The sequence below is a fragment of the Aquarana catesbeiana genome, linkage group LG06 (assembly GCF_042186555.1).
Source record: "Aquarana catesbeiana isolate 2022-GZ linkage group LG06, ASM4218655v1, whole genome shotgun sequence".
NCBI classification, from domain to species: domain Eukaryota; kingdom Metazoa; phylum Chordata; class Amphibia; order Anura; family Ranidae; genus Aquarana; species Aquarana catesbeiana.
The window spans coordinates 56,557,669-56,669,449 of NC_133329.1; the positions used below are offsets into that span (position 1 = coordinate 56,557,669).

Sequence of the window (111,781 nt, forward strand, 5' to 3'; positions counted from 1 at the left end):
ATTATGCTGTGCCCCACCATGTGCCCCCCCAACTAAAAAAAATATATTTTTTTTTTTTTTTACAAAAAGGCAATGTCTTTTTGTCTGCATTCGTAGCGCATGCGCCACATCTTACTTGCAGGAAGGACTCCACCAGGACTCTCAGTTACTGAAAAAACAGACTGATTTCTCCCGTCCTTAGGACAGGAGAACCAGCCTGTAAATTCCAAGATATGCCAGACCAGCGCTGTCAATAGCAGGGGCAGGACAGCAAGAGGAGGCTGGGGAACACCACAGTGGCAGGAAAACCAGGGCCCGTTGGCAAGACAATCTTTGCAACCCTGATAGTTCTCCCACTGCTTTGGACCCTTATATTTTCTTGGTATGCTGGTGACATATATCTCTTGCTTTCTGCCACCTTGGGGGGCCCCAATACAGTATGAAGGGAGCTCACTGCAGAACATGTGAAAGAGCCCATTGTGGGATCGTAGTAAAGGCCCCAGGATATATATATATAATATAAAATTGCATTTTATAGTTGCCCCCCTACTTTTGTCCCTGTCCCCCCATGTGCCCCCCCTAAATTTGAAAGCTGGAGATGCCACTGAATAGTCCCTTACTGGTGACAGCTTCCCCTCTACCTCCGACCAGGTTCTCTGGCTGGCAGAACCGTCACTTCTGGTTGGACTGCAAGCCGCAATCCCAACCCTGCACTGCTCTCTTGCTTCTGGATAAGCCCTCAGACAGCCTAGCAGCCAGATGTGCCTGGGATAGGCCCAATCTCCGGCCTAGCAGCCCATTCAATATGACACACGTCCACCCAGACAGCCGTTCAGGTAGCACAGAACATCGATTACCTGACTCCATCTGAATATATAGGCTCTCCCAGCAGGCCAAGGAATTCAAGAAAACCCCTGCCCATTGTCTGAGATACCCCATATACCCATAACCTGACCCTGGGTTGCCCTTCTCATATCAAGCACCACCAAGTACCTGGCCACCTAGTGATAGAAGAGAAAAGTGCAACAAGGCCAAACTTAGGGAGAAATCAATGGATTCCTAACTATCAACCAAGACAACTACTCCGGCAAGTAAATTTGTGAGGAGCAACCCAGCCTAAACTCCAGGGTGCTACAATAGCAATCAATAGGAGGACAACTACTCACTAATCTTCTCTATATCAACATTTCCTGGAGGTAACAAGGAATGGCCAGTATATCTAAGACCAGGGATTTTTTTCTCAGAAAAAAAGGTGCAGGAACTTACCCCCCCCCAGGTCACGCCCCTGCCGGCCCAATAGAACCGCCCACTAACAGGTCACACCCCCCCTAAAACTGCCCCGTTAGGGAACAGGGAACCAAGTATAATTTGGGGGCCTATACAAGTGAGTTGTTAATAAAAAGTAATGCAGTAAAATGTGCAAAAAATTTGAAATGTCCAGCACTTACCAAAGTAAGCTCTGAGACACTTCCAGACTATTTCAGCATTCTTGTCATATAGTTTAGACATGTATCTGAACATACATGAGCTCATCCCTACTGAACAGCTCTAAGCGCCCATTTGCATGAGCCCTGTGAGTTTGTTACTGCAGTAAAAGCAATAATCATAGGTGTGCTCAGCCTATTGCTTTAGGGTGTGCACCCCAAAGCTTAATCACATATGCCTGTGTGTGTATGTGCATGTCAGTAGGGCATTGGATGGTGTTAGTAGGGTAGAGGCTGGTGTCAGTAGGGCATTGGATGGTGTCAGTAGGGCATTGGATGGTGTCAGTAGGGTAGAGGCTGGTGTCAGTAGGGCATTGGATGGTGTCAGTAGGGTAGAGGCTGGTGTCAGTAGGGCATTGGATGGTGTCAGTCAGTAGAGCAGTGGATAGTATCAGTAGGGCAGAGGTCGGTGTCAGTAGAGCTGTGAACAGTTTCAGTAGAGCAGAGATTGGTGTCAGTAGGTCAGTGGATGTTGTCAGTAGTTTTGTATTTTTATTATTTTATTATTTTTTACAATATTATTTTTTTTCCTGGAGATTGGCAAGGCAGATTCGCAGTCTACCCATCACCTACCCATAATTAATGGGTAGATCATAGTCGACGTTTTGTCGATCCCTGGATTAGGGTGCGCCCAGGCACATCTGGCACACCCTGTGCGCAGGCCTGTGGAAGTGCTAGACCCACTACAGCAAGAATAGATCTCTCCATCATCAATAAACAGCCCCCCATACATTGGGCAAAGTAGGGTTGCCACCTCATCCCTTTAAAACCGAACACATATGAATTACACAGGTTCTGAGGCTAATTTAATGCAGATAAGGCACTAAATGAGTTTAATTACCACCTTAATCAGCCACAGAACATGTGTAATTATTGTGTGCTCGGGTTTAAAGGGATGAGGTGGCGAACCTAGAGCAAAGAGACATTCCCAAATATCCAGCAAAGAGACAGCCATGGCCCAGTCCTGCAAAGAGACAGCCACAGCCCAGTCCAGCAAGACACAGCCCAGTCCAGCAAGAGACAGCCCAGTCTAGCAAGAGACAGCCCAGCCAAGTAAAAGGCAGCCCAGTCCAGCAAGAGACAGCCTAGTCCAATCCAGCAAAAGACAATCTCTCAGCAGCCCCATTCAGCAGCATTGGCACCACCAGAATCTAAAATCTTTAGTTTTTACCACAGTCTCCAGCACACAACAGTTAAAAGGAGACTAGTGAGGAGGAGGATAGGCTGCCTACCCACACCAACCATCCACCGATAGTACCACGCGGCCGCCCGAACATCGCCCCGCTCTCATACACAAATGAGCTTCCAGTCGATCCGTATTGAGAGGCGGAGTGGAGTGCAGGTCACTCCGCCTTCCGCTCTCATAGGCTGCAGCCGTTTGATCCACCAGAGGCCGCCGGTGCTCTGGTGAAGGTGCCTCAGTGGCAGGGAAGAGACCCCAGAGGCGGGGGAGTGCTATGGCAGAGGAGACCCCAGCGGTGGGGGAGTGCTCTGGCGGAGGAGACCCCAGTGGCGGGGGAGTGCTCTGGCAGAGGTGCCTCCGCATTTGATCTCTCCATGGCCGTCATTGATTTATTACAGGCAGCAGCGCAGCAGGCTTCACAGATTTAGACACAGGAGTGCACTGGCGGAGGTGCCGGTACGGCGTGCCGGGACGTTCCTGCAGAAAAAAAGCACTGTCTAAGACTCTTTAAGAGCAGTCCCAGTCCATATCCTCTGGCACTTAATTCCCTTCTAGCACTTGAATGCCCCAAAAATCCAAAGCAAGATCTTTACTCACATAGTCCTATAAGCTGTCTACCACCCAGCCTCCACAGGTAGATCCTCAGTGAGTGAGACTCAAAGATCCTTCTCCAGACCAGGACTTCAGAACAGTGCCCTCCAGCACAAATCCTTTCACAGTCTTCCCCAGGTCCTCAGCCCAGCTCCTGCTGAGGCCCAGACTGCATCCTTGACTCAGTAAAGCTACCTCCAGGGGCAGCAGCCCCAAGAGAACTGGAACCCTCCCTGAAGAGGAAAGAACACTCTGGCAAGGCCTGCCAAACCTTAATCAACTCCCCAGCCACCTTCTCGACGCCTCCTTCCAGAGATTGGCTGGGGCATGATAAATATTTGTACTGGACATTTGATTCCCCCAGCCCTATATTCTGGAAGCTTCGTCCAGAAGTAGGTGTGAGAAATCAAACACCAAGCCTAGGAAAAACTGATCAGACAAAACAAATAAATCAGTGCGCCACTCACTATATTGAAGCCAAAAACTGATTTTAGCCTAGCAGCCTGAGTAAAGGAGGATGCTACATGTCTACCATGTATTGTTGCCAACTTATCCCTTTAAACCCGAACACATATGAATTACACAGGTTCTGAGGGGAATTTATTGCAGGTAAGGCACCAAGTGAGTATAATTACCACCTTATTCAGCCACAGAACTAATATTTAACTATTATGTCTTTGGTTTTAAAGGGATTAGGTGGCAATTCTACTACCATGACCTGTAGTTATTTAGGAGTTGGTGATGGTCTATTTAGCCCAAATGCATAGCTCCCAACTGTCCCTGATTTGGAGGGACTGTCCCTGATTTGGAACAATGTCCCTCATTCCTCATTTGTCCCTCATTTTGGTCTAATCTATATAGTTGTATCAAAAAATGCACTTTTTATCTTTCAAAAAGCGTTTCCCAGTGCTAAACCTTTCATTCAAATTCTAAATTGCTGCATTTGTAAATTTTAAAAGCCAATATAAAGGAATGGTAGTGCTAAAAAAAAAAGCCCTTGTGAATTTAATTAACCTTTTTTTTGGGTTAATTCTCCTTTAAGGGGGTGTGGCAGGGAGCGTGTCCTATGCCTACATACGTTTGCTAGTAGGTGTCCCTCATTCCCATCTCAAAATGTTGGGAGGTATGCAAATGATCAGTGTGGCTGAGGAGACCAATGTACATAAACAATATTGCACACTTATTACAAGATGCTCCGGGACTACTACAGCACCTTGACTTCTTCAGTAAGGGTTGAAGACTGGGCGTCTTGGTTCAGCAAGGTGGGCCGGACCAGAAACAGGAAGTGATGATGAAAGACACTTGATTAGAGATTATTAGTCTATTTAAACAGCGGTGAGACGTCCAGTCTTCAACCCTTACTGAAGAAGTCACAGTGGTGTAGTAGCCCATTTGACGTAACGCGTATAGGAGGAAGAAGTCGCAGTGGCAACGTCACCCCGCGAGCATCTTGTCGTTTATATGCATCCTGAGCCCGCACTGCTCAAGTGCTGCGTTTGTGAGTAACGTTTTAATGTTTTTATGAGGAAATAAACAGTTTTGATATACAGAGAGCACTAGATTTTGCCTTTTCTGTTCCTATGTGCACCGGAACCCATTGAGGGAATTTGTGCTGGCTGGTATCCATCTAATCAGCTGGAGGCAGCGCAGACTCAATAGGAGCTCCATGACCAGCTGATTCGTTTATATCCCTGAGAGGGAACTGCTTTTTCTGACCTTCTGGTGAAACAGGGGTCAGAACGTGAGGTGAGCGGCTAGGACAGGGGTCTTCAAACTACGGCCCTCCAGTTGTTCAGGAACCACAATTCCTGTCATGCCTAGTCATGTCTGTGAATGTCAGAGTTTTACAATGCCTCATGGGACGTGTAGTTCCGCAACAGCTGGAGGGCCGTAGTTTGAAGATCCCTGGGCTAGGATATTGAGGTGGAGGAGAGCACTTGCATTTTCAACGTTTATGCACTGGTGGTGTGTTGTGCGTTTTTGTGCAGAAAACTCTGAGGATTATTTTTATGCATTTGAACTCTTATTTTTATTCAATTTTTTTTTTGAGTGTGTGGACTTTATCTTTATTGTTTATTTTTCATTATTCCCATATAGGGAACACATATATTTCATTATTGTGTATTGATCACTATTCCCAGTCAGGGAACACGAATATTTGATTGTGCACTCAGTATCTTGCCTTACTGCAAGTTAATCAGGATTGAGGATTTATTGGTAGTTATTTAGGAAGTGCAACACTGTTTTGTTATGTATATTCTATATGTGAAGTGAATGCATTTTCTGTGTGTGCAGCAGCCAGGTGGGGGGGTATTTTTAAATTTTTGGTTTGTGGCGGGATTTTGTCACATCACCTACTACTCATATCACTACATAGTGATTAAACACTTCCTTCCCGGCCTATAGCAGATGACGGCTGGGCGGTGGTTCAGTTATCCTGACTGGGCGTCATAGGGCATCCAGCAGGATAACATGCCACCGCGAGCCTCCGGCGGAGGCTCTTTACCACGTGATCAGCCGTGTCCAATCACGGCTGATCACGATGTCAATAGGAAGAGCCGTTGATAGGCTTTTCCTCACTCGCGTCTGACAGACGTGAGCAGAGGAGAGCCGTTTGGGGGCTCTCCTGGCAAGGGGGTCTGCGCTGATTATGTTTCAGCGCAGCCCCCCCCTCAGATGACCACACTGGACCACCAGGGATCGCCACTAGGACCACCAGGGAAGGGGCAACATGTGGATGGCCAGGTATGTACCCCATGGCCATCCACATGTGCCCAATGTGCCCAGTCTGTGCCAATCAGTGCCCATTAGTGTCATCAGTGCCACCAATCAGTGTCATCAGTGCCACCCATCAGTGACCATCGGTGCCACCTGTCAGTGCCCATCAGTGCCCACCTATCAGTGCCCATCAGTGCCCATCCGTGCCACCTATCAGTGCCACCCATATGTACCCATCAGTGCCACCCATAAGTACCCATCAATGCCACCTACGAGTGCCCATCACTGCCGCCTATGAGTGTCCATCGGTGCCACCTATTAGTGCCCATCAATGCCGCATACCAGTGCCACCTATCAGTGCCCATCAGTGCCACCTATCAGTGCCCATCATCAGTGCCCATCAGTGCCACCTCATCAGTGCAGCCATATCAGTGCCCATCATTGAAGAAGAAAACTTACTTATTTACAAAAATGTTTAACAGAAACAAAGAAAAACTTGTTTTTTTTCAAAATTTTCGGTCTTTTTTTATTTGTTGCGCAAAAAATAAAAACCGCAGAGGTGATCAAATACCACCAAAAGAAAGCTCTATTTGTGGGAACAAAATGATAAAAAAATTGTTTGGGTACAGTGTAGCATGACCGCGCAATTGTCATTCAAACTGCGACAGCGCTGAAAGCTGAAAATTGGCCTGGGCGGGAAGGTGTATAAGTGCCCGGTATTGAAGTGATTAAGGTTATTATCATTTGCACATTTTCTGTGTGTGCAGCAGCCAGGTAGGAGGGCATTTTTCAGTTTTTTGTTTTTTTTGTGGGATTTTGTTATATCACCTATTATTCATATCACTACATAGTGATTAAGGTTATTAATATTTGTGCTGATAGAAGTTTGTGTTAATGTAGCAGAATGCACATTGGCCTAAATTGACGAAGAAATTTGATTTTTTACATTTTTTTTATGGGATATGTTTTATAGCAGAAAGGAAAAAATGTATTATTTTCAAAACTGTCGGTCTTTTTTTGTTTATTTATTTGGGTACAGCGTCGCACGACCATGCAATTGTCAGCTAAAGTAATGCAGTGCCATATGGCCTGGTCATGAAGTGGGGTAAATCTTCCAGCGCTGAAGTGGTTGCAACTGTACATGGTTATTGAACAGTATGGAGTATTTGACTATGGAATTAACTTTTTCCTTTTACAATTAATTTTGCTTCCATACAGCAGCAGCACCACAAACTTACTTCATTCCAGTAAAAAAAACACCCTTTTCAGGTAGTTTTAGCGTATTTACAGTATATTAAGTGGTAATTGCATACCTCCCAACATTTTGAGATGGGAATGAGGGACACCTACTAGCAAATGTATGTAGGCATAGGACACGCCCCCTGTCACACCCCCTTAAAGTAGAATTAACCCAAAAAAAGGTTAGTTAAATCCACAAGTGTTTTTTTTTACCACTACTATTCCTTTATATTGGCTTTTAAAATGTGCAAATGCAGCAATTTAGAAATCAGATGAAAGGTTTAGCACTGGGAAACACTTTTTGAAAGATAAAAAGTGCATTTTATATACAACTATATGGATCAGACCAAAATGAGGGACAAATGAGGAGGAATGAGGGACAGAGGGACATTGCTCCAAATCAGGGACAGTCCCTCGAAATCAGGGACAGTTGGGTGGTATGGGTAATAGACCTGCCTTGACCACTGAATATAAATTGACCAATGGTTCCTTGAGGCTGTCAGAGGGAAAAAGAAAAGAGGGGCGCACCAGTCTTGTGTATTATCCTTGGATGTATTTTTATTTAAAAGTATATTATAAAACTACTCGCAAACAATTGGGAGAAAACTCGCGATGCAAACAGTCTCCAGATGACAGCGATTGGTCTAAGACCGATAAACTCCAGATGGTAACAGAGGAGGTGTCAGGGGCCACTGCCGACTGACGCGTTTCGAAGGATTACCTTCTTCTTCAGAGCCCAGCAGTTCCTTGAGGCTGTCCCTGTTCTCACTGATGCAAAGTTGTTCTGCTGCTGGCCAGTTTATATCAAATTCTCATTCAGAATGAAAAAACTTCAGATGATAAAGCAGTTTGTAAGCAGATGCATGTGGGGTGCCATTGATATTATTCCCACTGTTGTATTAATTGCACTATGTAGCTATGCAGATACACTATATTGTCAAAAGTATTGGGACGCCTGCCTTTACACGCACATGAACTTTAATGGCATCCCAGTCTTAGTCCGTATGGTTCAATATTGAGTTGGCCCACCCTTTGCAGCTATAACAGCTTCAACTCTTCTGGGAAGGGTGTCCAAGACGTCAGCATGTCAAGACATTTTGGACAATTTCATGCTCCCAACTTTGTGGGAACAGTTTGGGGGTGGTTCTTTATGGACCTTGCTTTGTGCACTGGTGCGCAGTCATGTTATAACAGGAAGGGGCCATCTCCAAACTGTTCCCACAAAGTTGGGAGCATGAAATTGTCCAAAATGTCTTGACATACTGACGCTTTAGGAGTGCCTTTGACTGAAACTAAGGGACCAAGCCCGACCCCTGAAAAACAACCTCACACCAAAACGCCCCTCTCCACCAAATGATTTGCACCAGTGCACAAAGCAAGGTCCATAAAGACATGAATAAGCGAGTTTGACTGTCCTGATCTCAACCCGATAGAACACCTTTGGGATGAATTAGAGCGGAGACTGAGAGCCAGGCCTTCTCGTCCAACATCAGTGTCTGAACTAACATATGCCCATCTGGAAGAATTTTCAAAAATTCCCATAGACCCACTCCTAAACCTTGCGGACAGCCTTCCACTCCCGGAAGAGTTGAAGCTGTTATAGCTGCAAAGGGTGGGCCAACTCAATATTAAACCCTACGGACTAAGACTAGGATACCATTAAAGTTCATGTGCATGTAAAGGCAGGTGTCCCAATACTTTTGACAATATAGTGTAGTTCAGGCTGCCTGATATAGGAAGAGGTTAAGTGTGTCTAGACTCTTTTTCCGGGCTTTATGAGTCCTCCTGCCCCCCTGCTGTAAGCCACATAAATACCAGGGGAGTGCTCACAGCTCTCTCTCTTCCACATGGGATTTACAGAGGAAGACCTGTTGCAACATGTAGTCCCACTGGAGCACATGGCCTCCCCTTGTGGGGTTCTCCCTGGACTAGGAACCTACCACTACTGGACTTTTGCTGAATGGACTTTGCTTCTCTGGAAGGTATGAGCCTGGGCAGCTCGCATTAGTTAGTTAGGCCTGGTTCCCACTATTGCAGGTGCGGGAATCGCTGCAATTCCGCAAACCCGTAATGATGTGCGCCAGGCCTTAGGGCTGGACTCTGGTTCATGTGTGCTGTGCTGTTGAACTGTGCTGCTGAATCTTCAGTAAAGCTGTTAACTGTTTAAAGTCTGGTCTCAAAGCCATTCTAAAGGGGTGCATGATAGTTCCTAATGTAAACAAAGAACTAGGGTCAGTAAAGCACTAACGGGGTATAAAGTAAAGTCACTACTACAAGGCAACGCCAGCAGGAGGAGTAATGCAATTGGTTAACCAAGAACTAGTGCAAGGTACATTGCAGCCGGCAGGGGCAGATTGACCATTTGGCCACTCGGGCACTGCCCGAGGGCCCCAGGCCACTAGGGGGCCCCATCAGGGTTGCCAGCCTCAGTAAAACCAGGGACAGTATGTAAAAATCTGTGTTTTTTTTTACATCTGTCTCTGAAATGTCCCTTACCGACATCCTTTTGGTCTAAAAATCCTGAGATTATAGCTGCCCCACCTCTCCAGTACCTTCTTAGCCAATAGAAACATCTCTGTGTATACTGTGTGTACATGTATGTGTATACTGTGTGATTGTATACTCTGTGTGTGTGTTTGTGTATACTGTGTGGCCCCATAATCTCTGATTGCCTGGGGGCCCCATAATCTCCTATTGCCCGGGGGCCCCATGAGTTGTCAGTCCGCCCCTGGCAGCCGGTCATAAAGTGTGGTACCTGGCATAGCGAAGGGTTCTCCATTAGCGAGGGGGGGTTGTGTTCTGGCTCCCTCTCCAGCGATCGGTTTTCCATAGCAACCGGTACTGTGTTACGGAGTTCCATAGCCTGGCCGCACACGAGGTCCGCGCTGGGTGCGGGGCCCCGTTCTGTCACTGGGAGTACGGTGGCAATGGTACGCTGGACTGTTGGAGGGGGCACAGGGGCTCAGCAGCACCCCTCCTAAATGCAACATACATTAAAGTGTTATTAAACCCACAACAGTAAAATCAGTCTGTATATACAGTAAAGCATGCTTCTTATTCTCACTGTGGAATCTAGGGGGGAATCCTCTGCATTGTGTAAAAAGGCTATTTGCTCCGGTCTTCTCTCATCCTCCTCTTCTTCCACTGTCCCCAATCTATCTCTGGATAGAACGGAGTCTAGGGGACAAGCTGCACCTGCTCAGTCTGGTGTGTATTGCTAGAGAGTTTTTTTTTCTCTTGTGAGGGTGAATGCGAACAGCACAGGGTCAATCAGCACTGTCCAGACAGAGGGTCAGGGGTCCTGCATCCTGATAGGACAATCAGGGGAAAATGAAAACTCCTCCTTCAAGCTTTAACCAGACACTGATAGAAGTCACATGACTGCTATATACTGCTGATGAGAAAAGATATTTAGCAGTTTATATTTACTGGGTTTAGTAATACTTTATTCGTGTGTAGTGACACGGGACAGAATGTTTCAGAGGAACTCTGTGCTTTTATTACTGCACACAGTGACACGGCTCACCTTGAGGTTGGGGAACTGCCTTAATGTTTGATTCTCACATGACCGCAGTCCCCGCCTGACCCTGGGTATTGATGAGCATGTGCACGGCCAAAGGTACCCCCACATGCAGAGCGAGTGGCCCCGGCCACAAGTGTAAAAATTGGCCGATGGCAGCACAGTTCTGATGAGCAAGTGTCTTTGCATTCTGACAAGGAGAAGGCGTCCCCTGGAGTTCCCTGCAGAACTGGCTGAATTTTGATCCATGTATGGCCAGCTTAAGACTAGGAAATAATGTAGTAGAGATGGAGGGCACAAGCAGGTGTGTTCTTAAAGGATAATGCAGTGCACAGTTGTCCAGCAGCAGAACAATTTTAAAAAGCAAGACTAGTTTGAAAATAGAGATACACCGTATGTACTAGAGATACATAGTACAGATACAAGGGATTGGATAAAGATATGGAAACACTACATGGTCTGCAGGTGTGAAAGTGATGACATGTTTCACATTGAATGTGGAAGTGATGTAACCAGTGACGGACCCATCCATACAGGGTGCAGAGGCGCCGCCCCCCTAATCCATGCTCCAGCCCCTAATTAACATGCAGGGCGCTGGACGCATGGATTCCAATGGGTTGTTTTTTTTATTGTGAAGCACATGTTTAGAGCCTGAGGCTCCAATTGGCTTCAAAAAAGGGTGGGCTCGGGGCGCAGAGCACTGCGCCTCGAGCCCTCCCAGTTGTGTGACAATAGCAAATTAATATTCCCTATTGTCTTCCTGATTCTCCTCCCAGCCAATCAGGAAGCGGGTCCTGAGACCCAATTGGCCAGGAAATCTTATGACTCCCGGCCAATTGGGTCTCAGGACCCACTTCCTGTTCGGCCGGGAGGAGAAGCAAAGGCCCCCGAGCGAGGAGCAGCAGCCCTACCCCGCATCCTTGTAATCTTCCTCATAAGGTTCTCCTCCCAGCCAAGCAGCTAGCAGCTCCTGAGAGCCGATTGTCAATGGAGTCTTAGGACTCCCAATCGTTTCTCAGGACACACTGACCAATCGTTTCTCAGGACACACTTCCTGTTCAATCTGTGTTACCACAGTGTATGTGTCATTCTTCCCAATAACCACCAGTGTAATGGTCATTCTTCCCAATAACCACCAGTGTAATGGCCATTTTTCCCAATAACCACCAGTGTAATGGTCATTCTTCCCAATAACCACCAGTGTAATGGCCATTCTTCCCAATAACCACCAGTGTAATGGCCATTCTTTCCAATAAAGACCAGTGTAATGGATATTCTTCCCAATAACCACCAGTGTAATGGTCATTCTTCCCAATATCCACTAGTGTAATGGTCATTCTTCCCAATAACCACCAGTGTAATGGTCATTCTTCCCAATAACCACCATTGTAATGGCTATTCTTTCCAATACCCAACAGTGTAATGGCTATTCTTTCCAATAACCACCAGTGTAATGGCCATTCTTCCCAATAACCACCAGTGTAATGGTCATTCTTCCCAATAACCACCAGTGTAATGGTCATTCTTCCCAATAACCACCAGTGTAATGGCCATTCTTCTGGGTTCAGAAGAACCAAACCCAAGCTCATCACTACTGGCCAGCTATGCGTGACAGACCTAGCCGGGAGAGAGACTTTTGGAGGGCACTGTATGCTAGCCTCTTGCCGATTGATCGTGAGCCCTGGCATTTGGGGGAACGGTGTTCTTTGTGAGCTGTATGCGCGGAGACCCTTGAGGTGGTATTACTGTGGATTCGGGTCCTGGTCCCCCAGGACACACAGACTCTGGGGACCCTGGATTTGCCATATTGGAATAGTGAATGATTCATACGGTTGGAACTCCTTCTGTTAAATGCTAATGTCATCAATTCCAGCTACCTGTCTGTTGTCTGCTAAAATGTGTATTGTAAATAAGTCTCTAGTATGGGATCTAAGAGTCATTAGATCCCCATTGTTGTTTGTGTTTAATTAACTCTGCTATTGTGATAATGTTGATTGGATTTTCTGAACTACAAGATGGCCAGTCTGGCCTAAAGGTCATGTCTGAGTCATCTAGGCTGTCTAAAGGGATTAGTTAATTAGCTCATGTTAATTAGGTTAATTAGGTTACAGCTGTATTGTTAGAGTAATATGAGCAGGAGGTCTGCACCTCCTCTTTTAGTGTATAAAAGCCTGTATTTTGCAATAAAAGAGATTCCTGTTTGAACTTACATACTTGTTCTGAGCTATCACAACTGGGTTAGAACGGCACATAGCTGTAGTTCTAATCTTGCAGCATTGGATGACCAAACCATCAGACGTTACAATCTGATTCAATAGCTGCAGAGGAGTGTCGGGAGAGTGGTACACAAGGAGCTCGTTACACTATGTAATGGCCATTCTTCCCAATAACCACCAGTGTAATGGTCATTCTTCCCAATAACCACCAGTGTAATGGCCATTCTTCCCAAAAACCATCAGTGTAACAGGGTGTTCTTTCCACCACCAGTGCAAGAGGGACATCTCTCATTGACCACCAATGTAGTATGACTCACCACTAACTCCCAGTGTGACAGCCCAGCAATAACATCTAACTTCCAGGTTTGGACGAACTTGGGTGCGGACTGAACCCAAGCCCAAATCCAAGCTCATCACTACTAATCACCAGTGTAATGGCCATTCTTCCGAATAACCACCAGTGTAATGGCCATTCTTCCCAATAATCACCAGCATAACAGGGTGTTCTTTCCACCACCAGTGCAAGAGGGACATCCCTCATTGACCACCAATATAGTATGACTCACAAATAACCTCCAGTGTGACAACCCAGCAATGACAGCTAACTTCCAGGTTAGGACGAACTTGGGTACAGACTAAACCCAAACCCCAATTCTGAGCTCATCACTACTGACCACCAGTGTAATGGCTATTCTTCCCAATAACCACCAATGTAACAGGATGTTCTTTCTACCACCAGTGCAAGTGGTACATCTCTTATTGACCACCAATATACTGTGACAAACTAATAGCCTCCAGTGTGACAGCCCAACAATGACAGCTAACTCCCAGGTTCAGACAAACTTGGCTGCGGACTGAACCCAAACCCAAGCCCATCACCACTGACCACCAATTAAATGAGCCTTCTCCCCAATAACCACCAGTATAACCACCATTCTTTCCACTGACCACTGGTGTAAGTGGAATGTCCCTCACTGATCACTAATGATCATGTTAGTTGCCTGTAAAGGGGGGTCATTCTTTCCACTACATGGCCACTGCATGTTGGTCGGGCCAAACCAAAGGTCATCACTACTAACCACCAGTGTAATGAGCATTTTTCCCAATAACCACCAGAGCAATACGGTATTCTTTCTACTGACCACCAGTGTAAGGGGGATATCTCTCACTGACCACCAATCTGCTAACATTCCATGACAGGTGTTCCCAAGACCTGAACATTATTTTAGTGTAAGTGTGAGTGCAAATATATAAAAATATCATTTTAATATACTGTATCTATAACTGAGTTTTTGGACATTTCTCATTTGGTAATAGCTACTTAAAGAGCTTCTACAAACATAACAGAAAACAAAAAATGATTTCAAAGCTTTATTATTTCAGAGAATGCTGGAAAGGAAGAAAGTAAAAAAGTCAAAAGGCATTATGAAACGAAAAAAAAAAAGCCAAAAGGCCAATGAAGTAATCTGGCCTTCCGATTGGCTCTCCTCAGTTCTTGAGGTCACTTAGAAGCCTTACAGTTGTAGCAGCTGGGTTGGGTGCCCCAGTGGAAGCCAATGCTGGTCAGGAGGTTGGGGGTGTATCGCCCACTAATGTAGCGCAGTACAGTACCCTCAAACAAAGGAACGTCATTGAAGCTTGTTCCCGATGGTTGCCCGAATTTGAATATTCTTCCACGGCTTGTCACAAAGATCAGCTCATTCACATAAGAGCCGGTTTTCCCCGACACCTGAGTGATGTTTTCACCGCGGAACAGCAAGACCTCGAAAAGAGTACCGATGGAATATCCGTAAAAAGGCCCCCAGACATCACCATACTGGAGCTGGATCCTGGAGAGAACAATATGAAGATATTAGAAAAAAGAACCAGCAGTATTGTAATGCTTCCAAGAGCTGTGATGTAATGCGGAAATCAGAGCCTACCATTTCATGCTCAGTAATGTGTCTGTGTAACCCCTCCAGGTATTTATTACCTCTCACAGAGATCACAGAGGATCCTGCCTAAATTGGCCCTACTATGTGCATGTATGAATGTGAGTTAGGGACCTTAGATTGTAAGCTACTTGAGGGCAGGGACTGATGTGAATGTATATTGTGTAAGTAAAGTTCTGCGTAAATTGACAGCGCTATACAAGTACCTGAAATAAATATATAAAATCACAGTACTCCCCCTGACAATGCCTTCATCTGCTTTTTTCTCCAGACGGTTGGCACCATCTTTGTTCAGAGATTATCCAGGGCTACTATCTATTTTCTGGAGATGCTGGCTCAGAGATGACACAGTTATGTAAATCCTGGTGTCTATGCAGGTCTTAGAGGTGTTCACAAACGTCTGACACAGTTGAGCCCCTGCTGCAGCTTCTCACCTTATCACTTGCTGCAAAGTTACAATGTTGCAGTCTGATCACTAGGGGAGAGGAGACTGAGGAAATGCTTCCCCTAGCCTGCAGCAGATTGACGACCTCAGCTCAGCCTAGACAAAATCACCTGACAGGAACTTACATTACAGATTTGAATTATATGTGTATACCTGAAATGTGCTGAAGATGTTGGTGTGGTAGACGAGTGATATTCTGAAGGAACTTACCCAACTATATTGGCGGTAGTCTCCCTGATGCGAAAGCCTGTTATTTGCCCGTTCCGTTGATCCGAAGAGAAAGAGAAAGCTGTACCTCCACCAATGCCAAACTCGTTAGAGAAGGAAGAGCGCCGCGACTGAACTGAAAGGTGCAAGAGAGAAGAGCGGTCAGACGGGGAGGAGTCTCCTACAGGAAATGTGTATATTGTATGTGCATAGAGTTCAGCCACCTATGTAAGATTGCTGTGAAAGCAATTTAAATAGGCACAGCTTACCAAAACGAGATCCCTGCACTCAATGTCTTGGTCTGTACACCAGCTGTGCCCATTATGAGAGGTTCCTACCATCCCTGTGCTGAGTTCCCAGGTCTGTATACCTGATGTGCCCATTATGAGGGGTTCCCACCATCCCTGTGCCGAGTTCCCAGGTCTGTATACCTGATGTGCCCATTATGAGAGGTTCCCACCATCCCTGTGCCAAGTTCCTGGGTCTGTACCCCTGCAGTGCCCATTATGAGGGGTTCCCACTATCCTGCACTGAGTTTCCAGGTCTGTACACCTGCTGTGCCCATTAAGAGGGGCTCTTGATGACAAGAATTCCAAACACATATAATGGTTTTATGTATGTAGCAATAACTCTCGGTGGAGCTGCTGGTTTATTATTGGGCCTGTCCTCTATTCTTTTCACCCCTCGTAAGTTGTTCAATCCCCTTGACACAGCTGTAGTGCAGTGTTGTAATGATATGAGTACCAACTTTAACCCACAATATACACTTATATTTATATTTACCTCTACCTGGGTGCTTGTAGCTCCACCTGCAGGAGAAATAACAACACTGCACACAAACTTCTGTAATAACCAAAATAACTTCTTTTTTGGGTAAATGATATATTTTATATAAAGAGTTATTACAGTGACTACACTATCACACCAATGTAATGTAACAGTATAGTAAATAGTTATGACAGTCTTGGTGACATACACAAATATATCTAAATATATATTTATACCAGGGAGCTCCCCCTGCTCTAAACCGTAAAGTCACTACCCTTTGTAACTAGATGCAGGGCCCTGCAATAAAAGAGATATGCCCCGTACACACGGTCGGACATTGATCGGACATTCTAGGATTTTTTCCGACGGATGTTGGCTCAAACTTGTCTTGCATACACACGGTCACACAAAGTTGTCGGAAAATCCGATCGTTCTGAACGCGCTGATGTAAAACACGTACATCGGGACTATAAACGGGGCAGTGGCCAATAGCTTTCATCTCTTATAAAATTTCATAGCCTGCTCTCAAACTTTGTGTGTTGGAAAATCCGATGGAAAATGTGTGATGGAGCCTACACACGGTCGGAATTTCCGACAACAAGGTCCTATCACACATTTTCCATCGGAAAATCTGTGTACGGGGCAATAGTCTTGACGTCTTCAATCTTCACTAGCTATGAAATGGTAATTGTAATCCACAGAGAGTTCTTCTGAGGTGTTGCGCAGTGTAAGGTAATACAAAAAAGGCAATTGTGTAAGGTAATACAAAAAAGGCAATTGTAATCAAGCAAACTGATTAAGTGTTCTTATACGAAGAAGACAGACATCTAGTGTCAGCTCTTGAATATTGCAGTCTAAGCAAATGTAATATTTTCCAACTCAACTTGTTCCGTGGGACTATCGGTCCCAGCAACAATCTGTAAAAGTTCTAAGTGTGTGTGTAGTATTAAACAAACTTCCAGGTGTTAACCCTCTCACTACACGGGATCCGGCAGATAGATGTCTCCGTTTCAGCAGTTCTCCCTCCGTATGGAGCCACCACCACGCCGTCACACTGTTCCGTTTACTAAAGACCAGGAGTCCTCGGTTACCTCCCCCACTGGTCTCCGGAACAATCACTTCTGCTGCTTCAGCACACTGTAATACGATGGCAGGAACCTTGCTGCTGCTCCGCTCCTTCACAAGGTAGGCCGCAAACCTGTGGGACACACACACCCACAGAGTCCTGCTGGCAGGCCACACGTCCTAGGAACAAGAGGCCTAAGATGGCCGCTCCCAAACCTTTTACACCCTCCCATAATGCAGTTCAGTTCTTCTCTTGTCCAGGAGCATTGTGGGTAGGTCGCAGTTAACGTTCAGAAGTAAACAATCAATCACTTCCATGTCACTTCTCTTAATCATGAAACATAAAAGTGTTGTACCTTTTTAATTGTCCACTAGATGGCACTAGATCAACTTATACCTTTATAACACACTTATGACTAAAAACAAAAGTTGTCAGCGCTACATGTACCTCATGAAGTAATGCATAAAGTGTCAGCACTAGATAAATAGCGGGAAAAAAATCACTATCAGTCATCATCATTAAACATCCTCATTAACCAATCATCAACAATCACAATCCACTAGTACAATAGATGTATAGAGTGCTGTAATAACCCATACTCACCACTCAAAGCTGCTGTGGAGCCCAGCAAGAAGCACACACACAGGAGGGTCAGCATCCTGGTATTTTTAAGTTATCACCCTAGAAGATATGGATTATATTAATACAATTTACTGTAAACCAAAACCATAATTCATACAACAATTCAGACCTTTACTGGGAGTACCACTTGTTATCTTAGACCAGTCATTCTCAACCAGGGTCCCTTCAGAGGTTGCTAGGGATTCTTTAGTGTGGCTGACTGACCTCCCATCTAACAGAACCCCTAAAACATTGGGGCAAATGCCACTTGTCAAAGCCAGCAGCATGACTACAATTATTTTTTTTTAGCTGTGTGTAAGGGTGGCAGTCTGGGCACAAACATAAGGGGTGTATTCTTCCCACTGACCACCAATGTAAGGAGCATTCTTCCCACTGACCACCAATGTAAGAAGCATTCTTCCCTTTGGTCACCAATATAAAGAGGATTCTACCCACTGATCACCAATATAAGGAGGATTCTTCCCACTGACCACCAGTGTAAGGAGCATTCTTCCCACTGACCATCAATGTAAGGAGCACTCTGCTTTATGATCACCAATGTAAGGAACATTCTGCTTTCTGACCACCAATGTAAGGAGCATTCTTTCCAAAGACCGCCAATGTAAGGAGCAATCTTCCCTTCCCATTCTTCACAAGTGACACTGGAGCAAAAAGTGGTCTATAGACTCCACTTTACCAACACACTCCGCTCTAGGACAATCCCAACCATCCACAGGGGGTTGCTTCAGGTTCCCTCTCACATAGAGCCTTCTATGGAAAGCGAACCAGGCTTTATCCTTAAATTTCAAAGGGATTCTTTCCAAATTGATTAGATGCAACGCCTCTATCATTACGGAGCCTGTGCAATCCATTAAGGCCAGTTACACACTGAAAGCAGAGCCTAAAATCCTCTTCTCCAGAAGCTTCCTTGGGAGGGGCTTGATATCCTCCATTGTCACCTGCCACTGCCGAAGTATTTTCAGATATGGATAAGTCGGGAGCTTGCCATGTCAGACACTCAGACTTTTCACTGGCCCGCCATCTTCACAATCATTACAGGAGACTTCCATGGATGCCTCCACTCCACATGGTGCACTGTGCTGATCCCCTCCCCCACCAGCATCAATTAGCTCTGGAACCCACAGAGGGTCAGGTGAAGCAGACTCTTTGGAGGTGACAGCCATCTTGCCTGTAGAGGAACTACTGGTGACACCTGTCAGCGGTTTTCTCTCCATGTCTGCACAGGGTTTCTCCACAGCAGAAAGTTCCACAGGCAACATCCATCACAGCCGGTGGGTCAGATATGTTTGAAGGCAGCATGGTGTACTGAGATTTCTCCACTTGCACTGGCTTAGCTGGTTTGTATCTCCTCTGCTCATCCTCTTTAGGAACTTCTGAGGGATCATCAGAAAAGACAAAACTGTCTGCCCTCAGGGGTGACTCCATCTGCTGGATGAACTTTAGGGTGCCGTGCTCACTCTCAACCCCATGGCTGCTTTCCGCTAGCGATTCCCAGCCCTGACATGGGGAGAAAGGTGCAGAGGCAGATGGAGCCGGGTTGTCTGTTACCTGAGGCTGCTGATCCACGGAAATTGCTGATGTCTGGCTGGACATCTCCTCTCATTATCAAACTTTTTGGTAAAAGAACCACTTCTGGATGTTAACTTTCCAGTAATAAAGATTGTTTCTTAATCTTTTCATCCATTTGTTGTAACTCTGGCTTCATGGCTAAACAATTCTTACTCCAGGCCTGGCAGTATTTGGCCTTGAATGATTTGTGTTCAGCTTTCAATCCTTTAAGTTTCCCCTTGGCTCTTCCAATCGCCCAAAAACTATCAATAATCTTCAGTCTAAAGACATCCACATTCTAACCAGGGCCTGGACCCACACAGTCAGGACCCCCACCTTCTTCTCAGCTCCTTCAGTGTGTCCTCCTCCTTCTCCCACTGACCACCAATGTAAGGAGCATTCTTCTCACTGACTACCAATGTAAGCGTCATTTTTCCCACTCACCCCTAATGACTTAGTTGAGGTAAGGGTTCCCCAAAGCCTGAAAACTATTTTTGGGGTTCCAGTGGGGGGTTAACAATGCCATATATGAAAAAAATTATATAGCTTGACCCTGAGTTATAATCATGGATAATGTGGGATGAAAGGATGATCAGCACTGACCGACTCACATAAACTTTGTTCATGCTCTCAGTGATGTGTGCGTCCACTGAGGCTTCTTCTACCATGAACAGCAATGAAAAGAGTCCTTCCTTATGGGTGGAACTCAGCGAGAGCCAACAGTCATGGCACCAGCAGTTGATGTAGCTCATAGGATATATATATATAGATACAGTGTATATATATATCTATCTATAGATATATAGATAGATATATATATATATATAATTATACCATATACAGGGTTGCTTCTCTTATGCTGAGTAAACACGATCGGACATTACGACAACAAAACCATGGATTTTTTTCCGACGGATGTTGGCTCAAACTTGTCTTGTATACATGATCGCACAAATGTTGGAAATTCCAAATGTCAAGAACGCGGTGACGTACAAGACGTATGACGAGCCGAGAAATATGAAGTTCAATAGCCAGTGGGGCTCTTCTGCTTGATTCCGAGCATGCGTGGAATTTTGTGCCTCGGAATTGGATACATACGCTTGGAACTTCCAACAACAAATTCTGTTGTTGGAAAACTTGAGATCCAGCTCTCAAACATTTGTTGTCGGAAATTCTGACAGCAAATGTCCAATGTAGCCTACGCATGGTTCTATTATAAAGATACAGATCTTGAAGTTTCCACAATGGCCAATGGAGAACATATAGGAGGTTATAGTCTAAGGAGGGAACAAGAGCAAGGAGGGAGCAAGAGAGGGTGGCTATGTTCCTAAATACAGTGGGACCATGAAGAACCAACGTAGTCACCAATGTTAGTCACCTTCTAACAGGAAGTCAGATCACAGCAGCAAAAGAGAAGGAAATTGAGGAGGCTGAGCAACATATGAGACTTTTCATAGTTAAGAATACATACATAGAGTGTATTGTCCCTTTAAATGAACAATCTTCTCTTATTAATACAATTTAAAAGCAATTAATAAAAACAAATCCACAATAATTATCAAAAGCAATGATCACCCTTTCAAAATAGACATCTTGTAAAGAACTTTGTTGCAGAAAGAGACGTGAGACTTCAAGCCAAACCGGAAACGAGTCATGGATTGTCCTGATAAAATCCTGATGCCAGGGCTGGGACAAGGGGTGGGCAGGAGGGGAAGCTGCCCTGGGCACTGTGGTATCATGTGAGGTACTGCAAGGAGACTGGGGAATGGGATTTGTGTTGCAAGGAGGAATTTGGGGGGAGGAGCAGGGGGTAAGAATTGTTCTAGGAGTGGTAATTTTGGGGGTTTGTGCCAGAAAACATGATATAGTAGGAGGGGAGGGGATTTGTGCTAGAAGGGGAATTTTATTTTTTGGGGGGGGGATTTGTGCTATCAGGGATTATTTGTGCTAGGAGGGGAACTTTGGGAGGGAGGGACTTGTGCTAGGATAGATAGGGAAAGGAATTTGTGCTGGAGGGGATTTGGAATGGGAGGGGGGAGAGGATTTGTGCTCAGGGAGGACATTTGAGGGGTAGAGGATTTGTGCTAGGAGGGGGAAAAAATGTTCTTTTTGGGGAGGGATTTATGCTGGGGGCATATGGGGAGAGAGAGGATTTGAGCTGGGGGGGCAAAAGATTTGTGCTGGGAAAGAGGGAATTTCAGTAGGGAGGTGGAATTGGGAGGGGGGGATATATGCTTAGGGGGTAAACATGCAGATTAATACTCGATTGTTTTGGAGTGAGGGACGTGTGCTGACACATATGTTTACATTTGCCAGTTACATTTACACTGTAATCAGTGCATTTTTATGGCACTGATCGCTGTATAACTGTCAATGGTCCCAAAAATGTGTCAAAAGTGTCCGATCTGTCCGCCGCAATGTCGCAGTCTTGCTAAAAATCGCAGATCACCACCATTACTAGTAAAAAATATATTGTAGGAATATGTGTGGGAAATGTTGCGCCAACTCTCATTGAGAGGGGGGAAGAAATGAAGCCGCCAACACAACAATCTGACTATTGTGAATATATAAGGAACAACAAAGTGTGGCGCTAGTAAGGTATTAGTGAAAAAGCAACAAAACACAGTATGTAGTGATAATATAAAAGAGGGGGTCGTTACCCTAATGTTGAACCCCTGATATTCTCAAAAAGTATAAATACAGAGGTATCTCCTCAGAAACAATGAAAAGTAAATAACTAGTGAAAAATAAATATAAGGAGTATTGAAGAATAAACTACATATAACTCATAATAATCAATCGTGATACAGTGAATCTATTGTGACTGAAGTGACCCAAATAATTAAATGACCTAAAAACTGGATCAAAATGAATATATTATGAATAACACACATAGATGTAGTATAGGTAAATTCAACAGTATGTGTCTATCAGACTCATTATGTAGTCCCAAATCCCTGAGTGTATCAGACAAATAAATATATGAAATATTAGTGTCCGTCACTGCAGAATGAGTTGGTCACGGTGTCTGTGTGGCACTGTAGGTGCTCCCGGTCCTCATATGTGTTAAACAGGGACTGTTAGGAACATCTCTGCATGTGGGGTAAGATCTTCTCTCAACATGACAATATAATCTCAGGCAGGTAAACATAAAATGTCCTTACCAGACAGGGTGGACTCACAGGCCGTTGGCGGTGAGTCAGAAAGGCTTGTACCGTGAAATGGTGTAGTAGATCAAACAGTAGAGTTGTTCGGATTTGGATCCTGCCGGTAGACTTGGCTAGAAGGAGCAGAAAATATCACCAGATGGTGTGTCTCTGAGTGGGTTGGACCGGACCCAGGTGTCCTTTCGAACCAGCTTCAATCATCAGCCAGATACCACCTCATCAACGACCATCCACATGAAGGGGCAAGGAACAAAAGAAAAACTTCCACATGGTGTAAATCCGTTTGAAGCGTTAAGGAGTTTATTGGTATAAAGATTACAAAAAATTTTATCCAACAAATGATAAAAACTGGGCAGTAAAAATTAGGCTCAAAATGGGCTGGATAGCGCAGTAGGTAATGGTTAGGGTAAAACAAACAGATCCGACGCGTTTCGTCCTCTAAGACTTCTGCTGGGGTATGAATTATGAAATTTATCATTTGTTGGATAAAATTTTTTGTAATCTTTATACCAATAAACTCCTTCACCATGGACTCAGCCCTGGGGTGAAGGGCTAGCCCGCCCCTGGCTCTGGAGGTGCTATCCTGCCTTTGGGGTGTCAGAGGTGGTAGTCCCAATGAAGGTCTGTATTGTATGAATTATGGTTTTGGTTTACAGTAATTTGTATTACTATAACACATAACTTCTAGGTGATAACTGAAAAAAGACAAGATGCTGACCATCCTGTGTGTGTGCTTCTCGCTGGGCTCCACAGCAGCATCAAAAAGTGAGTATGAGTTATTACAGCACCCTATAAATCTATTGTACTAGTGGATGATGATTGATGTTCATGATTGATTAATGATGATTGACGATGATAATTTATTTCAACTATTTATCTAGTGCTGACATATTATTAGCCATCGCTTCACAAGGTACATAGAACCATTCACCCTGTTTGGAATCAGTGTGGTCAGGTGCCAATTATTCTACTAGGGGGTGTTTGGATTGTGGGAGGAAGCAGAAATATTTGTAAGGAGCTAATTACAAATAAACAATGTACAAACTCCATGCAGATGGTGTACCCAGAAGAACCACATCAAACAAGTTCCCCTTCCACCTCAAACAGAACCCAGGGATAGAGGAATATAATAATAATTCATAAATTATTTAATTTAAATCAATCGAAAATAAATTAAAGGGTCACCCCAAGCAACAAATTAAATCAGAAGACTGGTAATGTTAACCAGGAGATAGAGCCACCATCCACTTTATTTGTTTAAAAATGTAGCTGGACCCTTGGTAAGGTAGCCCTCTCCCCTTCTTAGTCTCATACTCACCTGTCCCTATTTGAATGAAATAGCCGCTCTCCACATTATAGAAATTAACCAAAAATCCAGCAGGGATGGTGAGAATCCCCATAATAAGCACAGCAGGTGTACAGACCCGGGACCTCATCACAGGGATGGTGGAACCCCTCATAATGGGCACAGCAGGTGTACAAAGCCAGGACCTCAACACAGGGATGGTGGGAACCCCTCATAATGGGCACGGCAGGTGTACAGACCTGGGAACTCAGCACAGGGATGGTGGGAACCCCTCATAATGGGCACAGCAGGTGTACAGACCTAGGAACTCAGCACAGGGATGGTGGGAACCCCTTATAATAGGCACAGCAGGTGTACAGACCCAGGGACTCAGCACAGGGATGGTGGGAACCCCTCATAATGGGCACAGCAGGTGTACAGACCCAGGAACTCAGCACAGGGATGGTGGGAACCCCTCATAATGGACACAGCAGGTGTACAGACCCAGGAACTCAGCACAGGGATGGTGGGAACCCCTCATAATGAACACAGCAGGTGTACAGACCCAGGAACTCAGCACAGGGTTGGTGGGAACCCCTCATAATGGACACAGCAGGTGTACAGACCCAGGAACTCAGCACAGGGATGGTGGGAACCCCTCATAATAGGCACAGCAGGTGTGCAGACCCGGGAACTCAGCACAGGGTTGGTGGAAACCCCTCATAATAGGCACAGCAGGTGTGCAGACCCGGGAACTCAGCACAGGGATGGTGGGAACCCCTCATAATGGGCACGGCAGGTGTGCAGACCCAGGGACTCAGCACATGGATGGTGGGAACCCCTCACAATGGGCACAGCAGGTGTACAGACCCAGGGACTCAGCACATGGATGGTAGGAACCCCTTATAATAGGCACAGCAGGTGTGTAAGCATGGGGACTTATTGCAGGGATGGTGGGAACCCCTCATAATGAGCATGGTAAGGGTACAGAGCCAGGAAGTCACCAGCTAAGTCCCCCGAGGAAACTATCAAGTGTTTTACTCTCCAGCAACCACCAAACACTAGAATTGGTGGACCGATTCTAGCAGGTCACCTTTCCTTATGCATCTTTTCATGATGTGCTTAGTTTTAATTGTTTACTAGGGATGAGCTTCGAGTTCGAGTCGAACTCATGTTCGACTCGAACATTGGCTGTTCGCAAGTTCGCCGAACAGCGAACAATTTGGGGTGTTCGCGGCAAATTCGAATGCCACGGAACACCCTTTAAAAGTCTATGGGAGAAATCAAAAGTGCTAATTTTAAAGGCTAATATGCAAGTTATTGTCATAAAAAGTGTTTGGGGACCCAGGTCCTGCCCCAGGGGACATGGATCAATGCAAAAAAAAGTTTTAAAAACGGCCGTTTTTTCAGGAGCAGTGATTTTAATAATGCTTAAAGTCAAACAATAAAAGTGTAACATCCCTTTAAATTTCGTACCTGGGGGGTGTCTATAGTATGCCTGTAAAGGGGCGCATGTTTCCTGTGTTTAGAACAGTCTGACAGCAAAATGACATTTTGAAGGAAAAAACTCATTTAAAACTACCCGCGGCTATTAATGCATTGCCGACAATACACATAGAAGTTCATTGATAAAAACGGCATGGGAATTCCCCAAAGGGGAACCCCGAACCAAAATTTAAAAAAAAAATGACGTGGGGGTCCCCCTAAATTCCATACCAGGCCCTTCAGGTCTGGTATGGATATTAAGGGGAACCCCGGCCAAAATTAAAAAAAAAAAAAGATGTGGGGTTCCCCCTAAATTCCATAGGTCTGGTATGGATTTTAAGGGGAACCCCGCACCAAAAAAACCCAAAAAAACGGCGTGGGGTCCCCCCAAAAATCCATACCAGACCCTTATCCGAGGCCCGTACCAGGCCACATGCCCTCAACATTGGGAGGGTGCTTTGGGGTAGCCCCCCAAAACACCTTGTCCCCATGTTGATGAGGACAAGGGCCTCATCCCCACAACCCTGGCCGGTGGTTGTGGGGGTCTGCGGGCGGGGGGCTTATCGGAATCTGGAAGCCCCCTTTAACAAGGGGACCCCCAGATCCCGGCCCCCCCCCTGTGTGAAATGGTAAGGGGGTACAAAAGTACCCCTACCATTTCACTAAAAAACTGTCAAAAATGTTAAAAATGACAAGAGACAGTTTTTGACAATTCCTTTATTTAAATACTTCTTCTTTCTTCTATCTTCCTTCATCTTCTGGTTCTTCTGGTTTTTCTGGCTCTTCTGGTTCTTCCTCCGGCGTTCTCGTCCAGCATCTCCTCCACGGCGTCTTCTATCTTCTTCTCCTCGGGCCGCTCCGCACCCATGGCATGGGGGGAGGCTCCCGCTCTTCTCTTCTTCATTTCTTCTCTTCTTCTCTTCTTCTCTTCTTCATTTTCTTCTCCGGGCCGCTCCGCAATCCATGCTGGCATGGAGGGAGGCTCCCGCTGTGTGACGGCGCTCCTCGTCTGACAGTTCTTAAATAACGGGGGGCGGGGCCACCCGGTGACCCCGCCCCCCTCTGACGCACGGTGACTTGACGGGACTTCCCTGTGACGTCACGGGGAATGCCACAGGGAAGTCCCGTCATGTCCCGTGCGTCAGAGGGGGGCGGGGTCACCGGGTGGCCCCGCCCCCCCGTTATTTAAGAACTGTCAGACGAGGAGCGCCGTCACACAGCGGGAGCCTCCCTCCATGCCAGCATGGATTGCGGAGCGGCCCGGAGAAGAAAATGAAGAAGAGAAGAAGAGAAGAAAAGAAGAAAAGAAGAAGAGAAGAAGATGAAGAAGATGAAGAGAAGAGCGGGAGCCTCCCCCCATGCCATGGGTGCGGAGCGGCCCGAGGAGAAGAAGATAGAAGACGCGGCGGAGGAGATGCTGGACGAGAACGCCGGAGGAAGAACCAGAAGAGCCGGAAGATAGAAGAAAGAAGAAGTATTTAAATAAAGGAATTGTCAAAAACTGTCTCTTGTCATTTTTAACATTTTTGACAGTTTTTTAGTGAAATGGTAGGGGTACAAGTACCCCCTTACCATTTCACACAGGGGGGGGTCGGAATCTGGGGGTCGCCCGCAGACCCCCACAACCACCGGCCAGGGTTGTGGGGATGAGGCCCTTGTCCTCATCAACATGGGGACAAGGTGTTTTGGGGGGCTACCCCAAAGCACCCTCCCAATGTTGAGGGCATGTGGCCTGGTACAGTTCAGGAGGGAGGGGGCCGCACTCTCGTCCCCCCCTCTTTTCCTGCGGCCTGCCAGGTTGCGTGCTCGGATAAGGGTCTGGTATGGATTTTTGGGGGGACCCCACGCCGTTTTTTTTTTTTTTTTTTGGCGCGGGGTTCCCCTTAAATCCATACCAGACCTGAAGGGTCTGGTATGGAATTTAGGGGGAACCCCACGTCATTTTTTTTTTTTTATTTTGGCCGGGGTTCCCCTTAATATCCATACCAGACCTGAAGGGCCTGGTATGGAATTTAGGGGGACTCCCACGTCATTTTTTTTTTTTTAATTTTGGTTCGGGGTTCCCCTTTGGGGAATTCCCATGCCGTTTTTATCAATGAACTTCTATGTGTATTGTCGGCAATGCAATAGCTGCGGGTAGTTTTAAATGAGTTTTTTCCTTCAAAATTTCATTTTGCTGTCAGACTGTTCTAAACACAGGAAACATGCGCCCCTTTACAGGCATACTATAGACACCCCCCAGGTACGAAATTTAAAGGGATATTACACTTTTATTGTTTGACTTTAAGCATTATTAAAATCACTGCTCCTGAAAAAACGGCCGTTTTTAAAACTTTTTTTTGCATTGATTCATGTCCCCTGGGGCAGGACCCGGGTCCTCAAACACTTTTTATGACAATAACTTGCATATTAGCCTTTAAAATTAGCACTTTTGATTATTCATGTTCGTGTCCCATAGACTTTAACGGTGTTCGCGTGTTCGAACAAACTTTTTTCCTGTTCGCATGTTCTGGTGCGAACCGAACAGGGGGGTGTTCGGCTCATCCCTATTGTTTACATATCCCCTAAATCTCCAACCTCAAATATCAACATATTTGATTAAAACCACACTCATTTTGTTAAGACGTGCCTATTTTAAGTTGCTTTCACAGCAATCTCTCTGTATACTCACATGCAATATACACATTTCCAGTAGGAGACACCTTCCTGTTTGATTGCTCTCCATTTTTTTCACCCTTGTAGTTCAGTCGCGGCTCTCTTCCTACACTGGGGAGTTTGGAGCTGGTGGAGGTACTATCTTCTCCTACTCTTCGGATCAACTGAACGGGCAAATAACAGGCATTCGCGTCAGGGAGAACCCCAGCCATGTACTTGGGTAAGGACTTCACACTATCTCTTTTCTATCACATCAACATCTTCAGCACATTTCATGTACAAATCTGTAACGTAAATTGCCTAGGCTCAGCTGAGGTCATTAGTGTATTGCAGGCAGGAGGTAGCATTTCCTCAGTCTCCTCTCTCCCAGTGATCATACTGCAACATTGTAACTTTGTAGCAAGCGACAAGGTGAGAAATTACAGCAGGGGGTGATGTGTATGAGACATTTGTGAACACAGCCAAGAACTGCACATTCACCAGGATTAACATGATTGTGTCCTCTCTGAGCCAGCATCAGTGGTGGCTGGTGCTCAATATTTTGGGTGGAGGCGGCAAACAAACCTGCCCCCCCCACACGCGGGAGACGGACGTCAGCGATCAGTGGCCTTACCTTAGGAGGCCGATGCTGCTCCGCGCTCCAGCTTACCGAGGGAAGAGCCTGGGCCATTGCAGAGCAGTAAGTGGGTCCTGAGACCCAATTGACTGGAAGTCCTAAGACTCACGGTCAATCGGGTCTCAGGACCTGCTTCCTGATTTGCCGGGAGGAGAAGCAGTAAAACGTTAGCGAATATTAATTTGCTAATGTCGCACAACTTTTTTGAAGCCAATTAGAGCCTCAAGCTCTAATCATGTGCTTAAAAAAAAACCCTTTGAAATCCATGTATCCAGTGCTCTGCATGTAGATTAGGGGCTGAGCGCATGGATTATGGGGCGGCGCCCCTGCGGCCCTAATGGAGCGGCCATCACTGGCCATCATCTCCAGGAAGTAGATAGTGACCCTGGATAATGCTTGTACAAAAATAGCGCCAACCTCCTGGAGAGAAAAGCAGATGAAGGCATTGTCAGGGGGAGTACTGTGATCTCTGTGAGTGACATACTTGTAAGATACATTACTGAGCATGCATGGACTTAAAGCGGAGGTCCACCCTAGAATAAAAAATTACATTAACATTCTCCAAAAAAATCTATAAAAAAAATTTGAAAAAAAAACAATTTTTTTACTTACCAGAAACGCCTGTTGCTAGGCAGTCTTCCTAATCTGCCTATTCCGCGGAGCTGTTCGGTTACTTCCTCTTCTTCGGCGAGCTGCCCCGTTGTCTTCTTGGACATGTGTGTGTCCCAGAAGACGACAGGGCCATTCACAAAGCGCCCCGCGACTCGCGCATGCGCATTAGGAAACGGGCAGTGAAGCCGCAAGGCTCCACTGCCTGTTTCCCTTATTTTGGATGGCGGCGCCGGCACCCGATCCGATGGACAGATTGGCCTCAGGGGGCTGACATCACGGGCTCGCTTGACAGGTAAGTGCCCTTAAAAGTCAGCAGCTATAATGTTTTTGTAGTTGCTGAAAAAAAAAAAAAAAGGCTGGAACACCGCTTTAACACAGAGGGCTCTGATTTCAGCCTTACATCACAACCCTTATGCGGCGTACACACGAGCGGACTTTACGGCAGACTTGATCCGGTGGACCAGACTCCGTTGGATACTTCGATCGTGTGTGGGCTCCAGCGGACTTTTTTTCCCCAAAAGTTCGATGGACCTAGAAATGAAACATGTTTCAAATCTTTCCGACGGACTCGAGTCCGGTCAAAAAGTCCGCTCGTCTGTATGCTAGTCCGACGGACAAAAACCCAACACTAGGGCAGCTATTGGCTACTGGCTGTGAACTTCCTTATTTTAGTCCGGCTGTACATCATCACGTACGAATCCGTCGGACTTTGGTTGATCGTGTGTAGGCAAGTCCGTTCATTCGAAAGTCCGTCGTAAAGTCCGTCGTAAAGTCCGTCAAAGTCCACCTGACCTAGTCCATCGAAAAGTCCGCCCGTGTGTACGCGGCATTGGAAAAATTATAATACTGCTTAGTCTTTCTTCTCATCTCTTTATATCGTTTTTCTCCAGGATCCAGCTCCAATATGGTGGCATCTGGGCACCTTATTATGGAAGCTCCTCCGGTACTCTTTTTGAGGTCCTGCTGTACCGTGATGAAAACATCACTCAGGTATCAGGGAAAGTTGCATCCTATGTAAAAGAGCTGGTCTTCGTGACAAGCTGTGGAAGAATATTTAAATTTGGGCAACCATCAGGCACAAGCTTCAACGATTTTCCACTGTTCGAGGGGACTGTACTACGCTACATTAGCGGGCGATGTACCACCTCAGTCCTGACCAGCATCGGCTTCCACTGGGGCAGCCAACCCGGCTGCTACTACTGTAAAGATGGCTCCAAGTGACCTCAAGAACTGAGGAGAGCCAACCAAACCAACCAGCCAGCCAGACTCTTGGCTTTTTTTTTACTTTCTACCTTTCCAGCATTCCCTTATAATGAAATATTAAAGCTTTTAAATATTCCGCTGTGTCTAAAGAAGCTTGTTAAGTAGCTATTACTAAATGGGAATGTGATGTAATGTTGGTGCTGCGCTGTTATGCCCCGTACACACGGTCGGATTTTCCGATGGACAATGTCCGATCGGAGCGTGTTGTCGGAAATTCGACCGTGTGTGGGCGCCATCAGACATTTTCCATCGGATTTTCCGACACACAAAGTTGGACAGCAGGAGATAAAATTTTCCGACAACAAAATCCGATCGCGTCAATTCCGACCGTGTGTGGCCTGTTCCGACGCACAAAGTGCAACGCATGCTCAGAAGAAATTCCGAGACGGGACAGCTCATTCTGGTAAACTTAGCGTTCGCAATGGATACAGCACTTTCGTCACGCTGCAATGTTCAAAATGGTTTAATACAGCGCACTCTCTTCTTCTTTATAATGTGACAAGAATTAAGTAGTTTTGCTGCTCATATTCACACACACTTCTCACAAACTTTTATTTGTGTTTTTTTAGTGGGATTCCCTGAATATATTGTTATTAGTTGTCACATCTGACATTTTTTTTTTTTTTTTTTTGTATTTTCAGCCTTTTTTTTTCTTTAATGTTTGGATTTTTTTCAAGGCTGATCTTTGTTCAATGTTATTTTTATTTTTACTCCAGAATATTTTTGTGTGTGTTTTGTGTGTCAAGTTACCCCAACACCATTGATATCTTTTATTATTTAATCTCCAGGAGATTGTTTGGTGTTGGTGTCCCTTGTTCATTTCACATTGTATATTTGAAATGTACCTGAATCCTCACAAACCAACTGTCTTTTTTGAAGTAAAACACATAGGAGAGTAGAATTCAAAACAAAAATCATTTATTAAGGGCTCAGAACCAAACAAAGAGGAAGGCAACACTGGATCAACAGGAGAAATTAGTGAAGCCTGTGACCCCCACGGCAGACATCAATTCTTCAACATCAAAATTGGTGGCCTGAGGAGTCCATATCTAAGGGAGGGCAGTCTGGTCCGGGATTCGCAGAGATCTGGAAAGCAGCAGATGACATCTATTTTACCAGGCTGTGGTACCACAAGAGGCTGCATTTTTTGGCCGACCAGACTGAACCCAGGGCAATCACTGTCTGGTCTTCCTTCCACGCTTCCTTCCGGGCTGTGGCTGTGCAGTTGGAGATGTGGCAGGAGGAGGAGTAGGACCTGGAGGAGGTGGAGGACTGGGGGGACCTGGAGGAGGACTGGGGGGACCTGGAGGAGAGGGAGGAGGAGGAGGAGGACCTGCAGGAGGAGGAGGAGGACCATCCCAAAGGTGTGTCTGAGGTGTAATTTGGCCCCTCATACCTTTCTCCAGAGCCTCCGATATGAGGGCCTCACACATGGCTTTTTGGCCCTCCTCCATCCTCTGCATTTTATATGCAATGAAGGCAGCAATGTTCTCCTCCATGGTGTGGGGTGCTCCCAGGACCTCTGTAGCCCTCCAAAAGAATCCTATAGCAGCCTCCTCTAGGGCACTCCTCCTACTGCCACTTTCTCTTTTCAGGGGGGGTGGAGGGACCTGCAGATCAGCCAGCCGGCTCGGCCCGGCCACCTCCTGGCTGAGACTTCCCTGTGTATGAAAAAGGGACATGGTTTTAGTTTTTGCTTCATCAATCACAATCATAAATTACTACTCCCAACTAACATCTAGTTAACATCATTGATTGGACAAGCAGAAATATTTAGAGGAATGCTATACCTGGCTCAATCTGGGCTCCTCCACATGTGGCCTGGAGGGCCCAGGTTGGGCGTCAGAAGCCTCAGCCGGGGGGAAGGAAGCGTGGAAGGAAGACTTGAGAGGGATGGCCTGGGTTCAGTCTGGCCTACCAGAAAGTGCAGCCTGTCGTAGTACAACATCCTGGGGACATAGATGTCATCTGCTGCTCCGGATCTCTGTGAATCCTGGACCTTCTTGCGCTCCCTTAGATATGTGCTCCTCAGGCAACCAATTAATATCTTTAAATAGGTGATGTCTGCCGTGGGGATCACCTGCTTCACAATTTCACACAATTGCTCCAGTGCTGCCTTCCTCTTTGCTTGGTTCTTGAAATGGGGGTGTTTAATCTCCCACAGACAGGGCAGCTCCCTTAGCATATCTATGAATACTGACATGAAGTCATTGTCTTTCAGTAAGATATCCATGTTCACTGCAAGACACAACACAAGACAAAGCCTAATGTCAGACAAAACTCTCCTAATCTTGTTACAATATAGGCCTCAATCTAGAAGCAGTATAGGCACAAGTTTGTCTCTTACCTTCGTTCTTATGATCGGCGCGTCCAATGCTCCTTCCTCCGCTCACAGATCGTACGTAATACGCACGCGTGTTACGCTTTATACACACTGGGCATGCATGTAACTCCGCCCGCCCCTGACGTTCTTTCTAGTCTATTCCCCGCCCCTTTTTGTTCGGCGCAGTGGGTGAAGAGCATGATGGCGGATTTAGAGCAGGTGTGTGCTAATTATAGCAATGAGGAGGAGGAGGAGGAAAGCCCGGATCCGGACACGTCCCGATCCAGAAGGAGACGTTTTAAGGCCACAAATATGTCCTTTGGGGAGATGTTGGAGATGGTCGACATCATGAGGAAGTCCGACTATGACGGAAAATATGGGCCTTACCCCAACCCCAACATCCGAAAGGCCAAAATCATTGCTAAAGTGATCAAAAGCCTTCACAGGAATTTGGGGTACGAAGATCTAAAGATCAGCTCAGGAAGCGGTGGTCGGACCTGAAGTTGAGAGAGCCAGAGCAGTACCGAAAGATCTGGAGAGTGCTGCAAAAAAGTAAGTAGTTGTGCTGTGTTCCTATTCTTTCTGTCTTTATTCCGTTCGTTCTGCTCCATATGCTTTTATTAATTGTAACGTTTAAAAGGGCAACTTTAATGTTCATGGGCCCATTATTCGTTCGTATCTGTTATATTCTTAATATCTAAATTTTAATTGGCTTTATTAAAAAGAATATGCATTTTCCATATTTGTGTGAATGATAGGACTTTGAGCTAGTGATATCCAGATGACGACTCATTGACTGAAAATGCAGGTCAAGACCCTGTCAGAATTTGATGGATTTTGTAAATAATATATGTATGGGTTGAAAATCTTCCTATGTAACCAATACTCTGTTTGATTTATGCGTTTATGTTTTAAGTGGTCTTATAGGCTCTCTCACATATATCCTGTTTCATGTTTAGAGGGTTGATTAAAGTGAAACAGATGTTAAAGAGGCTTGTATATCTACTCTAGCCCCCACTCTTAGGAAGGAGGAGAAAGGGGAGTGTATGGGAGGGATTTGTGTTTGGGCGCGAATTTGAAAGACTGAGTTCATATAGACACAAGGAATCCAGTCTTCTGCCTCTGCACACACATCTTCTGCTTCCAAGCCACATATACCTATTCAAGACACAGCTCTCCTATGCACACAGAATTCCTTCCAGGACACAAGAAGTTAATCGGCCATCTTGAAGAGCTTATTCAAAGGGAAGCACATGGTCTAATGACTTTAAGAACTTTTTTCAGATCTTTGAAACAAATGAACTATATTTGAACATTTTTTGCCTATATGAAACAATACTAATTCTGAATATGAATGTACTATTTTTGTAAGTATTTTTCAAGTTTATGTGTGTACAATAAAACACACAGTTTGATTTAAGCTGACTCAAGCAGAAATAATTCCAAAATTCGTCTCACGAGAAATCATCATTATTGAAGGCTTTTTATACAATATTAAGCCATTTATTTCATTGGCGGACGCCAGCCAGTTTCAATCGTCAGAAGTTTTTGCCACTTATTCCGTTGAACAGAGGGGAAAAAAGTGAGGAACAGGAAAAAACTTTGCAATTATTGAAAGAACCTAGAAGAATCGTTTGATTGACGTTTTTGATGATTGTGTGAAGACCAGAGGATTTTGGATACAGAAGTCTTGACAGACGGTTTAATTAGGGTCCAGCGGAAAACGGAAAAATTTTATATTCGGTGAGTACCAAAATATGGAATTTATAAATGTGTTAGCTGAAGAAAGTAATTTAGAATTTGAAGGTTTAGCCAGTCATTTTTCTGATGCTAAGTTGTGGAAATCTATGTTTCAGCAATGCCTACAGGCAAATAATGAAATTGATAAAACTAGATTTTCATTAGCTAAATCTAAGAGAAAATTAAGCAATGTGATGAAATTAATTACAGTCTTCAATGCAATGGTTTTTGATATGCCAGGAAAACAAAGGCAAAGTGTAACAGAAATTGCACAAACACAGGAGAATTTACATATTGAAAAATTAATGATTGAAAAAGATGCATTAGAACATAAAATGAATGCATTATTGGAATCGGTTAAAGAAAAAGAAAGTTGTATTGCTTTTTTAACTCAGAAAGAAATTGAACAAGAGAATGTTATAAGTTTGCTTAAAACGCAATTATTGCAAGCTCAGTCTTCTGCACATGCTCAGTGTTTAGCTTATGAACACGTGACAAAGTCAGAGGCGAGGGATAATGATGCTGATTCTGGAGTTGACTCAGTGGAGTCATTTTAGGAGGTTAATATTTCCTCAGACAATGAAAGCGTGAAGTCTGTTGATTTGAATAATAGTAATATTCAACAGAAATGTAAATTTTCATCGCCATATTCTCAAAGAAAGGTATATGCAAAAAAAACAACTCTTAAATGTTTAGTTTGCAAAAGAGAGGGTCACATAGCTAGGTTTTGTGTGATGGCTAATAATAATGATATACAAAAGAGGTTGTATTATCCGAAAACGATGCCAAGATGCTATGAAGTGTATTCTGTGCGCTGGTGTAGTAATTTGAGGTATAGAGGCCATAATAATCAAACTAATTTCCCTTTTAAGACCCAAATGCAAAGATTGCAAACTACAAATAGTCCATTAAGACAGGAAAGGTATCACTATGTATCATATAACACTGTGAAAAACAATGTTAGCAGTCCTTAAATGAACTGCATGGATGGTAAGGATTTTCTGGTTATTGTTTCTTTGCTATGGATAATAAGGTTATGATTTGAGGTTCAGAGATTTGGTTTTTATTTGATCTATTTTTAATACTTTCAAGGATAATCCTTTGGATTATTAATTTTTTATTAATTTTTCCCAGTTATGATTATTATGATTTTAATTTTTTATTTTTTGTTCAGATGGAACATTGAGAGGTTTAGTTCACCTGATAAGGGGGTAATTAACAGCTTTGTACTTAATTAGCAAAGGATGCAGATTTGTTTGGAGAATTAGTGATTTTAACCTGAATATGGTCAAAATTATGTTGTGGAAAAAACAAATATAAGATTTTCCTTCGTTTTCAGAGAATTAAAAGGTGGATCTATCTTTTGAGTTCTCATCGGGTGATATAATATCTATATTTTGTTTATGATAACTGGATCTAATATCATGACTTAGATGGATTTTCTATATTTTAATGTACCACAACACCTACAGGTGGAATTCACTAAATTTAACTATGACAGTTTAGATCACATTGGTAAGCAAAAATTGCTTGAATTTCTTAAAGAGAAATTCTATTTGGACAAATTGGAAGAGACAGTAGATAGAGTAATTAAATCTTGTCTAATCTGTGTACAAAGATATTTTAATTATTGCTAGGATGTTGATTAATCATGTTTTTCTAGTTTGAGGTATACTAGCAAATCCCAGTAGTGGCAGAGGATTCCATTTTATAGGTAAAATCATGCAGGTAATGTGTAACATCTTGGGAATAGGACAGAGATTTCATGTATCATATCATTCACAGTTTGCAGGTACAGTTTTTTCAGTTACAAAGTATTCTTCATTTGAATTATTGACAGGAAGAATTTACTTTGTCACTTGTTTCACAATGAACTATTGTTGGCAGTATACAGCAAGGATAGTTAGTGTCCCTCTGAAGTGTATTATACTGCAATGCTTGTGATTTGAGAAGGGATATTAGGATGTTATTTAAAGGTATTGAATGTCATTCAGGAAAGATATTTCTTTTTGGTATTTTGTGCTCCTTTTGCATAAGAGTGTATTGGTTATAGATGATACAGGACAATTTGAACAGAATTGTGTTACATGCAGTTACTTGTATGAAAAAAATGGTCCTTCCACACATTTTTAAGTTTGAGTTAAAAGATCATAATTTCTTATTTTACAATATTCCTTGTTTAGGAGATTACTAAGAGACAATTTGTATATATACTGATATGTAGTATTTGTTTTAGAAGTTTAAAGAAACTTGTATTGTATAAGTTAAATGGTTACTCACAGAGCTCATAGCCCCACCCTTAGGAATTTGAGAGTGATGTGACACCCACTTTTTTAAAAAGGAGGGGGGAATACTCATTGAGAGTCTGCATCTGTGGGACTACAAGACAAAAAAGAACCTTTCTGAATAAGAAAAGGAGGGGGTTTGTTTTTTTGGGAGTAGAATGCCTGTAACAGAGTTTTTTGGCAGACATGCATTCCAGCAGATGTTGCAACAGACATTCACTCCAGTATACACAAGACATATACACAGTATGAGAATTGCTGTTATATCCACACACACATATCTTATTCTTGTAACATTTTGTTATTTTATTATTAAAACCAAAATTATCTTTTATTCAAGATAAACGGTTTATCAAGATTGATAATTAAGAATGGAAAGATTTATTTAAATCAAAAATTAGATGCTGTTAGCATAAGTTTATACAGAAAGAAAATGGTGATCAAAGAGTTGCCATGTGTAAGGTCACACCCAGAGATGGTGAGATACACGTCACAGGCAGAATTAAAGGTTCAGGAGAAGTGGACCATGGCAAAGTAATTGGGAAGGTCCATTTGACATCTTGGATGTTCAAGGGACAATGGTACTAGTTCAAGGATTTCTCAATTTAGTGAAAAAGCATGTATAAATAAAAATGTGGGTATAACAAATGTAATATTCTGAGATAAATGATGCTGCTTTTATTTTTCCTAGGAATGAATTATATTTCACTAACCTGGAGGAATCATGGATTCTAAAAAAGAAGAAAGATGACAGTTCAACAAAAGAAAGTGTTAAAGAGAGAAGATTTATCATCATCACAGGATTCATCTTTTTCCTAGTGACAATTTTATCTGTGGTAAAATATATCACAAACTGTTCCAGCTATGCAGAGGTTAACAGGATTGAAGAATTACACAACAAAATCATTACATTATTCAGAGACAAAAGAGATCTAGACACTGATATCAATATAGATGATAAAAGTGATAAAGACATTGATATTAATACAGAGGACAAGAGTTTGATCTTAATACAAATGACAGAATATAATTCTAGATATGTTGATATTAATACAGCTGAAGAATTTTATGGATATGTATTTGTAGGACAGGGATATGATTGCTGTATAGAATTATATTTCATTCATAGTAATAATGTTGAGGTAAACGTTAAAATAGAATCCAAAACAAATTTTGTTAAAATGCTGGGATCTTATAGGTTAAACAACAGAACCCGGAACTTTTAAATGTAATATTTTGGGAAGGAGTTTTTGGTCAGTATTTGTAAAAGGTAACAATCTTTGAACATTTTTGAAGATAATGATAGTTTGCATTTGATATGTAAAACAAAAATATATGTACCTCAAGATTCATTGGTAACTTGGAAAAGGAACGATGAATTTTTGGGAAGTTTTCTTCACAGTTCTACTATGATAATTCATAAAGGAATTTATGGTAGTGTGAATTGGATCAATAATACATTTGTTTATCAACAAATGAGAGTATCTTTGAATGATACTGGTATATATGAATGTTGCATATCAATAGTAAATTATCCAATGAAATGTGCGAAGGCAAGTGTTGTTGTAAGGTCTCCTAGGAAAACTCCATGTGTTGGTAAGAAAAGTGTCTCAGCAAATCCATTTCAGATTAACCATTTCCAATCCAGAACTCTTTTGAGAGAGGGAAAGTTTGTCATTATATTGTGGAACTTTAATGTTTCAGAATGGAAAATTTCTACAAGGTTTCCACAATGTCAAGGACATTTGGTTAATATGGAATTGGGTATTGAAAGATGGTTTGGAATTAATAATAGAAATCATAACAGAAATAAGCGTGGTATTGTTGAAGGTATTTTAGGAGGGATTGGCACAATTGGGAGTATTACTAATAGTATGGACATTAATACTTTAAAGTCTGATCTTGAGACAGCTGGTTTAGTGGGTAGTAACGGGATTAAAATACAGAGAAATTTAAATGAAATTTTAGAAAATATGGTTATTAAAACAGCTAATATAATGGGTCAATCTATTTTACATCTTCAAAATATTACTCTTGATTTAATGTTAAGTGAACAACATTCTCATATTGCCAGAGCATGTTTAGAGATCCAGACTGAATATTCCACTAATTTTAAAATAATTGCACAAGCATTTCAGAGTGGAATAACCCCTCTTGGCATTTTACAGAATTTACCCAGAGAATATGTATATGCTATAAATCATACAGATTTATGGGTAAATAAATGGATAGGATGTAAACAGGATGTTTGTTATAGTTCTTCTATGATTCCAATAGCAGGACAAGAACAAATTTTGGTTCCAATCACTGTCTTGGGATTACTCGTCAGCAATACACAATTATTGTATTATAAATTACAGTATACAGATTTTGCATTTAACAATGAAAATTCTGAATTAGAACAATTAGATTTGTCATCATGTTTACAATTTCAGTCTAAAGTTATATGTTTACCTAATCAAGATAAAAGTATTTTTCATTCTTGTTATCATAATCATACATTATGTTCAGCAAGAATAGAAAAAGTTGAAACAATTTCTGAATTAATTACTCGTGTAGATAAAAAGAAAGTTTGTTTCCAGATCATGTCAGATACAGAAAGGGTTAAAACTTTTTTCTCTTCTTGTACAAATACAGAAAACCTAAATCAAGGCTTGTATTGTATAGAAGGAGACATTGTAGCAATAAGTATTAATGGGTTTAGAACAAATTTAACAAATATGCTTATGAAAAATATAAGTGCTCTTCCCACACAATATAATATATCTCAGATAGATGAATTTCCTTGGGAAGAATGGGCAAATGTAATTCATAAGGATAAAGGTTTATTGATAGCTTTGGCTAAGGAACTTCAGAATGCAGAAATATTGTTTAAACACGAACAAGGTAATTTGCAAGAGATATCTCATCAATGGTCAGAATTTTCAGGAAGTAATTGGTGGAAAAAATTCATTAATAGTGTATCAATTTGGGGAAAAACTTCAATAACCTCAGCAGCAGGAAATATTTTATCACATCCTATAGTTATTCTTTTTATTATTATTATGTTATTCATTATATTCATTCATTATATTTCAGTTATGTTTGATGTTTAGAATGAAAAAATTATATTATCGAATTAGAAATGAAATCAAGAAAGGAGATGATTTATTGCAAAATAAACTTAAGAGAAAGATGGGTTTTGGTATTGCAGACTCGGTTGGTGATGGAAATACATTTGGAGTTATTGGATCAGTCAGTATGAATGGGACATGTATGTTATGAATGGATAAAATATGATTGTTATTCATATTTCAGAGGGGAATGTTATATTCTCAATATCTAAATTTTAATTGGCTTTATTAAAAAGAATATGCATTTTCCATATTTGTGTGAGTGATAGGACTTTGAGCTAGTGATATCCAGATGACGACTCACTGACTGAAAATGCAGGTCCCTGTCAGAATTTGATGGATTTTGTAAATAATATATGTATGGGTTGAAAATCTTCCTATGTAACCAATACTCTGTTTGATTTATGCGTTTATGTTTTAAGTGGTCTTATAGGCTCTCTCACATATATCCTGTTTCATGTTTAGAGGGTTGGTTAAAGTGAAACAGATGTTAAAGAGGCTTGTATATCCACTCTAGCCCCCACTCTTAGGAAGGAGGAGAAAAGGGAGTGTATGGGAGGGATTTGTGTTTGGGCGCGAATTTGAAAGACTGAGTTCATATAGACACAAGGAATTCAGTCTTCTGCCTCTGCACACACATCTTCTGCTTCCAAGCCACATATACCTATTCAAGACACAGCTCTCCTATGCACACAGAATTCCTTCCAGGACACAAGAAGTTAATCGGCCATCTTGAAGAGCTTATTCAAAGGGAAGCACATGGTCTAATGACTTTAAGAACTTTTTTCAGATCTTTGAAACAAATGAACTATATTTGAACATTTTTTGCCTATATGAAACAATACTAATTCTGAATATGAATGTACTATTTTTGTAAGTATTTTCCAAGTTTATGTGTGTACAATAAAACACACAGTTTGATTTAAGCTGACTCAAGCAGAAATAATTCCAAAATTCGTCTCACGAGAAATCATCATTATTGAAGGCTTTTTATACAATATTAAGCCATTTATTTCAGTATCAAACATTTTTCTTTCGGCCTCTAGAACACCATTGTTTAGGCTATATGCATTTTCACACATTTTTTTGGGCCTACTTGGATGCCAAATATTTGTTTTTGTAGATGGGTTTGTTACTAGAATGAAATGCCAACTAGATTGTGTGTAAGGAAGGGACACTGAGCAGCTGTTTTCACATCTGGACACTGGAGCACTAGTGTGGGAACCCAGAACACCATTTTTATTAGGGGGGCCACACAGGTGCTCCAGTGTATACTATAGGGGGGGCTACATCTGTGAAGCTTGTACCAAACAGGTAAAGTATTGCAGCTTGACAAAGGCCAATAAAAAATATACATCTTGGAACTTGGCTAAAATAGACAATTGTACCCCACTTCCAAGCAATGTTTCCTATTTCTAGTTCTGCCATCAAATATCTGTGTGCTAATTATACCATTTTTGTTTTACATAGGGGAGAAAAGACTCGGAGGACACCCCTCATCCCAGGAGAACACAGACCCCCCCCCTATGGAAGAAGGTGAAATACCCCAAACCCAAGAAGAAGAGCAGGAGGAAGAAGAAGATGTGGTGGAGATTGGCACCACAACAGGTGAGTGTCTGCGACCACAGGCTCAGGTAAAAGAGATGGATGGTGGCAGATTTTTGAGACCTTTTTTTTTTTTCTTTATCTCTTTTTAGGTGATCGTGATGTGAGGGATAGAGAACGCTTTACTTCTGAAAGTGCCCAGATCCTGATCGGGGAGATCATGGGGTGTAATTCCGAACTGCAAAACATCCAGCAAAAAATCAATGATGTGATTAAAAAAATAATAACATCATTGATGTTTTGGGGCGAATTTAAACCCCACAAAATCACTTGTTTTATTGTGGTCCAATCTTTTAAAATGTTTTGCAATGTTTTGAAAAGCCAAATTTGGAGGATGCATACAGTGTGCCAACATGTGCTATCTGCCATCACGGGAGATCAATGGACGCGTTTTGGGGGTGCAACCCCTTCCTCAATTGTAAAGTAGCATTGAGGAAGGGCTTGCTCCCCCAAAGCACGTCCCTTGATCCCCCCTGATGGCAGATAGCACATGTTGACATTCGTAAATTGGTGTGCATCTTCCAAATTTGGCTTTTCCAGGGGTGATTTCCCCCCATCTGAACGCTATATCAAACCCAGTTCCTAAATACTGATGTCTGATATAGCCTTCAGGTTTTACCTAATGTGAACTTTGTAAGTTCAAGTTTTTTGGCTTTCTTGTTGGTTTTACACAGGCCTGTTTTATCCGAAATGGATATTTCGATTTTTGACTACTGCAAAAATTGTTATACAACAAACATGTTGGTTTGTTTTAAAAACCTTTGGTAAATGCACATGTGATTGTGCAGGTATAAAAAAAGTGGCTTACCCAAGAATGTGTGGATTATTGTCTCAACACTACAACACTTTTGGGGTGATGTAGTTGCTGTTTTATGCAAAAATGGGGGTTATTTCCTAAGGACAAATCCACTTTACACTACAAGTGCAGGTTCAGTGCAGTTGCAAGTGCACTTGGAGTGAAATGTGTTTTTGCATGTAGGAAATACCAGCCAACAGTGCTTTGTATAATAAGGTTACACAATCATGACATTTTCTGGACTCCACACATTTCTGTCAGGGTCAGCTAAAACAAACACAAGCAGTAAATGTCCACAAAGAATTTCTTTTTTTTTTTTTATTTGAAAAAGGCTTCACATATTGTCTGGCATATTGATAGCCCCTGCAAAGAACTCCAGGTAGCGTAACCGGACATCACGGGCACTCAGGGAGGGCAAGCCAGGACGGCCACTTTCAAGCGCCGTCGGTGTTGTTGGATGTAGGATTCCGGCCTCAGGCCCAACTGAGCCAGCATAGTTGGCAGAATGTTTTCTTAAAAAATGATGGAGAACACAGCACGCCAGTATTATATGGTTCAGTTTATACTCCGCCATATGGATGGGTGTCAGAAATAGTCGGAACCGGCTGGCCAGGATTCCAAATGTGTTCTCCACCACTCTTCGGGCTCTGGCCAGCCGGTAATTAAAAACCCTCTGTTCCGGGGTGAGGGTCCTCATCGGGAATGGAATCCCCCAGCGCAAACGCTTCATCAGCAACGAACACAAATGGGAGACCTTCCACATTGTCCTCTGGAGTTGGCAAGTCCAAGCTGCCATTCTGGAGACGCCTGTAGAACTCCGTCTGGGCGATCACTCCACCATCGGACATCCGGCCATTCTTCCCCACGTCCACATACAAGAAGTTGTAATTAGCCGACACCACCGCCAACATCACTATACTATTAAACCCCTTGTAATTATAATAGTACGACCCCGAGTTGGGTGGTGGGACGATGTGGACATGTTTCCCATCAATTGCCCCTCCGCAGTTAGGAAAGTCCCACCGCTGGGCAAAGTGGGAGGTCACAGTCTGCCATTCCTGTGGCGTGGAAGGAAACTGTTGAGGAAAAAACAATAAACATTACTATTTTTTCACAGAAACATGGCAAGCAGATTATACACAAACATTATGGGGCAACCTCCAGATAGCATTTATTAAGGGGAATTTAACAACGCCAAAGTATAAGGTACACCTATCATATTCCCCCTCCCCCCCTCTCATGGGCCATTTCTAACATTGTAGGGGGGGAACTCTTGGACAGGTAACCCTCTTCACTTCATTGAGAGATGAATGCCTAAATAATGGGTATTACTTGGAACAGCCCCTCCTTAGTTACACTATTGGCAGTCCACTGGACAGGTAAGAAGTGTCATAATACAAAGATATAAATACACACTGTACACATTTGAGGACATTTGGACATTCTGCTATTACAAAAACTTTAAACAGTACCATTGAAAAGTATACAGGCAGGCCCTTGCACTACATGCTTTGGGGAATTCATTCATAAATCTGAGCACTAAAGAGGTGGGTATAGTGTGTATGGGTTTGGCAAAGTCAGCAGATAGATGATTGAGGATAGATAGAGAATTGGAATCAGCTGACTTAGCAGTTGGGGGAGGGAGGGTTACTAAAAATTATTTGGGGACACCACAAAAAAAGGCCTCTGCCACTCTGCCTGAATTTAAATCAAAAATAACATTACCAAACATTTTAGGGGGTGTTTGGGGTAAAGCACTACTATGGAGCTGATAAAATACATTGTTAAGTGACTACATGAGGTGAATATAGGGCAGGAGACACCATGCTGGGGAGGTTAGTGAAGGGCAAATATGTATGAAGGACCGAAAATAATAATTACATAAAATTCCAGCATGCATGAGGACAAAGGGGACATTCACAGCATATTACAATCATGGTAATTAGGGAATGAGGAGAGAAATAAAATATATTATCAAACATTCAATACAATAAAATGTGATATAAAAGGATAAAAATCTTACCTTCATATATTCCTTCTGCAGGACCTGTATGATGGCAGAACAGGTCTCTGGGATAATGATCCCCAGAGCCTGGGGGGAGATGCCTGTCGAGAACTTTAAGTCCTGCAGACTTCTCCCTGTGGCCAAATACCGCAAGGTAGCGACCAACCTCTGCTCCGGAGTGATGGCTTGCCTCATGCAGGTATCCTGCCTGCTGATATAGGGGGTCAGCGAAGCCAACAAACGGTGAAACACGGGGTCCGTCATCCTGAGAAAGTTCCTGAAATCATCAGGATTATTCTCACGGATCTCACGGAGCAAAGGCATATGAGAGAACTGGTCACGCTGAAGCAACCAATTCTTGGTCCATGAACTCCTCCCCACCCTGTTCATGGACTGGACTTGTGTCAAGGTCAGGACCCCAACACCAAGCCCCCGCACAGCACGAACTCTACGAGGAGTACGCATACGAAACATGGCTAGAAAACAGTCGGCTACTCAGAACGAAGTAACAGAACGCACTGAAGAACAGCAAGGCCTGTGAAGAGCGACCTGAAAAACAGCAACAAGCAGGCAAGATCACACAGGAAACTCTGATACGAACTGACTGCACGCACTGAAGAGCAGATACAAACCCACAAGCACAAACTGAACGGCAGAAAACGATCTGAAAGCCACGAGTCTGAAAAAGTGCGAATCGTCTCTCACCAAACTTTTACTAACACGAGATTAGCAAAAGGAGCCCAAAGGGTGCCGCGCTTGGTTCTGAACCGGCCTTTTCTAGTCTCGTCGTACGTGGTGTACGTGACCGCGTGGTGTGCGACCGTGTGTAGGCAAAACAAGTTTGAGCCAACATCCGTCGGAAAAAATCCTAGGATTTTGTTGTCGGAATGTCCGAACAAAGTCCGACCGTGTGTACGCCCTATTAGAGTGATGGAAGTATACTTAATCAATAAATAAAGGATATTTCACAAATTATAAAAAACAAATGATGCATGTGCCAAAGTGAAATGTTATTCACTAAAATGAATCTCCCAGAGTGAAGTATATCCAAAACGTGCAAATGATCAAATAAATGTTTTAAAACAAAGATATTTCATAGATATTTATTCACATTGCACATAGGTTGGACGTGTCTTTTTTCGACCTCACCTACTATGTAACAATGTAACATTATAATAGTGGCTAGTATGTGCATAAGTGCCTGTAACTAATCAAGATACAAAATTGTGCAACTTAAATTCATACGTTGATACAATTAGGAATTGAGGCTGGGTATAAGGTTGGTTGATTAAGGAAGTATGTGTGCCTTATTATTAATTACCTGAGTGCCTTTCCCAGCCTTACCTAGTTACACATTTACACATACTCACTTTATATATGCTACTTATCATTATATTTTTTTTTGTTGTCACTCATTGTTTGATTATTTCAGTTATGATTTGATACACTTATCACATGCCCACCTTGTTACCACACCCACTAGTGGGACACATATATATATATACAATTAGTAAGGTTGAATAAAGACACCAGTCCAACCTGAGTGAGTACACACTCACATCAGTCCCTACCCTCAAGGAGCCCACAATCCAAGGTCCCCAACTCATATTCATATACTAGGGCCAATTTTTGGACAGAAGCCAATTAACCTACCAGCATGTCTTTGGAGTGTGGGAGGAAACCGGAGGATACCCACGCAGGCACAGGGAGAACATGCAAACTCCAGGCAGGTAGTGTCGTGGTTGGGATTTGAACCAGCAATGCTTTTTACTGCTAGGTGAGACTGCTACCCACTACACCACTGTGCCGCCCAGTTGGTTCATAAGCTTAGCACCTGCATATTTTTCATAACCTTTTGGTATTTACTCAGTGGCTATAGGGTAGCGACAATCACCTAATTTTTTATACTTTGGATATCCATGCCTTTATGAGTCGGTGTCGCTGACATCCGGGTCCACCGGTTCCAGTAAAAGTGTTTCATCTCATATACTTAGCGGGGACTCACCATCCTGGATGTTTCGTATTTCAGCCATCTCATTCTACTTGTTTGAAGATTATCACTTCATAGTTGTGGACTCCCATCCCATTTTCCTTTTTAGGACTGGATTCATTTTATGAAACTTATTTTCACATCATTTATCCCACAATGATGGACTTCATCACTATATTAGATGTATACTAGAGTTTTTTTCACTTCACTGTGTTATCTTTTCTTAGCGCTACATTTCACTTACTTTACTACAGCACATTCTGACACTTGCCTGAGTCACTTGCTTGCAGATCCAGGCCGGGGTCCCAAGAGCACGATCACAGCCCAGCACAAGCTTTTTATTTCCTCTCCCAGCATTCCCCTCTCCTACTCCAGGCGGCTAGTATTTGTAGTCTATTACAGTCCAGCCTGAGTGTGAAACCTGAGTCCTGGGACTACAGCTCCCAAGATGCTTTACTTTTCTCCCTGGTGTTGATCACTATGCTGGCAAGATGTGTTAACATAGAGTTTTAGCTGAGCACTAGTGGGAAGCAGTCTTACTGTAGCAATGCTGCAGAGTGTCTCCTGACAAGCAGGCAATATCAGCCAGCTCCTGGCTACACGTTTCTAACTGTAGCCCTGGGGCACACTCCAGTAGTGTAACTGATTCCTTTTTCCTCTGCAGACTCAGGGTCAATCACCCTTTCAGTCACTTTTGGTACTGGACACTCTTCAGTTAGGGCATCCCCTTGTCCCATTCCTGTTCAGACTCTCCTGAGGGATCCCAATCCTCCTCCTCTAGCAATTCAAATCCATCCCCAAACTTGGGTGACCCCAGGTCTGTCCCCTTCTCATTCTCTTTCTCCTGAGACTCACCTGGTCCCATCGCAGCATCTGGCTTCCCAGGTGCTCTATCTCTATATGGGCTTCTCCCATATAGTGCTAGACGTTGTGTCTCCTTCCCTAGAGCAAATCTATGCCCCTGACCAGAGGTATAGCTGGCTGTCTTCTGTCCTGGCCCTAAAGACAACTCGGCCTTACCCGCGCTAAGCGCTGATAGATTTGCTGACAGCCTCTTGCCCTGCTGCAGCTTGTCCAGACAGTTCTGCCATTTCAGTGCAGAAACTGCTGTCCCAATTAACTCTTAGTACATTTGGTGGTAGATCTAGCAGTGCTTCTCCACAGTGATCACAGCAATTCCATGCCTCTATTTTAGCGGTTACCTACCTGCACTGCCCGCAGGCTATTGCAATGTGCTCAGACCCCTTTGTGGTACATAGGGCCAAGCACTCTTTGTGTGCCAAGTGCACTCCTGTATCAGTGAGCCACTCCTCCTGCAGCACTGCCAGCCAGTCTGGATACCTCCGAGCAGTATCACTCTGGGTAGTTGTCACGATCTGGTAACCAAAAAATCAGATGTGTGCCGCCATCTTGGTGCTTTCACGTGTTGCCCACATGCTGAACGCTCCTTCTCCCGCGTCTGCACTCTACCTGTGCAGCTCTGAACTCCACCTCCAGTCTCTTTGACGCCAGAGTCTCTCTCGCTCCACCCACCCAAACTCTTTACAGTCCACTAGAAAATGCACCCGCCTGGCAGCGGTTCTATCTAACAGAATAACCTTGCCCCTATAACACACTATTGCATCAATCCTCTTCTGTATCCACATACACTAGACCGTCCACAGAACATGCCAAACTCCAATCCTCTCATTGGTTGCTGATAGCAACGGCTGCATACACTAAAGAGAAATCCCAGACGGGCCCACACATGTAGTGCTCACCTCCAAAAGGGCCTGCTGATTAGCCCCAGGTTCTTTTCCCAGGTTAGTGAAACAGCAGCCAGGTACACAGCAACAATCACTTTTTCTGGCTCACTGAACAGTCTAGGGGTTTGTCTTTTTGAGATTTGTTGTTGAAAAAAATTGAATGGGGCAAAGGGAGCTGTGGGATACTCCAGTAACACTGTTCAGCAATAAGAGGACACTCTCAACTTTGTCAAAGCTTCTTAGCCCAGTTCCCAGTTGCAGCTAAGGCAATGAGCAACTCTGAGATACTATAAGGATTGCCCTAGTTAAGCAAGAATTAGCACCGATGCACAAGGGATAGTAACAGCAAACAGTCACCAGGATCCTAGACTCGAGTCTGTACTCTCAATGTCCTTGGATACTTGGATGCCTCCTTCCAATATCAGCCAGACATACACCTACAAGCCCTCCAGACCAGACTCCAGGTCAAATCCCTTGATTAGTTCCAGAGATTCTTGATAAAATAGGTCCCCCAGCTCTGGCATAGCTGGGACCCCGATAAGGACAGGTAGAAAATCAGCTGTGATGCCTAGAAGGACAGCAGCCCTTCAGGCTGGGAACTTCTCCTCCTGGAAAAGAACAGGGCTGCTCCAGACCCCAGACTATTTATGTACTCCCCAACCATCTAGTAGGCACCCTCCCAGAGGAATTGGTTGAGATAACGTAAATATTCAGGCTGCCAATTTGCCTTTTCCTGCCCACTACATTCTAGAATCCACCAGAAGAAACGGGGAACTAATCAAAACTGCATCCAGTGAAGTCCAGAACAACCCAAAGCAATCACAAACTGCTCCACTGATTGCAGAGGAGCCAAAAACAAAATGTAAACACACAAATGTAACAACCTACCTATCTAAGAGGGTGTTACACTCATTAGGTTTGGGGGGGGCTGCAGAGGATGTATTACTTTTCTTACCCCTGCTTTGCTCAGCTCTGGGGCTCTTCTTCCTCTTGTACTCAGGGCTGGGGGAGGTCCCTCAGAGTCATCACGTACAATAAAGGGCTATTAACCTTGTATTGTACATGAAGGAGGCAGAAGTCCGACCATGGCCAAGAAAGCATTAGAGAGGAGGCTTAGCAGGATTAGTGGGACCTCAGGAGGGACCCTGATGAAGCAAGCAATGGGGTAAGCATTCCATCTTACTCATTCACCCCTACACTACAAGCGTAGATTTTGTCTAGATCCTGGAGTTGAACATTAAATGGGTACCACTTGAGAGCTGAATCAATCCCCTGCATATATCTCATCTATATAACACAACCTCTATTTTACCCCTGCCATTCTCTTGGCAAGTACAAATTACTGTTATTAATATTCCGAGTTTATATTATCTTTAAACGATATCATAGTTATTCAACCATCATCGTAATCTAATAAGAAATAGCCCAGTTTCTACTTTTGTTGTATTTTCCTTAACCAAGAAGCGCCCTGGTTATCATCAAAAATCATTTGGCTGGCCAAAGACCAGAGCACTTTTTGCGATTCGGCACTGCGTCGCTTTAACTGACAATTGCACGGTCGTCGTGCGACGTGGCTCACAAAGAAAATTGGCGTCCTTTCTTTCCCACAAATAGAGCTTTCTTGTGGTGGTATTTGATCACCTCTGCGTTTTTTATTTTTTGCGCGATAAACAAAAAAAGAGCGACAATTTTGAAAAAAACGCATTATTTTTTACTTTTTGCTAAAATAAATATCCCCAAAAAATCTATAAAAATTTTTTTTTTCCTCAGTTTAGGCCGATACGTATTCTTCTACATATTTTTGGTAAAAAAAAAAAAATCGCAATAAGCGTATATTGATTGGTTTGCGCAAAAGTTATAGAGTCTACAAAATAGGGGATAGTTTTATGGCATTTTTATTAATAATTTTTTTTTTTACTGGTAATGGCGGCGATCAGTGATTTTTATCGTGACTGCGACATTGTGGCGGACACGTCGGACAATTTTGACACATTTTTGGGACCATGGGCATTAATACAGCGATTAAAAATGCACTGATTACTGTAAATTGTCACTGGCAGTGAAGGGGTTGTTGTGAATTCATGAAGAAACATATTTTATATTTCCTGGCAGAAACATGAGAGATGCTTAGGCCTCAAACAGCAGATGAACTGTTGCCTTTTTGACCTTTAGGACAAAATGGACGTTCTCATGTTTGAACAAGCCCTTCTCTACTTCTTCAAATATTGAAGACTTTTACAAGCATGTATTCTAAAGGAAACTGTTGGAACAAAGGCTGCCCTCGTCACAAAACAAGGAGATATTTACATAGTATGGGGAATAAACAAAAGCTGCCACAGGACACAAGGTTATATAGACTTTTCTCGCAAGAGATAAGCTAACTTATTGTGTTCGAGTGAAGAACTGTTTAAATAGCTAACACCTTGGCTAACAAAACTCATTGTATGAACTTTTAGGATGGTTTAGACAAACAAGTCATTTCTAAACACCCAGTGAGAACGTTCACGGTCCATCTCAACACGTTAGAGAAAGTTGAATATTGTGCCAGTCAAAAATATTTTAAAGTATCGATAAGGTTATTATAAGTCATTTTAAACTATCTATGACATTGTAGGTCACAGAGACATTATAATGTTGGCGTCTGCGGACCCAACAACTTTGCTATGAAGAAAATGGATATAAAAATGTGATTTTATAAGTAGAAGTATTTTAAGTAATGAATTAGTATTAGGAAAAACATATAATCATGATTATAATCATATAAGATTGTAGCCTACACTTAAGATAAACAAATGTTCAGTGGAGGTACCAGAAGTTATACAGGTATCCATATAGATAATCATTTTTATGTGGTATTGATGAAATATATAACAATGTGTGTATTTCCTAGATAGACCAGTTTTTACAGATTTACATTTATAGAGATACAGTTATATAACCAAGTTATGTAATGATGATTAATCAAACTTATACTGAGTGTATTTTACATTAGACCGAGTACCAGAATATTTAAAGGTATATACTTATCCTTACCATTATACACCTTATGAAAATAGAATGTATTAATTTAAAAGGATGGACTCAAAACACGTGTGAGACACCTGGTGGTTGAAGGTGGTATTATTTGAACTCACTAAATTTCCAGAGGAAGTTAATCATTACGTCTCCTAACCCAATGGGAAGTGAGCCACCTCCTTTTGGGCAGAGCCATTATAATTTTTATGGTCTTATTATCTGAAATGGTAATTAGAGGCAAGGAAGATGGCAGGAAGGGAACAACGAAAGGAGGAAGGGAGCTCAGGGGGAGAGCTCAGGGATCCACCCTGAAGGGGGGACACTGGGAGACAATACACTCCCAGACTGACACTCATGCACCATGCATGAATACATATCTTTACATTCATGAAAATTCCTCAACACCTAATACTTAGAACTCGGAGGTCACAAGAAGTAAATCCTCTTTAGGAGTATCCATTTTGAAACTACGGCAGCCATCTTAACTCTGGTAACCAGCCAATAGGAACTGTAGCCATCTTGGAATGGGTAATTATGTCATGTTGATTTTACCTTGTATGTTCTCTCAAATATTGATATGTTCTCTCAAATATTGATGTATTGAATATTTTACAGTGGATAATCATTCTCCCGAATCAATAACCGCCTTGTAGATTTTTCTCTAAAGATTCAAATTTTTCATTATATTTTTCTTTTTGCATAGTTGCCACATTTATTGACAAAACAAACGTCTAATTTATTTCACAATTTTAACCACTTACTTACCTGCAGCAAAGTAAGGGTTGCACGTGTGAAATACAGACGTTCTGTTTTATTGTCAAGTTCATAAGGTTATTGATTCTACTGAGAAGTTATCATAGTGGTATTAGGTCATAGGGATGGTACGCCCATTTTGCAAGTGTTTTTATTGATTTTCAAGACGTTCATGTAACCCATAAATATAACAAAAATAGGGAATGGCGCTGTGCATAAAGGATGTATTGGTATATGATGTTTGTTTAATGGTGGTGATAGGTGTGCCAATGTGACATGCTATAGCGGACACCAATAAGTGGTACCCTCAAAATGCACCCCTGTTTTATCCCACGTATAGATGGGAAAAGTAGGAATTAATAAATAGTGATAGAAGAATGCTAGTTGATAAATAAATTAGTGAATGACAATAAATATGAAAACAGCTATGATCTCATATAAAAATTATTAGTATTAATAACCACTAATAATATGGTGTAAAAAGATATAAGTGCAAAAAGTGTCAGGTGCAGTACAAGTGGCAATATTCCAGCCACTGCTGGATGATAGAAATAAACTGCAGATGTTAAATTAGAATAAAGGGTGTCCACAATCCTCTATAAAAAACAAAAAATGCAAAGCAATATGTGTGAAAAAATTCATATATAACACATACACAAATGTGAGGTTTATATAAAAAATGTGAAAAGTAGAGGGTATCCACAGTCCTCTGTAATAAAGTGCTAGGAATGCAAAAAGTAGATACGTGGAAAAAATGTCATATAAATATACTTTAAATGTGCAGATATTAGGACTCAAACCAGTAAATAATTAATATGTATATATAGAGATAGTAAACTAATTGATAACAGTATAGAGTCTCATGTGAAAGTGGCCAAAGAGTTCATATGATGTCTTCCACCGAATTTCCTCCAAATATTTAAAACAAACTCCCCCTGATGTGATCCCACTCACCGGAACGCTATACCCCTGCAGGGGTATAAGCATAGGATGTTTGTACGCCAGATGCCGATCAAATCCAGGTGCCAATCAGATCATTATGTGTTGGTATCCCCTCAACCCGGATCAACCACTCGTGAAGGAGAAGGGGGAAGATGACAATCCCCTGTTGTAATCCTATTTCCGGCCGGACATCCGCTCCAGAGTATTATATGTAATAAAAGAATTGCTCCACATAGCGTAACTCCATAAAGTATCTTTTATTTGTAGATGTTTAAACAATCCAAAAGGAGCATAATGAATCCAAGGAGATAAACAAGTATAAAGGGAGAGGAGGGAGCATGCAAGCTCTCTACCTCCACTAGCCGTTCCGGGACGCAGCGTAGTGCACAGTTGCCGCTTGCGTTCCACCGGTCAGCTATCGAAAACCACAGTAGCAGGAAGTGACGTTGTGCATGCCAAGATAGTCCCGCCTTACGCGTTTCGTCACACGGACGTCATCGGAGAGCGCCTCCGATGACGTCCGTGTGACGAAACGCGTAAGGCGGGACTATCTTGGCACGCACAACGTCACTTCCTGCTACTGTGGTTTTCGATAGCTGACCGGTGGAACGCAAGCGGCAACTGTGCACTACGCTGCGTCCCGGAACGGCTAGTGGAGGTAGAGAGCTTGCATGCTCCCTCCTCTCCCTTTATACTTGTTTATCTCCTTGGATTCATTATGCTCCTTTTGGATTGTTTAAACATCTACAAATAAAAGATACTTTATGGAGTTACGCTATGTGGAGCAATTCTTTTATTACATATAATACTCTGGAGCGGATGTCCGGCCGGAAATAGGATTACAACAGGGGATTGTCATCTTCCCCCTTCTCCTTCACGAGTGGTTGATCCGGGTTGAGGGGATACCAACACATAATGATCTGATTGGCACCTGGATTTGATCGGCATCTGGCGTACAAACATCCTATGCTTATACCCCTGCAGGGGTATAGCGTTCCGGTGAGTGGGATCACATCAGGGGGAGTTTGTTTTAAATATTTGGAGGAAATTCGGTGGAAGACATCATATGAACTCTTTGGCCACTTTCACATGAGACTCTATACTGTTATCAATTAGTTTACTATCTCTATATATACATATTAATTATTTACTGGTTTGAGTCCTAATATCTGCACATTTAAAGTATATTTATATGACATTTTTTCCACGTATCTACTTTTTGCATTCCTAGCACTTTATTACAGAGGACTGTGGATACCCTCTACTTTTCACATTTTTTATATAAACCTCACATTTGTGTATGTGTTATATATGAATTTTTTCACACATATTGCTTTGCATTTTTTGTTTTTTATAGAGGATTGTGGACACCCTTTATTCTAATTTAACATCTGCAGTTTATTTCTATCATCCAGCAGTGGCTGGAATATTGCCACTTGTACTGCACCTGACACTTTTTGCACTTATATCTTTTTACACCATATTATTAGTGGTTATTAATACTAATAATTTTTATATGAGATCATAGCTGTTTTCATATTTATTGTCATTCACTAATTTATTTATCAACTAGCATTCTTCTATCACTATTTATTAATTCCTACTTTTCCCATCTATACGTGGGATAAAACAGGGGTGCATTTTGAGGGTACCACTTATTGGTGTCCGCTATAGCATGTCACATTGGCACACCTATCACCACCATTAAACAAACATCATATACCAATACATCCTTTATGCACAGCGCCATTCCCTATTTTTGTTATATTTATTCGTTTTAGGGCACACGTTAGTGTCCCTTGCTTATATAGGGGGGCTGCAGTTGCAATATACCCTGTAGCGCGGATCCACTGACAAAACTAGTTCATGTAACCCAATCGGTATCGTAAATTCATGTGATTATTTGTGTTTGTTTACCAATAAATTTCTATTTTGTATGACCACACGTCTCGTGAATAAGTTTCACAAGCATAGACTGTGTCATATTGATTGATTTTGTATCTTAAAAATATCTTCGTTAAAAAATTACTCAAGGATAATTATTGTGCGGGAAACCTGTCCTTAAAAAGGCACAACTTATTCTGACTGAATATTCACGACATAATGGAGGCACTGCTGAGCTAACGTCGATGTTTTGTACAAGATCAATCATAGTTATAGTGGTGACATAAATAATATTTTGCATGAAATTATTAATTATTAATTAAAAAAATGTTTTTTATTTTATGTCAAAATGTCTGGTCAAAGTGAATTTTATGTTGATGGGGATTATCAAGAGTCAGCCCTTAGTGGTAGTATGAGCACTCAGGAAGAATTGATACAGGTACAGGAAATGTTGGAAATAATTTATAAAATGGAAACGGCGGATCAAGCCGGAAAAAGTTTGTCTAATGAGTCTGATCTAAAAGTATTTGTTAAAGGCCTTAGAAACCACGCCAATAATTTAAAAAAGGGCATGTGGACTGTAGGATGGCAAATCCGTGGACTCACAGACAGATTCCCTGAGGTAAAGGGAATAAAAAGGTGTGATCGCCTTCTTGTGGAATTATGCCTTATCCTGATGTATCTTCATAATGAGTTTAAATATCAAAGTACCCAACAGAGGAATGATATCTTAGATTTTCTAGATAAATTTGAACAATCAGAAAAAGACGCTAAAATAATTATGGACGGACTTCACCAAATAAGTAAAAAGTGGGAACAATTAATAGAGCAGAGGGAGAGTTTTCTGCAGGAAAACGAGTCTCCTGACGAAAATTGCCGAGTAATAGGCAGTGGAAATTTAGGAAGTTGCCGAGTAATAGGCAGTGGAAATTCAGGAAGTTGGCAGGAATCCCTAATTAAGCAATTAGAAAAATTAATAGAACAAATGAAGTTTATGCCCCAGGGTAATACTCAGATACGCATCCCTGAAAGGGACGAGTTTGACAGTACTTCAGAATCTGACTCTGAATCTGATTCTGACTCTGATTCTGAATCTGAAGGTTGGGAGTCAGACAATGAGGAGGAATCAGAAAAAGAATCAATATCCTACCCCAAGCCATCTGTAGAGCAAAGGGGGGTAAAAAGTGAAGCACCACACGAAAGGGGATCTAACCAGTTTTCTTTGGGATCAGAGAAAAAGACAGACACCCCTAACCAAGACACAGCAGAAATAATAAAATTTGTAAATGATGCTATCCCAGTCTTTAGTGACGAGTCTGACAGTACTTCAGAATCTGACTCTGAATCTGATTCTGAATATGAAAGTTGGGAGTCAGACACTGAGGAGGAATCAGAAAAAGAACCAATATCCTACCCCAAGCCATCTGTAGAACAAAGGGGGGTAAAAAGTGAACCACCACATGAAAGGGGATCTAACCAGTTTTCTTTGGGATCAGAGAAAAAGACAGACACCCCTAACTAAGACACCACAGAAATAATAACATTTGTAAATGATGCTATCCCAGTCTTTAGTGACGAGTCTGACAGTACTTCAGAATCTGACTCTGAATCTGATTCTGAATATGAAATTTGGGAGTCAGACAATTAGGAGGAATCAGAAAAAGAACCAATATCCTACCCCAAGCCATCTGTAGAGCAAAGGTGGGTAAAAAGTGAACCACCACATGAAAGAGGATCTAACCAGTTTTCTTTGGGATCAGAGAAAAAGACAGACACCCTAACCAAGACAAAGCAGAAATAATAAAATTTGTAAATGATGCTATCCCAGTCTTTAGTGACGAGTCTGACAGTACTTCAGAATCTGACTCTGAATCTGATTCTGAATATGAAAGTTGGGAGTCAGACACTGAGGAGGAATCAGAAAAAGAACCAATATCCTACCCCAAGCCATCTGTAGAGCAAAGAGGGGTAAAAAGTGAACCACCACATGAAAGGGGATCTAACCAGTTTTCTTTGGGATCAGAGAAAAAGACAGACACCCCTAACCAAGACACAGCAGAAATAATAAAATTTGTAAATGATGCTGTCCCAGTCTTTAAGGAAGAGGGATCCATGTGCGTTATTGACCACATCGAGACCTATGAAAATACCCTATCAGTTTTAGGCCTAGATGATGACCAGTCTAGGATTAATTTCTTGCCGTGGGTATTTGAAACCAAACACCGTAGATTCTGCGAATCTTTAAAAGGTCTGTATGGTGCTTCATAGCAAGAAATTAAACACTGCTGTCATCTAAAATTTGGCCCTTATGAAAATGTTACCGCGGCTACAGCGGCTATACCCAACCTCAGATGTAACAGTAATCAAAGCCCCAACGAAAATCTGGCTGTGCTCAAAAATGCTTCCCACGTAGCAGAAAAGGAGCCAGATCACAACCACCCTGAGTTTAATTCCACATTTTTCGAGGCCCTACCTAACTACATAAAAGTGAGTTTAGCAAAAGATTACAAAGGGGGGTGTTCACCGGAGTCGTTGGTAAAAGAGAGTAACAATTTGTATTCTATCCAACAGACTGGTGAAAACAAAAGGGGGCCTGAACCCTCGAATAAATTTGCGGATGAAATTCATGTATCTCCTAAATCATTACATGTTGAGCTTCAGGAGGAGACATACGCTGACATAGTCAGAGGAGACGTGCCAAAGAGTTTCCCCAGCAGGAGACCAGATACCCCACCAAATAGAAGGGGGGAGCAAAGACCACCTCGGGAGTATCACCCATGGGATCCTGCCCCAAAGTTTGAAAGAAACTATAGGGTGTATCTCCCACGGGTCAGATTTAAACCTAAGGGTAGACACCCTCACCAGTGTAATTGGCCCCCGGGGGCCTACACAGGTAAATAGGGAGCAATCACAGGGTAGGACACCCCAAAATCCCCGGAAAAATAGGGAGCAACTAAGGCCCAGACAACTATCCCAGAATGAAGACAGTGGTTCTGATGGGGATATGTCTGATCAAACTGAGCCAGTAGCCCCTAGAAAGTACAGAAACCGGGTTCCACGACCCAATTCTGATCAACCTGTAAGCAATGCAAAATCCAAAATCGTTCAAATTATGAATATGTTACACGGTTTTATTGCTGTACGGAACGTGAATAGCATTCTTCAAGGGGCAAATCCTGTGGCCAGCCACGGGCCACAGAGCCTTTGAAGCGCCCATGTTAAAATAAATCAGAGGAATGCACTGAATAAAAGGTACAGGAGACAGAAGCTCTAACACCATGTTTTTCCCCAGGTCACAGTAATGAGGATCCAGAAATCCCTACCGGGGGATGGTGGTTGTTAGATATTAATTATTCTCCTATTTTTCAGTGGTCACTTCATTCCTCTGACATACACAGGTCGCTCCAAACAGCCTAATTTCAAGAAGTCGCCTAAGACGGTGATTCCAGAGGAAGACCGAATCCTAAAGACATTAATATCAGGAGGCCTAAATGGTTTGATATTTTGGTAAAAGATGAGGAGTCACCCGCATAAGGTAGTTTGATTGCCTCAAACGAATTGTATTGACACCCCAAAGGGGGGAGATTTTATTTGTTTTATTCCTCACAAGTAGAAGGTTGACTATAATGTCAAATATCTTAGTACTGACAATAAGTGTCACATGTCAAACTTAAATGTTTTAATTGTTATTATTCCAGAACCGCTACAAGTAAGCTAAAAAAAAAAAATGGTTCTGAAGAATGTCAGTCAATCATGTCTGGTATCCACAGCTCTAAAGAAATGTCCTCATGTTAATAAGCCCTGGAGCTTGGTCTCCCATAGCAAATGTTTCATACATTGTCCTGCTATCCAGAGTGTTTAGTTAAAGGACTGATGACACAATGGAAAAAAAAAAAGGGGCTCTGGGGAAGCCCAGGATACCAGCTTAACACTGAGATCTCAAACACAGATCATGTAAAAAAAAAAAGGAGACTATATATGTCTTTTCTAACGGAATCCATTTTCCCTTACAGGACTAAGATGTCCATGAGCCGGTCAACAGAACCGAGAGTCCAATGTGTGTGAAACATCCAGAGAAGGAACCGTATGGGGGATTCCGGAACACCACTGATGGCCAATCTACACGGACAAACCTACCAGGACGGCCAAGACCCAAAGGTGCCCGAAGTCAACGGATGACGGCCCTGAGATGCACACATCAATCACCAACCCATTTTGTGTTTTCCCTTCAAAGAATTACACCCACATGAAGGTGTCTACACCCTTTAAACATAGATCCACGATCTGGATCCATCTCCCCAACTAGAATTACAAAACTAGAAGGAAGCCATATTTCTTCAATATGTGGCCGGTGGTGAAGTCTTTCAAACGACTCCCGGCATTTGAACACTTCACAAGGGGGGATTTGTTGTGAATTCATGAAGACACATATTTTATATTTCCTGGCAGAAACATGAGAGATGCTTAGGCCTCAAAAAGCAGATGAACTGTTGCCTTTTTGACCTTTAGGACAAAATGGACGTTGTCATGTTTGAACAAGCCCTTCTCTACTTCAAATATTGAAGACTTTTACAAGCATGTATTGTAAAGGAAACTGTTGGAACAAAGGCTGCCCTCGTCACAAAACAAGGAGATATTTACATAGTATGGGGAATAAACAAAAGCTGCCACAGGACACAAGGTTATATAGACTTTTCTCACATAGAGATAACCTAACTTATTGTGTTCGAGTGAAGAACTGTTTAAATAGCTAACACCTTGGCTAACAAAGCTCATTGTATGAACTTTTAGGATGGTTTAGACAAACAAGTCATTTCTAAACACCCAGTGAGAATGTTCACGGTCCATCTCGACATGTTAGAGAAAGTTGAATATTGTGCCAGTCAAAAATATTTTAAAGTATCGATAAGGTTATTATAAGTCATTTTAAACTATCTATGACATTGTAGGTCACAGAGACATTATAATGTTGGCGTCTGCGGACCCAACAACTTTGCTATGAAGAAAATGGATATAAAAATGTGATTTTATAAGTAGAAGTATTTTAAGTAACGAATTAGTATTAGGAAAAACATATAATCATGATTATAATCATATAAGATTGTAGCCTACACTTAAGATAAACAAATGTTCAGTGGAGATACCAGAAGTTATACAGGTATCCATATAGATAATCATTTTTAAGTGGTATTGAGGAAATATATAACAATGTGTGTATTTCCTAGATAGACCAGTTTTTACAGATATACATTTATAGAGATACAGTTATATAACCAAGTTATGTAATGATGATTAATCAAACTTATATTGAGTGTATTTTACATTAGACCGAGTACCAGAATATTTAAAGGTATATACTTATCCTTACCATTATACACCTTATGAAAATAGAATGTATTAATTTAAAAGGATGGACTCAAAACACGTGTGAGACACCTGGTGGTTGAAGGTGGTATTATTTGAACTCACTAAATTTCCAGAGGAAGTTAATCATTACGTCTCCTAACCCAATGGGAAGTGAGCCACCTCCTTTTGGGCAGAGCCATTATAATTTTTATGGTCTTATTATCTGAAATGGTAATTAGAGGCAAGGAAGATGGCAGAAAGGGAACAACAAAAGGAGGAAGCGAGCTAAGGGGGAGAGCTCAGGGATCCACCCTGAAGGGGGGACACTGGGAGACACACACACTCCCAGACTGACACTCATGCACCATGCATGAATACATATCTTTACATTCATGAAAATTCCTCAACACCTAATACTTAGAACTCGGAGGTCACAAGAAGTAAATCCTCTTTAGGAGTACCCATTTTGAAACTACGGCAGCCATCTTAACTCTGGTAACCAGCCAATAGGAACTGTAGCCATCTTGGAATGGGTAGTTATGTCATGTTGATTTTACCTTGTATGTTCTCTCAAATATTGATATGTTCTCTCAAATATTGATGTATTGAATATTTTACAGTGGATAATCATTCTCCCGAATCAATAACCGCCTTGTAGATTTTTCTCTAAAGATTCAAATTTTTCATTATATTTTTCTTTTTGCATAGTTGCCACATTTATTGACAAAACAAACGTCTAATTTATTTCACAATTTTAACCACTTACTTACCTGCAGCAAAGTAAGGGTTGCACGTGTGAAATACAGACGTTCTGTTTTATTGTCAAGTTCATAAGGTTATTGATTCTACTGAGAAGTTATCATGGTGGTATTAGGTCATGGGGACGGTACGCCCATTTTGCAAGTGTTTTTATTGATTTTCAAGACGTTCATGTAACCCAATCGGTATCGTAAATTCATGTGATTATTTGTGTTTGTTTACCAATAAATTTCTATTTCGTATGACCACACGTCTCCGTGAATAAGTTTCACAAGCATAGACTGTGTCATATTGATTGATTTTGTATCTTAAAAATATCTTCGTTAAAAATTACTCAAGGATAATTATTGTGTGGGAAACCTGTCCTTAAAAAGGCACAACTTATTCTGACTGAATATTCATGACAGGGTTAACACTAGGGGGCAGTGAAGAGGTTAATGTGTGTCCTAGTACGAGTTCTAACTAAAGGGGGATGGGGACTGTGCAGGGAAACTAACAGATCGCTATTCATACTGTGTATGAGCAGACAATCTGTCAGTTCTCTGCTCAGAGAACCGGAAACTGTGTTTACACACACAGTTCCGGGTTCTCCGTGTGCCCCCCGCGATTGCGGGAGCCTGGTGGTGATCGAGACCGCCGGGCACTCGCATCGGCTCGGGAAGCGAGCGGGTGGCGTGTGTCGGCATGTGGTTAAGAGAGAGTTTTTATATTTTTCAATGGATAAAGGAATGTCATTTAATAAAAAAAAATTCTGGGTTTTCTTCTAGAGACATTTCTGTAATTATTTTGACTGTTTCAGAAACCATCGTCCAGAACTCTTTTAGCCCTGGACATTCCCAGAATATATGTAATATAGTGCCCTCAGACTTCTGGTATCGGCAACAAACATTTGATACCTGTGGGAATATCCGATACAGTGCTGCCGGTGTTCTGTACCATCTGGTAAGGATTTTATACCCTCCTTCTTGGTACCTACTTGCCTATACTCTGCACTCCTCTCCTGTATATACTACCCACCGCCATACACTCCGCACTCCTCTCCTGTATATACTACCAGCCGCCATATACTCTGCACTCCTCTCCTGTATATACTACCCACCGCCATACACTCCGCACTCCTCTCCTATATATACTACCAGCCGCCATATACTCTGCACTCCTCTCCTGTATATACTACCCACCGCCATACACTCCGCACTCCTCTCCTGTATATACTACCCACCGCCATACACTCCGCACTCCTCTCCTGTATATACTACCTGCCGCCATAGACTCTGCACTCCTCTCCTGTATATACTACCCACCGCCATACACTCAGCACTCCTCTCCTGCACATAATACCCACATCCATACAGTCCGCACTCTTTTCCTGCACATACTACATTCCGCCATATACGCCACACTCCTCTCCTGTACATACTACCCACCGCCATACACTCCGCACTCCTCTCCTGTACCATCTACCCATCGCCATACACTCCGCACTCCTCTCCTGTACCATCTACCCACCGCCATACACTCTGCACTCCTCTCCTGTACCATCTACCCATCGCCATACACTCCGCACCAGGGGCGGACTGACAACTCATGGGGCCCCCGGGCAATAGGAGATTATGGGGCCCCCAGGCAATCAGAGATTATGGGGCCACACAGTATACACAAACACACACACAGAGTATACAATCACACAGTATACACATACATGTACACACAGTATACACAGAGATGTTTCTATTGGCTAAGAAGGTACTGGAGAGGTGGGGCAGCTATAATCTCGGGATTTTTAGACCAAAAGGATGTCGGTAAGGGACATTTCAGAGACAGATGTAAAAAAAAACACAGATTTTTACATACTGTCCCTGGTTTTACTGAGGCTGGCAACCCTGATGGGGCCCCCTAGTGGCCCGGGGCCCTCGGGCAGTGCCCGAGTGGCCAAATGGTCAATCTGCCCCTGCCGGCTGCAATGTACCTTGCACTAGTTCTTGGTTAACCAATTGCATTACTCCTCCTGCTGGCGTTGCCTTGTAGTAGTGACTTTACTTTATACCCCGTTAGTGCTTTACTGACCCTAGTTCTTTGTTCACATTAGGAACTATCATGCACCCCTTTAGAATGGCTTTTAGACCAGACTTTAAACAGTTAACAGCTTTACTGAAGATTCAGCAGCACAGTTCAACAGCACAGCACACATGAACCAGAGTCCAGCCCTAAGGCCTGGCGCACATCATTACGGGTTTGCGGAATTGCAGCGATTCCCGCACCCGCAATAGTGGGAACCAGGCCTAACTAACTAATGCGAGCTGCCCAGGCTCATACCTTCCAGAGAAGCAAAGTCCATTCAGCAAAAGTCCAGTAGTGGTAGGTTCCTAGTCCAGGGAGAACCCCACAAGGGGAGGCCATGTGCTCCAGTGGGACTACATGTTGCAACAGGTCTTCCTCTGTAAATCCCATGTGGAAGAGAGAGAGCTGTGAGCACTCCCCTGGTATTTATGTGGCTTACAGCAGGGGGGCAGGAGGACTCATAAAGCCCGGAAAAAGAGTCTAGACACACTTAACCTCTTCCTATATCAGGCAGCCTGAACTACACTATATTGTCAAAAGTATTGGGACACCTGCCTTTACATGCACATGAACTTTAATGGTATCCTAGTCTTAGTCCGTAGGGTTTAATATTGAGTTGGCCCACCCTTTGCAGCTATAACAGCTTCAACTCTTCTGGGAGTGGAAGGCTGTCCACAAGGTTTAGGAGTGGGTCTATGGGAATTTTTGAAAATTCTTCCAGATGGGCATATGTTAGTTCAGGCACTGATGTTGGACGAGAAGGCCTGGCTCTCAGTCTCCGCTCTAATTCATCCCAAAGGTGTTCTATCGGGTTGAGATCAGGACAGTCAAACTCGCTTATTCATGTCTTTATGGACCTTACTTTGTGCACTGGTGCAAATCATTTGGTGGAGAGGGGCGTTTTGGTGTGAGGTTGTTTTTCAGGGGTCGGGCTTGGTCCCTTAGTTTCAGTCAAAGGCACTCCTAAAGCGTCAGTATGTCAAGACATTTTGGACAATTTCATGCTCCCAACTTTGTGGGAACAGTTTGGAGATGGCCCCTTCCTGTTATAACATGACTGCGCACCAGTGCACAAAGCAAGGTCCATAAAGAACCATCCCCAAACTGTTCCCACAAAGTTGGGAGCATGAAATTGTCCAAAATGTCTTGACATGCTGACGTCTTGGACACCCTTCCCAGAAGAGTTGAAGCTGTTATAGCTGCAAAGGGTGGGCCAACTCAATATTGAACCATACGGACTAAGACTGGGATGCCATTAAAGTTCATGTGCGTGTAAAGGCAGGCGTCCCAATACTTTTGACAATATAGTGTATCTGCATAGCTACATAGTGCAATTAATACAACAGTGGGAATAATATCAATGGCACCCCACATGCATCTGCTTACAAACTGCTTTATCATCTGAAGTTTTTTCATTCTGAATGAGAATTTGATATAAACTGGCCAGCAGCAGAACAACTTTGCATCAGTGAGAACAGGGACAGCCTCAAGGAACTGCTGGGCTCTGAAGAAGAAGGTAATCCTTCGAAACGCGTCAGTCGGCAGTGGCCCCTGACACCTCCTCTGTTACCATCTGGAGTTTATCGGTCTTAGACCAATCGCTGTCATCTGGAGACTGTTTGCATCGCGAGTTTTCTCCCAATTGTTTGCGAGTAGTTTTATAATATACTTTTAAATAAAAATACATCCAAGGATAATACACAAGACTGGTGCGCCCCTCTTTTCTTTTTCCCTCTGACAGCCTCAAGGAACCATTGGTCAATTTATATTCAGTGGTCAAGGCAGGTCTATTACCCATACCTCCCAACTGTCCCTGATTTCGAGGGACTGTCCCTGATTTGGAGCAATGTCCCTCTGTCCCTCATTCCTCCTCATTTGTCCCTCATTTTGGTCTGATCCATATAGTTGTATATAAAATGCACTTTTTATCTTTCAAAAAGTGTTTCCCAGTGCTAAACCTTTCATCTGATTTCTAAATTGCTGCATTTGCACATTTTAAAAGCCAATATAAAGGAATAGTAGTGGTAAAAAAAACACTTGTGGATTTAATTAACCTTTTTTTGGGTTAATTCTCCTTTAAGGGGGTGTGACAGGGGGCGTGTCCTATGCCTACATACATTTGCTAGTAGGTGTCCCTCATTCCCATCTCAAAATGTTGGGAGGTATGCAATTACCACTTAATATACTGTAAATACGCTAAAACTACCTGAAAAGGGTGTTTTTTTTACTGGAATGAAGTAAGTTTGTGGTGCTGCTGCTGTATGGAAGCAAAATTAATTGTAAAAGGAAAAGGTTAATTCCATAGTCAAATACTCCATACTGTTCAATAACCATGTACAGTTGCAACCACTTCAGCGCTGGAAGATTTACCCCACTTCATGACCAGGCCATATGGCACTGCATTACTTTAGCTGACAATTGCATGGTCGTGCGACGCTGTACCCAAATAAATAAACAAAAAAAGACCGACAGTTTTGAAAATAATACATTTTTTACTTTCTGCTATAAAACATATCCCATAAAAAAAATGTAAAAAATCAAATTTCTTCGTCAATTTAGGCCAATGTGCATTCTGCTACATTAACACAAACTTCTATCAGCACAAATATTAATAACCTTAATCACTATGTAGTGATATGAATAATAGGTGATATAACAAAATCCCACAAAAAAAACAAAAAACTGAAAAATGCCCTCCTACCTGGCTGCTGCACACACAGAAAATGTGCAAATGATAATAACCTTAATCACTTCAATACCGGGCACTTATACACCTTCCCGCCCAGGCCAATTTTCAGCTTTCAGCGCTGTCGCAGTTTGAATGACAATTGCGCGGTCATGCTACACTGTACCCAAACAATTTTTTTATCATTTTGTTCCCACAAATAGAGCTTTCTTTTGGTGGTATTTGATCACCTCTGCGGTTTTTATTTTTTGCGCAACAAATAAAAAAAGACCGAAAATTTTGAAAAAAAACAAGTTTTTCTTTGTTTCTGTTAAACATTTTTGTAAATAAGTAAGTTTTCTTCTTCAATGATGGGCACTGATATGGCTGCACTGATGAGGTGGCACTGATGGGCACTGATGATGGGCACTGATAGGTGGCACTGATGGGCACTGATAGGTGGCACTGGTATGCGGCACTGATGGGCACTCATAGGTGGCACCGATGGACACTCATAGGCGGCAGTGATGGGCACTCGTAGGTGGCATTGATGGGTACTTATGGGTGGCACTGATGGGTACATATGGGTGGCACTGATAGGTGGCACGGATGGGCACTGATGGGCACTGATAGGTGAGCACTGATGGGCACTGACAGGTGGCACCGATGGTCACTGATGGGTGGCACTGATGACACTGATTGGTGGCACTGATGACACTAATGGGCACTGATTGGCACAGACTGGGCACATTGGGCACATGTGGATGGCCATGGGGTACATACCTGGCCATCCACATGTTGCCCCTTCCCTGGTGGTCCTAGTGGCGATCCCTGGTGGTCCAGTGTGGTCATCTGAGGGGGGGGCTGCGCTGAAACATAATCAGCGCAGACCCCCTTGCCAGGAGAGCCCCCAAACGGCTCTCCTCTGCTCACGTCTGTCAGACGCGAGTGAGGAAAAGCCGATCAACGGCTCTTCCTATTGACATCGTGATCAGCCGTGATTGGACATGGCTGATCACGTGGTAAAGAGCCTCCGCCGGAGGCTCGCGGTGGCATGTTATCCTGCTGGATGCCCTATGACGCCCAGTCAGGATAACTGAACCACCGCCCAGCCGTCATCTGCTATAGGCCGGGAAGGAAGTGTTTAATCACTATGTAGTGATATGAGTAGTAGGTGATGTGACAAAATCCCGCCACAAACCAAAAATTTAAAAATACCCCCCCACCTGGCTGCTGCACACAGAAAATGCATTCACTTCACATATAGAATATACATAACAAAACATTGTTGCACTTCCTAAATAACTACCAATAAATCCTCAATCCTGATTAACTTGCAGTAAGGCAAGATACTGAGTGCACAATCAAATATTCGTGTTCCCTGACTGGGAATAGTGATCAATACACAATAATGAAATATATGTGTTCCCTATATGGGAATAATGAAAAATAAACAATAAAGATAAAGTCCACACACTCAAAAAAAAAATTGAATAAAAATAAGAGTTCAAATGCATAAAAATAATCCTCAGAGTTTTCTGCACAAAAACGCACAACACACCACCAGTGCATAAACGTTGAAAATGCAAGTGCTCTCCTCCACCTCAATATCCTAGCCCAGGGATCTTCAAACTACGGCCCTCCAGCTGTTGCGGAACTACACATCCCATGAGGCATTGTAAAACTCTGACATTCACAGACATGACTAGGCATGACAGGAATTGGTTCCTGAACAACTGGAGGGCCGTAGTTTGAAGACCCCTGTCCTAGCCGCTCACCTCACGTTCTGACCCCTGTTTCACCAGAAGGTCAGAAAAAGCAGTTCCCTCTCAGGGATATAAACGAATCAGCTGGTCATGGAGCTCCTATTGAGTCTGCGCTGCCTCCAGCTGATTAGATGGATACTAGCCAGCACAAATTCCCTCAATGGGTTCCGGTGCACATAGGAACAGAAAAGGCAAAATCTAGTGCTCTCTGTATATCAAAACTGTTTATTTCCTCATAAAAACATTAAAACGTTACTCACAAACGCAGCACTTGAGCAGTGCGGGCTCAGGATGCATATAAACGACAAGATGCTCGCGGGGTGACGTTGCCACTGCGACTTCTTCCTCCTATACGCGTTACGTCAAATGGGCTACTACACCACTGTGACTTCTTCAGTAAGGGTTGAAGACTGGACGTCTCACCGCTGTTTAAATAGACTAATAATCTCTAATCAAGTGTCTTTCATCATCACTTCCTGTTTCTGGTCCGGCCCACCTTGCTGAACCAAGACGCCCAGTCTTCAACCCTTACTGAAGAAGTCAAGGTGCTGTAGTAGTCCCGGAGCATCTTGTAATAAGTGTGCAATATTGTTTATGTACATTGGTCTCCTCAGCCACACTGATCATTTGCATACCTCCCAACATTTTGAGATGGGAATGAGGGACACCTACTAGCAAACGTATGTAGGCATAGGACACGCTCCCTGCCACACCCCCTTAAAGGAGAATTAACCCAAAAAAAAGGTTAATTAAATTCACAAGGGCTTTTTTTTTTAGCACTACCATTCCTTTATATTGGCTTTTAAAATTTACAAATGCAGCAATTTAGAATTTGAATGAAAGGTTTAGCACTGGGAAACGCTTTTTGAAAGATAAAAAGTGCATTTTTTGATACAACTATATAGATTAGACCAAAATGAGGGACAAATGAGGAATGAGGGACAGAGGGACATTGTTCCAAATCAGGGACAGTCCCTCCAAATCAGGGACAGTTGGGAGCTATGCATTTGGGCTAAATAGACCATCACCAACTCCTAAATAACTACAGGTCATGGTAGTAGAATTGCCACCTAATCCCTTTAAAACCAAAGACATAATAGTTAAATATTAGTTCTGTGGCTGAATAAGGTGGTAATTATACTCACTTGGTGCCTTACTTGCAATAAATTCCCCTCAGAACCTGTGTAATTCATATGTGTTCGGGTTTAAAGGGATAAGTTGGCAACAATACATGGTAGACATGTAGCATCCTCCTTTACTCAGGCTGCTAGGCTAAAATCAGTTTTTGGCTTCAATATAGTGAGTGGCGCACTGATTTATTTGTTTTGTCTGATCAGTTTTTCCTAGGCTTGGTGTTTGATTTCTCACACCTACTTCTGGACGAAGCTTCCAGAATATAGGGCTGGGGGAATCAAATGTCCAGTACAAATATTTATCATGCCCCAGCCAATCTCTGGAAGGAGGCGTCGAGAAGGTGGCTGGGGAGGTGATTAAGGTTTGGCAGGCCTTGCCAGAGTGTTCTTTCCTCTTCAGGGAGGGTTCCAGTTCTCTTGGGGCTGCTGCCCCTGGAGGTAGCTTTACTGAGTCAAGGATGCAGTCTGGGCCTCAGCAGGAGCTGGGCTGAGGACCTGGGGAAGACTGTGAAAGGATTTGTGCTGGAGGGCACTGTTCTGAAGTCCTGGTCTGGAGAAGGATCTTTGAGTCTCACTCACTGAGGATCTACCTGTGGAGGCTGGGTGGTAGACAGCTTATAGGACTATGTGAGTAAAGATCTTGCTTTGGATTTTTGGGGCATTCAAGTGCTAGAAGGGAATTAAGTGCCAGAGGATATGGACTGGGACTGCTCTTAAAGAGTCTTAGACAGTGCTTTTTTTCTGCAGGAACGTCCCGGCACGCCGTACCGGCACCTCCGCCAGTGCACTCCTGTGTCTAAATCTGTGAAGCCTGCTGCGCTGCTGCCTGTAATAAATCAATGACGGCCATGGAGAGATCAAATGTGGAGGCACCTCTGCCAGAGCACTCCCCCGCCACTGGGGTCTCCTCCGCCAGAGCACTCCCCCACCGCTGGGGTCTCCTCTGCCATAGCACTCCCCCGCCTCTGGGGTCTCTTCCCTGCCACTGAGGCACCTTCACCAGAGCACCGGCGGCCTCTGGTGGATCAAACGGCTGCAGCCTATGAGAGCGGAAGGCGGAGTGACCTGCACTCCACTCCGCCTCTCAATACGGATCGACTGGAAGCTCATTTGTGTATGAGAGCGGGGCGATGTTCGGGCGGCCGCGTGGTACTATCGGTGGATGGTTGGTGTGGGTAGGCAGCTTATCTTCCTCCTCACTAGTCTCCTTTTAACTGTTGTGTGCTGGAGACTGTGGTAAAAACTAAAGATTTTAGATTCTGGTGGTGCCAATGCTGCTGAATGGGGCTGCTGAGAGACTGTCTTTTGCTGGATTGGACTAGGCTGTCTCTTGCTGGACTGGGCTGCCTTTTACTTGGCTGGGCTGTCTCTTGCTAGACTGGGCTGTCTCTTGCTAGACTGGGCTGTGTCTTGCTGGACTGGGCTGTGGCTGTCTCTTTGCAGGACTGGGCCATGGCTGTCTCTTTGCTGGATATTTGGGAATGTCTCTTTGCTCTAGGTTCGCCACCTCATCCCTTTAAACCCGAGCACACAATAATTACACATGTTCTGTGGCTGATTAAGGTGGTAATTAAACTCATTTAGTGCCTTATCTGCATTAAATTAGCCTCAGAACCTGTGTAATTCATATGTGTTCGGTTTTAAAGGGATGAGGTGGCAACCCTACTTTGCCCAATGTATAGGGGCTGTTTATTGATGATGGAGAGATCTATTCTTGCTGTAGTGGGTCTAGCACTTCCACAGGCCTGCGCACAGGGTGTGCCAGATGTGCCTGGGCGCACCCTAATCCAGGGATCGACAAAACGTCGACTATGATCTACCCATTAATTATGGGTAGGTGATGGGTAGACTGCGAATCTGCCTTGCCAATCTCCAGGAAAAAAAATAATATTGTAAAAAATAATAAAATAATAAAAATACAAAACTACTGACAACATCCACTGACCTACTGACACCAATCTCTGCTCTACTGAAACTGTTCACAGCTCTACTGACACCGACCTCTGCCCTACTGATACTATCCACTGCTCTACTGACTGACACCATCCAATGCCCTACTGACACCAGCCTCTACCCTACTGACACCATCCAATGCCCTACTGACACCATCCAATGCCCTACTGACACCAGCCTCTACCCTACTAACACCATCCAATGCCCTACTGACATGCACATACACACACAGGCATATGTGATTAAGCTTTGGGGTGCACACCCTAAAGCAATAGGCTGAGCACACCTATGATTATTGCTTTTACTGCAGTAACAAACTCACAGGGCTCATGCAAATGGGCGCTTAGAGCTGTTCAGTAGGGATGAGCTCATGTATGTTCAGATACATGTCTAAACTATATGACAAGAATGCTGAAATAGTCTGGAAGTGTCTCAGAGCTTACTTTGGTAAGTGCTGGACATTTCAAATTTTTTGCACATTTTACTGCATTACTTTTTATTAACAACTCACTTGTATAGGCCCCCAAATTATACTTGGTTCCCTGTTCCCTAACGGGGCAGTTTTAGGGGGGGTGTGACCTGTTAGTGGGCGGTTCTATTGGGCCGGCAGGGGCGTGACCTGGGGGGGGGTAAGTTCCTGCACCTTTTTTTCTGAGAAAAAAATCCCTGGTCTTAGATATACTGGCCATTCCTTGTTACCTCCAGGAAATGTTGATATAGAGAAGATTAGTGAGTAGTTGTCCTCCTATTGATTGCTATTGTAGCACCCTGGAGTTTAGGCAGGGTTGCTCCTCACAAATTTACTTGCCGGAGTAGTTGTCTTGGTTGATAGTTAGGAATCCATTGATTTCTCCCTAAGTTTGGCCTTGTTGCACTTTTCTCTTCTATCACTAGGTGGCCAGGTACTTGGTGGTGCTTGATATGAGAAGGGCAACCCAGGGTCAGGTTATGGGTATATGGGGTATCTCAGACAATGGGCAGGGGTTTTCTTGAATTCCTTGGCCTGCTGGGAGAGCCTATATATTCAGGTGGAGTCAGGTAATCGATGTTCTGTGCTACCTGAACGGCTGTCTGGGTGGACGTGTGTCATATTGAATGGGCTGCTAGGCCGGAGATTGGGCCTATCCCAGGCACATCTGGCTGCTAGGCTGTCTGAGGGCTTATCCAGAAGCAAGAGAGCAGTGCAGGGTTGGGATTGCGGCTTGCAGTCCAACCAGAAGTGACGGTTCTGCCAGCCAGAGAACCTGGTCGGAGGTAGAGGGGAAGCTGTCACCAGTAAGGGACTATTCAGTGGCATCTCCAGCTTTCAAATTTAGGGGGGGCACATGGGGGGACAGGGACAAAAGTAGGGGGGCAACTATAAAATGCAATTTTATATTATATATATATATCCTGGGGCCTTTACTACGATCCCACAATGGGCTCTTTCACATGTTCTGCAGTGAGCTCCCTTCATACTGTATTGGGGCCCCCCAAGGTGGCAGAAAGCAAGAGATATATGTCACCAGCATACCAAGAAAATATAAGGGTCCAAAGCAGTGGGAGAACTATCAGGGTTGCAAAGATTGTCTTGCCAACGGGCCCTGGTTTTCCTGCCACTGTGGTATTCCCCAGCCTCCTCTTGCTGTCCTGCCCCTGCTATTGACAGCGCTGGTCTGGCATCTCTTGGAATTTACAGGCTGGTTCTCCTGTCCTAAGGACGGGAGAAATCAGTCTGTTTTTTCAGTAACTGAGAGTCCTGGTGGAGTCCTTCCTGCAAGTAAGATGTGGCGCATGCGCTACGAATGCAGACAAAAAGACATTGCCTTTTTGTAAAAAAAAAAAAAAATATATTTTTTTTAGTTGGGGGGGCACATGGTGGGGCACAGCATAATGTTGAGGGGGTCAGGGCCCCCTCTGTCCCCCCCTAGGGACGCCATTGGGACTATCTGCCTAATTACCAGGGACCACAGTGAGTAACTGAAGTAAGTACTGGAGCAGTATTCCGTAAAGAATCATGAAACTTCAGCAGGTATAAAGCCAGGGACCCAGCCAGCAGAGGTGACGTTTGTAGAGCAGCCTTGTGTGTCAAGCCAGGGACCGAGCAGGCCAGTGGGGTGAAGCTTGAGAAGTATCTGAAGTGCCAAGCAAGGGACCCAGCAGAGAGGCGGGGGTGACGCTTGAGGAAGATACTGCCATGAAGATTGGAGGAGCTCAAGGGATTCAGTGGCAGTGAATCATCTAGTCTAGTGAGAGAGACTGGGAGCTCAGTGGACTGCAGAACTACAAGGAGTGATTGTAGTGGAAGTGAAGGAACTGTTAAGCTTTTTGTTTGGAACTGTTAAAGACTGTTGCCATAGGAGACAGCGATCCTACACATGCAGATGTGGCGTCTTGCTGGATGCCTTTCCCTGCATGGCTGTCCTCCTATTGAAGTCTCAGTGTCCTGGCCCTAACCCTCTCTTCCCCCCAAAAAATAAACTTTCTTTTGCATCCAGGAAGTGTCTGGCGCCCAATTACTTTATCCACCTTACACCCACCATGCCTCACAACCCACTACATACAGAAGGATGTCAGCTGTTCCTGGCCCTGGAGGTTCTCAGTAGATCGAAGGAGGCCTAGCCTTGCTACACTATTATTGTTTGGAGATCCTGTGACCCTCTCCTGTTTCAAGGTATTCAGCAATCATTTCTAAAAAGACATCCCCTAAACGGAGCCTGCGTTGTTGGTGTGATTGGGGCTGTGTCTGTGGCAGGCAGCCTCTGTACTACTTTGGGACCCCTGGACATATCCTCATCGGCACTTCCAGGAGTAAGCGCTATAGACAAAAAGCAAACATATTAAACATCTCCTTCAAGTAATAGCTACAGTAGAGAGCACTAACAAATTGGAACACAAAATATGATTTAAAATCTTTATTTTTTTCTCAAATCCAAGGAAAGTAGAATAAGCTGGATGGGTAGCAAGTGGGCATTGAGGGAGCCCAGTCTTCTGGTTGGCTCTGGTGGGCTCCAGATCTCAGTTCTGGAGGTCAATTAGAACCATCGTTGAGGTGTTATTTGTTTGGATGGACACCCCAGTGAAAGCTGATGCTGTTCAGGACGTTGGAGTATTGCCCACTAATGTAGAGCAGTACATTGCCCTTAGTCTTTGGAAAATCATTGAAGCTTGTGCCTGATGGTTGCCCGACTTTGAATATCCTCCCGAAGTTTGTCACGAAGAGCAGCTCATTCACACATTTGGAGAATTTTCCCGACACCTGAATGATATTTTCATTGCTGTGCAGCAAGAACTCATGGAAGACACCACCATGGTCTCCCGAAAAAGGCGCCCAGTAGGTACCAAATTTGAAGTGAATCCTGGAGGAAAACATATGAAGAAGTGAACATCTTTGTTCATGCATCTACTTCCTGGACTGGGATGTTGGCTCAGAGATGACACAATCGTTTAAAGAGGAAGTAAACCCTGATGGGTTTTACTTCCTCATTATTTCCCTGCACAGGTAAAGCATAATGGGCTACTATACATCGCATAGTCGCCAACTATGTGTCACTTACCTGAAATAGCAGCCTGCGATGTCACTGTTGCCCCCCCCTAGCAGCGAGCGTCCATCTTCACCCCTCTTCCTTCTGGGGCTGTGAACTCCGGCTCTGTAACTGGCCGGAGCCGCGTGACGTCACTTCCGGGCATGCGCGTGGGAGCCACCAGTCACGGCATGACCCCTTTAGAAACGGCACGATCACCATTTCTAAAGTGCGCCTGTGCCATAGACATAGTCTACGGAGAAACGGCTCTATTGTAAATATCTCCTATACCGTGAAGGTTTAGGAGGTATTTCCAGCACCTACAGGTAAGCCTTAATATAGGTTTACCTGTAGGTAAAAGTGATTATACAGGGTGTACAACCACTTTAATTCTTAGCACATGTGCATCTCTGGGCTGAGTTCACAAATGTCTCATACAGATCAGCCCCTGCTACAGCCTCTGACCCTGTGACATGCTCAGGGACGGATTTCCCACAAGGCCAACGAGGCCAGGCCTCAGGGCGGCAGTGGTGCAGGGGCGGCGCCGCTTCTGCTGCGACTTCTCGGCTTTCGCGACCGCCCCCCTCCCCCCGCACTAACATACAGTTATGTTACGCTGCCGGGTCCAGGAGGAGGTGGGAATGACACTGTGCGGCCGCGCTGGGCACTGGCAGATCCACACTGAGCCACTCGTTCTGTGTAAATGGACGGGCGGCTCTTCTATCATGGCTCTGCCTGTCTGCAGGGCTGTCTGAGTGGTGGACGTGGACGTGGACGTGGACGGAGCCCGGAATGAGTGTACTCACACACTACAGGACAGGTAAGACTGAGCAGCAACAATCTGTATGTCAGGTAGGTCAGTCATGTATGTCAGGTAGGTCAGTCATGTATGTCAGGTAGGTCAGTCATGTATATCAGTAGTCAGGCCAGTCATGTATGTCAGTAGGTACGTCAGTCATGTATGTCAGTAGTCAGGTCAGTCACGTATGTCAGGTAGGTCAGTCATGTATGTCAGTAGTCAGGTCAGTCATGTATGTCAGGTAGGTCAGTCATGTATGTCAGTAGGTAGGTCAGTCTTTTATGTGAGTAGTAAGGTCAGTCATGTATGTCAGTAGTCAGGCCAGTCATGTATGTCAGGTAGGTCAGTCATGTATGTCAGTAGTCAGGTCAGTCATGTTTGTCAGTAGTCAGGTCAGTCAGGTAGGTCATCCATGTATGTCAGGTAGGTCAGTCATGTATGCCAGGTAGGTCAGTCATGCATGCCAGTAGTCAGGTCAGTCATGTATGTCAGTAGTCAGGTCAGCCATGTATGTCAGTAGTCAGGTCAGTCATGTATGTCAGTAGTCAGGTCAGCCATGTATGTCAGTAGTCAGGTCAGTCATGTATGTCAGTAGTCAGGTCAGTCAGGTAGGTCAGCCATGTATGTCAGGTAGGTCAGTCATGTATGTCAGGTAGGTCAGTCATGTATGCCAGTAGGTAAGTCAGTCATGTATGTCAGTAGTCAGGTCAGTCCTGTATGTCAGTAGTCAGTTCAGTCAGGTAGGTCAGCCATGTATGTCAGGTAGGTCAGTCATGTATGTCAGGTAGGTCAGTCATGTATGCCAGTAGGTAGGTCAGTCATGTATGTCAGTAGTCAGGTCAGTCATGTATTTCAGTAGTCAGGTCAGTCAGGTAGGTCAGCCATGTATGTCAGGTAGGTCAGTCATGTATGTCAGGTAGGTCAGTCATGTATATCAGTGGTCAGGTCAGTCATGTATGTCAGTAGGTAGGTCAGTCATGTATGTCAGGTAGGTCAGTCATGTATGACAGTAGGTAGGTCAGTCTTTTATGTGAGGAGTCAGGTCAGTCATGTATGTCAGTAGTCAGGTCAGTCATGTATGTCAGTAGTCAGGTCAGTCATGTATGTCAGTAGTCAGGTCAGTCAGGTAGGTCAGCCATGTATGTCAGGTAAGTCAGTCATGTATGTCAGTAGTCAGGTCAGCCATGTATGTCAGTAGTCAGGTCAGTCATGTTTGTCAGTAGTCAGGTCAGTCAGGTAGGTCAGCCATGTATGTCAGGTAGGTCAGTCATGTATGCCAGGTAGGTCAGTCATGCATGCCAGTAGTCAGGTCAGTCATGTATGTCAGTAGTCAGGTCAGCCATGTATGTCAGTAGTCAGGTCAGTCATGTATGTCAGTAGTCAGGTCAGTCAGGTAGGTCAGCCATGTATGTCAGGTAGGTCAGTCATGTATGTCAGGTAGGTCAGTCATGTATGCCAGTAGGTAGGTCAGTCATGTATGTCAGTAGTCAGGTCAGTCATGTATTTCAGTAGTCAGGTCAGTCAGGTAGGTCAGCCATGTATGTCAGGTAGGTCAGTCATGTATGTCAGGTAGGTCAGTCATGTATATCAGTGGTCAGGTCAGTCATGTATGTCAGTAGGTAGGTCAGTCTTTTATGTGAGGAGTCAGGTCAGTCATGTATGTCAGTAGTCAGGTCAGTCATGTATGTCAGTAGGTAGGTCAGTCATGTATGTCAGTAGTCAGGTCAGCCATGTATGTCAGTAGTCAGGTCAGTCATGTATGTCAGGTAGGTCAGTCATGTATGTCAGTAGGTAGGTCAGTCTTTTATGTGAGTAGTAAGGTCAGTCATGTATGTCAGTAGTCAGGCCAGTCATGTATGTCAGGTAGGTCAGTCATGTATGTCAGTAGTCAGGTCAGTCATGTTTGTCAGTAGTCAGGTCAGTCAGGTAGGTCAGTCATGTATGTCAGGTAGGTCAGTCATGTATGCCAGGTAGGTCAGTCATGCATGCCAGTAGTCAGGTCAGTCATGTTTGTCAGTAGTCAGGTCAGTCATGTTTGTCAGTAGTCAGGCCAGTCATGTATGTCAGGTAGGTCAGTCATGTATATCAGTAGGTAGGTCAGTCATGTATGTCAGGTAGGTCAGTCATGTATGTCAGTAGTCAGGTCAGTCATGTATGTCAGTAGTCAGGCCAGTCATGTATGTCAGGTAGGTCAGTCATGTATGTCAGTAGTCAGGTCAGTCATGTTTGTCAGTAGTCAGGTCAGTCAGGTAGGTCAGCCATGTATGTCAGGTAGGTCAGTCATGTATGCCAGGTAGGTCAGTCATGCATGCCAGTAGTCAGGTCAGTCATGTATGTCAGTAGTCAGGTCAGCCATGTATGTCAGTAGTCAGGTCAGTCATGTATGTCAGTGGTCAGGTCAGTCAGGTAGGTCAGCCATGTATGTCAGGTAGGTCAGTCATGTATGTCAGGTAGGTCAGTCATGTATGCCAGTAGGTAAGTCAGTCATGTATGTCAGTAGTCAGGTCAGTCATGTATGTCAGTAGTCAGGTCAGTCCTGTATGTCAGTAGTCAGGTCAGTCAGGTAGGTCAGCCATGTATGTCAGGTAGGTCAGTCATGTATGTCAGGTAGGTCAGTCATGTATGCCAGTAGGTAGGTCAGTCATGTATGTCAGTAGTCAGGTCAGCCATGTATTTCAGTAGTCAGGTCAGTCAGGTAGGTCAGCCATGTATGTCAGGTAGGTCAGTCATGTATGTCAGGTAGGTCAGTCATGTATATCAGTGGTCAGGTCAGTCATGTATGTCAGTAGGTAGGTCAGTCATGTATGTCAGGTAGGTCAGTCATGTATGACAGTAGGTAGGTCAGTCTTTTATGTGAGGAGTCAGGTCAGTCATGTATGTCAGTAGTCAGGTCAGTCATGTATGTCAGTAGCCAGGTCAATCATGTATGTCAGTAGTCAGGTCAGTCAGGTAGGTCAGCCATGTATGTCAGGTAGGTCAGTCATGTATGTCAGTAGTCAGGTCAGCCATGTATGTCAGTAGTCAGGTCAGTCATGTTTGTCAGTAGTCAGGTCAGTCAGGTAGGTCAGCCATGTATGTCAGGTAGGTCAGTCATGTATGCCAGGTAGGTCAGTCATGCATGCCAGTAGTCAGGTCAGTCATGTATGTCAGTAGTCAGGTCAGCCATGTATGTCAGTAGACAGGTCAGTCATGTATGTCAGTAGTCAGGTCAGTCAGGTAGGTCAGCCATGTATGTCAGGTAGGTCAGTCATGTATGTCAGGTAGGTCAGTCATGTATGCCAGTAGGTAGGTCAGTCATGTATGTCAGTAGTCAGGTCAGTCATGTATTTCAGTAGTCAGGTCAGTCAGGTAGGTCAGCCATGTATGTCAGGTAGGTCAGTCATGTATGTCAGGTAGGTCAGTCATGTATATCAGTGGTCAGGTCAGTCATGTATGTCAGTAGGTAGGTCAGTCATGTATGTCAGGTAGGTCAGTCATGTATGACAGTAGGTAGGTCAGTCTTTTATGTGAGGAGTCAGGTCAGTCATGTATGTCAGTAGTCAGGTCAGTCATGTATGTCAGATAGGTCAGTCATGTATATCAGTAGGTAGGTCAGTCATGTATGTCAGTAGTCAGGTCAGCCATGTATGTCAGTAGTCAGGTCAGTCATGTATGTCAGTAGTCAGGTCAGTCATGTATGTCAGTAGTCAGGTCAGTCATGTATGTCAGTAGTCAGGTCAGTCAGGTAGGTCAGCCATGTATGTCAGGTAGGTCAGTCATGTATGTCAGGTAGGTCAGTCATGTATGCCAGTAGTCAGGTCAGTCATGTATGTCAGTAGTCAGGTCAGTCATGTATGTCAGTAGTCAGGTCAGTCATGTATATCAGTAGTCAGGTCAGTCATGTATGTCAGTAGTCAGGTCAGTCATGTATGTCAGTAGTCAGGTCAGTCATGTATGTCAGTAGTCAGGTCAGTCATGTATATCAGTAGTCAGGTCAGTCATGTATGTCAGTAGTCAGGTCAGTCATGTATGTCAGTAGTCAGGTCAGTCATGTATGTCAGTAGTCAGGTCAGTCATGTATGTCAGGTAGGTCAGTCATGTATATCAGTAGTCAGGTCAGTCATGTATGTCAGTAGTCAGGTCAGTCATGTATGTCAGGTAGGTCAGTCATGTATGTCAGTAGTCAGGTCAGTCATGTATCTCAGTAGTCAGGTCAGTCATATATGTCAGTAGTCAGGTCAGTCATGTATGTCAGTGGGTAAATAAAGTGCAATAAAGTGATTTGTGCAACAGTCTCATTAAAGGGGTTGTAAAGGCAATTTTTTTTCTTTTTTTAAAATAACAAACATGTTATACTTACCTCCACTGTGCAGCTCGTTTTGCACAGAGTGGCCCCGAACCTCGTCTTCTGGGGTCCCTCAGCACCTGTCTCGGCTCCTTCCCGCAAGAACTAACCCTCTTCATGCAAGCACTCTCGCATATGGGTTAGTTCTTGTGGGCGCGCTCCCGTGATACAGCCGGCGGCTCACTGTATCACTCGGCCCCGCCCCCCGGTGCGCCACATCATTGGATGTGATTGACAGCAGCGCGAGCCAATGCCTGCGCTGCTTTCAATCCATCCACTCTAGCCAATCAATGGCCAGGCTGAGTGGCGAAGAGGACGTCTGGGGCGAGCGCAGCAGGTGAAAATTGTAGGGAGTTTCTTACTGCTATAATCTTTAAAAGGCATTTTCTGCATTACAGAGTATTTTCAGTCTGTACAATTAAAGCCAGTTATTTTCAGTGTTCTCATGTGTGGAGATATGTTTTTAATTGATCTATTGTAGCAGTCATCGATAAAGGACGAGAATGGTGGTGTGTGTGTGTGTGTGTGGGGGGGGGGCATTGAAGGACCAGGCCTTCGGGTGGCAAAGGGAGTAAATCCGGGCCTGGACATGCTGCTACAAAGTTACACTGTTGCAGCTTGATCACTGGGGGAGAGGGGGGGAGAGGAGACTGAGGAAATGCTTTCTTCTCCCTGCAGCAGACTGACATTATACGTTCTACTGAAATGTGCTGAAAAAGTTGTATGTATATAAAGTGTAGTAGAAAAGCTATAGTCAGACAAATCTTACCCATTCAGACAACTGGGACCCTCCCTGATGCGAATGGCTGTAATTGGCCCATGTTGTTGCTCATCGGAGAAGGAAAAAGCGTTGTCTCCATTGTCTCCATATGAGACTCCACTCTCTACAACAGTGAGATATAGGAGAGCAGTCAGGCAGGGGTCACCTACACATGAATGTGTATAATGTATCTGCAATTCTGCATGCATTCAGCTAGACCAGCTATGGTGAGACTTGGGGATGGGTGATGGCCATACCTGGGAATTTGCTGGAAATTACCTGGCAATGTTGGAATTTTGTTAACATTGCCAGGCAGTGTTAATTTCGTCGATAAAAATATTTTCATTGACTAAATTAACACCATTTTAGATGACTAAAATACGACTATAACTAAAAAAATTCAGATGACTAAAATACGACTAAAACTAAAATGGCATCTTAGTCAAAAGACTATGACTAAAACTAAATCGAAATGCGACGTCAAAATTAATACTGTTAAAATTTAACACATAAGAATAAGAAGGGGGCATCTACTAAGCTCCTAAAAATAAAAAAAAAATAAAAAAGTAAGAAAAAGGCTTTTTTATACTCAAGTAATATGTGAAATGGCATTACAGCCAATAGAGTTTACAGTTTTTTTTTCGTTCTTTTTTGTTGTTTTTTTATATTTCAAAGTTGCACTTCTGTTTATCAAAAAGCAATATTTTTTTTCTTTATGAATATTTGTATATTGAAATCATATCCCCTCTCAAGCGTCTCTTCTCCAGAGAGAATAAGTTCAGTGCTCACAACCTTTCCTCATAACTAAGATCCTCCAGACCCTTTATTAGCTTTGTTGCCCTTCTTTGTACTCGCTCCATTTCCAGTACATCCTTCCTGAGGACTGGTGCCCAGAACTGGACAGCATACTCCAGGTGCGTCTGGACCAGAGTCTTGTAGAGTGGGAGAATTATCGTTTTATCTCTGGAGTTGATGCATGCCAATATTCTGTTTGCTTTGTTAGCAGTAGCTTGGCATTGCATGCCTACCATCTACTAGGACCCCCAGGTCCTTTTCCATCCTAGATTCCCCCAGAGGTTCTCCCCCCAGTGTATAGATTGAATTCATATTTTTGCCACCCAAATGCATTATTTTACATTTTTCTACATTGAACCTCATTTGCCATGTAGTCGCCCACCCCATTAATTTGTTCAGATCTTCTTGCAAGGTTTCCACATCCTGCGGCGAAGTTATTGCCCTGCTTAGCTTAGTACCGTCTGCAAATACAGAGATTGAACTGTTTATCCCATCCTCCAGGTCGTTTATGAACAAAATAAATAGGATTGGTCCCAGAACAGAACCCTGGGGAACCCCACTACCCACTCCTGACCATTCCGAGTACTCCCCATTTATCACCACCCTCTGAACACGCCCTTGTAGCCAGTTTTCAATCCATGTACTCACCCTATGGTCCATGCCAACAGACCTTATTTTGTACAGTAAACGTTTATGGGGAACTGTGTCAAATGCTTTTGCAAAATCCAGATACACCACATCTACGGGCCTTCTTTTATCTAGCTGGCAACTCACCTCCTCATAGAAGATTAATAGATTGGTTTGGCAAGAATGATTCTTCATGAATCCATGCTGATTACTGCTAATCATACCGTTCTCATTACTAAAATCTTGTATATAGTCCCTTATCATCCCCTCCAAGAGTTTACATACTATTGATGTTAGGCTAACTGGTCTGTAATTCCCAGAGATGTTTTTTGGGCCCTTTTTAAATATTGGTGCTACATTGGCTTTTCTCCAATCAGCTGGTACCATTCCAGTCAGTAGACTGTCTGTAAAAATTAGGAACAATGGTCTGGCAATTACTTGACCAAGTTCCCTAAGTACCCTCGGGTGCAAGCCATCCATCGACTAAAGTACGACTAAAACTAAAATGGCATTTTCGTCAAAAGACTATGACTAAAACTAAATAGAAATTTGACTTTAAAGTTAACACTGTTGCCAGGTCATTGCCGGATCTTTAAGGCTGGGTTCACACTGGAGATCGCAGGAGTCCGGTGTGTCGCCATTCACCATTTCAGGTCCGATTTCAGACAGAATTTTTGGCTGAATTCGGACCTGAAATGGACCAAAAGATGCACAGGGCTCCTTTGCCATTCGCACCAGAGCCACTGGGGAGGTGTGTGAACCGGCTCCATAGAGAGCCGGTCACAATCATCTGCTATGCGAATTGGATGCAGGGAAATCCACATCCAATTCGCATCGGTGGGAACCCAGCCTGAAAGTCTTCAGACCTGGCCTGTTGTGAAATGTTTGTAAATTTTCTGCCATGGAGCCCAAGGGAAGGGAGGCATCTCTGATCATACTGTGATCTGAATAGAGAGATGTTGGGCTACTGGGGAACCCACCAGCCTGGACAACCCCAGAACTTCATTATAAAAAGACATGTGGAGTGGGGTCAGGTAACTGGTGAGCTTGCAGGATGGCTGGACTCCCCTCAGCAACTGGCACTGGCTGGCTCCTTATATCTGCGGCCCAGATGCTATGCTTCTACTGCAGGGGCATCCTACTACAGAGCTGGGGGCCCGGGAACCATTCAGGATCCAAGCATCACACGTACTTCCCCATCTGTGCTATTGTACTAGGCAGACATGTGGGAAACATTTCCCTCATGAGGGCTACAAACTCAATGGGTACACAGATCCTGAGCTAGCTGCAGAGACTGCCTGGGGACGAGGATGACAGCTGGTGGGTAGAGTACCCCAAGCTACAGGAGAAGAGGCAGAGACTGGGAACCATGTACAACTGGTACCAATACACTGGGGTGAGCCAAGAGCAACTTGCAAGGGCTGGCTTCTTCTACACTGGTAGGCACTGGGGGTACTGAGGGGACTATGTACTGGGGAACTTCACCTGAGAGATTGACTTTATAAATGCGACTACCAACCCTACAGTGTTCACAAAATAATGCTGTGCTAAGTAGTAGTGGTGTTCACTGACAGTGATGGGTGAGCTGTTTGGCCCCAAACAGTGCCCATTTGGGTGTTTGCTGAGAACCTGAACTTGCACTCAGCGGGATGTTTGCCTGCCGAGCGCCCCACAATGCACTGTGTGCTGCTCAGTGCTTTCTAGGGCCCTGATTGGCAAAGGCAATGCACCGCTGGTCAGGTGCAAGGCTTTGCTCGATTAGGCACAGAGCACTGTCAGAGCCCTGATTGGACAAAGTCATGATGAGTGTAGAGGTAGTGTAGAGTTAGTGTAGTGTGAGTGTAGTGTGAGCGTAGTATTAGTGTAGTGTCAGTGTAGTGTTAGTGTAGTGTGAGTGTAGTGTGAGTGTAGTGTTAGTGTAGTGTTTGCCAAAGTTGTGGCAAAGTCGTACAAAGTAGTACTGCTCCCAAATCACAGCAAAATTGCGGCCGTAAAATCGTGCGACTTTGAGTTCGCACAAGTGTGAAAGGGGTCTTAGTGTAGTGTGAGTATAGTGTGAGTGTAGTGTGAGTGTAGTGTCAGTGTAATAGTGTGAGTATACTGTCAGTGTAGCATTCGTGTAGTGTTAGTGTAGTGTGAGTATAGTGTCAGTGTAGTGTGAGTGTAGTGTTAGTGTAGTGTCAGAATAGCATTCGTGAAGTGTTAGTGTAGTGTGAGTATAGTGTAAGTATAGTGTCAGTGTAGTGTTAGTGTAGTGTGAGTGTAGTGTCAGTGTAGTGTCAGTGTAGCATTCGTGTAGTGTTAGTGTAGTGTCAGTGTAGTGTGAGTGTAATGTCAGTGTAGTGTCAGTGTAGTGTGAGTGTAGTGTCAGTGTAGTGTTAGTGTAGTGTGATTGTAGTGTCAGTGTAGTGTCAGTGTAGCATTCGTGTTATGTTATTGTAGTGTGAGTATAGTGTCAGTGTAGTTTTAGTGTAGTGTCAGTGTAGTGTTAGTGTAGTGTCAGTGTAGTTTTAGTGTAGCATTCATGTAGTGTCAGTGTAGTGTGAGTATAGTTTTAGTGTAGTGTTAGAATGGTAAAAAAAATTATAGAAAATAAAACAATAAAAACAAAAAAACAACTGACACTATCCACTGCCCTACTGACACCATCCTGCACATTCTACCCACCACCGTACACTCTGCATTGTACATTCCATAGTTAAAGTGGAGGGCCACCCTGAAAAAAAAAAACATTTGAAAAAAAAAAAAATTTAAACTTACCTGAACCCTTATTGCTAGGCAGTCTTCCCAGGGCCGATCCTAGGGTCACCGGCGCCTGGGTGCAGAAATATTTCTGGCGCCCCCACATGGGCGTGGTCATCTTACCAACCCCACCCCTTTACAAATGATTCTATGGCAATGACTCAAATACAGAGCTGCTCCCCTAAGAAGTCTTTGTTACCCTGAAATCCTCCCATGATCTCTTAACAATAAAGAAAATACAGGAAGAGAGAACACTAATGAGACCTGGAGGGGAACCTCTCTGATGCACACAGAGAGGGCTTCTGTTAGAAAGAGTCCCCAGACATAATACAGGATACGGTCAAAGACTGCAGACATGATACAAGAGCTGGACAGAGACTGCAGACATAGTACAGGAGATGATCAGAGACTGCAGACATAGTACAGGAGATGATCAGAGACTGCAGACATGGTACAGGAGATGATCAGAGACTGCAGACATAATACAGGAGATGATCAGAGACTGCAGACATAATAAAGGAGATGATCAGAGACTGCAGACGTGGTACAGGAGATGATCAGAGACTGTAGACATAGTACAGGAGACGATCAGAGACTGCAGACGTGGTACAGGAGATGATCAGAGACTGTAGACATAGTACAGGAGACGATCAGAGACTGCAGACCTGGTACAGGAGATGATCAGAGACTGCAGACATAGTACAGGAGACGATCAGAGACTGCAGACATGGTACAGGAGATGATCAGAGACTGCAGACATAGTACAGGAGATGATCAGAGACTGCAGACATAGTACAGGAGATGATCAGAGACTGCAGACATAGTACAGGAGATGATCAGAGACTGCAGACATGGTACAGGAGATGATCAGAGACTGCAGACATGGTACAGGAGATGATCAGAGACTGCAGACATGGTACAGGAGATGATCAGAGACTGCAGACATAATACAGGAGATGATCAGAGACTGCATACATAATAAAGGAGATGATCAGAGACTGCAGACGTGGTACAGGAGATGATCAGAGACTGTAGACATGGTACAGGAGACGATCAGAGACTGCAGACATGGTACAGGAGATGATCAGAGACTGCAGACATAGTACAGGAGACGATCAGAGGCTGCAGACATGGTACAGGAGATGAACAGAGACTGCAGACATAGTACAAGAGACGATCAGAGACTGCAGACATGGTACAGGAGATGATCAGAGACTGCAGACATAGTACAGGAGACGATCAGAGACTGCAGACATGGTACAGGAGATGATCAGAGACTGCAGACATAGTACAGGAGATGGTCAGAGACTGCAGACATAGTACAGGAGATGATCAGAGACTGCAGACATGGTAAAGGAGATGATCAGAGACTGCAGACATAGTACAGGAGATGGTCAGAGACTGCAGACATGATATAGGAGATGATCAGAGACTGTAGACATAGTACAGGAGATGATCAGAGACTGCAGACATGGTACAGGAGATGATCAGAGACTGCAGACATGGTACAGGAGATGATCAGAGACTGTAGACATGGTACAGGAGATGATCAGAGACTGCAGACATGGTACAGGAGATGATCAGAGACTGTAGACATAGTACAGGAGATGATCAGAGACTGTAGACATAGTACAGGAGATGATCAGAGACTGCAGACATGGTACAGGAGATGATCAGAGACTGCAGACATAGTAGAGGACATGGTCAGAGACTGTAGACATGATACAAGAGACAGTCAGAGACTGCAGACATAGTACAGGAGATGGTCAGAGACTGCAGACATGGTACAGGAGATGATCAGAGACTGCAGATATGATACAAGAGAAGGTCAGAGACTGCAGACATGGTACAAGAGAAGGTCAGAGACTGCAGATATAATACAGGAGATGGTCAGAGACTGCAGACATAATACAGGAGATGATCAGAGACTGCAGACATAGTACAGGAGATGATCAGAGACTGCAGACATAGTACAGGAGATGATCAGAGACTGCAGACATAATACAGGAGATGGTCAGAGACTGCAGACATGATACAAGAGAAGGTCAGAGACTGCAGACATAGTACAGGAGATGATCAGAGACTGCAGATATAATACAGGAGATGGTCAGAGACTGCAGTTCCTATGGACATTAGTAGATAATGGCCGATTGGCCCTCTCACCTGACCCAGCGATGGTTCCTCTGATCAGGAGTAAGCTCACTCTGAATTGCCCGTGGTGACTCCGCTGGGTAGCACCCAGATCTGTATTCTGGCAATGACTCCATTCCTTTCTCCGCCAGGGATGGCACCAGGCTGTGTGGCTTTCCCTCTGGTGGCGCAGGGCAGCGGGGTTTCCTCTCTGATGGTGTTCCCTGAGCACTGTCCTCTCCCTCTGGAGTCCTGGGTGCACTTCCCTGAAAGCTTTCCCAGGCTCCTGTATCTCTCTCTCTCCCATTTAGCTGAGCATGCTGCGTGGACTGCAGTTTCCGTGTTACAGTGGGGCTGCCAGTCCTCGGGACTACATGTCCCACAATCCTCTTCTCCTTTTTCTATTCAATTTTTCCCTGGCTGATATGAAGGTGGGGGAAGAAACATAGTGGGAGGCTGTGCTGGTCAGCGCCGCTCACTAGTATAGCAGTGCACGTGCGGAGGAGAGGGAGAGGGAGGGGAAGGGGCGAAAGAAGAGCCTGCAGCTGCAGTGACGTCACTAGGGTTGGTGTCACCAAGTGCGGTATAACATGGTGTCACCCTCCTTCCACCAACTTTAGTCGCCCCTCAGTACAGACCTCCCTCCACTAAGTATAGACCCCTACTAAGTATAAACCCCTCTCTCAGTACAGACCCCCCTTCATCAGTATAGACCCCCCCAGGACAAACCACCCCCCCTCCATTAGTAGACCCCCACCAGGACAACCCCCCTCCATTAGTACAGATCCCCCCCAGGACAAAGCCCCCCTTCATTAGTACAGACCCCCCCAGGACAACCCCCCTCCATTAGTACAGACCCCCAGGACAAACCCCCCCTCTATTAGTACAGACCCCCAGGACAAACCCCCTCCATTAGTACAGACCCCCTAGGAGAACCCCCCTCCACTAGTACAGACCCCCACAGGACAAATCCCCCCTTCATTAGTACAGACCCCCCAGGACAAACCCTCCCTCCATTAGTACAGACCCCCCCCAGGACAAACCCCCCCTCCATTAGTACAGACCCCCCAGGACAAACCCCCTCCATTACTACAGACCCCCAGGAGAACCCCCCCTCCACTAGTACAGACCCCCACAGGACAAATCCCCCCTTCATTAGTACAGACCCCCCACCAGGACAAACCCCCCTCCATTAGTACAGACCCCCCGGACAAACACCCCCCCTCCATTAGTACAGACCCCCTAGAACAACCCCCCTCCATTAGTACAGACCCCCCAGGACAAATCCCCCCTCCATTAGTACAGACCCCCCCAAGACAACTCCCCCTCCATTAGTACAGACCCCCCAGGACAACCCCCCCCATTAGTACAGACCCCCAGGACAACCCCCCCATTAGTACAGACCCCCCAGGACAACCCCCCCATTAGTACAGACCCCCCAGGACAACCCCCCCATTAGTACAGACCCCCCAGGACAACCCCCCATTAGTACAGACCGCCCCAGGGACAAACCTCCCTCTATCAGTACAGACAGACACATTAACACCCGTGCAGCAGCTAGAGAGGACAGTGTGCAGCCGCGCCGCCCGGGTGAAGAACAGATCGAGCGGGAGTGAGAGACAGCGGAGGAGAGAGAGAACGAGAACCTGTGTCAGACTGCAGGCACGGGCCGCCCCCCCTCCCCCCCCCAGCGAAGTCACTGCGCGGCTGGTCTCTCTCAACACAGAGACCAGCCGCTCCGATCTCCGGCGGCTGCTCTCCTCTGACAGGAGGAGGAGGGAGGGGGGACAGGCTATAGCAATGTAAAGCACAGCGGCGCCGGCGCGGCCGCTCCGCGGCGATGAGCTGCTGCGGACAGAGCTACTTCTGGACACGGAGGAGGGAGGGGAGCACTCTGGCGCTTCAGCGCCCCCACCTCTCTGGCGCCTGGGTGCACTGCACCCCGTGCACCCGCCTGGGACCGGCCCTGAGTCTTCCTAATCTGCCTCTTCGTATTCCGCGGCGTGTCCTGTTCCTCGGTGAGCGGCTCCGTTGCCTTCTGGAAACTGTGTGTGTTCCCAGAAAACCACGGGGCCATTCACAGAGCGCCGCTAGAGCGTGCGCAGTAGGAAACTGGCAGTGAAGCTGCAAGGCTCCACTGCCTGTTTCCCTTAGTTAGGATGGCGGTGCCGGGTCCTGAGAGCCGAGGGACGGGTCGGCCTCGGGCAGCCGACATCGCGGGCACCCAGGACAGGTAAGTCTACTTATTTAAAGTCAGCAGTTACAGTGTTTGTAGCTGCTGACTTTAAATTTTTTTTTTCGCTGGCCAGAATCCCGCTTTAACATTACAACATTCTGTACTATGTAAGTCATCTCAGACTAACCACACCCCTTTAAGCCACGCCCAATATCTAGCACAATTTAAATCACGGCCACTGTGCGCCGTTGGTGCTCTAAGCGTGGCGCTTTTTTTTTTTTTTTTCTCTTATCATTGCCTAAGGGCTGCTTTTGATCTTGCACACGGGCTCACTCATTTCATGATACACCCTTGTATGTGGAGGTGCATCATGTGCATTGGGAACATCTAAGCCCAGTGTAGAGTTTTCTGACATACATTTTTGATCCACTGATTTCCCAAGCAGGAAATTCACAGCACTCCTTTCCCCTTCTTCTCCTATAGAGATACCTTGGAGATAGAAGGATTCATACAGCAGGGGCCTGGAGATTTTTTTATTATATCTAGGATTGCACATATTGTCTACAAATTATGCAATAGGATCCACTGATAGGTCATACAACATATGTGTGGATGCAATATGTCGTCATATGCTGACCTTTAAGAGGAACTATACACATTTTTTTGTTTATGCAAGCTTTCCACATCACCTATTGGACACTCCAGTCTGTGTCTCATACACAAAATTGAGGATATACCCTGTTTTTTTTTTAGGGGTGCTTCCTTGTGCAGCTGGGGGGGTAGTTTATAATTGGCCAATTATTATTTTATCTTGTGGTTTTTGGTATTGTTTGTGTTTTTTTTTATATAATACAATTACATATGTATGGATATTCTGCCTAATTGTCTTTTAAGTCCCTCCACCTATGGATCTTGAGAGCATTATTATTATTTTAAGAGGGGCTGAGCCTCAGTCAGGTTTTTACTTTTTACTTTTTTACAATGCAAATAACTGACAGTAGTTTTTATAATTGATTGTGCCGATTAGCTGCTTCTGCCCTCCCGTATTCATTATTATAATGGACTGGTCACTATAACAGGGGATGCGTAGTAAGTTGTAATAACTCATGCTCACCAATAGATGCCGCTGTGGAGCCCAGCAGAAAGCACGCACACAGGAGAGTCAGCATCCTGGTCTTAGCAGTCATCACCTAGAGCCGCGCCTCTCAGCCGAAACAGTCAATTCTTCCAAAACCTTCTGTGCGGCAATAGTAAAAAAATAAAAATAAATAAATAAACTCATGCAAAAAAAAATGGGAATGCAAAATATCATTAGAAATTGTGAGTTACTGTAATTCAAATAGACACAAAACTAAATGCATTTTGGGGTTGATTTGCTAAAACCCGGAGAGTGCATACTCTGGGGCAGCTCTGCATAAAAACCAATCGGCATCCAGGTTTTATTGTCAAAGCTTAACTGAACAATCTAAAGTTAGAAGCTGATTGACTGCCGTGCACAGCTGCACCAGATTCTGAGTGCTCCAGTTTTTGTAAATATTCCCTTTAAAGGATAAGTTCACCTTTGGGAACATGTTACATGTTCCACCTGTTTTTAGAGTAACATGTCCCCAATGCTGCAGCCGCTGCTCCATCCCCCTCCCCCTGTCCTTGTGACAGCAGTAGAGGGAGAAGTTCCCCTTACTAGCTGTCACTTTTTGAAATCAGCGCGGCCCTGCGGGGCTCCACCTACACAGCCGCGTCATTCATTCACACAGCTCTTAGTAGTTCATTGATTCTTCCTGTCAGTGTACCTGGGGATGTACAGGCACTCAGATACACCGACAGATCTACAGGAGATCTGCATGGCACCAGCGGTCTGCTGATGGCTGGTGCAATACTTTACAGGCTCCTAATATAAAAAAAATAATAAATGCACATTTTTTTTACCTGCAAAAATGTGCATTTATTTATTTATTTTTAAAGTGAACTTATCCTTTAATTCTATTTAAAGCTTAATATTTTTCTCATTCTCTCTCCCCCTTTTTTCCCCTGTTGGGTCTGTCCATCCGCACTTTTGTTAATTCTACATTGAGAATAGGTTTGCACAAGTCGTGCATTAGCAAAGAATGCTGCTTTAAAGTTGTATTAAAGCCTCAGTATTTTAAACCTTAAAGCGGAGTTCCGCCGAAAAAAAAAAAAAAAATTAAAGTCAGCATCTACAAATACTGCAGCTGCTGACTTTTAAAATAAGGACACTTACCGTATATACTGGAGTATAAGTCAACCCGAATAAGCCGAGGCACCTAATTTTACCACAAAAAACTGGGATAACCTATTGACTCGAGTATAAGCCTAGGGTGAGAAATGCGCAGCTACTGTAAGTGGAAAAGAGGGTCAACGATGCCCATTTGCAGCCTCACTGAGCCCATTTGCAGCCTCACTGTGCCCATTTGCAGCCATAGGTCCCCCGAGCTTCAAACTCGGTAGTTAAGGGTTCCTAGATGCCCCCTAGCTGCAGCCAAAATTTGGAGTCTCTGGACCCAAAGGGTCCCGAAATGAGATTGCTGCAGATGGACACAGTTGACTGATTTTGGGGCCCCGTATCTCGAGGCCACTTAGCGCTAGGCACCCCAAATTTGGTGTGCAAACCCAGTGGAACCAACACCACAATATATCCAAAGCTGGGGTTCCTAGCACCAAGTGGCCCTGAGATACGGTACCCCGAAAATCAGTTCAGAAAATGTCAAGCACTTTTCTGCAGCAGAGAATGACATTTCCCGAACCGATTTGGGGCCCCATATCTCAGGACAACTTGGTGCTAGGAACCCCAGCTTTAGATATGTTGTGGTTCTCGTTCCACTGAGTTTGCACAAAGTGGCCCCGAAATACGGGGCCCCAAAATCGGTTCGGAAAATGAAATTTTATGCTGCAGAAAAGTGCTTGACTCCAGTATAAGCCGAGGGGGGCACTTTCAGCACAAAAAAATGTGCTGAAAAACTCGGCTTATACTCGAGTATATACGGTACCTGTCCCTCGGCTCCTGGGTGGAGGCGCCGGCATCTTCAGTAAGGGAATCAGGAAGTGAAGCTTTGCGGCTTCACAGCCTGGTTCCCTACTGCGCATGCGCGACTCACGCTGCAAGTCCTCCCTGGTCCCTGCTGTCTTCTGGGACCTGTGTGTTTCCCAGAAGATGGCGGAGGGGGGGCCGGACATGGCGTAGATCACCGCAGGTTCTGTCGCTGGAAGTGGGAGCAAATACCTGTATTAGACAGGTATCTTCTCCCCCCTGAAAGGTGCCAAATGTGACACCGGAGGAAGGGGGGGACCGGATAAGCGTAATTACCATTTTTGGGTGGAACTCCGCTTTAACCGCTTCCTGACCAGCGTACGCTGATATACATCGGCAGAATGGCACTGGTGGGCAAAAGGGCGTACAGGTACGTGCCATTTAAGCAGCAGTGCCCGCTGCGGTCTCCATGACCGTGGGTCCCACGGACTTGATGCCCGCCGGGTGCCCGCGTTCGTGTCACGGAGAGGTAGAATTGGGAGATGCTTTTGTAAAGAGAGCATTTCCCCGTTCTGCCCAGTGACATGACAGAGATCACTACTCCCTGTCATCGGTGCGGTGATCACTGTTATGTGTGTTGAAGCCCCTCCCCCCACAGTTAGAATCACTCCCTAGGACACACTTAACCCCTTCATTGCCCCCCTAGTGGTTAACCCCTTCACTGCCAGTGTCATTTACACAGTAATCAATGCATTTTTATAGCACTGATCGCTGCATAAATGACAATGGTCCCAAAATAGTGTCAAAAGTGTCCAATGTGTCCGCCATAATGTCGCAGTCCCAATAAAAATCGCAGATCGCCGCCATAGTAAAAAAAAAAATTAATAATAAAAATGCCATAAATCTATCCCCTAGCCGCTATAAATTTTGTGCAAACCAATCAATATATGCGCATTGCGATTTTTTTTTTAACAAAAATATGTAGAAGAATACATATTGGCCTAAACTGAGGAAAAAATAGTTTTTTATATATATTTTTTGGGGATATTTACTATAGCAAAAAGTAAAAAATATTGCGTTTTTTTTTCAAAATTGTCGCGCTTTTATTGTTAATAGCGCAAAAAATAAAAACCGCAGAGGCGATCAAATACCACCAAAAGAAAGCTCCATTTGTGGGGGAAAAAAGGATGTCAATTTTGTTTGGGTGCAACGTTGCACGACCGCGCAACTGTCAGTTAAAGCGACGCAGTGCCGAATCGCAAAAAGTGCTCTGGTCAGGAAGGGGGTAAAATCTTCCGGGGCTGAAGCGGTTAACATTCTTAAGTAAACTTACAATACAATTCTTACCACCAGCACTGGCAGTTTCAAACTATCAATGTTGTTGGCTCCTGCTCTCTCAGTGCTGCTTCACTGAACTTCTGGTCATCATATGACAGAATTAAAGGATAAGTTCACTTTTTGGGAAAAAAATAATAAATGCACCTTTATTATGCAAACATTCCCATAGACACACTCCTAAACCTTGTGGACGGCCTTCTTAGAAGAGTAGAAGCTGTTATAGCTGCAAAGAGTGGACCAACCCAATATTGAACCCTACGGACTAAGACTGGGATGCCATTAAAGTTCATATGCATGTATAGGCAGGTGTCCCAATACTTTTGTAATATAGTGTATATCACTCTATAAATCATAAAAACCCTGTACAAGAGTCTGCCACAGACTATGTAGCCATAACTCACCTTTCGTTCCTGGTCACTGGATGAATCTATCTTCCCTTCTACCGGTATATATACAGTATAGCTCAGTGTGTATATAGACACATTGATTGCGACATTTTTTCTAAATTCACAAGAACTCTCTAGTGTCAGATAATATTTAACTTCAATGACGCCACATTAACTCCTTCCATACCCCACTCGCCTGTTCTTGGTCAGTCATGTCATGTGTGAAGGGGAGCTGGAAGGTGTAGATAAAGTTAACATATTAGGTAATATGTAGCTTTAATTTATGCTTTTTGTTGTCTTATTAAACATATTCTGCCCTTCACCCTCCTAATAACCCTTTCCGTAATGTATTCAGTTGAGGGTTTGGGGTATGGTTATGGATTAGGATGATGGTTAGGGGTTGGGTCGAGGGTTATGGATTAGGTTGAGGGTTAGGGGCACTGGGGTAACTAGAACCTTCAGAGCCCCCGGGTGCAAGGCCCTCCTGACCCCTGGCTGGGGCCCTTCCCTCTGACCCCAGTGGTGGAACGCCAGGGCCTGGTTGCAAATGCGACCTTTGTGACCCTGGTAGTTCCGCCACTTGTGTCAGTAGTTTTTTATTTTATCATTTTATTTTTTTTACCATTTTATTTTATTATTCTTTGCTTTTTACAATATTATTTTTCATATTTTTTTAGGAAAGTTTGGGGGCTTTCGTGAGATATCAGGGGTCTAAAGAGACCTCTGATGTTTCACCTTTGAGACAGAGAAAGGAGCAGTCCTCAATCACCTTCTCTGCAGCCTCAGCTGTACAGAATGAATGGACAGGAATACCTCTGCACAGAACTTCCCATTCATTCACAAACTGAAACACAGTAAACACAGACTATTCATTCAGACAAGGAAGGGGCCGGTAGATGACACATTTACCGGCCCCTTCCTTCGCTCTCCATCCTGACAGCATCCTGACAGTGGGATAAGGGGGGCCAGAGGAGACCACAGGAGGACCAGGAGAGAGGACAGGGGCCCGGGGGAGCATTAAAAAGCTGGATAGGCGGGGCAGAAGAGGTGGTGGCATATAGAGGAACCACTCCTCTCCTTTCTGAAGCTGCTGAATGCCTGCAGGAGGGAAAGGAGGAGAAGTGACCATTCAGCAGCTGAAGGAGGAAGGAGATCAGTTCCCCTATATGGAGCCCCTCCTATCCAGGTGTACAGGGGCTGCCCGGGCCCCCCTGAGCATGGGGCCGGGTCGCAGTTGCGACCCCCCTAGGTACACCCCTAGTTAGGGGTATGGTTGAGAATTAGTTTGAGGGTTAAGGGTTGCATTGAGGGTTATGGGTTAGGGAGTTGGTTAGAGGTTGGGTTCAGGGTTATGGATTAGTTTGAGGGTTAGGCGGAGGGTTATGGATTAGGTTGATGGTTAGAAACCACTCTCCTGTTCTATAGTCCAATCCTAATTTCCCACAATGCATAAAGAAATATTATAATCTTCTTTTTTGGGCGCCATTTTGGTTAGAGAGAGAGAGCATCTGATTACATCTGAGGGCATAATGGATCCCATCATTTTGGAAAGCGATGAGGCCATCCTGCTGCTTGTGTTATGGAGGCTGAGGAGATGGAGACAGCTGGAGGAGGAGAGAAGCAGCTGTCATCGGTTCTGGATGCATCCTATAAAATCCCAGCGTTTCTATGCGGGGTATTTTGCAAATATGTATGCACAACTTCGCAATTATCCAGATACATTTTTCATCCTTCACACACATGTCTGTTCCTGCATTTGATGACCTTTTAGAGAGGCCCAGGCCAAGAACATCACCTTGTGACAATCAGGTATGTTACATTTTATAATATGTTATCATGAAAAATGTATAGATTATTTAGTGTAGTTATTTATTTTTGTTTATTGCATTATCAGCTTTTTTGGGGAAATTTTTACTATATTTAAACAATGTTTATGATTATATGGTTTCACCCTTTTTCTTTAGCTGTTCCTGATGAGGCCTTCGGACTGGCTGGTAATTGAATGAGGCCATACAGTAAATTAAGACCTAAACCACAAGAAGAAAGTTTCCAACTACCGTCTCAGCCACTCACGCATAGATTCGTTACGTTACTAATTTTGTTTCGTTATGAAATTTGTTTAGTTTGGTTTCGGAATCCGCTTAGCTTGGTTTAGTTTAGGTTAAAATTCCCTTCATTTATTAATTTTCTAGTGACTTAGAACTTTTCAGAACGTTTAGAATTCGGATCGGTCGACGAACGATGGACCGATTTGAATTCTGTGTGAAGAAATAGCAGGTTGTTAAGCAGCGGGCCGGAAAGCCGGCCACCCGCGTCCTTAACAACCATCATCTGTCAGTGGGCTTCCCCACTGACAGATAAATGTAAAGGTAAAGAATGCTGGCAATTGCCCGGCAATAGAAAAATTTAAAAAAAAAACGGCGTTGAGTCCCCCCCCAGTCCATACCAGGTCCTTCGGGTCTGGTATGGATTTTAAGGGGAATGCCACGCCAACATTTTTTTAAAAAATAGCGTGGGGTCCCCCCCAAAATCCATACCAGACCCTTATCCAAGCATGCAGCCTGGCTGGTCAGGAAGGGGGAGACGAGCGAGCGCCCCCCCTTCTGAATCATACATGCCACATGCCCTCAATATGGGCAGGTGGGTGCTTTGGGGCAGGGGGGCTATGCGCCCCCCCTCAAAGCACCTTGTCCCTGTGTTAATGGGGACAAAGTCCTGGGCTGTGGTTGTCGGGGTCTGCGGGTGGGGGCTTATCAGAACCACGTGACGTCAGAAGGGGGCAGTGTCATGAAGTGACATACAAGGCTGGCCCTGCCCCTTGCCTGTATGTAGCGGTACCCCCGTGAGGGCTGCTATTAGACCCTGTACCCCACTGATTACCTCGACTCTGTAAATCCTCCATCACCTCTGACACTCTGGGTTCAGTCATCTTACCAACTGTACTAATAACGAGAGACTCACACAATATTAACAAAACAGTTCAAGTTTGTTCCTGTATTAGTGAGAACACAGAAATAAGTATATTTCAACACTGCAATATGAAAAAGGCACACTTATATGAACACTATGGCTTTATTGATGAAAAAGGCAATATAATGGTTTAAAGCCCTCTTCAGGCTGTAAGTGAACACAGATCAACACAGTATGCATACCTCCCAACTGTCCCTGATTTAGAGGGACTGTCCCTGATTTGTCCCTCTGTCCCTCATTCCTCCTCATTTGTCCCTCATTTTGGTCTGATATATATATATATATATATATATATATATATATATATATAATGCACTTTTTATCTATCAAAAAGTGTTTTCCAGTGCTAAACCTTTCATCTGATTTCTAAATTGCTGCATTTGTAAATTCCAAAAGCCGATATAAAGGAATAGTAGTGGTAAAAAAAAGCACTTGTGGGTTTAACCAATCTTGTTTTGTTTTGTACAATTCTCTTTTAAGGGGGCGTGGCAAGGGGTGTGTCCTATGCCTGCATACTTTTGCTGATAGGTGTCCCTCATTCCCATCTCAAAAAGTTGGGAGGTATGCAGTATGATTCAGATTCAATTAGATATTAACCCAATCACAAAAACCTATGTGAACAGGTCAGAAGAGGGGTAGAAAACTGACACTGTATTTCCTATGTCAGGCTCACTCCCTTCTGTCTCCTCCAACCCACAGGCCATTAAGAATTTCACAGCATGAAAAGAACAATATGCAAACTATCATATTCAAATTGGCTGGCTCCCTTAAATAGAGTCCAAATGGGCTAGAGCAGATGAAGAAAGGATAATAAAAGGGTGGAAGGGTTATTCCTTGAAATCCAGATGTCTTCAGCGAGCTTTATTGTAATGTGATTACTATTAAGGTAATCCTTGATTTTAGGGTATAGCAAAATTTGGTTCAACTTTGGGGTTTCCTTATGTTACTTAAATCTCTTCTTGTATGATCCTAGTGGTGTTGTATCCAGTAAAAGAAGCAATAATGTGAACAAGGCATAGATGTCTGCTTACAGTGTTTGTTATGGTATAAGAACTGACTTTTCAGTGGCACTACAAGTACCATCAAGCAGAGCTGAGTAAATGATGTCTGTAAGGAATGTCTTATAGCAACTAAATGGACTATGCCCGCTCACCACACTGGACTCAGATACAGCTGGCAACGATGTAGTTGATGAAGAAGACTCTATCAGGAACTATCTCTGTATCCTGGTTCTGGGAAATGGCATCCGCTGCGCCGTGCTACGGCCTACTCGGATCTGAAGTGCAGGCGTCAACAACCTCCGGTTCACTGTAAGGGAGAAGCGATGCTGTCCACAGAGATCCCCCTGGGTATAGCTGGACAGCTCTCCACTGTGTAGGCCGTGAATCACAGCAGCTCACTGTCAGACAGACCTCCTGCTGGCAGAGTCAATCGGCATCCCAAGAGAGCGATGCAGGCCGCGACCAGCCCTTTTAAATCCTCTCCGTTCTGTCCTCTCAGCATTCTGGTAGTTGTAGTTCAGTCCTGCTGGCATTGAAGCTTCAGCATTCTGAACTACATATCCCACAATGCTTTGCTCTAAGTTTTGTCAAAAGAAAAAGGAAATGACACATAGAGTCCAGACAACACTAGAGGTAGACAACTCCACATTAATAACACTACACAATGTCTCTGAATTGCAGGCATAATAGGGCATACGGCTGGTAGCCTCTTAGGAGGCGAAGCATTTTTTGCCTTTTTTCTTTTTTGCGGGTCCGGCGGGCGGTGTGATTGATGATAGATATACCTTGAGGGACTTATCAAAAACGTATTTTGTAGTTTTTACTTTTTGACACTTTTTTGGTGTCAATACCCATTCACATGGGGGAGCGGGATCTGGTGGCCCCCTTGTCAAACACTCTATTTTCATAATATTATATTATATTATTTTATAATAAATAAATAAATAAATAATTCATTGACTGAGTAGATATATAATGCATATGTGGACCACCATAGAAACCATATCTAACTAGCTGTTCTTAGAACCAATGTTAATAAAAGAATAAATATATGTCATTAAATCCACTAATTTATAATGAGACCATTTTTCATTCTAGTCATGATAGTGGCTAACATCCCACTTGAGGTTGAGGCCAGAAGGGATATGGGTCTGGGGCTGATGGATCCAAAAAAAACTCCCTTCGGCACAACATCCGGAAGACAAACCCCCCCGCCTTTTGGGCACACACACCTTTTCTATGACTTGGACCTTCATGGCCACGATATTACATTTATGACACTCTCTGAGATGTTTGGCTATATTGGTCCCCTTTTTGGCCACACTGTGAATATGTTCATAAAAACGGTCTCTCAACCGTCTCGTAGTACGGCCCACATATTGGACATAACATGTCACAGGTAACCAAGTATATAACATAATTAGTATTACAGTTATAAAAGGACCTTATCTCATATTCTCTTTGGTTAGAGAACGCTTGAAACATGTTGCCCCCCAGAATATGACTACAGCAAGGGCAACATGATGACCATGACCCACACCTAAAGTTACCCTTAAAATAAGCCATGTAATTGATTGAGATTTGTCTCTATTATCGTAAAAACTGGGTGATAATGAGTGCCCTTCTAGGTACTATATTAATACCATTCTGGATTCTGCAATATGTTGGCACATGTGTTATCCATATAAAGAATTGGCAGATATTTACTATTGATAGCACAAACCTCACTAAATTCATTACTAAGAGGAATGGCCAGAGTTAATTTATTTTTATATGGATCCATTTTCTTGATCACGTTGAAATTTAATAACCCCCCCCCCTTATTTTTAGGAATATTGAGGGCTCTATTTAGCATCCAACTTGGGTAACCCCTGTCTAAAAAGCGCTTATACAGAGCACTAGACTCTTTATCAAATTGTAAATCATTACTACAAATCCGTTTTAAGCGCAAGAATTGTCCTACGGGGATACCTTTGATAGTATGTTTGGGATGTCCTGACTGGGCTGAAAGTAGCGTATTCCCAGATAAAGGTTTCCTATTTAAAGTAGTGCTCACTTCCAATCCTTCGCCTGTAAGGCAAACATCTAGATAACACATCTCCCTAGGGTTCGCCACCCCTGTAAATGACAGGTTTTTATTATTGTCATTAAGGTAACTCAAAAGAGGGTCAAGCAAGTCTCTGCCATTGGTGACCACCTTCAGGAGGTCATCAATGTATCTCAAATACAGTGCAATACGAGGTCTAAAGGGTTCTCCACCCCAAAGATGAGGGACCGCTACCCACCAACCCATGTACAGGTTGGCCAGGGTGGGTAATATGTGCAGGAGAGGAGTGCGGACTGTATGGCGTTGGGTAGTATGTGCAGGAGAGGAGTGTGGAGTTTATGGCAGTGGGTAGTATGTGCAGAAAAAGAGTGTGGTCTGTATGGCGGTAGGTAGTATATACAGGAGAGGAGTGCAGAGTGTATGGCGGTGGGTAGTATGTGTGGGGAAAGGAGTGCAGAGTATATGGAGGTGGGTAGTATATACAGGAGAGGAGTGTGGAGTGTATAGCGGTTCGTGGTATGTGCAGGGAGAGGAATGCGGACTGTATGGAGGTGGGTAGTATATACAGAAGAGGAGTGCGGTGGGTAGTATGTGCAGGGAGAGGCATGCGGAGTGCTTTGCGGGGGGGATTATGTGCAGGAGAGGAGTGCTGAGTGTATGGCAGTGGGTAGTATGTACAGGAGAGGAGTGTGGCGTGTATGGTGGAGTGTAGTATGTGCAGGAAAAGAGTACGGACTGTATGGAGGTGGGTATTATGTGCAGGAGAGGAGTGCTGAGTGTATGGCGGCGGGTAGTATATACAGGAGAGGAGTGCGGAGTGTATGGCAGTGGGTAGATTGTGCAGGAGAGGAGTGCAGAGTATATGGCGGCGGGTAGTATATACAGGAGAGGAGTGTGGAGTGTATGGCGGTGGGTAGTATGTGCAGGGAGAGGCGTGCGGAGTGTATGGCGGTGGGTAGATGGTACAGGAGAGGAGTGCGGAGTGTATGGCGGTGGGTAGTATGTGCAGGAGAGGAGTGTGGAGTGTATGGCAGTGGGTAGTATGTGCAGAAAAAGAGTGTGGTCTGTATGGCGGTAGGTAGTATATACAGGAGAGGAGTGCAGAGTGTATGGCGGTGGGTAGTATGTGTGGGGAAAGGAGTGCAGAGTATATGGAGGTGGGTAGTATATACAGGAGAGGAGTGTGGAGTGTACAGCGGTTCGTGGTATGTGCAGGGAGAGGAATGCGGACTGTATGGAGGTGGGTAGTATATACAGAAGAGGAGTGCGGTGGGTAGTATGTGCAGGGAGAGGCATGCGGAGTGTTTTGCGGGGGGATTATGTGCAGGAGAGGAGTGCTGAGTGTATGGCAGTGGGTAGTATGTACAGGAGAGGAGTGTGGCGTGTATGGCGGAGTGTAGTATATGCAGGAAAAGAGTACGGACTGTATGGAGGTGGGTATTATGTGCAGGAGAGGAGTGCTGAGTGTATGGCGGCGGGTAGTATATACAGGAGAGGAGTGCGGAGTGTATGGCGGTGGGTAGTATGTACAGGAGAGGAGTGCTGAGTGTATGGCGGTGGGTAGTATGTACAGGAGAGGAGTGTGGCGTATATGGCGGAATGTAGTATGTGCAGGAAAAGAGTGTGGACTGTATGGAGGTGGGTATTATGTGCAGGAGAGGAGTGCTGAGTGTATGGCGGTGGGTAGTATATACAGGAGAGGAGTGCAGAGTCTATGGCGGCAGGTAGTATATACAGGAGAGGAGTGCGGAGTGTATGGCGGTGGGTAGTATATACAGGAGAGGAGTGCGGAGTGTATGGCGGTGGGTAGTATATACAGGAGAGGAGTGCAGAGTATATGGCGGCTGTTAGTATATACAGGAGAGGAGTGCGGAGTGTATGGCAGTGGGTAGTATATACAGGAGAGGAGTGCGGAGTGTATGGCGGTGGGTAGTATATACAGGAGAGGAGTGCAGAGTATATGGCGGCTGGTAGTATATACAGGAGAGGAGTGCAGAGTGTATGGCGGTGGGTAGTATATACAGGAGAGGAGTGCAGAGTATATGGCAGTGGGTAGTATATACAGGAGAGGAGTGCGGAGTGTATGGCGGTCGGTAGATGGTACAGGAGAGGAGTGCGGAGTGTATGGTGATGGGTAGATGGTACAGGAGAGGAGTGCGGAGTGTATGGCAGTGGGTAGATGGTACAGGAGAGGAGTGCGGAGTGTATGGCGGTGGGTAGTATGTACAGGAGAGGAGTGTGACGTATATGGCGGAATGTAGTATGTGCAGGAAAAGAGTGCGGACTGTATGGAGGTGGGTATTATGTGCAGGAGAGGAGTGCTGAGTGTGTGGCGGTGGGTAGCACAGCCAAAAAATTTGTTCATTTTCGTTTCATTAGTTTATTATTTTTTTCATTTTTCGGGTCATTCGTTATGATCGCGATTCGTAAATGCGTTCATTCGTAAATACGTAAATGCGTTCATTCGTACATTCGTAAATTCGAACATTCGTTCATTCGTACATTCGTACATTTTTACATTTGTACATTCGTAAATTCGTACATTCGTACATTCGGAAAATCGTACATTTGTAAATTCGTACATTCGTACATTCGGAAAATCGTACATTTGTAAATTCGTACATTCGTAAATTCGTAAAATCGTACATTTGTAAACTAGAAAATTCGGAAATTTGTAAATTCGAAGTTTGAAAATCCAAAAACCCAAAAATTCAAAAATAGTAACTAACTATTAAATAATAGGTATTGTAATTTCCTTTCAAATTTGACTGTCAGTGAACGTAACACATACAAATTTATCTGAAGTTACGAATTATCCAAAACGAATGCTGCATCTAAACAAATGGAACGGAACAAATTAATAATAAATAATAATAATAAAATGTTGTTATAATTATTATTGTTATTTATTATTATTAATTCATTACGTTCCATTCCGTTTTTTCGGATCATTCATAACTTTGGATAAATTTTGTATGTGTTACGTTCACTAACAGCCAAATTTGAAAGGAAATTACAATACCTATAATTTAAAAGTTACTAGTAATTACTAATAGTTAAGTTATTATTAGTTAACTATTATTTCAGATTTCCGAATTTTCTAATTTACAAATTTACAAATTCGCTAATTTACTAATGTACGAATGCCCGAATTTACGAATGTCCAATTTGATCAAATTTCCGAATATTCGGAAAAAATTAATTAAACGGGTTTTCGTTAATTCGGATATTCCCGAATTAACGAATTTGTCGAAATTCGTTAAAAAAACGAATTCGGAATGAAACGAATTGCACATGCCTAGCGGTGGGTAGTATATACAGGAGAGGAGTGCGGATGGTAGGAAAGTACATGGTCCTAAGTCATTGCTCCAGCACTAAAAAGGCCACTGGGCAGTGGCCTGAATGGAACAACTTACGCTGGCTACCGGCACACAGCAGCAGTACTAGCCTCCCACCATCCTGCAGACACTACTCTCACCCCTCCCTGCCTCTACTCTGTACAGTAGACATCTTTTTACAGGCAGTGCTGGAGCACACTGAGTGAGAGAGTGCTGGGAGAAGTGAAGGGAGGAGAATCCAGGCTGGTGGTGTTTAAACATAGTGGCACTGTATGTACTTAGTGATAGCCTCATTCATGGATGCGGTGCATACGTTGCATCCAGGGATGATAAATTGGCCAGTATACAACAAATATTTGTTTACCGGAGCCGTTGGTAAACCCGGAAGCGATCCGATCTGGCCGATGACTGGGCAGGAAGTCAAGTGAGGGCAAGATGGCCCTCACTTGGCTCTATGCCCTTTGAGGACCGGAGCAACCTCTGACGTCACTGCAGGTTCTTGGCCATCAAGAATTTATTTTATTTTTCTTAAAGTCAAAATGTCAAAAAAAAAAATTCTTTAGCTTTTAAAGATAAAGGAGAGATTGGGGGTCTTTTTGACCCCCGATCTCTTAATAAAGAAGACCTGTCATGTTTATTTCTATTACAAGGGATGTTTACATTTCTTGTAATAGGAATAATAGTGATACAAATAAATAAATAAATAATGGAAAGTGTAAAAATAAAAAATAAAAAGTAAAATAAATAAGAAAAAAAAATTGAATAATGGAAAAAAAGAATAAAAAATTGAATCAATAATGGAAAGTGTAAAAATAAAAAATAAAAAGTAAAATAAATAAGAAAAAAAATTTAAAGCGCCCCATCCCTCCGTGCTCACATGCAAAAGCAAACGTGTATGTAAGTTGCCCCCGCATATATAAACGGTGTTCAAACCACACATGTGAGGTATCGCCACAATCGCTAGAGCGAGAGCAATAATTCTAGTGCAAGACCTCTTCTGTAACTTTAAACAATGTACCCTGTAAACATTTTTAAAGCGTCGCCTTTGGAGATTTCTAAGTATTGTAGTTTGTTGCCATTTAACGAGCGTGCGCAAATTTAAAGCATGACATGTTAGGTATCTTTTTACTCAGTGTAACATCATCATTCACGTTGTACAAAAAAAATTGGACCAAGGACCTTTGATGACGCCCTGGGGGAGGGGCGAAACGCGTCGACGTCACATCCGGCCTTCACACAACCAAGTGACGCTTTTTATCTTCCTGGCTCCGTGGAACGCACGCTACTAGCTGAAGCATCTGATATGCCTGACTGCAACCATGGAGAGCGTGAGTAGCGGCTTGTAGCTCAATTGGCTTTTACATCCCGCAGTACTTCACCATATTTTTTTCTTCTCTTTATTTTGGCTGACCAATTACAAGATCTATGGCTCCACTGTTTTGAAATGCCAGCCAAAATATCCATCTATCCACTATAGAAGCACCTTTGTCTGATCATATAGAGACGGACTGACATTGTTGATTGAGGAGCCACTGTGCTATCACCAAACTGTCTGTCTGAGTTTCCTGTGTTCAGCTGGTGCTACTCATTTTGGGACTATTTCTTATGTGTATACCTATATATTGTGATCAGATGTCACTTCTATTTTTATTTTAAACAGTTTATTGTTTTTTTGCTAGCCTGTTTTTTAGGTTGTTTTTCCAATTGGGCAGCACTTATGGTTTTTTCATGCATTGCATATATGTTATTGTGGTGATCAGCAGTTGTGTTTGGATTGCAGCCAATACTCAATATTTGTGATTCACTTATTATTTAATTTTATTTATTTTAGCACTCAGCACTTTATTGTTTAGCCACGTCTATCAGCGCTGTAACCGTTTATTTTTATTTTTCAAGTTTTATACTTTTTTACAGCAGCGATAGTTTCTAATTTAATCTTTTGTTGCGAGCGCTGTCTCCTTCACTCATTACATCATTTGCCTAGGCCTGGAAACCAGGAAGTAACTGAAGAAATATAAAATAAAAAGTTTAAACAAGTAATTATGATATACTTTCCTATCTATTTACTAATGCTAGCAGTATAAGGCCTTATGCCCACGGACGTTTTTACAGCCGCTTTTATGAGCCTTTTTTGCAGCTTAAAAACGCCTCTCCATGTTAGCCTATGGCCTCATTCCTCCCATGGCGTTTTTGAGCCGTAAATGGTATAGGCGTTTTTGAGCTGCAAAAAAAAAACTCAGTACCAGGGCGTTCTTACAGCGCTAGAGCTGTAAAAACGGCAAATGCGCAAACATGCTGCATTGCCATTTTTGCACGTTTTTGAGTTCCAGCATTTTTTTTGGTTTCTGTGGCATTGTGAGTAATTTCATAGCCGAGAGATGTATTTTTCTAAAAAAACGCTACTTAATGCTGACGCGCATAAACGCTAATGCAAAGCGCAGTAAAAATCGTGTTTTTACCGCCGCTTTTTCCAGGCGTCGGTACTAGCTTTACAGCTCATTTTTAAAAATGTGGGCATGAGGCCTAAGGGTTCAAAGTAGTCAATGTTGATTAAGAAAGTGAAGTTTTGCTTTAATAAGTATGTGGGTGGCACAATGGTGTAGTGGGTAGCACTTTCACCTAGCAGTAAAAAAGAGTCACTGGTTCGAATCCCAACCATGACACCACCTGCCTGTGCCTGCGTGGGTTTCCTCTGGGTACTCCGGTTTCCTCCCACACTCCAAAGACATGCTGGTAGGTTAATTGGATCCTGTCTAAATCGTCCCTAGTATGTGCATGTTGGAATGTGAGTTAAGGGACCTTAGACTGTAAGCTCCTTGAGGGTAGGGAGTGATGTGAATGTACAATGGATGGCGCTATATAAGTACCTGAAAGAAAGAAAGAAATAATATTACATTTCTTATAACAGCTCCATCTAGTGGCTACAATGCAGTATTTTCCTGATCCACTGTATAAAAAACATTTAATCTGGAGAGAAAATAGCATCATTTCCAATTTGTATCTGTTGTACAGCAGTGGCCAAAAGTTCTGAGAATGACACAAATATTAATTTTCACAAAGTCTGCTGCTTCAGTGTTTTTAGATCTTTTTGTCAGATGTTACTATGGTATACTGAAGTATAATTACAAGCATTTCATAAGTGTCAGAGGCTTTTATTGGCAATTAAATAAGGTTTATACAAAGAGCCAATATTTGCAGTGTGTAAATACCAGAGTATAGTGCTAGATGCAGTGGTTAATTGGTGAAGGATGCTTAACGGGAAATGTCAGATAAGAATGTTTATGTTACATTTACCGGTATTACAATACTGTTTGCTGATGGGAAATAAAAGCATTACTGGCGATTATAGTCAAAGTCTGTTGATAGAAATATCCATAAAATAATAATTCTAAGATACCTATCAACATATTTTGTAGAATCCTATACCACGTGAAACTAAATTATTATTACTATTATTAATGATTTATATAGCGCCAACAGTTCATGCAGTGCTTTACAATGTAAAGAAGGGACAGCACAATTACAGTACAGTTCAATACAGAAGGGACAGGAGGGCCCTGCTCGTAGAGCTTACATTCTAAAGGGAGGGGGCGGTGGTACAAATGGTAATAAATGCGGGGAATGATTTGATGGGGGGTGGCTCGGGGACAGTTGTTAGGTGGGTGTGGGATAGGCTTCCCCGAATAAGTGAATTTTCAGGGATCTCCTAAAGGTGGACAGGTTAGGGGCTGATCGGACATACCGGGGCAGGGAATTCCAGAGGATGGGAGAGGCTCTGGAGAAGTCCTGAAGGCGAGAGTGGGAGGAGGTAACAAGGGAGCTAGAGAGCAGGAGGTCTTGGAAGGAGCGGAGGGGACGATTTGGGGTGATATCTGCAGATGAGGTTGCTGATGTAGCTGGGGGCGATGTTCTGGATGGGGTTGTATGTTGTGGTTAGCATTTTGAATTTTATACGGTGGGGTAGGGGAAGCCAGTGAAGGGATTGGCAGAGAGGGGCAGCAGTCATGGATCGGTTAGTGAGGTGTATTAGTCTAGCAGCAGAATTCATAATAGACTGAAGGGGGAGAAGCCTGCACAAGGGTAGGCCATTAAGGAGAGAGTTGTAGTAGTCAAGGCGAGAAATAATCAAGGAATGAATAAGTTGCTTTGTGGTCATTAGTCAGGAAGAGTCAAATTCTGGAGATGTTTCGGAGGTTTAGGCGGCAGGATTTAGCCAGTGATTGGATTACTGTATTATACTTCAGTAGAAAACATGGCGGAGGTTATTTATACTTTCAGCTTTGTCAGCCATTTTTAAACTTTTGACAGCAAAAGATTCCAACTTGTAACCTTTGTTAGCCAATAAAATAATCCCCTGTGCACCTCTCTGAAACTAGCTTTCATGTGTCACTAGGAGCCCGATCTTCCGGATGCCTCGGCTGCCATTCCATTGAACAGTGAGGCTGCCTCTGATTGGACAGAAGGGTGGCAGTTGGTCGATTTAACCAAGATGACTGAAGTGAACCTAGTTTCAGAGAGGAGCACCACAGAGGGTTTGCTAGTGAACAGCTGGCATCTTGGCTTTCTACTATTGGGCAAGATTTTTACTTTTAAACACTGAAAATAGCTAAAAGATTCATTTTTTAATGGCCCATACCACCACAAATTCACATTTTAGTTTTGAGTGATTTGTGGTACGATGTGCTAGATTCTTATAGGGTGAAATCTCCCAACCAGAATCCCCAGTCCTGTCCATCTACCATGGGCTTAACAATGTCAAATGATGGTGTCACCCTTCCCCCAATGGATTCTCTATTAAATGTAATAACCAAATAACTGCGGTCACGGTTGGATATCACAAAGCCTCGCTCTTAGCACAGGTAGTTGACTGGTGTATGCTTCAAAAGAAGAAGCCATGGTGTCATATGGAACAAGCAATGATTGCCCTACCCTTGGAGGGGCTGGTATGGCTTTCGGATGCAGACATACCACAGGCCGCGAGGAGACATCCAACGGTGGGTGCTACTTTACGATCCACTAAAAAGATCTTTTAAAAAACTGCGATATCGCCATATCCGAGCCCTATGATTCCAATTTTGGGTGCACCATTTCGGCCAGGCCTGACGGACTTGAACTTTAATGACTTACTGCGACGGGGATTTAGTAGGCTTGTGCATGTCTCGGTAGACAATCGTGTGATCCCAAGTAGGGGGACTGAACGGGAGTTCTCATTGGATCTAGATTTATTTAGGTGGACACAGCTTAATGCTTTTCTTCATTCAATGCCATCACTACTTACTCTAGTACACACGCCATCTATGTTTGAGCAAGTATGCGTAACTGGGGAACTACTGAGACACTCTCTATCATTTCTATATGCCTTGCTGATTGATTTGGAAGCGCCACAAGAACTTGCCTTCTTACAAGCTTGGGAAAGGGATCTGAGGGCTACATTCTCTCAGGTCCAAAAAAATAGGATCTTATTGTTTACCCACAAGGCGTCATTGGCAAGTAGGTACAAAGAAGGAGGGTATAAAATCCTTACCAGATGGTACAGAACACCGGCAGCACTGCATCGGATATTTCCACAGGTATCAAATGTTTGTTGCCTTAGGTATAAAAATATAAAATTGTCCTTCGCGCTGGCGGATTTTCAATGGTAAAGTGATCAAGTGAAATATAGTGCTGTGTAAAATAATTAATAAATAATAATATTGCCGCAAAATATGGGTGTCCACACCAAACACTTAATGACTAAATAGAAGAAAATAAATTTCGCGCAATATTGAAAAATATATGAAATATAGTGTAGATAAATATATTGTGGAACACTGTTGTCTGTTAGGTGGTAGTATAAAAATCTCTCTTGTGTACTAAAATAATCGCTGCTTTTTAAAAATGAGGCTTAAATAGCAGTAAATAGTGAAATACTCTTCATACCACCCTATATCTGACATGCATAAATAAATGATGACATATAGCATAAAGATATGTGCATAAAAATATGTGCATAAAAATATTTCCAGTGGTGAATCGTGTATGATCTTCTAAAATCCACAATCAAAAACTGTGCAATAAAACATATGTGCAACCTTTAAAAAATATTATATATACAATCCAATTTGTGTGAAAAAAGTCCGTTTTGTTGCTACAATATTTGTAGATCTTCTAGTGCCAAAGTGATTTAGAAAATAAAATAGATGAATAAACAAGTACGTGAATAAAAAATTAAAAAATTAAAAAATAACTGTGAATAGTTCTTCTGATATTAGAAAAAATAAATAGTGAAAGTCTATCTTTCTGCTGCTGATGTCTCTCAGTAAGGTCTCTCAGAACTCTCACCTTGAATTAGTAGTAATCAGGCATTCTGTAATATGTCTTTAAGGTGTGGGGATAGTTTCTGGTAGCTTTCTCTTTCAGTTTCTCTCCTCCAACGTTCCCTCTCTGCTGCTCCGCTCTAGTGAACTCAGTGTGGGGGAAAAATGGGGAGGGGGGAGAAGAAAGAGGCTCCACTAGTGCATTAAACTTTTAGAGTCAAAGGGGGAAATTTATTAGCTGTTACTCTTACATTTCTCATAATAAAAACAGGCAAAGTGAATGAAAAAAACGATCTGGCGTTCTCAGCGCCCTCTCACTTGTGCTTCAGATTCAGTGTATTGCTCCAGCCAATCCCAGGGATTGGCTGGAGCAATACACTGAATCTGAAGCACAAGTGAGAGGGCGCTGAGAACGCCAGATCGTTTTTTTCATTCACTTTGCCTGTTTTTATTATGAGAAATGTAAGAGTAACAGCTAATAAATTTCCCCCTTTGACTCTAAAAGTTTAATGCACTAGTGGAGCCTCTTTCTTCTCCCCCCTCCCCATTTTTCCCCCACACTGAGTTCACTAGAGCGGAGCAGCAGAGAGGGAACGTTGGAGGAGAGAAACTGAAAGAGAAAGCTACCAGAAACTATCCCCACACCTTAAAGACATATTACAGAATGCCTGATTACTACTAATTCAAGGTGAGAGTTCTGAGAGACCTTACTGAGAGACATCAGCAGCAGAAAGATAGACTTTCACTATTTATTTTTTCTAATATCAGAAGAACTATTCACAGTTATTTTTTAATTTTTTAATTTTTTATTCACGTACTTGTTTATTCATCTATTTTATTTTCTAAATCACTTTGGCACTAGAAGATCTACAAATATTGTAGCAACAAAACGGACTTTTTTCACACAAATTGGATTGTATATATAATATTTTTTAAAGGTTGCACATATGTTTTATTGCACAGTTTTTGATTGTGGATTTTAGAAGATCATACACGATTCACCACTGGAAATATTTTTATGCACATATTTTTATGCACATATCTTTATGCTATATGTCATCATTTATTTATGCATGTCAGATATAGGGTGGTATGAAGAGTATTTCACTATTTACTGCTATTTAAGCCTCATTTTTAAAAAGCAGCGATTATTTTAGTACACAAGAGAGATTTTTATACTACCACCTAACAGACAACAGTGTTCCACAATATATTTATCTACACTATATTTCATATATTTTTCAATATTGCGCGAAATTTATTTTCTTCTATTAAATGTTTGTTGCCGATACCAGAAGTCTGAGGGCACTATATTACATATATTCTGGGAATGTCCAGGGCTAAAAGAGTTCTGGACGATGGTTTCTGAAACAGTCAAAATAATTACAGAAATGTCTCTAGGAGAAAACCCAGAATTTTTTTTTATTAAATGACATTCCTTTATCCATTGAAAAATATAAAAACTCTCTCTTAACCACATGCCGACACACGCCCCCCCGCTCGCTTCCCGAGCCGATGCGAGTGCCCGGTGGTCTCGATCACCACCAGGCTCCCGCAATCGCGGGGGGCACACGGAGAACTCGGAACTGTGTGTGTAAACACAGTTTCCGGTTCTCTGAGCAGAGAACTGACAGATTGTCTGCTCATACACAGTATGAATAGCGATCTGTTAGTTTCCCTGCACAGTCCCCATCCTCCTTTAGTTAGAACACATACTAGGACACACATTAACCCCTTCACTGCCCCCTAGTGTTAACCCTGTCGTGAATATTCAGTCAGAATAAGTTGTGCCTTTTTAAGGACAGGTTTCCCGCACAATAATTATCCTTGAGTAATTTTTAACGAAGATATTTTTAAGATACAAAATCAATCAATATGACACGGTCTATGCTTGTGAAACTTATTCATGGAGACGTGTGGTCATACGAAATAGAAATTTATTGGTAAACAAACACAAATAATCACATGAATTTACGATACCGATTGGGTTACATGAACGTCTTGAAAATCAATAAAAACACTTGCAAAATGGGCGTACCGTCCCCATGACCTAATACCACCATGATAACTTCTCAGTAGAATCAATAACCTTATGAACTTGACAATAAAACAGAACGTCTGTATTTCACACGTGCAACCGTTACTTTGCTGCAGGTAAGTAAGTGGTTAAAATTGTGAAATAAATTAGACGTTTGTTTTGTCAATAAATGTGGCAACTATGCAAAAAGAAAAATATAATGAAAAATTTGAATCTTTAGAGAAAAATCTACAAGGCGGTTATTGATTCGGGAGAATGATTATCCACTGTAAAATATTCAATACATCAATATTTGAGAGAACATATCAATATTTGAGAGAACATACAAGGTAAAATCAACATGACATAATTACCCATTCCAAGATGGCTACAGTTCCTATTGGCTGGTTACCAGAGTTAAGATGGCTGCCGTAGTTTCAAAATGGGTACTCCTAAAGAGGATTTACTTCTTGTGACTAGGGGTGAGCCGAACACCCCCCTGTTCGGTTCGCACCAGAACATGCGAACAGGAAAAAAGTTCGTTCGAACATGCGAACACCGTTAAAGTCTATGGGACACGAACATGAATAATCAAAAGTGCTAATTTTAAAGGCTTATATGAAAGTTATTGTCATAAAAAGTGTTTGGGGACCTGGGTCCTGCCCCAGGGGACATGGATCAATGCCCAAAAAAGTTTTAAAAACGGCCGTTTTTTCAGGAGCAGTGATTTTAATAATGCTTAAAGTCAAACAATAAAAGTGTAATATCCCTTTAAATTTCGTACCTGGTTGGTGTCTATAGTATGCCTATAAAGGGGCGCATGTTTCCTGTGTTTAGAACAGTCTGACAGCAAAATGACATTTTGAAGGAAAAAACTCATTTAAAACTACTCGCGGCTATTGCATTGCCGACAATACACATAGAAGTTCATTGATAAAAACGGCATGGGAATTCCCCAAAGGGGAACCCCGAACCAAAATTAAAAAAAAAAAATGACGTGGGAGTCCTCCTAAATTCCATACCAGGCCCTTCAGGTCTGGTTTGGAT

The 111,781-nt window shown here is 43.5% G+C and overlaps 3 protein-coding genes and 1 long non-coding RNA gene across 4 annotated transcripts; 2 read left to right on the forward strand and 2 right to left on the reverse strand.

Annotated features, from left to right (window-relative positions):
• Positions 1-14,288: 14,288 nt before the first annotated feature.
• On the reverse strand, positions 14,289-18,060 carry LOC141147589 (zymogen granule membrane protein 16-like). The gene is made up of 3 exons (XM_073634817.1): positions 17,951-18,060; positions 15,517-15,649; positions 14,289-14,759 (listed from the first exon to the last, which is right to left on the reverse strand). The coding sequence occupies exons 1-3, from the start codon at positions 18,003-18,005 to the stop codon at positions 14,432-14,434; spliced, it is 516 nt and encodes a 171-aa protein (XP_073490918.1). The 5' UTR covers positions 18,006-18,060; the 3' UTR covers positions 14,289-14,431.
• A 5,354-nt stretch (positions 18,061-23,414) lies between these two features.
• Positions 23,415-30,681, forward strand: LOC141147590 (zymogen granule membrane protein 16-like). Its single transcript, XM_073634818.1, has 3 exons — positions 23,415-23,469; positions 28,217-28,349; positions 30,248-30,681. Exons 1-3 carry the CDS (start codon positions 23,415-23,417, stop codon positions 30,576-30,578), a joined length of 519 nt encoding a protein of 172 aa, XP_073490919.1. The 3' UTR covers positions 30,579-30,681.
• Positions 30,682-49,897: 19,216 nt separating this feature from the next.
• Positions 49,898-61,166, forward strand: LOC141148449 (uncharacterized). Its single transcript, XR_012245217.1, has 2 exons — positions 49,898-51,765; positions 58,830-61,166. It is a non-coding gene; the product is annotated as an uncharacterized lncRNA (long non-coding RNA).
• A 12,212-nt stretch (positions 61,167-73,378) lies between these two features.
• Positions 73,379-93,413, reverse strand: LOC141147591 (zymogen granule membrane protein 16-like). The gene is made up of 4 exons (XM_073634819.1): positions 93,081-93,413; positions 89,470-89,592; positions 79,895-80,009; positions 73,379-73,837 (listed from the first exon to the last, which is right to left on the reverse strand). Exons 2-4 carry the CDS (start codon positions 89,540-89,542, stop codon positions 73,534-73,536), a joined length of 492 nt encoding a protein of 163 aa, XP_073490920.1. The 5' UTR covers positions 89,543-89,592; positions 93,081-93,413; the 3' UTR covers positions 73,379-73,533.
• Between the last annotated feature and the right edge of the window lie 18,368 nt (positions 93,414-111,781).

Excerpts from the sequence above, each read along its gene's own strand:
- LOC141147589 (XM_073634817.1), bottom strand. The coding sequence starts at position 18,005 with ATGCTGACCCTCCTGTGTGTGTGCTTCTTGCTGGGCTCCACAGCAGCT. Across the intron at positions 15,650-17,950 it reads CTCCACAGCAGCTTTGAGTG|TTCAGTCGCGGCGCTCTTCC; the intron begins GTGAGTATGGGT and ends TGCACCTTTCAG. Across the intron at positions 14,760-15,516 it reads ACTACCGCCAATATAGTTGG|GATCCAGCTCCAGTATGGTG; the intron begins GTAAGTTCCTTC and ends TGTTCTCTCCAG.
- LOC141147590 (XM_073634818.1), top strand. The coding sequence starts at position 23,415 with ATGCTGACCATCCTGTGTGTGTGCTTCTCGCTGGGCTCCACAGCAGCA. Across the intron at positions 23,470-28,216 it reads CTCCACAGCAGCATCAAAAA|TTCAGTCGCGGCTCTCTTCC; the intron begins GTGAGTATGAGT and ends TCACCCTTGTAG. Across the intron at positions 28,350-30,247 it reads AACCCCAGCCATGTACTTGG|GATCCAGCTCCAATATGGTG; the intron begins GTAAGGACTTCA and ends GTTTTTCTCCAG.
- LOC141147591 (XM_073634819.1), bottom strand. The coding sequence starts at position 89,542 with ATGACTGCTAAGACCAGGATGCTGACTCTCCTGTGTGCGTGCTTTCTG. Across the intron at positions 80,010-89,469 it reads CTCCACAGCGGCATCTATTG|AGAGTGGAGTCTCATATGGA; the intron begins GTGAGCATGAGT and ends TCACTGTTGTAG. Across the intron at positions 73,838-79,894 it reads GGTCCCAGTTGTCTGAATGG|GATTCACTTCAAATTTGGTA; the intron begins GTAAGATTTGTC and ends GTTTTCCTCCAG.